The 144179-nt window shown below is 40.7% G+C and overlaps 2 protein-coding genes and 1 pseudogene across 6 annotated transcripts; 2 read left to right on the forward strand and 1 right to left on the reverse strand.

Moving 5' to 3' along the window:
• Positions 1–25603: 25603 nt before the first annotated feature.
• Positions 25604–69271, forward strand: LOC148021615 (chaperonin CPN60-2, mitochondrial-like; annotated as a pseudogene).
• Positions 69272–85088: 15817 nt separating this feature from the next.
• FER1 (ferretin 1) lies at positions 85089–104254 on the forward strand. Of its 4 annotated transcripts, XR_015694353.1 has the most exons (10): positions 85089–85549; positions 86248–86331; positions 86437–86497; positions 86604–86691; positions 86787–86848; positions 86931–86996; positions 102447–102551; positions 102731–102810; positions 103501–103564; positions 103648–104244. XR_015694353.1 is itself a non-coding variant. In XM_087697074.1 (8 exons), the coding sequence occupies exons 1-8, from the start codon at positions 85227–85229 to the stop codon at positions 103677–103679; spliced, it is 780 nt and encodes a 259-aa protein (XP_087553200.1). In that variant the 5' UTR covers positions 85092–85226; the 3' UTR covers positions 103680–104201. The 4 variants fall into 4 exon arrangements, 2 of the variants coding, with proteins under 2 accessions (XP_087553201.1, XP_087553200.1); XR_015694352.1 differs by having other exon boundaries at positions 102447–102810; positions 103648–104254; XM_087697074.1 differs by lacking the exons at positions 102447–102551; positions 102731–102810 and having other exon boundaries at positions 85092–85549; positions 103648–104201.
• A 13922-nt stretch (positions 104255–118176) lies between these two features.
• On the reverse strand, positions 118177–127720 carry LOC148021617 (elongation factor 1-delta 2-like). 2 transcript variants are annotated; one of them, XM_087697076.1, is made up of 7 exons: positions 127485–127717; positions 119365–119481; positions 119167–119278; positions 118963–119077; positions 118756–118869; positions 118509–118671; positions 118177–118412 (listed from the first exon to the last, which is right to left on the reverse strand). In XM_087697076.1, coding segments are annotated over exons 1-7 (711 nt in total). In that variant the 5' UTR covers positions 127574–127717; the 3' UTR covers positions 118177–118411. The 2 variants fall into 2 exon arrangements, with proteins under 2 accessions (XP_087553202.1, XP_087553203.1); XM_087697077.1 differs by lacking the exon at positions 118177–118412 and having other exon boundaries at positions 118508–118671; positions 127485–127720.
• Positions 127721–144179: the final 16459 nt, after the last annotated feature.

The raw sequence follows: 144179 nt of genomic DNA on the forward strand, positions 1-144179 counted from the left end.
TTGCAAGGAATTAGGTCATTTCAAAAGGGAATGTCCAAAGAACCCTAAACACCGATGCTCTTGGTGCCACAACATTGGACATGTCCATGCTAATTGTCTCAACAAGACTCAAATCTAAAAAGAGGATGATCTGAAAATAGAGTTTCCAAGATAAAGGATCACTTGAATCCGCTAAAAGGATCCTAGAACAATTTGGTCTAAAGAAGAAAATCGTGCCAAGGACAACCAAGAATCTTGTGATCCCAAGTGAAGAAGCACTATACTGTTTCTATTGCAAGGAGTTAGGTCATTTCAAAAGGGAATGTCCAAAGAATCCTAAACACCGATGCTCCTGGTCCCACAACATTGGACATATCCATGCTAATTGTCCTAATAAGACTCAAAGAGAACTTGAACTTACGAGGAATGAGGTCATACAAGCTTTAGCAATCGAGATCCTGCCAGGAAATTATATATACGTAGGAAAACCTCGAAGATATTCTTGAGATGTAACTAGAATAAACTTTTCTCTTGTAATCTACACTCGGATATATCAAATACAACAAGTTGTTGTTTCAAAAGACCTCATGCTTATGAGCAATTAGAGTGTTGTAATGAATGCATGATGGGTCCTAACCCACAGGTTCTAGAATGAAATCCCCAGTTCTTCTGAGGGGAGGACATCTGGAGTTCTCTAAGGGGGAGAGAATGTAATATCCTTGTATAGGAACCCCCCTTTTTAATTAAAGTAAATTGAAAAAATTTAATTACCCTCCTCCCTTGTTGTCACCGAACAAGTTGCGGGGGGGAGGAAGGAGTAGATGATGATGATGAGGAGGAGAAGGAGGAGATGATGATGACGTGGAAGAAGAGGAAGAGGAAGACAATGACGATGATGGTGATGTTGTCGAGGGGGAGGCCACGTGGCCTACCACCCCTTGGCTCTCGACTAGTCCGCTTGTCGCCATGCAAATAGTAAGAGGTGGCAAACACCACCACCACCACCCTACTTGCCCAACCTTCCCTCCCCGCTATAACCCCCTCGGCTCCATCAAGGGCCAAAAACGGCACCGCTTAGATGACCCACAAAGAGAGAGAGAGAGAGAGAGAGAGAGAGAGAGAGAGAGAGAGAGAGAGAGAGAGAGAGAGAGAGAGAGAGAGAGAGAGAGAGAGAGAGAGAGAGAGAGGGAGGGAGGGAGGGAGGGAGGGAGGGAGGGAGGGAGGGAGGGAGGGAGGGAGAGGGGAGTATTCCAAGGTTCTTCCTCCTTTTTTTCGCCTTAGAGGATGATCCTTTTCCCCTTTTCCGCAAGATTATTCACTACCCGGCAAGCTTACCTCCCTCCCCCACCGCAATAGAAGAGAGTCACCTTGGCATGCTCGCTCTCTGACGAGAGAGAGAGAGAGAGAGAGAGAGAGAGAGAGAGAGAGAGAGAGAGAGAGAGAGAGAGAGAGAGAGAGAGAGATTTATAAGCTGAAAGTATGGCCCCAAAACAGAGGGTGACATGTACCAATGGTAATTCCGTGTCCAATAATGGAGCCATTAGTCAGGATGTCGTCGTTAATGTGAATACAATGTTGGGTATGGATAATTCATCTCTGAATACCGAGGTACTGATTGCCATCTTCTCCATTCATTGAACATAGGTTATATCGCTTCTTCCGGCATGCACATGCATTCATGTAAAGGAGTAGCTTCAATTTATTTTATCATATTGTTATGATTTGACGTTTGATTGTTCCTTTTAACCCAACTTACTTACATTTGGCTTATTCATTGATAGAGTAATTACAAGGAAGAATCGATCAGGGGTTTTGAATGGCATAATCGTAAAAAGAATGACATTAAGAATTGTGTATACTAGTGTTAAGTAAATTTTGCATAGAATCACTCTTTGATCCCAAGGGAGAGAGCGAATATGTGATGGAATTGTTATCGCGTCTATTCTTGTATTGTTTGAAAAAAATACAATTGGTTTTGTTGGTTGATCGAACAACACCCTAAATGCTTTTACAATCAACTGATTGTTGGATTGTGGTTTGGATGATTATTCCAAGTGCTTCTAATTGATGGTAAATTCATGGGAGAGGTTTGTGATGACAAATTGCCATGGGAATAAAGGAATGTTTTCTTGGGAAAAGATATTAGCAATGATTACATTGATTGTGCTTAGTTCCTAAATGATGCTTGATTCATGGGCCAAAGGTCGAGTGATGGAAAGGCCAAACACGGAAATGGTGTTTCACTGCTAGGTAGCTTGTGGGTTAGGTGGAGCTCTGGACATCCCTTGACAAGTCTGGAAGGGAGTTGAGGAACTCAGTGGCCCTAATGTGTGTGGCATTAGAAGATCCTATTCTAGATAAAGGATGGAAATTATAGTACCATGTGATTTGGACCGGGTACTTTTGCAAGGCAGAAGGGATATATAATTTCTCTTGTATGGGTAGTAGACAAAGATTCAACTGAGATAGGTTAAGGAATTTGTTTGAATTCATTTGTCAAAAAGGACTGGTTGCTCTGTATTCGCGGCTGTAGTATAAATTACGCGAATGAACCATGTTTCCTAAAAGGCTTAATTAAGGAAACTGATTTTAAATGTCACACATAATTGTGGTAGGACCTAATCAAATAACTTAAGAATGTCTATTGAGGGAAGCAGGTGGGCGGAACCCCCTGACGGGTATGTCCTACGGCAGGGATGGTCCTAGAGAACTAGGAGGCTTCTCACAAGGTACCGACGCTTAGAAATTGTCACATGGGAACCCCCATTCGTGCCGTTTTAGGGGACTTGAATGGGACTATACCCTACGCATAAAGAGGTTCAACGTCACATCCCTCTCCTTTCCCATTCTCTTTGAACAAAGTGCAACATGGGTCTACTTTGGCTTCAGTACCTCTGCGTAAAGTAGGATGTCTAGGACATGACACTAGAATGTTGTTAGGAGACCTTGACCACTAGGAATCCAAATTTCAGGTCAATCCTAGTGGGTTCAGCTAGGACCGTTTCGTTGTGAGGGAGACTCGAGAAACCATAGATGGCAAACCTCGTAAATTTCAGTGGGAGTGTCAGGTAGCATCGCTTAGATTTGTCTCTCAATGGACAACTCAAAACGTGCATGGACAATGCACGTTACAATTGGTATTAGAGAAAAACTTCGTAATGATATATGATAGATTAATGTATGGTTTGTAGACATATCCTAAACAGAATAATTGAAGTGGTATGGCTTGATTGTCAGGCACCTTCTGCACCCTTGAATGTAGACATGTAAGAGAAGAAATTCCCTCTTAAGCAGATTAAGGCATCCGAGTTTGGTGGAAAAGGAATAGACGTCACAGCAGAGGCAGAGATATGGATTGATTCAATGAATGATTATCTCTCTGCTTCAGGAGCTACTTCCACCAATCAAACAATGATAGCAAAACTTAAGTTAGTTGGCCAGGCTCGGATATGGTTGAAACAATGGTGCAAAAATCGAGGTATTTTTGAAGCCGTTGTCACTTGGGCTTAGCTGAAACACGATGTACATGGACAATACCTTTTACTAACCTACCAAACTTTGAGGATGAATGAATTCTTCAAGCTAAAGCAGCCAGAATTAACCTTGGAAGCCTACTGCTCAAAGTTTGTAACCCTATTAAAATACGCACCACCTATGGATGATGTGCAATAAGTATCCAAGCTTTGCCATGGCTTAAACACTCCTCTGGAACCACTGTCTTGAAGTAATGCATCCAACAAACTTGAAAGATGCATTACTTCAAACAAAGCCGATCATCCAAGAGCTTAAATTGGGCAATTGTGACAAATATGATTTCTGAGATCAGGACAAGAGATGCCACATATGCAGAGAGATATGGCACATTCGTAGGAGATGTCCCATTCGTCGATGCTTCCATTGCATTGAGGTAGGGCACGTCAAAGCACATTGCCCTAACTTAAGACTAGAAGATATTGAGCCTCCAAGTAAATGAAGCTACACAGGTGCAGTCTTCGGATATATAAAGGAATCAGATCAGGATGATTAGAAATCCTAGAATTTTTTTTGACCATGTAATACAACCTGTCTTAGAATAAAACTTACTCTTGTTAAACTGAGTAATATAAATTGCATCAATTTTGAGTCTAGAACTTACAAGTGATCAGAGATACTTCAACTAGGGATGACAGTTATAATATGCAATGAATCTCTCTTAAGTTGTTTCTTCTCGACTAATATAGATTGGGTCTTACAAGAATGTCGAAGCTTGGGAGCATTATTTATTACTACAAGCGAAGTCGATTGTCAATGGATCTTAGTCCAGATCTAAAAAGAGGACGATCCGAAAATAGAGTTTCCAAGATAAAGGACCACTTTAGTCTGCTAAAAGGATCCTAGGACAATTTGGTCTAAAGAAGAAAATCATGCCAAGGACAACCAAGAATCTTGTGACCCCAAGTGAAGAAGCACTATACTGTTTCTATTGCAAGGAGTTAGGTCATTTCAAAAGGGAATGTCCAAAGAATCCTAAACACCGATGCTCCTGGTCCCACAACATTGGACATATCCACGCTAATTGTCCCAACAAGACTCAAAGAGAACTTGAACTTACGAGGAATGAGGTCATATAAGCTTCAGCGATCGAGATCCTACCAGGAAATTATATATACGTAGGAAAACCTTGAAGATATTCATGAGATGTAACTAGAATAAACTTTTCTCTTGTAATCTACACTCAAATATATAAAATACAATAAGTTGTTGTTTCAAAAGACCACATGCTTATGAGTGATCATTGTGTTGCAATGAATGCGTGATGGGTCCTACCCCCACAGGTTCCAGAATGAAATCCCTAGTTCTTCCGAGAGGACATCTAGAGTTCTCTAAGTGGGAGAGGATGTAGTATCCCTACATAGGAACCCCCCTTCCCTTTTAATTAAAGTAAATTGAATATTTTTTTTGAACCTCACCCCCTGTCGTCGTCGAACAGGTGGCGGGTGGGAGGAAGAAGGAGTAGATGATGGCAAGGACAAGGAGAAGGAGGAGACGATGATGACATGGAAGAAGAGGAAGATGATGACGATGATGGTGATGTTGCCAAGGGGGAGGTGATTTGGCCTACCACCCCACCTCCCTGGCTCTCAACAAGTTCGCCCACTCGCATGCAAATGGCAAGAGGTGGCGGACACCACCACCACCATTGTACTTGCCCGACCTTCCCTCCTTGCTATAAACCACCCCATCTAGGGCCAAAAATGGCACGGCTTGGACGTTGCATGAGAGAGAGAGAGAGAGAGAGAGAGAGAGAGAGAGAGAGAGAGAGAGAGAGAGAGAGAGAGAGAGAGAGAGAGAGAGAGAGAGAGAGAGAGAGAGAGAGAGAGAGAGAGAGAGAGAGAGAGAGAAGGAATATTCCAAGGTTCTTCCTCCTTTTCCCATGCTTGGAGGGTGACCACACGCTTATCCTTTTCCCCTTTTTCGTGAGATTATTCACTACGCCGCGAGCTTACCCCGCCCCATCTCAATAGAAGAGAGTGACCCGACATGATATCTCTCCGACGAGAGAGAGAGAGAGAGAGAGAGAGAGAGAGAGAGAGAGAGAGAGAGAGAGAGAGAGAGAGAGAGAGAGAGAGAGAGAGAGAGAGAGAGAGAGAGAGAGAGAGAGAGAGAGAGAGAGAGAGAGAGAGAGAGAGAGAGAGAGAGAGAGAGAGAGGTGTAATAGAGTAGCCAGAGGTGGTTTCAATCAACCTTTCCAAGAAAGAAAGAGTGCTAGAATGTAAAAACCCTAAAAATGTGAGGTGCACCATTATGTTTAGGCATACTATTTTTTTTAAAATGCTTAAACAATCCATTGCAAAATATACTATTGTAAACTTTCACTTGTTTTATTGGAATTAGTTTACGAATATCTTAAAAGGCTTATAGAATATAAGAATCCTAAAATGTGAGCTCAACCATTATATTTAGGTGTACTAATTCTTTAAATTCTTAAATAATCCATTACAAAATACTACATGGAATTTTCACTTGTTTTACTTGAATTAGTTCTGACGATGATTATTTTGTTAGCTCGCTATTGTGGCACAAGGGTTAAGATTGGGGTGGATTTTGCATTTTCCTAATACCTTTTGACTCTTAATCCAAACATTTTTAGGATTTGTCATACCAAGACTCGAATGAGCCTATCCTACCACTAAATATTCTTAAAAAATTGTCTAAAATTTTAAGCTTTTCCCATAGATATGTAAAAAAGAGACATTGTTATGCTTATTGAAAAGTATGTTGCATTTAGAACTTTTTGCAATGCTTCAAACTTCAAAGGTTCAAAAATGGGATATTTTTTGTAATATACTGCTTATGCCTTAGCTACTAATCTTTTAAAGAATCCCCCATTACAAGGCTACAAGACACAAGGGCATATCAAGCATAAGAAACAAAATGCTCGCTTGTTACTAGAAGCAAAATATGAGAAAGTTGAAACTAGCAAAAAAAGATCGATTGATCAAGTTCCCTAAAGAGATCAAGTAACAATTGAAAAGGATGAGAAGAGATAAGGAAAATTTGGTAAGTTGCCAAAAAAAACCTTTTTTTGGAGAAGCGAAGGCTAGGAAGTTCCTTTCAACACCTGTCAATGAGGAAGGAAAGATTGTAGTCCATAGGCAAAAGCCAAGGTTTGGATCAGTCTCAATAAATTGGCTGCCTTACTTTGAAAGATGATGTTTGACAATGCAGATAAACAATAATTTATTGATGATGTACATAACTTCTAGGAAAACATGGTGCAAGCATGGGGTAAAAGTTTTATCACATATTATATGGTATATACTAAGTTAAGATTTTAGAAGTGTATGAATTGTATAAATTATTGAGCATATTTTTATTCATGTATGTTACGTGCTTTTGTAGTATATCCTTGAGGCGCATAGGTGATAGTTTGTAGAAAAGGGAAGCATTGGAGTTTGATCCACACAAGGAACAAATATTTCACATTGGATAGTGTATGTGCATACCAAAGAAAAACCGATCATGGTGGAGAGGTTAATGGTAGCAATCTAATGATCCAATTGCTCTCTTGGTGGTATAGAATCATACTAGCAAGTAAAGCTCAACTCCTGTAGAAGAAAACAAATAAAATTATGAATGAATTGGCTGCAAACATAACTGAATCATGTTGTGTCATTAAAACAACACATTATGATGCCTCAAGTGCCAAAGAAAACCATACTATGTGGCTAGAAACAAGGCTTCAAGAATGTAGCAAATGGGTTTGAAAAGAGCTAAGATAGTAAGATGAAGAATGTACTCAACATGGACATTTCATTATTTGAGTATCTGAGAGAGAGAGAGAGAGAGAGAGAGAGAGAGAGAGAGAGAGAGAGAGAGAGAGAGAGAGAGAGAGAGAGAGAGAGAGAGAGAGAGAGAGAGAGAGAGAGAGAGAGAGAGTGTGTGTGTGTGTGTGTGTGAGTGAGTGAGTGTGTGTGTGTGTGCATGCATGTATATGTGTGTGTGCATCTATATGAACGAGTCTTAAAGTTTAAGCACTATATACTAGTGTTTTACTCTATCTTGTTCATTAAGTTTTCAAATCTCTCATTATATAGGAACTAGCTACAAAAAAACTTCCTCTCAAGGCCCCATATTGAGTTTAGATCAATGGAGCATCCATTGGTTGAGATGCTATCTTGGACAATGACACTTCATAGCCTGCCACCCCCTTCATAACCTTACTCAACTTTCTCAAGCCACCTTGGGAGGGGTCCTCCCCTGAGCATCCCCACAAGAAACACAAGTGGAGGCTTAGTATAATGGCCCTAAGAGAAATCACAAAGTGTTGGTGCTCTTTTGATCTCATCATTCTAAAGGCTAGTTTCTTAAGACTTGTTTGAGAGATTGTGCAAGACCTCCACCGAATAAAAAATAGGAGGTGGTTTTGGGCATAGGGTCAAGATAGACTCGATCGCTTCACAAAAGAATATCTTTATGCTCTACAATGGGCTACAAAGGCCTTTTTGGTGGACTTAATAACTAATGCTAAATGTTATGTAATACATGCAAAGCACATTATTGTAACATCCAAGGACTTCCAGCTTGTAAGAAATCTTCGAGCACTGAGGAATGCATTCATTCCAATGGAATGAATATTGTATATAATGTTGTCTAGTGTTCTCCATGTGCATTAGACACATGTACATCTTCGCTATATTATTAAGTGCTTAGTTAAAGTTTTTTCTATCATTGTCTATTTCACAACATGAAAAACATGTGAAAACTTTCCATTTCTTGTTGTAGACTTTACTACTAATGCCTTTTTATAGTCTATGTGATGCGAAATTTAAAAGGGCCAATAATTGCAAGGTCAATTTCTTGATTATTGATCCATCCATAATTTTTTGTAGGATCATTTTAAAAATACCAAAATTTATTGGAATGCGATGAGGCTTCACATGTGTTTTTGAGCTAGAAAAGTGGCTCCAGATGCCAAACTTCAGATAGGGTAGCTACATGTTTTTTTTTTTGTTGAAAAAAAGGTGGGCTCTTGGCCACCCAATGAGTACATGTTTGAAGTCTCATCGCATATTCTAATATAGGTTATGGATTTACAATCATGCAATGGATCATGCATATGAAGCTTCATTAACCTGATTTAGAGGTTTAAATGGGTTAAAAACTCATTATTCTTCTCATTTTCATATCTTGCTTTCATAATTTCCTCTATTCTTACATCCCCAACCTCTATCTCTCCTCCATCCCTCCTTGACTTGCATGGTGTGCACCAAGCAAGCTATTAGACATCTCCCCGCAAAGTTTGTGTGCAAAGTCCCACTTGGAGCATGAGGTGAAGGCTCCTTTGGTTCAATAGTAGGTGCTCCCCCCTAGAGCATGAAGATCCTATAGAAGAAGAGGGGACGGAGGCTGAATATTATTGCCCTATGAGAGATAAGGCTTATCCACCCAACACAAGGGTATGAGCTCCTTATTCCCAAAACATCCTTTTAGGAGGTGGTTCTTGAAGTTATCAGGACTTGCAAGTAGAGATGAAGAGATTGGGAAGATTTTGGGTATGAGTGGCTGATTACCCATTGCCACACAAGTGTACTATTGCAGCTATGGAGGCCCTGCAAATAGCTGTGGTGGGATTTCTCATTGACCTGTTCGATGATACTTAACTGGCAGCTATCCATGCAAAGTGTGTCACAATCTCATCGATAAAGATATAAACTTTATCATTCAGCTTCAACATGGCAAGGGAGCTTCTCCATAGGCTTATGCCACTAGTGATACAAGGTCTTACCATGAGTGGCACAACATAATACCTTGGAAACCCAAAACAATTTGTGTATACCTTGTAATAATGAAAATATAATATATATTTTGTCTCATGTAATGTGTACTCAATTCGGTTGAATTTGAGTAAAGTTATTTGTTTTGTTTCTTGAAACACACAACTATTAATTTATGTTTGATGTATGCACACATCGAAAGTAGTAATATATATGGATATGAGTTACATTATCACCTATACACGATTGTAGGTGTATATACCACTTGTTTACACCATTTAATTAGATTATGCAAATCTATGCAAATGCATCATCACATACCACACATTATCATCATACTTACATGAACAACACATTTATTTAATAAACTTATATTTATTGAGACAAAGCAAAATGTCTAAGGACTCTCATGTTCCTTGGCTTTTTCAATGGTGAAGAAGAGGGGCAAGCTTTGGATAAAAGTAAAAGTTAATTCTTTGCTCTAAAAATGACATGCTTCCCCTTCAAATCTTCCTCTAGGAGAAGCGGGGTCGATACTTTTGCAAGCTCACCTAATGTAGCAAGCCCATACATTGCTCCACCATGTGCTTGGTCAAGCAAGTAGAGAAGCTTTGACCACTTGACTAGCACTGCCTTCTCCAAAATAGATGTTACATGTATTACTCAAAAAGGTCCAAATTTGGTCAAGGCCTAAATCTTCATGATTGTTTCCTCCCCTTTTAGTAAGCATTTCTTATGGAAAACCACCACATCGACAACAAGGTTACCAATATACTTCTTTAGAGATAAATCCTTTTGTCGATCTACATGCCGCGATCGTTCTTATCTCAATGCAAACTCATTTATATATAGTATATCACAATCAAATCAACAACATGATTAGTAACTTGCTCGAAGTTATCGGAATGCGATGAAACTTGACTGTAAAATGTATCAAGCCCCTGAGATTCTAAGTTTCATCACTACCAAGAAAGTGGCCCCATACACCAGACTTCGGACTGGATAGGTACAAGCATCATCTCACCCCAAGATTTGACCAGTGGACTCTAGGGCACCCAATGCACCCTAGGGTCAAGTTTCTTTGCATGAAAATGTATGGTAGTTAGTGTTAACCCCAGTGCAAAAAAAGAAAAAATAAGATTAAAAAGACACAGGGCTAAGCAGGAAAAAGGTGGCACGACTGAAGAAATAGAAGGAAAAAAGGCCAAAAGCACAAGGACAACCTTAAAAGTTCAAAGCAAGCGCAAAAGAGGAAAGGTGCATTTTAAATACAAAAGCACACTCTAAATCCTTGTAAAAGAGTGCCAAGCTCCCTCCTGTGCAATTTGTAAATGTAGATGGGCATGGGTGAAAGCACAATGCAAATAGGAAGGGAATAGGAAAAGAGGACCTAGGCTAAAATGGCCATGCATGTAAGAAAGGGATGGGCACCTAAAGGGGACTAGGGTTAGGGTTTTGTATAAAAGGCAAAAAGTGAATGAAGAAGCTCATTCTTCTAGAAGTCGAGATTGTATTCTAGGTTAGTAAGAGCATCTAGATTAGTAGGCCAAACAAGGAGCTGCCTCTTCTTCTTCTTCTTCTTCTTTTTCTTGCTTGCTTGAGCTTGTGCTTGAGAGAGGGAGTGTGAGAGTGCGAGGGAGTGAGCGTGTGAGGGTGAGGGTCTGTGGTGGAGAAGCTCTCCATATTCTCCTCTCTTCGTCTCTTCTCTTCTCTTCTTTTATTTTGCTCATGGCAATGGAGCTTAGAGCGTGGAGCTTGAGGATTGAGCTCACTTGAAATTATGGATGGGGAGCTCCACGAGCTCTCCCAACACCCAACGATTCAAAGCCAAATGTCAAGATGGACATCAACCCCATAGGGATACCTAGACCACCTCGATTCATCATGACCCATCCACTAAGCGATGCTTCGGTACATTATGTAAAGGAGTCGAGAACAAGGATGAAGCATAAGTAAACCCTTATGTCTCATATGACGAAGAGAGCAATCCCAACTCGATAGATTTCAGAACAGTGCCAGTGATGGCATTGGGCAGGGGAACAGGTAGAGGTCTAGGAAGGACAGAACCAAGAGCCTCTTCCATGCTGGACTTGTAGTCATCCAGGACACATCTCATCACAATGCCTTGAAAGGGAGTAAGCCAATTGAGAGAAGGCTGACTTGAGATGCCCTAAGTGTGGGATCACACACTTGTAGGCTAAGTGTCCTAGGTGAAAACTGTTTACTAGTTCTATTATTGTGCCATTTTTATACCATTAAGATTGTTTGGAGTTGAAATACTTGATGGCGAAGCCACACTAATTCTACTGAATGTCATGACCCGAGCATAAGTAAAGCAGACTGGTATTTCATTAATTGGACCTAGCAACCTCGGTGCAGCATCAATAAGGAAGAGAAGCCGTAGAAGAAGGAAAAAGTGAGCTGAGACGAGGATTATGCTTAAAATATATAGTTCCACCACGTTAGCAAAGGGGAAGCAAGTCATGAACGCAGAAGCAGAGACATCATCTCTTAAGACAATAGAAAAGAGAAGTGCTAAAATTGGAGGATATCTGGATTCGAGGCACCCATTGAAAGTAGTGGATAAGGTTAAGGAGTAGGTGAGGGAAGCCCAAGCACGTGCAAAGGATGTAGAACCCATCATGGAAGATGAGATTGATGAGCTCTTTAGCGTGAGCACACTAGTCTTGCCTACTCAGTTCAAATCAAGAGACGCATTTGCACCTCATGTAACACCGCATAGACAGAACCTAGACACCACATTTAGGCAGATTGCCAAAGATCATTGGCAATAGTGTAGAGCCTAACGAAAAGTAGATAGTTGGAAACTTGCTCATGACATTGATATCAACCCTTATGACCCCACCTCTGGGAGAACTGCTTAGGCAGAACTCGACACTATGACAAGTGTTGAAGCACACAAAGAGAGAGAGAGAGAGAGAGAGAGAGAGAGAGAGAGAGAGAGAGAGAGAGAGAGAGAGAGAGAGAGAGAGAGAGAGAGAGAGAGAGAGAGAGAGAGAGAGAGAGAGAGAGAGGGCTATAGGGTTGGAAAACCTTTTCGTGCTTGGCAGTCTTCACCATCGTGCCTTCAAGTCCCGTAGTAGGTAAGCTCTAAGTATGCCTTTGTGTTGGATAATTTCTTGTAGGATCATAGATGAAAGATTGATCTAGGTGTATATGAGATTTGGCAAGATTTTCATCGTTCTGGAAACTTGGCCACCACACTACTTGGATGCATTCCAAAGTTGTCCAAGTCTCGCTAACACTCGAATGGTCTAAGTCACAAGTCCACTCGAATAACCAAAACCATCAGAGTCTCACATTAAGACTTAGACAACATCACTTGGACCTTGGATCCAATTTGGCCTTGGACAGCCAAATTCAGATGGCCCAAAATCGTCCACTTAGATGCTTACATATTCGACCTTGGACGGCCGAGTTTCCACTCGGACTCGGACAGATCCGGTACTTGACTCGAACGTCCGAGTCTAAAACTTGGACGCTGCAACTCGGACACTATCACTAGGACAAGTTGTGTAGAAGCTAGATTTTGGCAAATTGGGTCCACCCCACAGCATGCAAAGGCTAAGCCTAATCTAGACGACACCCTTGTAGGCCTCCAAATAGGTAGGACGGCTCATACGGCCACTAGACTCACAAATCGCAATCTAACGGCCCAAAAAATGACTGCGGCAGTAACCCTTAGCTTCGTGTCCCAATAGAGACCTAGACTAACCAACCAAACCTGCTACCCCTCAGACCACACATCTAGGACATTTTAAAGACCAGAACAAACTAGCTAGAGTGGTTATTAAATGCATGAAAGAACCATGAAAAGTGTATGCTACATTGTATTGTTTTCATTGGATTCTCACACACACAACATCAGTTAAACATTTGATGTGTACAAAAAAGTTGAAAACCTGATTTTGCATAGCGCACTTTGAGGAGCACACCACTAGTATCTAAGTGTTTGTAACATTGAGAAATGTTTTAATAACAAGGAATTCAACAAAGATAAGATAAGCTAAACAAACCCACTAGTAGGAGGAGACCCCAAATATTGAATAGTGGCCAAGTATCCCAATCACCGAACATTGAGAGGCTTGAATCGTTAAGCTATTTAGGGAGCAACAATGGCATGCACAATTAGGGACGCAACTCTACTCAACTTGATCAATTTGATTGACTCCCTAGTTGCTCAAGAAGTCAGTAATATGTCAGGAACCAACTCCAACCCAATAAATGCCAAAAGCTTAACTTGGAAGAATTCCTAGTCGACACCGAGCAACACTGATGACCCGGTATGACCTGCAAACCAAAATGGAGCATCATGGTAGACTAGTCAAGGACATGTTAGCTGATCTAGAGGAGGAGAGAAGGTTGGCAAGAAAAGCACGACAAAGAATGGCCACCTATAATTGAGAGCAACGAGCTCAAAACTTGAGACAAGACATAAAAATGCGTGAGGTCCAACGTGACTTAGCTCTCACCAATAGAGCCATGACAGGACCAAATGCTGAGAGGGAGAGATCCTTAGAGACTGATCTTATGCTAAGGGAGCTTCTCATGAAGCGAATCTTAGACAACACAGCTGCGGAGTAGAGAGAAGCAACTTTAGCAACTACATTGCTAGCAGGTCTCGAAATCACCCCAAATTCTAAGAGCCTGACCAAGATACCTATGGTTGCTAAGCAACTCAACAAGTATCAGCCCAACAATGATTCGTATAGCTTTGTGGGGAGTAGTTTGAGTAAGTATAAGGCCAACGACCTCACGGACCTTGCTCAATGTGCACAAGCTTTTGGACTTTGCCTAGGAGACAAAGGACGGACCTAGTAGACTAGTTTAGACAATGCCGAGAGCAACGATTTTAAGAACCTCAAGAGTCTCTTCATCAAGAAATTCTTTGAGGCCGGATACTCTGACAACCTCATCATTAGATTGATGAACATCAGTCAAAAGGGCAAGGAGGATATTCGAGACTATGTCACCCATGTGTGAAGTCTCTTTAAGAGAATCCTAGCCCCACCGACTGAGTGGTCTCCATTGTGTTCATAAGTGGGATCTGAAGCAAAGAGCTTTACAAGGCCTTGGTGAGTAATTCAACTCTGTAAAGGGATGTGCTAGCTAAGGTATTTGAAGAGGACATATGAGTGGATGACCTGCTCGAGGAGAGGAGCTCAAGACCCACAACTTGAGACAACACTACGTCTAGAAACTTAGAAAGAGTCACGACCATTAGTGAAAGATCCAACTAGAGCACCCAAGACAAGGGAAAGAGTGTCGACTAGAGGCAAGAGTTGGCAGACATGAAGCTAGAGTTGGCTAAGCTTCAAGAGATAATGAGAAGGCAAGCACGACCTCATGAGAAATGTGTGCATTGCGGAGGAAACCACCATCCGGCCGAATGCATGGATCCTAGATCCAGACCACATGCCGATTGCTATAGGTTTGGCTATGGGAATAAAGGTCAAACCATTTGGAGTGCTAAAAGATTGACCCTTGAAGATAGCGGGAGTCCAGTTCTCAATGAACTTCATAGTCATGAAGGGAGTGGACTACAATGTCCTGTTAGGCCAACCTTGGATGCAAAATGAATGAGTGATAGAAGGTTGGGGCAATGGTCTCATATTCTTAGGCAATAGATTAGAGGCTATAAGACTCAAGATGGATGCTTGGAAGACCACTCCAATCAACCTAGATGATATCTTTGCTATGTTGAAAGAAGACTCACAAGTTAGCAAATCCTATGGGCCACTAACAAAGTATATTCCTTGCCTTGAGAAAAACGAGCGGGTTTGGATGCATGTGCTAGTCGCCATCGATCTGCTATTATCAGATGAAGAGGAGGATTATAAGTAGGTTGCCAAGGTAGTTGATGAGTCCCAAAAAGTCACATAATCTCAGTTTGCCACCGAAGAGTAGGGTCCCACTATCAGTACCACTCTGCAGGATGGCAAGGAGTCCTAATAGACAACCAACACCTATCCATTTCCACATTCCATCTAACAAACTCCAACTTCGGGGAACACTTGAATACTTGACAAGAGGGATGACAGGTAACCCAGTTGCTAATCTCAAACCCCTCAAGGATCTCATGGACGACCTTTTTAAAATATCTTACTATAGAAAGCTGATCTCAAAAAACGGCGTGCGTAAGTTATCAAAGACAGCGAGATCTACAACTTTTGTATTGGATTTTTTTCCATCCGAGCAACGCACAGAGAGATATTCCAAAATGGGTGCTACAGAGTAGGTCTTGAAACAACCACATCTTGCATAAAGATCAACCTTTCCAATCTTAGCACTCAAGTCTCTCTCCAAGAAGAGAAGCTCTTGGAGCCTATAAAAAGGAGGCTCTACTTGGATGTGGAGGAGGTAAAGAAAGCATCACTTTGCTTGCATGCAAGAGGAGGAGAGAAGGCGGTTCAAGTCTCACAAAGTGCTGTGGAAGCTCTGCTGAAATCAAGCACCAAGAAGAGAGCCCTACACATATTGTGTAGGAGAGAAGGAGAGACTCAAGAAGGATCAAAAGGTGTCAACTTCCAAGTTGTGCAAGTGTTAGCTGGTTGTATACTGTGCAAGGAACTGTGATCTTGTTCCCAAGATTTACAAGTTAAGAACTGGTTTATGTGTAATGGAGGAGCTTGCTCCTTGTCAATAATATAGCTCCACAAGGGGGGGGGGACTGGCCCGTCTTCCAGTCCCTAGTGTGTTGTCAATCTCTCTATCTCTCTCTCTTTCTCTCTACATCTTTCTTTTCTTTCATTTGTTGTCTCTCTACGCCAGCATAATATTCACCATATGTCTTTTAAGTATATAAGAAGGTCGAGCGTGTATCTCCAATTTTATAACAGTGGTATCATAGTAGGTCTTTTTGCTTTTCTCAAAGTAAAGGCGATCCTTACAAGAAGAAAGTAAAGATGGCAATTGATGAAGTGCCTACAAGTGAGCAATTATAGGCTCAATTGACAGAGTATCGTAGCTTGTCAGAGATTCCCGAAGTATGTCAATTGATTGACATCTTAAGGGCAAGGGAAGAAGCTACTTATGAAGGATTGGATCCTCCAAAAGATGGTGATACTAGAGGAAACACCATTGTACCAACTGATGGTGAAGGTGCAAAGCATCCAATTGCTAAGAAGCTTCCTAAAAGGAAGAAGAACTCTAGGGTCAAGAAGAGTAAAAAGACCTCACCTCGAGTGGGACGGATAAGGAGGAAGTCATCTCCCTCAGTAACCAGATACTCCCTTGATTACTGAAGTTCCTCCTCCTCCTCCTCATCTTCTAGTTCCTACTCTCTTGGTTCTAAGTCTCGTGCAATTCACAAATGGACAAAGAGGAACCATAAGAGGACCAAGCTTAAGAAGACTAAGACTTTCAAGTTTGGGGATAAGGACATAAAGTTTGACACTTACTTTGGTAAGAGAGATCTTGCTAAGGCGTTAGCCTTTGTCAAGCAATTTTAAGTTGCTTTTTCTGATGGTAATTTCTCAGAAAAGTCCAAGCTCATGCATGTAGGCATTTTGGAGGGAAGGAAACCTACGACTTGGGAAAAGTTCAAAAAGAAGTTTTATGCTCAGTTCTTGCCTCCTGATTTTGTGAATGATGTCAAGAAGAAGTGGGATTTGCTAGGCCAGAAAGAGCATGAGAAGGTCACTAGTTCTAAGGTTACTCCTTTCATGGAGATCAATGAATGAAGAGAATAAAAGGAAGTTTAAAGCAGGCCTACTCCCTCATTTACATAGAACCATGAAGGTGTATCCGCATGAAACCTTATCTCGCATGATGGAGTCTGCCATCATAGTTGAAAGTTTGTATTCACCTAGTACATCTCGAAAGTTGGAGATGAGTTCTTTCTTATAGAGCTAGACAAGAGCAGCTCTATGATTGGTGCACAGATCAGATGCTGTATGTGCACATAGTGAACATCGGAAGGTCCCCAAGAACAAAGAACTCTACAAAAGCTTCATAAAAGCAAGAAGAGAGTTTGCATGACATGAGACAAAAAGACCGGTTGGGTGCAATCGCCCCCCATGCCTTGTGTGAGCGCTTCACAAGGCATGTATTTATAAATTTATTAATCTCCAAGCTAAAAAATAGCCCAATTTACAATTAGCATGCTTTTGGCATTTGTATTTGCTTTTGCCCAAATAAAGAGTAAAGCGTTTGGGCGTCCAAAAACCAAGTTGTGTCCAAATACAATGTCTAATAATGAAATATTTAATTGAGTGCCTATGTGCATACAAAATAATAAATATTTGTCAAGTGCTTTAATAAATAAATGCACCTAAATAAAGATTGGCGCCATGTCTTTAGTGATAAGGCATCTGCCCATCAAAAATAATAATTCGTCTAGGTATTTTGAATTCATGCCATCGCTCAGTGCTTCCTAACGCCACTGCTGCATGCTCTACACATCAATTGAAGCATTCAGAATTGTTAGAAAATAATAAGATCAAATCCAAAAAAGTAAATACCTAGTAGTCTTCAGCTACAAAATAATTAAATAGGTTGAAACTTTGTCCTAACCTTAATTTTATACAAGTGCACTCTAAACTCATAAACATCCATTAATTTAATATGTATTTTGTGGAATCATCCACATGCACATTAAATTAACCTGACGCTTGAAAAGGACATGCATCCCTGCCAACTTCTCGCACAAGGAATCCACCTTGTGTACGAGCCTCGGTAAATAAATGTAGTTTTATAAAATCCATAAAAAAACCTCACGGAATCCACCGTGGAATATGCCTCATGGCATCAATGATCAACCAAGAGACATGACTAATCGAAGAAGGCCTACCTCTACCCACAACCAATATTCAAAGCCAAAGGGTAACAAGAAGAATCGCAAGTATCTCTCAACCTCTAAGGTACAAAAGTACAAAGAGGAAGGAAGGTGCTTTCTTTGTGGTGAGTTAGGGTATATGAAGTCTAATTGTCCTCACAAAAGGAAGGAAGAAAATGTGATTAAAGATCCTCCTCCGCTATCCTCAAATTCTATTCCAAATGTGCAAGCTAACACTCATTCAAATGAGAAGAAGAGACAACTCTTAAAGGGTTGGTAGACACTCAACAATCAACAATCAACGAGTTTTGATACTCTTTGATCCAGGGTCCACAGATAATTTTGTGTTAGCAGATACTCCTGAAAGGCTACAAATTCCACCAGATCGATTGGGAACACTAATTGGATTAGGTTCGGCATTTGAAGGACTTACAACCAATTCTACTCTTTTTCGGGGAAAGTTGAATCTTAGAATTAGGGATTACCTCGACCAAGAATCTTTTCTACTTGCACCCATCGGTAACTGTGATGTTATCTTAGGTATGCCTTGGCATTACAAGATTAGACCTCTTCCCGATTTTGTTAAGAAGACCCTTGCATTTCAATTCAAGGATCGGAACATTGTATGCATTGCTGATGTTGGAGATCGGCATGTGCTAATGGCTAGTCATGTTAGCATTTCTAAAGAAATGAAGAAAGCTATTTATGTGTACATGATTTTTCTGAGAGAGTCAAAAGAAGCTAATGATTCAAGGGCACTTGATACCTCTAATGAACACACAATACCAACTAATGCTTCTAAGTCTCGGACTTTAAAAGAACCCCCCCTCTTTAATTGATTAAGCTAGACATGATTTTGTTAAACAATATGAAGATTGTTTTGGTGATTCACTCCCAAGAGAGTTACCTCCTAAGCACCCAGAAGATCACATAATTGATATTATCCCATGCAGTTCACCACCTAACCAATCGCCTTACCGAGTGCAAATCAGCAAAGAGGAGATCCTAAAACAAGTTAACGAACTATTGGAAAAAGGGTTAGTTTAACCTAGCTCTTCTCCATACTTCTCTCCAATCTTACTTGTTATTCTTAAGTTTGAGAAGGCTTTCTTGAAGAAGCAAAAAGGTCAAAAGGGTAAAGTGGTTAATCTTTCTAATCGCTATTATGGCCCTTTCAAGCTCACGGATAAGATAAACAATGTGACTTTCTGTTTGGATCTACCAAGCCATTGGAACATTCGTAATGCTTTCCATATAAGTTTGCTACGTCCCTATATTAGAGAACCTCCAATGGAACCAATCAAGGAAGATTTACCTGACATAGAAGAAACAGAAGAGTTCCTTGTGCCTGAAAGAATTTCACACCATCAGGACAATACTCTAAGGTCAGATAAGGTATTACGGAGGTATCTGGTTAAGTTTAAGAATTATCCCCCATTGGACACTCAGTTTATGACTGAGAGCAAACTACAAGACTTTTTGGATCTTCTTAAGGATTATGTATCCTCTCTACAATTGAGGTCAACTGTTTAGAAGCCAGAGGGATGTTACTAAATTGATTTCTTATTACACATTCTCTAATTAGTAAGTTTATGTCAAAAAATTAATGACTCACTTTTAAGTGTTGATGATGATCTAGCATGGCCATGAGACAATTTAGAGACAAGTATTCCTAGTGCATCACTTAATGGGGTGATCAGAGCATTGTGACGGGGATATCTGGTATAGGAAGTACAAGTTATGAAGGGGGAAGGAAGTGTCTGCCAAGTGTGAGAGTGTACACAAGAACCAAGGAGTTATACATAAATGAAGATGGATTGAGTTCTAAGAAGAGGAAGTGCATTAGCATTGTGTATATGTATTTATGTGTGCATCATCCGGGGATGCTTGGGAATGTTTATTTGTATGTAATGAGCATTGCATTCATTTGGGGTCATCCTCTCCCTTACAAGTCAAGGTTTAAGGTATTTTCTCTCCTAATGAATTAAGGAGAAAAGTAATTCTTTCACTAAGAAAGACGAGAGAGGTAATTCTGTCACTAAGAAGATCAGAGATGCGATTCTTTGGAAGTGAGGAGAGAAGCGATTTTTCCTTTCTAAGGTCTAAGACGACACAAGCTTTTGTGTGGAAGTTAATCTTAAGGTTGAGGCCCAAGGCAATCTAATGAAATCTCCTTATCTATGGCTCAAGGTGGTTGCATGGACCATAAGTTAAGAATAGAGTTTAAAAAGTTACTTTTCTTAAAATAGACATGGTGAATCCATTTTTAAAATATATCGCGATAGAAAGCCGATCTCTAAAAATGGCCCAAGCAAGTTATCAGAAACGATGAGATATACAACTTTTGTGTTGGACGTTTTTCCATCCGAGCAATGCACAAAGAGATATTCCAAAATTGTTGATGCAGAGTAGGTATTGGAACAACCATATATTGCATAAAGATCAACCTTTCCAATCTTGGCACTCAAGTCTCTCTCCAAGAAGAGAAGATATTGGAGCCTATAAAAGGGAGTCTCTCCTTGGGCGTGGAGGAGGTGAAGGAAGCATCACTTTGCTTGCATGCAAGAGGAGGAGAGAAGGGGGTTCAAGTCTCACAAAGTACTGCGGAAGCTCTGCTGAAATCAAGCACCAAGAAGAGAGCCCTACATATAATGTGTAGGAGAGAAGGAGAGACTCAAAAAGGATCAAACGATGCCAATGTCCAAGTTGTGCAAGTGTTAGCCGATTGTATACCGTGCAAGGAACTGTGATCTTGTTCCCAAGATCTATAAGTTAAGAACTAGTTTATGTGTAACAGAGTAGCTTGCTCCTTGTCAATAATATAGCTCCACAAGGGGGGGGACTGGCCCGTCTTCCAGTCCCTAGTGTGTTGTCAATCTCTCTATCTCTCTACATCTTTCTTTTCTCTCATTTGTTCTCTCTCTCTCTATACCAACATAATATTCACCATATATCTTTTAAGTATACAAGAAGGTCGAGCGTGTATCTTTGATCTTATAACACATACAAATCAACTATGGCATTAAGAGATATTCACACGTTTGTAATAGACATAAATATCAAAACTGAAATGCATATAAACATGTGTATTGACAAAAAGTGTAGACTCAAATTCAAGGCATCACTTTGATCATATCATTTGCATGAAATAGAATGAAAATAACAGTACAAGCATACTCAGAGATTTTTTCAAAAAGAAGTTTCGTTGTAATGATGAGAGTTTGATGTGACTCAATACATTGTGTGTATACATGGGTATTACAAAATAGTTGCAAGGATGGTAGCATATGTCATGTAAATCCAAATAGGCACTTTAGATTTGCACTTTAGATATTCTGACTCAGCACATTCTACATTATATGGATGATATAATACAGGAGTTACATGGATCGTGGCCAAATTGCATGGAGATCCAAACACATAGAACTCACACATCAAAGAAAATTTTGAACCTCGACTTCCAACAAATCCATATCATCCAACATAAAGTAGTTGCTCACCACATTAAAACAGTTGATTGAGAGTTATGTGCTTTACTTAAACCTTATACAATACCTTCATATTATGTTACATAAACATAGTGCTTTAGTAATAACCAAAATAACTAATCATTAATATGAATTCTCACAACACAAAAAAGTAAAAATCTACCTATAGAAAGAATATATGTAGTGCTCTATTGTTTGCTTTAAGAATAATTGATTCTAATATTATGATTATCAAAACCTATTGAAGCAACACAAAATATATCAAATTTACTTGTAAAATGAGCTACAAAACCTATACTCTACATTGTGTTAAGTGTTGCAACAACAATCGATCCTAAAGTTAGAACTAGCATCAAACCCTATTGTAAAGAAAGCACAAAAGGAAAAACACAAAGAGGAAGAAAGAAAGGAGTGTATCTAGGAGAGAGAAAGTAGTACACACCTATGCAATCTTGCCCAGATTGATATCTACAAAAAGAAAATAGTAAGAGTTAGAATTGACATGAAGGTATATTAAACAAAGAGTGAAAAATAGAAAACAAAAAGACATAGAGGGAGAGGGGAAAGGAAGAGAGAGATGAGCACTAATACAATCTAGCCCAAAATAATCTATGCAATAAAGCAAAAATAAGGGTTAGAACCAACTTCATGCTATATTGAAAAAATAGCAGAAAAGAAATATGAGAGAGAGAGAGAGAGAGAGCATGTGTGCCTCCTATCCAAAATAATCCATGCAACAAAACAACAATAATAGTTTGAAATGACATTAAACCCTATTGAAAAAACAACACATGAGAGCAAATGCAAAGAGAGATGGGCATAAGTATTTTGCCCAAATTTTAGAGCTACAAGGAGAAGAAATTGCAAAGATAAGTGGAATGATCAAAACTCTAATTAATATGCATAGAGAGATTCAATATAGATGAAAATTTACCAGAATGGAGAAGAGAGAGAAAGTGATAAGTTGATCAATTTTTGGGCCAAAGTGATTTTTTGAGAGGGAAAAAAAAGCAAAATTGAAAATTCGCCAAAAAAGGAGGGCAAAATACGAGATAGAAGAAACTCAAAGCTTGTGCACTATTCATTCTCTATTTTTAAAAATTTCCTACTATCCCTTTTTCAATTAAAATACCTTAAATTTAGAGAGAGAAGATTCACCCTCCATGGATGTCAACATCAACCTTTCTATTGGACAATCCAAAAGGCCCAACTATTAAATGATAATGTTTTTAAAGGGCCATTTTTTAGTCCAATTTTTTTCTAACGACGACTCTCAAGGAAAAGGGAGTTAAGAAAGATCCTTTTGATGTTTCAACCCATGAAGGGCTACTCTAAAGTGTGCATCCTCTTTTGTAATTCCCTCAAATCATGTTATAGATGCCTTGGAGATCCCTTGTAACTTCACATGTACAAGACGACTTGGCTAAAACCATCTTGCCTAAAAGCCCAAGTTCTCTAAACTATCCACACTTTTGAGCCACAAAGTGATCAAGCAAAAAATGCATTTGATCATCTTGAATAAAGAAGCCAATGAGCCTCCATGCTATTCAAGGGTGGACCAGTCCCTAGTAAGTCATGTGGTAAATAAGCTCTTGCCACCAACATGCTCATGCATAAAGCTATGTCCATCATGAGTTTGAAGGGGGGTGTTAAAAAATACAAACCCATGATATGTATTGAGGGGACTATAGAAGAGGCATACCATTATGAATAATGATGTTTAATCATATGCTTTGTATCCATCAAAAAAGTGAGATTCTTCCTATATCCATTGCACCATAGGAACTTATCTTTTTCACATACTAGCCCCCTAAACCACTAACCAAAAAGGTACCTACCAAAACCATTGCTTTAAATCAATCCCTAAATCACCACCTGTATGCCTACATAAAGGTGTCCCATTCTACTAGTAATGCAAGTCCTTTTCAACAATGTACTTTTAGTTTCTCTCTTTCATTGTGTTGAGTACATTCTTGCTCATTTCACAATTTCTACGACTCTTCTCTTCAATATTTTAACAAAAGGCTCACAAGCGCGAGCACGCACGTGCACGCACACACAGTTGAGAGAGAGAGAGAGAGAGAGAGAGAGAGAGAGAGAGAGAGAGAGAGAGAGAGAGAGAGAGAGAGAGAGAGAGAGAGAGAGAGAGAGAGAGAGAGAGAGAGAGAGAGTGTGTGTGTGTGTGTGTGTGTGTGTGTTGGAATGTTCTCATCAATAATAATGAGTGGAATTGGAAATACACAATCTTTAAGGTCCTAAAACACCTATATTAGGATGATGGTCATATGGCAAATAATCCCTTACCAGCATAAATGCAAAAAGTACACATACATAAAAGATCAATACATTCTTGAACAATTAAGAGGAATACATACTTGAATGACTAAGAAGAACACCATAAGTGTAACAGAGGCCTTCCTTCGAATATGGCTAAGGCTATAGCCACACTAGAATTCTTCCTATTATAAGTATGTGAATGATTAAGTCGAATGAATATCCAAGCTTGATCATACTAAGACCCTCCTCATTATGGACTCTTTGTAGCTCCTTTGAAGATGAAGTAGCAATTAGGTATTTCGATGGTTAAGTACTTGAACTTACATGAACATAACATGTGAATATATGTTTCCAACCAAGTGACCGGTCAAACCATTGAACTTGTAAGAGTACATCACCTATGTGGTGTGAGATACATGTTTATATGTGGTATATATTTTCTAATTCTTAATATTGAACGTACATAATCACCCCTTTTTCCCACATGCATATGTGAATAGAGAGATTGGGTGAGTTCATGAAGGAGGGCCAAATTTTTTTTAGAGAGACAAACAAAAGCTCAATGCCTAAGCATGCATATTCACATATTCAATGGCCTTTGCATGTACATGATATACTGCGATAGCGTACACATATCCAAATATCACTACATGAGGTTCATATGTCTCTATGTTTTGCTTAAGACAAGGATTCCCTATAGCATGCCAAATAAGGAGAAAGAAAATGAGTTACGAGAGGGTGTTTGAATTAGAGAATAAGCATGGCAAAATAAATTGGTTTAGTGAAACATTTTTATGATGTCTCTTAAAGCAAGGTCACTCGTAGGTAAATTTTACATGCCCAAGTCTATGTGAGCTAGTTTTTAGCTATGTGGATCAATGACTCCGATTGAGTTAACTCAGATTTCACTCTATTACCTCTGGTAGAAGTGTTGCACATGTGGCATCAAATGAGAGGTCGATGCATCCTCACTCTTGGCTCAACACAACATTCTCTCTCTTGCTTGATACTTTCTCACTCGTCAAAATTCTCTCTCCTTGCTTAGAAGTGAAGTCTGCAAGTCTCGATTTGTGCGTGGAGGGTGTAGTTACTTATGCTAGAAGAGCCACATGTGCAATTCGACTTGTGTGAGAGGGTGCACTTAGAGCTGCACCGCATACACGTCAATCGACTTGTGCGAGGGATTTCTCACCTGTCAAGATAATTGGCCACATGTAGGTTTGCAACAATGGCAGGTCCTTGGTCTTGTCCATTGCCAGCGAGCGAATCTGTGTTAGGAGGAGAGAGAAACCACTACATGTGTCAAAGGAGGTGAGAGAAGTGTGGAAATGGGAAGCCAACATATGAAATATGCACATGTGGATTTGCTTGGACGAGTCAACAGAGTACCCTCAGTTTTAGAGGTACTTTATTGACTAAGCTAGGTCCCCTTTTTCTTGGGGTTCAAGTTCATAGCAAGGGACACACGTAAACAAGACCCCACTTTTTAGACTTACATAAGTGAATTGTCTTGCATGTGTTTGAACTCTTACTTTTGCAAGAAATCACATGTGCAACTTTGCACGCTACATAGTGTCTTAGCTACTACACACACACACGTGACAATACTAATGCCTTCACTAGTTTTGTTTAATCTAGAAGTTTCTAAAACTCTCACAAAGCAATGGGGTCTTCTAAAACCCTTAACCCTCCTCTTCTATTGTGGCTACAGTAGACCCTCCCTTTTGTCAATCATCTTTCATCACCTTGACTCATACACATCTGCCTCTTTCTCGCTCGCTCGCTTGCTCTCTCTCTCTCTCTCTATGTTACGTGCTACTGCGAGTGCATCTGCTAGCCTCAGGTGTGCGTCTATGCTCTCCTTGTTTCACCTATCCTCTTGACCTTGTTTCTTATTTTGGTGAGAGAGCCTATACACTCCTTGTTTTGAGAGAGAGAGAGAGAGAGAAAGAGAGAGAGAGAGAGAGAGAGAGAGAGAGAAGGTGAGGGAGAGAGAGAGATTATCTTGTGCTTCTGCCTTGTTCAGGAACAACTTCATTTCTGCTACAAATGACAATTACTTGCATGACGGCCAGCTCACGTAAGCATTGTCAGGGATTCTGTGCAAGTCCATGTCCTCTACAGCGATCATAGATTCTAATATACATCACACTGAATAAATGCGGTTGTGCAATGAGAGCAATGAGATTATCCTTGAATATGATAGAAATTCCGTATTGAAAAGATTATCATAAACTGCATGTGGTACTACAGAGGTTTTTGAGTGAAGTCTTGATCACAATAGGGCATTTTTGTATGCCGTTCGAGATTGATAGTGGTGATAGGGGTTCTTGCAATGCATTTTTATGACAAAAAGTCCATGATAGTTTTTTATGCCAACCATCGATAGTTTGCCAATGTTTGTATCGTAAATTGGTGAACAAAAAGGTGCCTTTTATAGCCGAACAACACCCAAGCGCAAGGGTAAGCGGGGAGGATAAATAACTTGTGGTTCATTTTGTCTTTTGTCCAATGTGGCGGTGGGGGACCAGTGGGAGCCGATTCTGGCGGTGCCTGCATACAAAAATGTTTTACATTGAAATTAAGAACCAATAAAACATTGAATGAAGGCCTAGTGTGTTGGTAACACTATTTCAGTGTGTGAGAGGGGGTTCCTGGGTTCAATTCCTAGACCCAAGGGTTCACCAATTTTGAATTTGGGTTTTATTATTTTGGCTTTTTTAAAAAGATAACTTCAATTTTTTTCCTAAGGGGCGTCGGTGATGTTTACTGGTGCCTCCCGGTCACGCCTCACAAAGGACAAAATGGAGCACAAGTTATTTATCCTGATCCCTACACCTAGAGTCTCAAAATCATGCAGAAGGTAAGAGGCTTTTTCAGACCCAACCAACCCACTAAGCATACTCACATTTGGTTGCAAGCCCCTCGTGCACCCAAGCAAACATTAAACAAGAATTACCAGCAAACTTTAAAGAAGGATAAGTATTGACTCACGAAGGGCTCAAATACAACAGCAGAAAAATGTTCCACTTGCAAGCAAATAATGTGCATATACTAGAGACATATAACCAGGCTCGAACTCACAAATAAGGTAGAATCTATCCCCATTAAATTCTCTGACGAGTAAAATTAGTAGTGTGCTTCCAGCCTTTCCACTCAGTGTCTTAGCCTCTTTTCGAGCATTGGATCGGCAACCCTTTTCTTGGATGCCTTCACTAGGACATTGGTGGGGACTCTGTCAATGTAGTCAATGCATGCATTTTTATTGCTTGACATGACTTTCTCTTGCAAAAGGTGTGATGGTGTGCTTTTCTTTAAGCCTATGCTTGAAGGTTGAAAGATTCAATTCCACTCAATTTTCCTTAAGCAATCAATAGCATCCAGGTAAAGGGGATCATCAACGTGTATTGCAAGACAGGTGATCATGGGAAGGACAACGTCCTGCAATGGCTTAAAAGACAACCTTAGAATGTTGAGAACAATACCGTAATACATATGCTAATTAACATGGGAAGCTAGGGCCTATGGCAACTCCATCAGTGAGAGCATACGAGATGACAGGACAAACTATATGGGGAAGTAAGTATGGTATCTTCAAATGAACCACGCATGCGCTCGAAATGGTTGGCCACCAGCAAACTGCTTTCCCTTGGATCAGGATAAATAACTTGCGCTCCATTTTGTCCTTTGTGAGACGTGATCGGGAGGCGCTGGTAAACATCACTGGCACCCCTTCGAAAAAAAATTGAAGTTATCTTTTAAAAAATAGCAAAATAATAAAAACCCAAATTCAAATTTGGGTAAATAAATTCTGTTCCATTTTGTCCTTTGTGAGGCGTGACCGGGAGGCATCGGTAAACATCATCGGCACCCCTTCAAAAAAAATTTGAAGTTATATTTTAAAAAAGCGAAACAATAAAAACCCAAATTCAAATTTGGTGAACCCTTGGGTCCAGGAATTGAACATAGGACCTTCACGCACACGCTGAAATTGTGTGTGTTACCAATATACCTGGCCTTCATTCAATAATTTGTTGGTTCGTAATTTCAATTTAAAACATTATTGTATGCAGGTGCCCCTAGGATCGGCTCCCACTGATCCCCCACTGCCACGCTGGACAAAAGACAAAATGAACCCCAAGTTATTTATCCGCATTGCAGGTGCAAGCTTCAGCATTACTGTTAAAGTGTACTCAAGGTTTTTAGCTAATATTTTGCAGGATGCTTATAGGCTTGGGTCAATAAGACATTATGCTGCTAAGGACGTCAAATTTGGGGGACGAAATGTGGTCATTGAGCAGAGCTTTGGAGCCCCAAAAGTAACTAAGGATGGTGATATAGTTGCCAAAAGTATGGAATTTAAAGACAAGCTGAAGAATGTTGGAGCAAGTTGCTAATGCTACCAATGATGTCGTTGGTGATGGTAAGCCTAGGGGTTTTCATACAATTTGATTATGTCCCTGAAAGAAGTTACTCTAAGCCTTGATTCATTGGCTTTACCATATGAGATTGAATGTGTTGTCAGGGACAACTTGTGTCGCCATATTAACATGAGCAATATTCACGGAAGGCTATAAATCTGTAGCGGCTAGAATGAATGCAATGGATCTGAGACGGGGTACAAACATGGCAGTTGATACAATTGTCGAGCATCTAAAGACTAAAGCAAAAACGATCAGCACATCTGAGGAAATTGCCCAGGTATATGATGTTGAAAGCATATGCCACCTTCTGATTCTTAAATGTCTAGAGTGGTGTGTTCAAAGTTGATCAGATTGATACTTTAATCTCAACCTTGGGTGGTGCTTATGAAAGTTTCAACAAACAGAAGGTAGTCAAATCTATTATTGTGTAGGTTACTCATTTAGTCATGTAGGGCTAAGTATATAGCTCCTTCCAAGTTTTGGTGTGATTTCCAAGGGTGTGTATCACAGTCGTCAAAATATGGTACCAAAAGGTAGTGAACTCACCCTTTCATACAAGTGCAAGATGCTTCAAGGTCAACTTGTTGGCTAGATTTCTTCTCCTTCTGAAACCCTTTTGTAATTGGTGTCATTTTACAGACTATTGTTTGTGGTATGAGATTGTTCTACTTAATCATTGGCATAAATACTAGGTTGCCACAGATAATTGTAGTTTTAAGAGGTCTTGGTAGGCATGTAGGCACCACAATACATTACATAGCCTCATCAAGATCTCAACTATCATATTCCCTAAAGGTTGTAGGGGACAAATTGGAAAGAATCTATCTAAGAGTTGAACTCATAGTCTATATCAAGGATCGCATCATTTTAATGAAGAGAACTGAAGTACAATACTTGAGCTAAGTGTTCAGATAACTATGAGACTAAGTGCACCGTGAGCCCATTGCCTTGAGAAACAAATTATTTACAACCCACATGACAATAGAGTTTGTGCAATAAGCATTTTATTAATTTTGTTTCAAGTCTGTCTCCTTGCTTTAGTGATCTTTAGTGGTTTGTTCATTCTCACACTATTTGTTTCCATGGTGCACAGGTTTGGGTATGGATAGATAGCAAGCATCCCCTTTCATTGTATATGGAAAAGCGGAAGGCTTGGGCAGGCCCATATGGCTATTTCAAAATATTTTGTACTTTTGTAATTATGAAGAGTCTCTGCTTTCATCTTCAGTCTTTTGGTGAATTGGTTAGGCTGGTAGTATGATGGCGAAGAATCAGGGTTCTATTCCAGGATTCAGTATCAAACCAGAGCATAAAAGCACCCCTATCCCCATCCAGGTGAAGCTTGGGATACATCCTCGGCCCACCTGTTTTGGCAATGAAACCAAGCAATACAATTAAGAGCACCATGGGCTATCGGTTACAGTTAGCCCAGTAACAACATTAATTGCCTAGCATGAAGCTTGGTGCAGATTGGTGCCCGTGTATTGTTGTGTACAATTTCCCTAGAAGTAATCTTGGCCAATGGCTTCTTCCCCATGCAGTCCATCAACTTACTATATTCTGAAGTATTAAATGCATGCTTTCTATTCTTGGATTTTTGCCAGGTGGGTACAATTTCTACCAACGGTGACCATGATATTGGTGAGCTTATAGCAAGAGCAATGGAAAAAGTAGGAAAGGAGGGTGTGATAACTGTGTCAGTGAGTACTCTCTGTAAAATATGTTTTGTCATGTTATCATAGATTATCACCATGATGTAATGAATGGTCGTATTTCATTATGCTGCATTGCAGGAGGGAAAGAAGCTTCAAAATGAGCTAGAGGTTGTTGAGGGGATGAAACTTGATCGGGGTTACATTTTCCCTTATTTTGTAAACAATGCATTAAAAAAACACAGAAATGTGTATGTCACCTATATGCTTCTTAGGTCCCCTTGATTTTCACTCAATTAATTAACTTGGCATTGCTTATTCATATTTTCCATGCATTGCTTATTCATATTTTCCATGCATTGCTTAATCATGTTTTTCTTTAAATGAGCAATTGATCGCAGGATTGGAGAACCCTTCGATTCTTATTCATGAGAAAAAATATATGGGTTGGACTCTATAATCCCTGCCTTAGAACTTGTTATGAGGGTACGCCCTAGCAATTTTTATTTTCCTATTAGATGCCTAATCTTTTATCTTGATGAGACTGTTGTTTAAGTTCAAATAACTCATCAGGACAAAAGGCCTCTCTTAATAGTTGCTGAAGATGTGGAGAGTGAAGCAATTGCAACACTTATTGTCAACAAACTTCATGATGGTTTGAAGGTAACTATATGTGATATTCATGGAGTGTGCTTCCTGCAATGTTTTGGGATGTTGACATCACAGTGATTGGCTACCTTGAGCTGAAGATCTATGCCATTAAAGCACCTGGTTTTGGAGAAAATAGGAAGTCCATCTTGCAAGATCTTGCCATCCTCATTGGTGGCCATGTAGGTTTTGCAGTGTGCTTATCATTACCGCTTTAAAAGCAAACATTGTTGTCAGTTATCTTTATTCACCTTAAAAGCATGAATGGCCTCATGTATACAATATAATACACAGCTAATCAGTGAAGAGCTTGGTCTCAAGCTTGAGAATGTAACTATGGACATGCTAGGCAATGCGAAAAGAGTCAATGTATCCAAGGATGATACAATAATTCTAGATGGAGGAGCAGACAAGAAGTCAATTCAAGAGAGATGTGAACAGGTGCTTAGCGTTTCTTGGTAACGATCTAGTTGAATACTTGCTTTCCAATTTCTTTCAACTAATGATAGTACTGGAGTCCTTTTTTTTCACAGATCAAGGAAGCAATCACTATAGCTACATTTGACTATGATAAGGAGAAGGCACAAGAACAACTTGCAAAACTGTTCGGGGGTGTAGCTGTTCTGAAGGACGATGAGTCAAAGTCCAACATCATATTGGGGAATATGGGAATTTCCTAGAAGTTTGGGACACGTGGTCAAATCTTTAGATTTGTCATAACTTGAACACTATAACTCCAAATCGAGCGCCCTATAGCTCAATAGATTCCATTTTTCAAGCGCTTTCCAGTGATAGGTCACATCATATGGTTTTAAGAAACTTATGGGCATGTTATCTAGGTGCCACCTTTTTAGAATTCAAAAAATACGAATTGGGAGATTCCCAACCTCACTAATATTGTGTCTCAGATGTGAATTCTACACTCCCAGTGCTTATTTGAAGTCTTCATGGTGCCATTATATGTCAAATTAGTGACTCTGTTCTTTTGATTAGATTGGCGGTGCTAGTGAGACTGAAGTTGGGGAAAAAAAAAATCGCGTAACTGATGCCTTGAATGCCACAACATCTATGGTGGATGAAGGCATTGTGCCAGGTACATATTTGATGAAATTCTGGATGTGTAGATGGTAGCAATTTTTGGTTTCTTTCACATCATGTTTATTTTACTGCCAATGTACACCATGTCAAAAGAGGGTAGGAGAAGCACCAGGCAATGGTCTTGATAATGAGCAAGGCCACCTTGAACCCAACAAAGGAAAGGAGAAAGAGATCACACACTAGGAAGGACTCGCAGGAATATCAATCAAGTGATGAAGGATGCGGCTAAGGCTCATAACGTTGCTAACAAGGAAAAGAACCCATCTAAGAACTTGACACATAGACTACTGGTTGATAAAAACTGCTTTGCAATCCTCAATGAGGAGGCCGAAGGGGAAGAGGGGGAGATCTTCATACACAAACAAGTGCATCATGCAAAGGCTGACACTGATGACTTGGAATATAAGAGGCATGAGCAACGAGGCCAAGAAGCATGGATGCTACTCTGTGATCAGGAAAGAGAAGCCGGATGTTATGATTTTACAGGAAGTTAAGCATAGTGTAGATGATGCATCAGGTAGTCAAGTTAACAGATTAAAGGTGTTTGGAGATATAGTGCATATAGGGTAAGTGGACTAGTCTGCTTTTGATAAATGATATGCTTAATCCGATGCAATGTTGGAGTAGGAGAGACAGTAACATGATAGGAATATCAATTGAAAAATGTGGTGGAAAGTTCACGACAATTTTGGTGTATGGCTTAAATTCTTCATCGATAGGGTTGGCTTGGGGAAGCCGGGAGAACATGAATAAGCTTTAGAAGAAAATAATGTTCAATTGGGTGATTGGAACATGACCCTTTTGAAACGAGACTCCTCACATGGGGGAGGATGGATGATTGCCCAAGAAAGAGAGTGAGCATGACTTGCCAAGTCTTCCCATGAGCTATGTGACATTGCTATTACCTTTGGTGATAGAATCTTAATAATGGTCTACGATGGGTGATGCCTGACATTTGGTTGATGATTATCTTAGAGGTAGTTATTATGGACCATATTCCAATTTATTGTACGTTGAGAATGGTGGTAGGTAGATTTGGCAAGTCTCCCCTGCCAAAAAAATAAAATTTGTATGCTGAGAATGGGGGTAGGTAGAAAAAGGATTTAGGGAATGTATCATCATAGGTCTTGGTGCCTCTCTTGATGAATGTGTAGTGCATTATCTCGTGAAGGAGTGGAGTATTTCCTTAACAAGTTGTTGAAGTTAAGTAATAAGAGATAGTTATGATGATTGATGAGGGAACATTCTCAATGATGATAATAGCCAAGCCTTGACACTTGTCAGCAATTGTTGGCATGGAGTCAACTAGAACTTCGAATTTCAAGAGGAAGTTGGATGAGCATCGGGTGTAGTGAGATTGAAAAAAGTAGCCTTGCTTAACCATCCTTTAGTCAAAAAATTGGGATTTATTGGGAGCAAGATGAGAAAGGATAAGTCATGAGCTATAAATGGAGTCCCAATGGAAATATTCTAGTAATTTTGGGATGCATGCTTGCTTGACTCATACGATCCTCAATATTGTAACCATGTGCCAAAGGCTTGATCGGATGGAGCAAGAGTTCTAAAATTAGATCGACACATGGAGAAACCCAAAATTCAAGATACATTGGTAGTCATAAAAGTCATATATGCTAACTTGCTAGCCATGGTATTATACCTTAGTCATTGTATGTGGGTTAGAATCGAAAAGGACTTTGCATCCTTGCTATGGAATCAACCCACTAGCAAACGAGGATGGAGGACCATAGTTTGGCCTTTGATAACTGCAAGTGGGTTTGGGCATCCCTAAGCTCTCAATGAAGATGCTAGCATTAATCTTTAATATATTGAAGAGAATGGAGGCAACTTAGTTGTCGACCATGGTGTTGAAAGGTTGGTTGTCTGAGGCTAACATCAAAGGGATTGATGCATAAGTTATGCGCAATGACCCGATATCAAAGAACCTCAAGTTGTAGTAGTTGAAGCATGGCATGGGGTGTTGAAAGTACATGGGCTAGATTGGAGGACTGAAGAGGAGACTCTTTGCTCATGTAAAGTACATGGAGTTGTAAATTTGCTTATGACCCTCCATTTAGGCCTAATGAGAAAGCTTGAGTTGGTAAAAAAGCTAACATGCAACGAAATCCTTCGATGGAAGGATATTCGAGATCAAGGCAACATGGAATTAATGAATGTAGATAGGGCTAACAATCAATTCCACTTGATTGATGGAGAGGTAGATTATATGTAGTAGACATTAGGCCAAATAAGGCTTGACTTGCCTGTTGCTGAACTAATGAACGTGGCCAACCCAAGTAGGTTTCTACTAGTGGCCAATGGGAAACTATTGTGGAGATACTGAAAAATGAAGGAACTGGCCAAGAAGAATATGGCCTACATATGCCATACTATTGCATATTGGAAGAAATACAATCCAACGATCATGGGATATAAATAAGAAAAATCAAAGGTGTGTGGAAAGCCACATCCCCCAATAAATTATATTTCCTTTTGTGGAGGGTGATGATGAATGAATTACCAATAAGGGAAAATATTGAGTAAGTTGAAGATTGCAACTATCTTTTTTGTAAAAAGGGAGGATAAAACAAACTGACAACATTTTTGGAAATTCAAAGAAATCAAGAAGAATATTAAAATGTGGCTAAATTGAGTTGGCTTCATTGGGAATTTTGATCGTAAAGTGATACATTTTGGGGAATAGGGGTGTTAAAAATGAAGTCACAATCAAGTTATGGAATGTAGTGAGGGCAGCTAAGGTGGAAATTGAGGAATGAGAGGAATTTTGAAAGGGTAAAATCCATGCTAGTCATGATAGATGGGTGAACCCAACTCAGAGATGAAGTATTAATGGCTTTGAACGGTTTTAGTAGGGACAATGCTTGTAGAGTAATCTATAGACCTTTAAGCAAGGCATAAGGTTGAGCCTTGAATTTGCCCTAAGCTGGTAATTGGATATTTCATTTTGTATGTATTATAGTTTGACATTAGTAAAGAAAAGAGTGATGTTAAAGCCAATGTGAAGGGGCCTATATTGTGGTGCCCTAATCTAGCAATTCAAAATCTCTCAAGACAGCTCGAATTTTAGACACTCTTTAGAAAAGAAGGTGATGTAATAACATGAGTCCTACCAAGACAAATAGTAGAAGCTAGGTTTAGATGCATAGCGAAGGCAAATGGATGAACAAATTGATTGTGCATAGATATCAATATCAAAATGGGGGGTGCAAAATTTTCTTCATTTGATTATATAATTGTATATTGTATAGTTTTTGTATCTTGTTGAACCTAGTAGAGGTTTATGTGAAAAATTGTGAGGTGTTTTTAAGTGAGTAATAGTTCCAATGTTGGGAAATAAGCAATCGAACACAAAGAAAAAAACCCTATGGCATTGCATTAACAAATTCTTAAATATTGCTAAAGTATGCTAGATAAATCTCAAAGGATTGACCTAATTATTATAGACATTCCAAAATAGTCTATAAGCCCCTAACAATATTCCAATATTGCTAGAATATAATGTTCATTTTGCCCTTGAGCCTTGATAAAGCTTAATTTAGGTGATTTTAACATCAAATCGACCCTAGAGTTGGCACTTCTTTCTACACCATTATTTCTTACATCTCTAAAGTATAGATGTTGAATATAGTACCTACTTAGTATTGCCATAAAGGCAAGATATATACATTGTTAAGCTAAAGTCATAAAAAAAGATTGAGCTAAGTATTTGTGTGGTGGAATTGGATTAGATCAAAACAAAAGTTAATATGATTGAATGTTTTCTTGCCCTTAACTTAAGCTTTCTTTGGGGGAAATTTCAACTTTTCAAGGAAAATAATGTTGATTCCAAGAGCTAGTTTGCATAAGACAGTAGTATGATAAGTAGGGAGAGCTTGGGTTAACAGGGTATAAACCCTAACCCAAGGATAAAAGGTTAAACAAGCAACGAAACCCTTGGGGATCTTGCCAAGTTGCAATCGATCCCGGATCGAATGATGCTGGATGCATTCGGAGAGATGGATTCACATCTTAGCAATTGGCCAAACAAATGACCACTGGATTGATTGTGTTTGTACAGTTAGGAGCACTATTTGTACTTCTTTGCTCAATGAACTAAAGTTGGAAAAATAATTAATGCTTCAGGTTGAAGGCCTGGAGGGAGAGGCAGCATCAGTTACCCCCGACTGTAATTGAACGAATAATTAATAGGCTGCTTAATATGTGATAATACCCACTTTGAACACCCTCCTTCAAAACAAAGGTGAACAATAAAAGAGCAATATGACACAATATGCACCATGGATACTCCAACAATGTGCATTCCGTTGGATGTCTCTCAATCAAGAAGCACCTTGAAGAATATATCTAAATTCTATAATCCTTCTTTGAAAGCAAAATAATCAAGCTAGTCATCTTACACCTCTTGTAGCCATACAAACTTCATGGATACCTCACCATGACACCAAGATTCCTCCATCATAGCATATGCATGCCATTTGGATCCCCTTATATGAGACCACATGAACACATTGTGTCACATTTTCTAACAATGAACTTGATGTTGAACACACCAATGTTTCAAGATTTGGGTCGCTTAAGCATGTGAACTCAATGACATACATAAAATCCACCAACAATGAAAGAGCATTAGTGTGCACTCTCTTTACCCTTGGAGTTGCTCCTTTTGGCTAGGAGCATGTGAGGGCATGCAGCATCACTAGCGCTAAGAAGAAGTGTCTACTCGAGCCACTGGTAGGCCGTAAGGGAACCAAGATTTGAAATCGCCATGTAGAACGCGTGTGCTCCAATGGCTTCCCACCGGCCGGTTCACCCTCTCCTTTTGCCCCTTTGGTAGACTTCCGTAGGCAGTCACGTGCTAAGCCTCTCTCTCTCGTCCTTGACCATGGACTTTCTCTCTCTCTTTCTCTCGTGGCCCCATAGAGGAAGCTTGCTGGTGACAATAAGGAAGGTGATGAGGATGGGGATATTAACACTACTTGTACCTGGTGCGGATATCTATTTCTATTATAGTATATAAACGTAGCCAGATGTGGTTGCGGAGCAGTGATGGAGCTACTCGAGAAGAAGAGAAAGCAGGTCTCATTTGCCTCGGATGTGGTAAATCCTCAAGGCGACAGTCGTGAGCATAATACGGCCATGATCAATGTCAATGTTCTATGATAGCCATGCCATGGGCCGCGGCCCGCGGGCGTTGAGGGTCTTCACTCTTGACTTTGGAAATGATAAGTGTGAGTACAGTACGGGTCTGGATGAAGCTCCTCCGGTCGGTGGCGGCCACGGCCGATGTCAATCTCTGCGATGAACGGCTATCTATGTGCCTTTTATGCCCGGCGGCCCTATCTTTTAGGGAAGCCTTTGAAATGCAATATTCACTCCCAAATCTTGCGAGCTAATCCATTTAGGATCTGCATCATCTGTAACTCATATCCAACAGAGACGGTAGGGCTTTGACACCCGGTTTGTAAAACTTAACCATCCTCACTTACCAAGGTTGCTATACTAGTAGCGTTTCGTGCCCGTGGAATATTAGGCTGCTTCTGAAGCGGCAAGCGAAGTTGTAGGGGCCATGCCGTATCAACAATCAATTTCTCCTTTTTCTTTCTCATTTTTCTCTTATTTTTAATATTTTTCTCCTCTCCTCTCTCTCTCTCTCTCTCTCCCCCATTGCCTAATTCTCTATGTCTAATTCCCTCTCTCCTTTTTTTTTCTCTGTCCCCTTCCCCCACTTTTCTTCTCTCTCTCTCTCTCTCTCTTTCCCTCCCTTTTCTTCTCCCCCTCCCTCCTCTCTTTTCCTTCTCTCTTTCTCCTCTTTTTTTCTTTTCTTATTCTCTCTCTCTCTCTCTCTCTCTATTCTCTTTAATTTTTTTCTTTTCTCTTTTGCTTTCTTTTAAATTTTATATCTCCTCTCAAACTCTCTCTCTCTCTCTTTATATTTTCTCTTCTTCTTCTTCATTCTCTCTCTCTCTCTCTATTTTTTCTTCTTTCTTCAAAATTTTATATTTTCTCTCTCTCTCTCTCTCTTCTTCTTCTTCTTTCTCTTCTTTCCCCCCCTCAATTTCTCTTAAAGTTTGTAAATTTTATCTTTTCTTTATCTATAATTCTCTTTTTATGTTCATACTCTCTTTCTTCTTCTTCTCTCTCTCTCCGTTCTTTTTACTTCTCTTTCTTCTATTTTTTTTTCTCTTTTTTTTCTTTCTCTCTTTCTTTTTCTTCTCTCTCTCTCCGGTCTTTTTACTTCTCTTTCTCCTAATTTTTTTCTCTCTCTCTCTCTCCTTGCTTTTCTTCTCTCTCCCTCCCTCCCCTCCTCTCTTCTCCTTCTCTCTCTCTTTTCTTTTTTTCTTTTTCTTCTACTCTTTCTCTTCATTCTCTCTTAATTTTTTCTTTTTTCTCTTTATAATTCTCTCATTGCATTCAAATTCTTCATTTTTCTTTTTCTTTTCTCTCTCCTTTTCTTCACTCTGTCTCTTTGTCTCTCTCTTTTCCCTCTCTCCTCTCTTTTTCTTTTTTCTTTTCCTCTCTCTCTCAACTTTTGTATTTTCTCTCTATAATTCTCTTTCTATCTGTCTCCCATCTTTCTCTTCTTTATTCTTTTCTCTCTTTGTATATTTCTCTAAGTTTTTTACACACACTCTCTCTTATTTTTCTTTTCCTCTTTCTTTCTCTTTCAAGTTTTTTTCTCTCGCTTTCTTTTCTCTTTTTATATTTTTTCTTCTCTCTTTTCTCTCTTCCCTTATTTTCTTTCTCTTTCAAATTATATATTTCCTCTTTGTCTCTCTCTCTCAATAAAAAACTATATGAAAAAAAGTTTAATTTAAAAAATATTATTTTTTTCTCTTTTTCTCCGTCTCTCTTCTACTTATTGTTTTTTTTTCTCGCTCTCACTCTCATTTTATCTTTCATTCTCTCTCTTTGTGTTTATATTATCACTTCTTATTCTATGTTCCTCTTAAAGTGCACAAAAAACTATGTCAAAAAAACCTTGAATTAAAAAAATAAAAAAGTTTAATGAGAGAGAGAGAGAGAGAGAGAGAGAGAGAGAGAGAGAGAGGGAGGGGAAAGAGAAAGGGAGCGATTATACGTGAGAGAAAGGGGAGCGGGTTTTAATTTAGAGAGAGAGAGAGAGAGAGAGAGAGAGAGAGAGAGAGAGGCTTTTAATTAAAAAGGGGAAGAAAAAGAGAAAATGAAAGATTACACATGAGAGAGAGGGGAGGAGGTTTTAATTTAAAAAAAGAGGTTTGAAAAAAGGGATAGATTCGGGAGGCCCTCGAGAGGTTCGGGGCTTCCCAACATACAGAGAGAGAGAGAGAGAGAGAGAGAGAGTTGAGTAGAGTAGAGTAGTTTTTTATCGTCCACGGAAGGCCAAATTATGACTCATGGGACCTTTCCAAATATAAAATGATTCTCCTCCCCATGGTAGGAAAGGGTAGCTATGGTAAAAGAACGATCTATGCAGTGTGGTTCTCCCGAAAGCATAACATGTGGGTGATGAGAGCCCGTAACTTCGGTATAGGAGTAGTAGTCAGAAATTGGTGAAGTGGCCCCTGTAACGGGATATCAAAGTCAACCCATATGTGTGCATATATTGGGCATGTCATAATCATGTGCTCCTCTAATTCTACACTCTATAGTCCATACAGCTTGCATAACCTTGTCTCTCTTGCATGTCCACTCCATGCATGTGTCTTTATCAATTAAGTGTGTGATCGAGTTCAAAGTCGTGCAATACTCCATCTAAATACCACTGAGAGCGGGTTGGGTATGTATGGTTGTGTGTGTGCCTCTGCCTGCATGTAGGATTTCTAACATAAAGGATAGATATGCATACTGTAATAAGCAAGTTTGCCATTTGCTCCCTTACTTTGATGTTTTGCTTGATACACTCGTAAGAGGTCTGATTGAAATATGTCCATGCATATATCTTCGAATGCCATATCTAGATATCTATCCACTCTCCACTCTTTAAACCACTTTTGCATATCCAGTACCCATCATGTTGAAAGCACTTTACTTTCCACGTTTTTGTAGGCGTGTGCTAGCATCCCATGCCCGTTTGGGAAGCCTATTGTCATCCATTTGATGTACTCGGGTGGCATATCTCAGTACTTGGATCATAGCATGTACCTCAATTGGTCGATGGCCACTTTCCAAAAGCGTAAGTACATATGGTGTGGTGCTTTTGATACCCTAATGTCTACGAATAAAAGCTTTTTCACTACAAGATACAGGCCTTATATCGACGTTTAAAGAAACAAAAATGCTCATAAAGAAAATTGTCCGATCGTCGTAAAAAACATTGTTATTGGCGACGCCATAGAACAGTCGGTATCAGCGTCGTTATCAGCGACGCTGATAACGATGCTAAATGCGACACTGATACCGACGCAAATAGCGATGCTTTGTGACACTGATAGCGACGTGTGCAGTAAATTTGCGACGCTTATAGCGATAGTAATAGGGAAAAAAATTTGTGGCAAATATAGTACTATGTGTTTTATTTGGGCCATACAAAATAATTTTAGTAATGCGTACAATGCTCGTGTAAATAAAAGCAAAGTATAATTGAATTATAACATTGATACATGAAATAAATACATGATCGCGTAATGAAAGCGACCGGTACAATCATGGCAAGATACTACTACATAGAAAATATCTACACAAATCACGTGACCAAAAAAGAAGAGTACGTGAGCTCCAGGGATCTAAGGGCGAGCTATAGATCCTCGCCATCCGAAACCTTGTCTCGCCGCGAAGGAACATCGAACGGACTCTGCAAAAAGGAAACAATTACACATCAGTCCACCATACAATAATGCATTTTAATTAAACTTAGCAACTACGGACAAGAAAGATGAGTGACTTACAGGGCCGTCGTGTCCATACAATCTGTCAATCAATGCAGTGAGACCGTACCTCTTTGCATATTGAGTCTCTAGGCCGGTGGGATCACAGTTTGTAATGGAGTGCTGCAAAGAAAACAAAATACAACTGTTAGAAACACGATTGTCAATACCAGGGATATTGCAAAAAAATAAGCAAGCAGAACAAAAGAAAAACTCACAAGTCCTCCAAATATGTCCTATGGCCGGTACTCCCAAGATGATGGACCACTCCGGCCTCTAGTCGTGCCCTCACCGCCTCGCACTGTTGTCTCCAACGTCTTGGAGAATCTATAGCCTCCTCCTTGAGTCGACGCCAGTCATTCGCGTCTAGCCACTCGGGCTTTGAAGCCCCACTCTTAAGTGCCTTGCGTGCGTCCAATCATCTGTGACATGTACACACGCATGCACTCCATCATCCGGCCCATGGAAAACCTACCTACTGCGGCTGGTATCAGAAACTCCTCATGGAAGAATGCTACTATGTAGTCCTTGCTCCCCTCCGGTACTCATAGGGTGCCACCTGTGGACGACTGAGCAAAAGTTGGAGTGACTGGAGTAGATGTCCCCACAGGTGTGACAAATCCTACGAGTGACGCAACTCTAGCAAAACGATGAGACGGAGACATCGCTCTCCCTTTCGCTCTCTCTTTTGTTTGTTTGTGTAAAATGACGCGCTCGGGTTTTGGCCCATTTTTTTTTCACCTGAGTACTGTCGCTATTTGCATTGCATTTGTGATACAAATAACAACGCCGCTAATTTACGTTGAAAACCGTCATCGCTATGCGTCTGTATCCTTGTGGTGTTTGTAGCTTTTCAATGCGGTTCCATGTAGATGAGGAGATGCTCCCCCCGTCCCCCAACACTTCCACTCCATATAATATCGTCTGTAGAACATATGCATAAAAAATTATACATGTATTTTTCAACATTTAGTATTTGTATGGCTGCAGTTATTTTCAAAGTGATAAAACTTGTTTTTTCTGCTGCTAATCGTCGCTCCACACATGAATGCTATATGTGGTCTACAAGTATCTCAATCCCCAAGAATTTGAAAGTAGATACTACTTCTATAGACTATCCCGCATAATGTACTTTTGGTGGGTCTTTGATTGCTTGGTGCACACATCCATTAGCTTTGTTTTTTATATATTCACTGTCAAATCACTATCTTGACAAAACCATTCAAGAATCCCCATGAACTATTGCATATGTTCCCTAGTATATATAAAGAAAACCACATCATTTGCATAAAGCCAGAGCAAGATGGCAAACATACCAATATGTAGGCTTTTGGTTTCCTCTTCATTCATAGCCGTGAGAAGTATTTGAGAGTAATATGGGAGTCAAACAAGGTTGCCTACTCTCCCCTACATTATTTGGTTTATGCATTGATAAGCTAGAGGAAATAAGAGAGAGAGAGAGAGAGAGAGAGAGAGAGAGAGAGAGAGAGAGAGAGAGAGAGAGAGAGAGAGAGAGAGAGAGAAGCTAGGCTCTACACATGAGAGAGAGAGGGGGAGGGAAAAGAGAAAGGGAGAGATTATACGTGAGAGAGAGGGGAGGGGGTTTTAATTTAGAGAGAGAGAGAGAGAGAGAGAGAGAGAGGAGGTGATTTTAATTAAAAAGGTGAGGGGAAAGAGATAATGAAAGATTACAGGTGAGAGAGAGGGGAGGAGGTTTTAATTTTAAAAAATAGGTTTGGAAAAGGGGGTAGTTTCGGAAAGCCCTTTGGAGGTTCGGGGCTTCCCAAACCTACAACCAAAATAATATAGTAGTAAGATGAGCATGGGTTTGCCTTTAAGAAACATAAACCTTGTATTACTCTAATTTTTATTCTCTGGAACAATTTAGCACCAACTTCTTCGATGTTTGCGAACATTGATATGGCATTTTTCCTCAGGTAGCTAAATCCAACAATAAATTGGATTGCTATAACCTACATCATTCAATATGCCTTGACAAACAATGATTTGTGCATAGCATAATTCTATATGTGAAACACCATTGGAAAGCTAAGTTTAGCTATAGCTTGGAGCAAAGCCTTCAACTTCCTTGAATGAGACTTGTAGAGAAAGTTTAACACTCAATATATCATTTACATGAGAGCATATAAATAGTATAGTTCTATGGATGAACAATTTTCAACCAAAATGAGATATTAGATAAATTTAATATTGGTACCTAAGATACACATTGACATTGATTTCAATATCTAAAAATGTTGAGAAATCTCAATATGATTTAAAGTATTTTGATACATGGAGCATGGTCATTCTACCTACTTGTGATATAGTTTGTCAAGCTTTGCTTGCATATTGACGTTCTTCTTCTTCTCAAGTTTAGGAAAAGATTTCAATACCCTTGCATGTGCCTTAGTCTGCGTTTGTGACTTTGAAAGAGTTTGCTCTACAAATGACTTTGTGTGAACTAGTGAGTTTCCAAAACCATCTTCAATAAGTTGCAATTCTGAACATGGATGTGATCCCATGTTAATTTTAAAGGCCTTTAGTTGCCACAAGGAAGCTACCATTTGAAGCCCCAACTTTTGTGCATGATAGAGAGGATCGATATTTGCCCCTGCTCAAGGAAAAATGTTTCGTGATGAAGAGTCTAAAAATTTTCAAAAGCATAATTTGAAAGTGACTGACTAACCACAAATATCCTTCACTTCAATAAGCACATGCTCCAATTGAATTTTCACACCATCAACATCTTGCATATTCTTTAATGAGAGGCCTTGCAAAATAGACACAGATTACGTTCTGCAGTGTTTTGTATACATGTTATAATTCATATTCAAAGTGTATATAAAAGTACTTTGGAAAAAAGGTAAAAAAGCAACCAACCTATTGTGACAGTCTCATTGGAAATTGTTTTCATTGAATAGTTTATTGTATTGGTGCTTTGTCTCATCAATATGTTTAAGATCACATGACCTGCAAAGTCATTTTAGGCTAAAAGTTACAAAGAAACTTGACATTAATTTAAGGAATGCGTACATGACACATCTCTATAATCATCATTGTGTAAGCTCGTAGATTTGGCAACCAGCATGGATGTGTGTAGACCATTTGCAATCATAGTCTTCAATTGATGCTTGCATATGTTTCCCTTCACCACCCAATCACATAAGTAATAAGCCCTCCACAATTTGCATTTTGAATAGTATACCAATACTCATTTTGGCTTTGGTTTTTGACTCTTGAAATCTTCTTTTCCTCGTCAAAAATTAAATATGGTCATGTGGAATCGCTTTTGCATGCTCCAATGAACTTAGGACAATCTCAAGAACATTAAAGTTCTTATTGGGACGTGTCTCCTTTAACATGTCATGGTACTAGTGATAATAGTGGCAAGGACCTAGCAATTTCTAGATCAACCAATCTAGCTAATGACCATGGATTATCTTCTTTTCAATCAAGAATTGGGACATGATTCTCTACTCCCAATTTGTCTCTTGATTCTCATGAGGCAATGTCCTTGTTGCATGTACCCACATGCCTAAACAATTTCTTAACATTAGTGTTAATAATCTTAATTTCAAGAATAAAAACAGTGTAACGTATAGTAGCTTTTACTCTATAAAGGAAGTTTGTGTTTGATATGTATTTGGAAACTTTTGCACTAGATCTTTTGCCTCTTCTTTTTTGCTTGGTACTGCATTGCATGTGTGTATATTCATGATATGCCCAAGCACTCTAAACATTATTACACACGTAATAGGATTATTGACATTTTAATTAAATTCTTGAGCCAACACCTTCATACGTGCCATAGACATAAATATATAGGTATACCAAATACTTCCCTACAATGACATGTTGAGGTATTTAATCCATAGAATTAGAACATTTTTGTATGACCTATGAGAAAATTACATACTTTAAAGCATGAGTCTCAACTTGGGTATCATCTATTGTAAATGCATTTGCTTCCCATGATGTGATCCAAATGCGATTCCTTAAGGTAGTCAACCAAAGTTTGGTGACCTCTACTGTTGAGGAGGACATTACTATCTACATAATTGGAACACCATTGCGATGTGCACCAAATACTAACATGATGTAAAGAGAGAACTACATACAATATATGACAAAAACGAATAGAACATCAAGATCTCATAATAAAAGTATTAGCACAAATATGCGAATGTAATTTATATAAATAAGAAAAACTTACCTTATACTTATCCTACCAAGAGTTGCATCCATTGCTAACAAACTATTGTTCCCATGTCTATTAAGCACCTCCAATTGCCACTAAGTTTGGATACCTAGAATAAATGGTTGATCTTTTACCTCATTGTATTTTTGACAAATAAATGCTTGGCTTTTATTTGAAAGCACCCAATAATGGACACTACAAGCATAATCTTGATGGTTTTGCAAATTCAAAGCTTCATGTTTGCTTGCAACATTCAAAATATTCCATAGTGTAAGAAATGAATGTCTTACAACATGCACTTTTCCATCATTTGTACCCATTTGAAATATATGTATATGTTGTTGTAAGACCTGTTGTGGGGTGAAACCCTTATATAATAGGTTATAAATCCAATATCTCATCTCTTCTAATAGCATGGTGTGTATAATATCTTTACAGAACTTTCCCTTGGTGTAGTGTGGCCCATGACATACACTGCCTCAAGAATCGACATGGTAATATTGGACATAGCTTAGAGAGCTGTAGCAGGACAAAAATATAGTTGTTTTGTCATAAAGTTGCATCGGCATCCAACACAATGTGTTTTGGAAGAGACCCTTCTCCTTTTGAAAGTTGTGAAATTCATGCTTTCACGAGTATCTTTAGGGCCAAAGGTGCACTAATCTATAGAAAGATGGATTAAATATTAACTTAGTCATACTAATATCAATTGTATGAGAGTTAGGAAAAGCTCAAGAAAAAGAAGACTCACACCACTAATTGTAGATAGCTATCTTTAGTAGGATGGGTTAGGAAACCATGCAACCTTTTTTTAGTCCATTCCACACAAAAATCTGTGGGTGCTTTTGGTCTTCTATTTTCACCATGGATGAAATCATTGACACGATCCTATGGAATGTAGGCAAGTTCCAAAGCATTGAACTTTGAAAGGGGATCTTATCATTTTTCTTTGTCAAATACATTCTCCATATCAAGCTACAATAACACACTCTCTTGACTTGAAACATTGGTCACATTGAATGCACTGTCCAAAATAGATCTTCATTAGATGAACCCTTACTAGTGCTTCTTAATGTGCCTTTATAGAATAGATGTCATCCTTGTTGCAAGAGCTTTAGTGAAGTTCCGATAAATGGATCCCATGAGTGAGATTGGCCTCCAATGTCCCACTTCTGTGCATTGGCTTTGCTTTGGAAGTAATGTAATTACATTTCTCTTCCAAAGTGGTGGCATAATCTTAGTTATCCAATAGTGGTTTATCATTGTGAGTACTTGCGCCTTTATGCTCAACTAACAATGCTTAACAAATTTAGCAATCAATCCATCAAATCTCAATGATCTTTTGACATCGAGCCCCTTAAGAGGTTTAGAGATCTCTTCTCCATTGAATGCATTTAGCAAATTAGTATTCCCCTCTTTAATGATGAATTTTTTTAAAGAGACTCTACTACTTGCTACTCATGTATACCATCAAATCTATGTGACCCTTCAAAGTAATTTCTACACAAGCAAAGAACCTTCTGTTGCTTAATGATCTAGTGCCCATCCTAACTTTTTAGAGTAACCAAACTCCTTGAGCCTTTTCCTTTCAACACACTTAATGAATTCTAGAGAAATATAGTTTGGATCTAAATATCATTCTTTTGGTCAAGAGCAAGCTAATTTTCTTAAGTTCCCTAAAAATGGATACTTGCTTAGCTTCCATAGCATACTAAAGTACATGTTCTTCCCCTCCACTTAGCCTTTTACGCCTGGTGATACTAATAGATAGCTTCAAGACTTCTTCGACCCAATTGAGATCCTTTCTTTCTCTCTCATATAACCATATGCCTTAAATCCTTATGTATTGCTAACCATTGAGTAGAAATCTTTCCCAATGATCATCAACTCTGTTTTTGACATCCTCTTTCAGAGCCTCAATAGAGCCCTCTATCATATAGTTGAACTCCACTTGCCTAAAATGTCTTGATTAGCCACCGATAGCTTATGGAGAGTCTTGATCATGCAAAGTTAAAAAAACCCATGTGTCATAGCACGAAAATATGATCTTAGAGGAGACAATCAAAAGTTAACTTTGGCACTAACTACTACTAGCAGAAGATAGCATCCTTCTCCTAAGCAATAATGTCAATCCAATATCCCAAGTGACTAGGCAAGTTAAATGTTAAGGTTGGGCTATTGTCTTGTAGGTATTCACTTATATCAATGAGGTCAAGTTGACTAGGCAAGTTAAATGTTAAGGTTGGGCTATTGGCTTTAGGTATTCATTGACATCTATAAGGTCAAGTTGATCTTGTAGTCCATTTCCATGCTATTAGCTCCTCTCCTTATGCTTTGGAAGTGACATTGGAAGCATCACACTTCTCCACTAGGACCATATTAAAGTCTCCCCCCTACAAGCATCTTTCTATAGCTAAATGGAAGCATAGACAGTTGCCTCATTCTCAACAAGTATGCGCATAAGCACAATGACCATTAATGACATGTCTTCCTAGTGAGACTTGCATAAGCGTACCATCTTGAGCATTGGACACAATATATTTCACAAAATCAAGATGCCAATGAAATGTGTTGTCTTATGTTCAACTCTTTTCAACCAAAGTAAAAATTTCCTTCTTTTTATGCATGTTACACTTTGACATTTTGAAAAAAGCATGCCTCTTGTTCACATGACATACTAGTACTCTAGGTTTTCCTTGTCTCCATACATTGCAAAGTCATAGACAACATTTGGCATAGAAGTGCATGATAAATTTGGTGGATCCAACAACTTGTCATTAATATTTATGGAGAAGAGAGATCGAAAATTATTATTACATGATGATCATAAATACGGTAATTACCTATATTCCTTACACTAAAGTAGTTAGTGTATTTTTCATTACACTTGGTTACCTTGTTTGATGTTGTGATGATACTTTTGAAAATAGATATTTTCCTCACTTTGTAATGTGAATAAATGTTTATACTTCCCACACCAAATCTTCTATCCTTATTTGATGTTGTGGTGATATTTTTTATGTTTCCCTCCTTTTCTAATGTGAAGAAGTACTTATATTGTTAACACCAAGACACACATACATCATCCTATACGAATTTGGTATTGAAAAACTCACAAAGGACTTAGATGAGCTTTTCCATAAGTCATAAGCCTACTATAGTTCTCAATGACTTAGGATTTAGCTTCACTAGCATGTTCACAACTCTATACACATTTCAGGGCTTGTGGGTCTCCTAAAGAAAGTTACATTTGCGGATCAAATAATGACTTCCAATTGACAATACAATGTATGGCCAGACCTTACATGAGTTCATAATATTTGTTTATAGACCTTTAAACAATCCCTAATGAACTAGTTTTACTTAATTGAGCTCACTATATTCCTTCAACCTTTGAACGACTTGTAATGAAGTGCTTTTATTGTCATCTCCTTTCTCTTGCATAAATAAAGTAGATCAGAAAGGTTTTGCAAGCTTCATTTTTATTGTTTGAACTTTTGTGCCATAGTAAAACATTTATTTTACAAGCAAAGCTTCTTTTTAAGTGTTTTTAATCCTCTTTTTCCAAGTTGCTAGAATAACAACCCTATCTCCTTCTAAGAATCCATGGTCTTAAGCACACTATCATAGCAAGGCATTCTAAAATCCAACCTACATCTCAAAAAGTCAATAGACTTTTATATCTCATTAACCAAGCTTTTAATTTGCCATGGCTTCTTAAAACTTGGGAAGTGAAAATTTTTTTCCTCCTTTACAAAACTAATGTCAAGTTTGGGATTGTTAAGTTTAAATTAGCTCTTGATGGACATAAGCACTAATTAATGATTATAGCAAATATCCAACCATCTTTTTAGTCCTTCATTAAACAATATGTAGCATAACTTTGATTTGAGAAAAAATACGATGGAGTTCACATCAAATGTTGCTTTCTACAATGATATTGATTGACTTGGAGATGAAATATGTCTCCTACATCAAACACTCTTCTTGCAACAATATTGGTGACTTAGAGACAAATCATATACCTATCCTTAGAGGCACTTTGATTATAGCTTCATAAATAGGTTTTCTAGGAGTTCACCACCTTTTTTTCTCCTTTGAATGCCTAGTTTTAATCTCTGTCTTTTGGTTGAATAGGACATCTTTCTAGTTAAACCATAATTTCCAAGCTTTTTCATGAAACGTCTTAAGATTGACACCTCTTTTTTTGCAAGGACTATAAACTGACCCCATGATACTACATGCCAAACTTTACAACCACCAAAGGATTAGATGAATTGCTTTAAAAAAGCATCAATGGCCCCCGACCACTTTCACAGAGATGTAAAATTTAGCTATCAAATACTACCATGGAAGTAAGGATGGATCTAGCAACCAATGTTTCACCTACAAAGCCAATTGGGACACCAATCCAATTCTTTGATTTGTCTCTGGTCATCTTCTCAATCCAGATCTCAGGATCAGCTTGAACAGTCCTTCCCTTGACATCAAACTCGAGTGGCTTAATTTGTTCGAGAAGGAATTTCTTCTCTTGCATGTCAGCATTCGTGGGTGCAGCAGGTGCCTGACAATCAAGCCATACCACTTAGGTTATTTCTGTTTAGGATATTTCCATGAACCAAACATTAATCAATCATGTATCATTAAGAAGTTTTGCTTTGATACCAACTGTAACGTGCCTGCTCCTCAAATTGCGGGACACGTCTTAGCAGTCCATCAAGAGATATATCTAGAAGACGCCGCCCAGCACTCCCAAGGAATGACACGAGGTTTGGGTCTCTCAAGTCTGCCCCGCAACGGAACTTATCTGATCTTTCCCACTAGGATCGACTTGAAGTCCGGGTTCCTTGTAATTGGGTCTTCTTAACAGCCTTCTAGCATCGGTCTACAACTACTTCCGTAGGATAGACCCATTGGTCACATCCGCCACGCTTTCCTCGAGGGTTGTTTTAGCTATCTAATTACCTACCACATTATGTTTGACACATAAAAGCAGCTTCCTTAATTAACCCGTTAATCACGGGTTCCTTTACGTAATTTAGGCCACTGACACGAAGAGAGGATAAAACAAGATCAAACACTTTCTTAACTTATCTTTAGATTAGTGTTTGTCTCCCGCCCATACATGAGAATTAAGCGTTCCTTTCTGCCTCCGCAGAAAAATCCTTCCGTCTCCCGGCAACAAACCTTGAAGGTTTATCCTACCAATATTACACCTTGTAACTAGTATCAAAGCCTCGAGATCCCATCTTGAGTCATGTAGAACACTTGTATAGGACCCGGAGGCATTGGGATTTATGGCCAGAGCCCTGCTGGCACCCAAGCGTCCTCCTATGCCAAGTAATTTCCACGGAGAGACCTCTCACAGTGGGTTCGGTCCACATTCCCAGCGCAGATTCATAACCCCCTTGGTTAGGGTTTGGTGGTTCGCGTGGGGTAGCTAGCGCCATCCTTCCTTATTTATCCCTTTAGGAAATCAACCACAATTGAAGCAACCAGCTTAATAACATTCACTAGGGAAAACATCCCTTTTGTTTCCATGGCAATCAGTCATCTCAAACCCGACCATGCAATCATCAATCACAAACAACTTGGATTAGCATCCAAAACCACATCAACAAACAGTTGAATGCACAACCTCTTGCTTCAAGGCATCGCAATCCCATTGCATGCACAACCAGAATTCAACTTGGATGCATCAAAACACTTTTACAACCTTTTCAAACAACCAAGCATAACTTGGATCAACAATCCGTCTTTAACAAGATCAACCTTCGTTAAAACCATTTCAACAGTTTTGAGCAACATGCTTAGCATGAATCAACTACCCTAAAGTTCGCTCGCCCCCTTGGGTTAGGGCTTCGCAAGGTCGATTTAACAAGTTCCTTCTAGATCCTTTAAATGAACTAAGTGATTTCATCTTGACCTTTATTAATCCTGGCTACCTATTTAGGGTAGAAGATCAACCCAATTCCTAGAGTAGTATCTAATATCACAGGTCACCAAGTGCTAACCCATATTGCTAGCACATCACCAAGAGTACATTAACGAGATTCCAACCTGATTAGCCATAGGTTATCCAATCTTCATCTATCGGCTAGAGTTCGGTCAAGGATCTCTAAACGGAATTTCTTTTAGAACTACTGTTCTAACAATGTTTATTGTGCAATCCCATTGAGTGTGCAAGTTAACATATATCGACATGTGCATGAACTAATTGTTACTTTAATGTACTCTATCATCCTTGCACATGAAAAACTTGTTTGCAATCTTAGGATGCTATTGCATTTTTTTGATAAGGGAGTATATGAAAGTCTAGGTTTCTTTCCAACGGTGCAAATGTATCTTATGAACGGAAACTAACATTTCATGTGTTTCTTTTAATCATGATTGTGAAACATGAATTCTAAATGACTATTCATGCACTGAACTAGTTTAAAAGCTGTTATTTTATGTGAAATAATGTGAAAACCTTGTCATTTTATGTGTGTAAAAGCTATCATTTCATGCATATAAACTTATGTGAACCCCATACTCTACCATTTCATGCATATAAACTTATGCGAACTCCATGCTCTACCATTTCACGCATGCGACCTAGCGCTTAGAGTAAACAAAAATCCTACAACTCGTCCTTGTTCCATGCATGTAGCTAACCCCTTCATTCCTACCACGAGAAATAATGCATAATAAATTATAAAGCTTAAAGAACCTGGGTTTGATTCGTGATCGTAGGGGCATTCGTTACATTGGTCACTCCGCTTGCCTCTCCTGCATTACCGGTACCAACAGTAGCTTTGGCACCTACTCTTCTTGTGACTTTCTTTTTGGGAGCTATTTGCCACGCGGAGATTGGACAGTCCGGACCTTAATGACTTTCAGGATGATAGGCTCGCGTAGGAAAGGTCGTTAGATGGGGGTCTTTCGTTGAGGGGGTGGTTTGAGTGTGGCTCTACGAACCTTCACCTCTCACCAACTCTCTCCCTCCCTCTCTCTCTCTCTCTCTCTTCTTCTTCTCTTCTCCTTCTCTCTCTCCATCTTTTTCTTCTTTTCTTCTCCTACTCTCTCTCTTCCTATTCTTCTTCTTCTTCTCTTCCTCTTCTCCCACTCTCTCTCCCTCTCCTTCTCTTCTTCCTTTTCTCTCTCTCCTTCTCTTCTTCTCTCCCTCTCCTCTTCCTCTTCTCTCTCTCCTTCTCTTATTCTCTCCCTCTCCTCTTCCTCTTCTACCTCTTTTTCTCCTCTCCTCCTCCTTCTCCTTCTCTTCTCTCTCTCCTTCTCTTCTTCTCTCCCTCTCCTCTTTCTCTTCTCTCTCTCCTTCTCTCCCTCTCCTCTTTCTCTTCTCTTCTCTCCCTCTCCTCTTTCTCTTCTCTTCTCTCCTTCTCCTCTTCCTCTTCTCTCTTTCCTTCACTCCTTCACTCCTCTTCTCCCTCCTCTTCTCCTTCTTCTCCTTCTCTTCTCCCTCCTCTTCTCTCTTTTCTCCTCCTCTCTCTTCTCCCTCCTCTTCTCTTTCTCCTTCTCCTTCTCTTCTCCCTCCTCTTCTACTTCTTCTTCTCCTTCTCTTCTCCCTCCTCTTCTCCTTCTTCTTCTCCTTCTCTTCTCCCTCCTCTTCTCCCTTTTCTCCTCCTCTCTCTCCCTCTCTTCACACTGTTCACGGGGGAGGGGCGTAGATGGCAATGAATGGGGGGAGGGGGGGGGGGGGGGGGTTTTCCAAGGCACCTACTGAAAACTAGGTGGGGGGATTTCTGACGCCGGGGGGGGGGGGGGGGGGGGGGGGGGGGGCACTGCATGCGAATGTTGGAGGAGGGGCGCGTTCAGTGACGAAGGGGGGGGAGAGAGGCCATGTTGCCGTCGAGCCAAGGAGGGGGAGCGACTGTGCCAACCGAGGGAGGGGTGGTCTTTATAAGGTGGGGGGGAGGACGGCGACTCCCGCCACCTGGGGGGCTGCATGTCCCCCCTTATCATGTACTTTACTCCCTCTCTCTCTCTCTCTCTCTCTCCTCGCCATGCACACGACAGGGGGAGAAAGAGTGAGAGATAAAAAAAGTTTCAAAAAAAATTAAAACAATCTAAGGGGGGGGAGGCACGGGGGCACATGGGGGGGGGGGGAATGTTACAGCTGTAGCCCTGTACTATATGAATGCATCAAATTTGTGGTACCATTCCCTAGGTGCCTGCTTCAAGCCATAAAGACTCTTCCTCAATCTAAACACTAGGTGTTCCTTGCTAGGCTTTGCAAAGTTGTTAGGCTCCTACATGTATATCTCATCATGCAAGTCCCAATGTAAGAAAGTCGTCTTGACATCCAACTAATATAAGTCCAAGTCAAGCTGTGCAGCCAAAGCAAAGACTAAGCATAGGATAGTTATCTTAACCACAAGAGAGAAGACCTCATCAAAGTCAGGGGTACTTTTCAACTTGTATATCCACTTGCAAGGCAAAGCCCTCTTGCTACTAAGCAAGAAAATCAAAACCCAAGTACGATTCTTATGCAACGAGTCAATCTCAGACTTGCATAGCCCTCTCCCCAGAGTGACTGTCACCCCTGCACATAGTCTCATCATAGGTGAGAGACTCTCTTACATCTGTAACCAAGACATAATTTATGGAGGACTCATAACTCTCAAGAGGTCATCTATCTCTAGTAGAACACCTCAATGCAGATTGTGCTGCTTGTCCAACATCCTGTCTAATATCTTGGCCACGAGGATCGAGTGCTGGTATTGTAGGCTATTTGGCTGGCTGTGCAGGAGTAGGGAGCTCCTCCTAAAAGATAACCTTGTGTATCTCAACAACTTTCTCAGACTGCATATGCATTTTGTCCTCATGGAATACAACATCATGGTTGTGGATCACTTTTTACGCCCGCTGTGCCTGCGGATCCCAAAGACAATATACCATCTCACATGCATCTCCATGGCCAAAGAAAATGCATTTTACACTTTTAGGATCCAGCTTATTGCGTTTGTCCTTGGGCATATGGCAGAAGGCCTCACATCCAAAGACATGCAAATGAGAGTGAGAGGGAGGCTTTCCTGCCCATACCTCCTCTGCAACCTGGAAGTCAATACAGCTGTAAGGTGACCTGTTAATGAGATGCATGGCAGTAGAGAGTGCCTCAGCCCAAATTTTTTTTGGTAAGCCTGCTTGGCTAAGCACACTATGGACCCTCTCCTAGATAGTCCTATTCATACGTTGGGCCATATCATTTTGGGGAGGGGTGTAAAGAGCAGTGAATTGACGCTCAATACCCCACTCGTCACAAAATTGCTCAAAGGCATGTGAGACGTGCTCACCCCCATTTCAATCCTTAGGCATTTCAGCCTATGCCCAGACTGGTTCCCTGCTAAAGCAAGCCAATGCTGAAAGACTGCCAAGACATCTTTGCTTTATGGGATAATCCCACATCTTATGTGAATAATCATCAATAAATGTGACAAAGTACTTCACACCCCCTAATGACTAACATGGCATGGGTCCACATGCATCTGAATGCACAAGAGCCAAAGGCTCACCCATGCATGAAGTACGAGACTTTTTATGTGAATTCCTAGTTTGCATGCCATATAAACAATGATCACACAACTCAAAATGCGAGTAGTCAAAAGGCGCAAGATACTGCAAAGCACTAAGCATTTTCATTCCCTTAAGCCACATATGTCCAAGACGAGCATGCTAGAGAGATGTGGGATAGAACCCATAGACAAAATATGGTCAATAGTACCAGATGCAACCAAGGGGTAGAGGTTGCCAGACTTGGCACCTCTTGCAAGAATAAGCCTGCCACGAGTTATCATCCATGCGGAATCACCAAAGCATAGATGATAACCTACATCATCAAGTTGCCCATCAGTCTCATAAGGCTTTTAGTCAGGGCGGGTATATGATGTACATTATGCAAAACAAAAGTCCTACCAGAGGGAAATTGTAGCGTGACATCACCAATGCCAACAATAGCAAGATACCGATTATCACCTAAGCCCACAGTACTAGGTACACTACAATAGGTATGAAACCACTTACGGTAGGGGGTCACATGAAAAGATGCACCCGAATCCAAGAGCCAACATTTTGCATGCATATACTGAGCCTTGGTCAGCTGAGAGGCATCACATGAAGAGGCTGCTAAGATGTAGTCACCATTGGACTCCTCAGGCTGTATGACATTTATCTCCTCAACCTTTACGCAATCTTTACGCTAGACTTTCCAAGTATAATGCTGCGATCATTGGATTTCTCCTACACTTTTTCTTTCCCCTTTTCTTTGTGCTTGTCATTGCGCATCTTATGGCACTGCAGCCATATGTGTCCTGCTTTCCCACAATTATGGCATGTAAGATTAGACTTATGTCCATGAGACTTGGTGCGTCGACATGACTTAGACCGGGACTTTTGAGAGTCCTTCCCATGACGATCATTATCTTTCTTGCCACTTCTGCCACCTCTAATAGATAAAGCATGTGAATAGTAGGAAGCATCATCGTTTTTCTTGTTAATTTCTTCAATCAAAAGAGCACTCTCTACATCTTTCAATTTCAGCCCATCAAGTTTGTTGGTACAGATTGCGGTGCGAAATACATCCCAAGACTCAAGTAAAGTACCAAGTAGAAACAAAGGATGCATATTATCATGAAACTCAATATCCTATTGAAGTAGATTCTTCATGATAGAATGAAACTGGCTAAAGTGAGCAAAAAATGGGGTCCCCTCCTTCATGCGGAGATCTATTAACAGATTAAGCCAATACATCTAGGAAGCAAGGCTATGCTTTGCATAAAGTTCATGAATATTTTCCTATGGATTCCATGCACTCTGATCTTCATCTTCAACAACATTATTCTGGACCTTTTCAGAGAGTGATAAAATGATAGTGGACTTGCATGGTCCATCTAAATCAGCCCAATCATTAGCATCCATGTTCTCGGGTTTAATACCTTTGTTTACTAGTGGCTTGATCTACAATTTTTGCACCAAAACTTGCCATATTTGAGGCTTCCACTAGCCATAATTGGTGCCATCTAGCTTGGCAATGTTAAACAAAGCTGTATCTTTGAGATGGCCAGCCATAATGAGTCAAACAGAGACAGACTATGCAGGAAACAACCTACTATAATTAGCAGTAAACATGCCAAAAATGAGTGTGTATCAAAATGACATGATTAAGCTCAGTAAATACATCATCGTCTACATAAAATAGCTTGATGTAATAAATCATAGTAGTGAGAAAAAAGAGAACAAACAATGAGCTAACAATGATCCAAATCCAAAGTCAAGTATCACTGCTAGGTCAGATCCTGCATGAAGAGGGCATGTAACAAACACTGTAGTAGCCAAGAACCATGAGTCAAGCACCCAAATGTATTAGAGCAATCGATGTCAGTAGAAGGATACAAGCCTTGGCATAAAGAACTCAGAGAGTAATACAAGCTAGGTGTATGTCTAACTGATAGGACATGACAAAGGTTGGGGTGTATGCTCAAAGAGAAGATGGATCAAATGAGCCCAAAAGCATCCAATACAGACAAGTATCTATCAAGAGCATAGACATGCAAGAGATCCCAATCTCATCTACTCAAGAAGCTAAACTGCATAAATCACAAGTTGTGCAAGCTCAAAAAGCATTCCAAAGCAATACAAGACATGTGCCAACCTCTATATTCATTAGTGTAGTCATAGGAGTCACTCGACAAGCACCTATGAGATGACCAATAGGTAGAGAATACACTGACCAAATAGGCTTCAGCCTTGGTTATTACATTAGTAAATTCATTGTCAAAATTGAGTAAATCGGCTCTCAAATCGAGCTCAAAGGCACCTCAAGTCATGGCATATGATATACCAATGTACTAGCATCAATGGTGCATATCAATAGTACATATAAAACACCCAAATCATGGCCAAGAGCAATAGGCATATAAAATCCCTGTTAAAAGAGATTCAGCCCTATTGTATACAACATTGAATACACTGTCAAACCAAGCCATTTCAGTACCAAAATCAGCTCCAAATCCAATCCATAGCACACATTCCCATACATGTAGACATCACCCTAGCATAATCGAGCATACTAGTAAAGCTGACCATAGAAGCATTAAATAGAGTGCTGCCCTGCATTCGTATCCAACAAAACTCATCCAAAATAGGGTAAATAAAGTGTTTAAATTAGTCCAAAATCAACTCCAAGCAATGACATGGCATTCCCGAATATATAAGCATCAATCGGGCATAACTAGGCATCATGCAACCAATGGCAATGAGTGTAGACATCAAAGGTAAGTGCTGCCCTATTTTATGATTGTTTGTGGACTGTCATAATAGTCCAAAACTGAAGCGTAGCACTCAAATTGAATGCAAAGAGTGGAAGGATCAGTACCAAGCATCAAAATCAAGTGTGTAAGTGCATGTTTATAGGGCATGTTTCACACAACATGATGTTATGTAGTAGGGTGAGGCTATGGGGGGTTGCTCAAACTTGCTTGAGAAGGCTCAACGAGTGGCCTAGAAGAATGCAATCAATAGGAAGCTCGAATGGAGTGGCTATTGCTGCCAACAAAGAGATGACTGCTGTAGGTATTCGAGTGGATGTTGAGCTTGTGAAGAAGAAGGCTTTGATACTAGTTTAAGGGAGGTGATCCCTAAAGTGGAAGCACGAGTGGGAGCAAGAGCTATGGTGGAATGTTGAGTGTTGAAATGACTTATTTTTTGGCTGATTTTTGTTGTTTTTGAGAGCTGAATGGTTGATTTTATGAGATGATTGATTGGTTTGGAAGTGGTTTGAGAGTGTTTTGGATGATATTGATTGTGTTTTGGAAGTTCATGATGTTTATTAGTAGAGATATGAGGTTATGTGATGTTTTGATAGGTTCTAATTGGTTATGTATACCTTTTGTATAGCTTCTGTTTTGTTCTGATTGTCTTCTGTAAGGAGGGATGAATTGATGATTGATGAAGATTGAGATCTTGTGAAAGCTTATTGAATGGTTTTTTAGAGTTTGGAATGGTTTGAGTATGAGTTATGAGGTTTTGATGACCTTCTGTAACCTTCTGTAGATCTTCTGTAGAGCTTATGTCTCTGTTCTGTTCTGTACTGTAGCTGTTCTGGTACTGTACTGTGACTGTTCTATATGCTTCTGTATGTGTTCTGTTGGATGAGAGTGTAGCTTGGGAAAGTTTTCTAGCCTTGGAAAGAGGTGAATACAAGTGCAAAAGAGCTAAAAGAAGTGAAAGAAGTAGCTGCTGAAGACTCAAGTGAAGACTGGAGTGAAGTGACAGTAGTGAGCTATGAAAGGACACTATAGTGGCTCTGGTGACTCTTCATATCGGACACACCTCTTGGGAGGGGTATCCACGACTTAAGAAGGATTATTGAGAGTGATTTTAAAATATCGTAGTGAGGATATGATGTACTATTGATGGAGAGAGAGAGAGAGAGAGAGAGAGAGAGAGAGAGAGAGAGAGAGAGAGAGAGAGAGAGTCAGAGATAGCCAATTCTACTGAAACAGAGTGATTGTATATGAGAGATTGAGAGAGAAGACTATGAAGATATTGAAGATGAATACTATGTGATGTATTTCCATTCAAAGATGGTGTATTTCTTTGCTTTCTTTGTTCTATTGATGGATTTTGTGAAGATATTGAAGAATATGGTTGATTCTATCAAATCCGTGGGAGATCTACATGATGCTGTATGAAGATTTGTTGTGCATGGTGTTCTTTTCTTCATTGTGATCATATGAAACCTAATAAACAAGCTTGTTGATGTTACAAGATAGATTTTCTTGCAAGAGAATTCCCTTTTCCTTGGTGTTCCTCTTGGGGCTCCATGTTTTTGGTGCGCAGCCGGGGAAACTTGCCATCAACAAGCACTAGAAGAGGCTGAAAATGAAGGAAATGGCATTGCCAAGAAGAGAAGAATTCAATGGATGTTTGTAAAGTTCCTTTTTCCACTGAAGAGTTGGAATCTCTCATAATCAGAGCCACTTTCCACAAGAAGTTCATCCCACAATGGCGAAAACACATCACCATCATGATGCATGCTCTATGTAGTGGACAGTTTCCTCTTCCTGTTGAAGTAGCAGAAACTTGCATCTTGGTGGCAAACTGTTTGGGGACAAACTGAAGAGAAGAAACAAAGAGAATGACCATCCATGGAAGATTTGGCATTCATTGAGAAGTTTCCAGACATCATCAAGTGGGAGATTGTGAAGAAGCTTCAGGAGTCTTGGTCTGTAGAGGTTCACAAAGACAAGAAGGAAAAGAGTTGGAATTTGTTCGTGGATGCTCAACAGCAAGATACATGGGATGCTTGGTGTACTGATAATCTTCTGTTTGTTCAATTAACAACCCACTGGAAGATGGTAGACAGAGTGTTTTTCACAATATACACTGTTGAAACCATCAGAAGCTGGCATTACTATGATGATGGCACCACCACATTGCTCAGACGTATGCATTTTGACACCTTCAGAACCGAATACCTTCCTCTATGCAGTGGCATGAAAGCAGAATTCAAAGACGTTGAAAAGGAAGAAGTAGAAGAAATGTTGGCAAGAGAGTCCTCCAGAGACTGAAGCCTTCTGTTAACCCTCTGTGGAGCACTAAAAACATAGTGGATCCAACCCCCTAATGAATGACGCAATAAAGAGGCAAGCGTTAGAACGAGTCTAGAGGTATGTGAGAAGAGAGAAAGCAAAAATCAGAGCTGAGAACGAGCTCGCAACAGAAGCCGCCTTTGACGCCCTTGCGGAACTCTTTACAGAAGTCCCAATGGCACATCAAGCCCTTTCTCCTCCTGCTGGAGGTCCACTTCCAAGCCAGCGAATGTAGTCCCATTGCCAGTTTTTAAGGGAGAGTACAATGAAGACCCCGATCTTCATGTAGCAGAGTTTATGGTAGCATGTGTGGCTAACAATGCCAGAACCCCTGAGCATTGGTTAGCAATATTCCCTGCCACTTTCAAGGGCGCGGCGTTTCAATGGTATGAGAGACAAGCAGCAGGAACTTTTGGCACATGGGACGACTTGAAGTTGGCCTTCCTCACTAAATTCAGGCGTAAAGGTTTTGAAGAGCGGATGCGAGAGGAATTTATGAACCTAAGTCAGTCCTCTGGAGAACGAGTAGAAGCTTATGTCTCACGAATGGAATCCATCCTGAAGAGATGGACTAACCATAATCTAGATGATGGCATTCAGAAGGGGGTGTTTCTCAGAGGATTACAACCAGAAGTTCGTAAGTTTGTAGAGCTGCAAAGGCCAGCCACACTGCAAGCTGCAAGGGAAGGTGCAAGACTGTACGATGAAGTGGAAGCTAGATTGGCGATGAATCCAGGAAGAGGAGTCCTACCTCCTCTGATGCCAGGAATGATGTACCCACCAAATGCATTTCCAGGGACAGTCCCCTACCCTTACCCACAGATGCCCTCAGTATCACAGTACAGTGCACCAAATCCACAATGGCCACAATCAATGTCTCAAATGATGGTTCAACCACAACAACAATGGTCCCAACCAATTTCCTCAATGCCAAATCAGCAGCAACAGTGGAACCCTGCTAACTGAAGCCAACAGCCAACAGTTCAAACATGAGCTCTGAATTAGAATTAGAACAGAGATCCCTCTGCCTAGCCCAACCTGTTTATGCAGTGATTACAGAGACTCCTCAAAACCCTACTGCCAATACCTTTGGAGGAGAAAGCTTGAAGGATTACTTATCCAACTAAGTTGCAAATATCAAAAAGGAGTTGATGGATGTGATTACAGAACAGGTACAGACGCTGAAAGTGAATATTGCCAGTATATCCAATGTGGCAGGAGCAAGAAGAGATGTGATGCAGTCAAATACTTGGTGTTGTAAGTGTCATCAAGCAGGCCATTTAGCCACTGAATGCATACGAAAACCAACCATTCTTGGAGCCTTATGTTCCTACTGTTTGCGAAAGAACCATACAGATGATATTTGCTCTCTGAAAGAGATGCATGATAGGAGAAGGAAGGAAGAAGACGCAAGATTCAACTTGTTGGAATCCAAAATGACAACACAGGATATTGGACCCAAGCCTAGAGAGTTTGGTCCTAATTTCGGACGTAGAAGATTTCCATCCCAAAGTTACAGAGGAAGACAGTCTGGCGGTGGTCAGAGATCAGAAGTGGAGTGTTATAGATGCGGAGAAAAGGGACACATTTCACCAAATTGTCCAAATCCCAGAAGGTTAGTGGATTACAAGCCCTTATGCAGTCGATGCAAAGGAGAAGGCCACACTGCAAAAGACTGTCCAAGCCTAGCCCCAGTGAAAAACAGTGCTACTGATAATCCGGCCAAGGCCCAAGAGCCTACCTCCAATTTAGTGGAATGGGAAGTTGCTGCCATCACACGTGCAAAGAAGAAGGAACCACCTATCCAGAAAGAAAACAATCCTCCTGCCACAACAGTGAAGTTCGATCTTCCACAGAAGAACAGAACAGAACAGAGCCTGACAGTGCCGTACAGAGCACTACAGTGCCACAGAGAGTTACAGAGACAGTTCTAGAGACAGGACCAGAGGTCCAGGAGATAGAAGAGGAGGAAGTGCCACAAGTGGCAAAAGAAGTTCCCATGATGCCTCTGTTGGAAGAAAGAGGGAAAATGAAAATGGGTGTTGCCCCATTTCCTAACCGGTTAGAGAAGCCAATGGATCCTATTAAGGAACACGATCTGGTCAGAGATCTAAATACCTTTAAACCAAACCTCACATTTCGACAATTATTGATGTTGTCTCCCAGTTGCACACATCCTACCCTCTGTTTTACTACGCAGACCATGGCTTTTTGAAGCCCGAGCAAGGACAGATTGGTTCAAAGGAACCTTGACCTTGGGTAGAGGACCCAATAAAGTGGTGCTGAAGCTATATGGTGCTCAAAAAGAACATGGATCCACCTCCTTGGAATTATCTTCTGACTCGCCTAATGAGGCTACAGATGGAACATCAGCAGACGAAGATGCTGTCAAATAGATCCTTCCGAAGAAAACAGTGGCACGTTCCTTAACAATGGATACTGTAAGCCAACTCCAAAAAGATGCAAAGCCATTATCAATGATAGAATACTTCCTGCCTGAACCAGGAACTATTTCCGAAATCACTTCTGACAGTGAGATAGAAGCATGGATGTACTGCTCTCCCTGTTAATGGCCATAGCAGAGCCAGAGACAGAGGCAGAAGAGGAAACAGAGAACCTATTCTTCTCCTACAGAGCTCCTACAGAGACAGAAGCAGAAGCAGAAGCAGAGACAGAGACAGAGACAGATACAGAAGAGGATGAATATGATATGGACGAAGAAGGTTATGAAAGTGAGCCAGAAGAATCTATCCCACCTGCAGAGGATACATTTGAAGAAGAAGGTCCAGAAGCATCAGAAGCAAACAAGCTCATGCTATGGGACGGAATGGTGCCAGTACCATTTGGTTTGGTAAACGGATCTTCTCATATGCAAAATCTTTATAAGAGATGGTTGAAGAAGACTAAACCGTCTTTCAGCAGTGGCTCGTGCCGCCCTCACCTATCCTTGCCAAAGAAAGATGACGATGATGCACCGTGCCAATAAGCACCAGTCCTACAAACCCAACAGAAATCAGAGGGTCCCTGTTATGTGACGTTCCTGGATGTGTCATCAGAATATGAGTCTTCAAGCCAAGAGGTAATTAATCTTGAAACCAAATCCGAAACGGCTCTAATCCCATTTCAACATCTCAAGGAGCAAACTAAGTCTCAACCAAAAGAAGAAGTTGGATCTAGTGGGACATTAGAAGAGGACATCACTCCCTTGAAGGAGTCGGATCTGTACCCAGAAGCAGTCCGCGGAACCTTCATCCGTGAAGTAGAAGGTGAAATGCAGTTAACCTTTGTGGATGCAGAAGGCATTGAACGCCACTTGAAGGTGGGTAGCAGCCTCCCAGAAGAGGAGTTGTCAACCTTATATAACTTGTTGAAAGAAAATTTGGACGTGTTTGCGTGGTCCTACAAAAACCTAAAGGGAATTGATCCCACAATATGTCAGCATCATATTGACTTGGAGCCTAATGCCAAGCCAGTACGGCAACGACAAAGGCGAATGAACCTGAATTATTCCACATTAGTGAAAGCAGAGCTGCTGAAGCTTCTGGAAGCCGAGTTCATCTATCCAATGGCAAATAGTGAATGGGTCTCACCCCTTGTGGTCGTACCCAAGAAGAATGGCAAATTGTGAATATGTGTTGACTTCCGAAAGCTCAATTCTAAGGCGAAGAAGGATCACTTTTCGATTCCTTTTATAGACCAACTGTTGGACACAGTGGTAGGACATGAGCTTTATTCCCTTCTGGATGGATTCAGCGGATATAACCAAGTCCAAATCGCAGAAGAAGACCAGTCCAAAACTTCACCACAGAATGGGGGACCTACGCTTATCGAATGATGCCGTTTGGGCTCTGCAATGCCCCTGCTACTTTCCAGCGAGTCATGATGGCTGCATTCCAAAATCATCTGCATGACTTTATTGAGGTATATTTGGATGACTTCTATGTCTATAGTTTGATCCGTGAACACTGGGGACACATGAAACAATGCTTTGACCGATGACGGGAGTATGGGATTTCCCTCAACCCCGAAAATGCATCTTTGGGGTCTCTTCTGGAGTTCTATTGGGCCACATTGTCTCTGCACAAGGGATATCAACAAACCCTGCAAAGATCGAAAAGATTGCAACTCTGACAGCACCCACCAACCTCAAACAGTTGAGGGGATTCCTAGGCCATGTGGGTTACTACAGAAGGTTCATAGCTCATTTCGCAACAAAGGCAACCTCCTTGCACAAGCTTCTGACGAAAGATGCAGAGTTTACTTGGACGGAAGAATGTGACAAAGCCTTCAACACTTTGAAGCAGTGTCTGATTGAGGCACCCATTCTGCAACCTCCTAATTGGACGAAGGAGTTTCATGTACATACCGATGCATCCATTAAAGGCTTAGGCACTGTCCTATTCCCAAAGGGCTCCTCGAAGCTAGATCAACCCATCTATTACACAAGTCGGAAAGTCACTAATAGGGAATGGAACTATACAATGACAGAGCTTGAGTGCTTGGCAATGGTGTTTGCCCTAGAGAAGTTCTGCCACTATCTCCTATCCACCCACTTTAAATTTTATGTGGATCATGAGGCCTTGTCCTTCCAAATGAACAAAGCAGACGTGAAAGGACGAATGATGAGATGGCTCCTTCTATTCCAGGAGTTTGACTTTGAGGTAATTACCAAACCTGGTCGTTCCCATGTTCTAGCTGATCATCTGTCGCGTATCCCACAAACTGCAAACGAGGAGCAGGATGATCCAGACCTCCCTGATGCTTCCCTATTCCTGGTAGAAACTGTAACCCCCTAGTATGCAGATATTGCCAATCTGCTGGCAACCCAACAGTACCCTCCTGGCATTTCTAGTCGAGAGAGGAAGAAGCTTATGTTAGAATCAGCCCCCTACACCCTGCTAGGCAGTGCACTATACAAGAAAGGCAAAGATGAAGTGCTCAAAAGATGTGTTGCAGGAGATGAGATTGGGATTGTTCTGAAGGCTTGCCATGACGAGCCATGTGGAGGCCACTTTGCAGGAGAAGCCACAGCCAGGAAGGCTATGCTAACAAGATACTGGTGGTGGCCGACAATTCACAAGGATGTCTATGATTACTGTAAAAGATGTGATGCTTATCAGCGAATGGGGAAACCCACGAAAACAAGTGCCATGCCACTTCAACCTATTCTTCCCTTGAAGCCGTTCGAGAAGTGGGGCATCAACTTCATAGGCCCAATCGATCCTCCTACCAGAAGGAAACAGAACCGATACATCCTCGTATGTACGGATTATGTCACAAAGTGGTATGAAGCTAAAGCCCTAAAGCAGGACGATGGTAACAGCGTGGCCCTGTTCATGTACGAGAATATCATCACCCATTTTGGCAGTCCCTTAGAGCTGGTAAGTGACAGAGGCACTCATTTCATTAATAAAGTCATGGAAGAGTTGACAGAGTTGTATAAGATCCACCATCGCAAGTCCACTCCTTACTACCCCAGAGCCAACAGCCAAGTCGAAGTCACCAATCGCATCCTCTGCTCAATTCTGACAATAACAATTGCCGCACATCGTCGTGATTGGGATGATCGACTTACAGAGGCCCTCTGGGCGTACAGAACCTCCCATAAAGCAGCAACAGGGCAGACACCCTTCCAGCTGGTGTATGGTACAGAAGATGTTTTCCCTGTTGAATTGGAATTACCCTCTTTGAGAGTGGCTATTAAAGAGCGTTTGGGGGACGATGATTCACTACAACGCCGTCTCCTACATCTGGAATGTTTGGATGAAATTCGCAGGATGGCTCTACAGTGCATGGAAGCCACGCAAGCTCAACGCAAGGCTTACCATGACAGCTTCATCAAGCACAAGGAGTTCAAAGAAGGTGATTTGGTCCTAGCCTATGATTCCCAATTTGGCAAGTTTCCTGGCAAGCTCCAACAACAATGGATGGGCCCATATAAGGTACTTGTCGTCAACCCTAATGGCTCTGTCCAAGTGCAGACCGTTGATGCCTCTGATGATCCCTTCCTGATCAATGGATATCGCCTGAAGAAGTACTTTCCTCCTTGGGGATCCTGAAATCATGGTCATCTGATCCTTTTCCTCGTTGGCGTGGCACTATACTTCTTATGATACTACTTCTGATAGCCGTTCTTCAACCACTCCTGATGAGGTGGACGTAACCCTCTGTCCCCTCAACCCCATCTTCCAGCCTTGATTTCTTATCCTATATTTTTCACCAGCGACAATGGCGAGGTTGGTTCTGATACATGGTCTTTCTACCATTCCCTTGCTTAATTCGAGGAAAAAAAAGAAAAAAAAAGAAAAATATATATACATGTTGGTCATGGGAGAAAAGGACTTAGGTCCCTGTCATGCCGATTTATTCTTCGAGAAAAGGTGGAAACACCCTCGGGAATAGAAAAAAAAAAGAAAAAAAGAAAAAAAAACAAGATAAGAAAAACAAATCTATTATGGAAAAAAAGGAAGTAATTCCCTGTCATAGCAGGCCTCGTTCCAAGAAAAGGTGGTTAACACCCTTGGGCGAGAAGCTGGCTGTGGAAAAGGTGGCAACACCCAGCAGTCCAGACAGCGGATTCATCAATTGATATTTCCAAGATCCAGTTCCGAAGCTACCTCCCTTGGTACACTGTGTCCTGGGTCTCTCTGCAGAGTGTCTAACTGTCCTCTAGCAGACGACATGTCCTATCCAACACAACGTTCAATTTGATGGCTACCTCCCTGGGTACGCCTCTTCAACAACTGATGACGTGAGCTTTCATCCTAATCGGATGGGGAAAGTGAGTATGGGTTGCCCTCTGTAATTATCAACAGAGAGTGAGACAGAGGATGGGGCGAGAGACCAGTCTTTTCCCTTCAAATCAAATGAGAGGTGAGAAGTGTAAATGAAGTGTTGCACGCACGGGATGGGCCTCTCAATGCACAAAGCACAATTTGTTTATGTGCACTGCACTATAAGGCTCCCTGGCCTTCCTTCTCCCACTGTATGCTGACACAGGGCGAGATATACAATTGCACCATCAAATGTGCACAAGGCATACAACCCTTGCACAAGTGACCGTGAGGATAACATCAACGGGTTTCAGGAAAAGGTTGCCCTCCTGTATCTATCAACAGAGTGTGAGACAGAGGGTGGGCTGAGTGTGACTGGAGTTTCTTCAATCAATTAGCAAGAGGTGAGATTGAGGGACGTTACGACACTTGGAGTCAGGTATGTTTCCGTTTTCCTATGCACCCACGGGATGGGTCTTTACCGACATCACATGACACATCACCCTATTCTGTACACTGCACTATAAGGCTCCCTTGCCTTCCTCCTTACACTTATGCCAGATGGGTTCGACGCACTAATGCACCATCAACTGTGCACCCTGGCATACTCCCTCTGCACCATTCCCCTGTCAATTTCTAAACCGGGTATGGGATATGGGTTTCAATCATTCTTCCTCGAGTGATATTAGTCATGTGGCGAGTGACTGTTATTTCATTTCATTTGAGTGACTGTGAGTTGAGTGCAATATTCCTCATCATCGACAAATTTCCTGTGATTCCTTCAATCAGCTACCTCCCTGGGTGCTACTGCATGGTCCCTGCCATGACGGACGAGTGCTGAGAAGATGCCTTGGTACCCCCAGCAGCCGACAACGACAGCGAACGTGCCATCGACAATCAACCGTGATCCTCAACAAAATGGGCCAAGTTCTTCTAACCCTACATCCTGTTTCTCAGTGATGTTCATGTTTTAAGTGTGGGGACGTTAGTGGATGGTCTGTGGCGTGGTCCTAGGTCCCTATTGCTCGGTCCACCCTGTCCATTAAGGTCTTAAGTGTGGGGATGCGTCCCTATGCGTCTACGTTGCATACCCTTCTGCATATGCCTCAACTTGCTAATGCCTCTATGCCATGACTTGCTTTTACCCTAATGGAGTCCCCTCCCACTCACTCGTTCATTTTCCACCCACCCTTGGGGCTATTCCCTTGCAGTTTTTCTTCATTCCTTGATTTTGAGGTCCTGCCATGTGAACGCATCCTACGTTCACCGAAGTCCAAATCTAACCTTATAGCCTTGTTCCTCCCTCTGAACTGACCATTTTTCCTTTTTATCAACCCCATTACGGTGCACGATTTTCGAGTTATTAATTTTTGAAGCATTTTGCACACATTAGCCGGTTTTCCATGTGAACGCGCTTTGCTTGCTTCGGAACCGTGATCTCACGTCATAGCCCTGACAACCACTTTCCCCTGACATTTTTCATTTTTACTCCGAGCCATTCCGATGCACGGTTTGTCCAATATGAATTTTCCGATTTTTTACGACTTTTTCGTGCATCTTTTTGACATTTTTCCATGTGAACATGCCCTGTTTGCATCGGAATTCCAATTTGATTTGACAGCCGTGTCCCCTGTGCCTTCCCCCATCTTTCTCCTTTTTCCTCCACCCTCTTTCGACTTCTGGATTTTTAATTATTAAATTTTCGATGAGTTTTCGGGAGTATTTTTTGGAGTTTTTTACATGTGAACCCCTCCTACTTCAACCGGAACTGCGTTTTAACATGACCACCTTATGCCAACCTTCCTACGGACATTTTTTCTTCTTACTGCATGTCATTTTGGTGAACGGTTCGTCCAATATTAATTTTCAATCCCATTTTCGAGTCTGTTTTTTTTTGTTTTTTCTCATGTGAACGCGTCTTATCTCAGTCGGAACTATGTTTTGATGTGATAGGATTGTCAGACACGTCTTTTTGCACATTTTTCCTTTTTCTTGCACCTCGTTTTGATGCACAGATCTTTCAATATTAATTTTTAATTGCGTTTTTTGATTCGTTTTTTGTGTTTTTTGCATGTGACCGCCCTTTACCCCCCGGAACTCCCGTTGCACATTTTCCCTCCCCCTGCCGTCCTGCCTACTTTTTGTTTTTACGCCATTTCATTTTGACTTCCGAATTGGGAGTTATTAAATTTTCTTTATTTTTATGTGTTTTTACGTGCCCTGTCCCGCACGTGAACGCGCCCGTTTTTTATTTTACGCATCTTAACGCGCCCCGGTCGCATCCGCATGCCTCATCCCCGCATCCTGGTGCTCTTTCAATCCCGTCACGGTAAATTTTTTTACCTTGTCCCGAGCACGCACGCGAGATGGGGGTACGCCTCTCCTTTATGGGCCCCCCGCCCATTTTCCCCCTTTGGGCCCCTGCCCCTTCCCCTCTGCCCACCCCACCCTATGACCCCCTTCTACCCCTACCCTTCCCCCGGGCACCCCACCCCTTTGGACACCTCCCATGGGCACCTGCCCCTCACCACACCCTTCCCTATCCCCCCCTACCCCGACCCCTCCCCACCCTAACCACCTTCTCCCTCCCCCTTCCCTGCGTCCTTCTTTCTTCCCTCCTCCTCCCTCTCCACCCTCTTCTCCATCCCCTCCTCCTCTGCTCCCCTCTTCTTCTTCGCCTCCTCCCCCATCTTCTCCCGTTTCCCTCCTTCCTCCTCTCTTTCTTCCCTCCTCCTCCCTCTTCTTCCCCCCCTTCTCCCGCCATCACCACCCTGTGGGCCACCCCTCTGCAGCGCTCCGCAGCCTCCCTTCGTCACCAGGCCTTCCGCCGCCTGCCCCGCCACGACACCCTGTCTCCAGGTCGTGGACGCCGCCGGCCGCCTGACGTGCCCCATCGCCCCTCTGCAGCGCCTCCGCTGGCCCGCCAGCCGTCGCCCAGGTAGCCGTTCACGCCGCTCTCCAGCCGTCGCCTTCAGGTCGCCTGCCGCCCAGGTCGCAGCGCCCCTTCGCCCGACGACGCCTCGCCCCCCCTGGTTCCCAGTTGTAGCCACCCCGCCGTGCAACATCCGACGCCCCGCCTCGTCCTCTCGACGCCCACAACGCCCCGCCTCGTCCTCTCGACGCCCACAACGCCCCGCTGTGCTGCTGCTGACGTCACCCCCTTCGCCCGACGGACGCCCTCTGCCACGCCAGCCCCCGTCCTTTGCAGTCTCGCCTGCCTCGCACTAGCCCGCAGCCGCATCTGCCTCATCCTCGCCTGCCTCGCGCCAGCCCCGTAGACGCCCGCGCCTGTCGTTGACCTCGCCTTCCTGCCTCCTCCACGTGTCCCCATTCACACACCTCCTCCCCCCCCCCCCCCCCACCCCCAACCTAGCCCCCATTCCCCCCACTAAGCATACCCACCCCACACAAACCCCCATCCCAGCCCTCCTTCCCACCATCACATTAAACCCACCCGCACCCACCTAAGCCCCCCTTCCCCCCAATCACACATTCCCATCTCCTCCCCCTATCTAAGCCCCCTCCCCCCCCACAGGCACACCCGTAGACAACCCCCTCTCTTAGCTCCTGTTCCCCCGCAGATAACCCACCCACGCACTGTTCACGCCAGCCGACCCTTTCCCCCTCCATATGCAGCAACCTACAACCCCCATTTTCCGTCCATTCTCCCCCGCAAAGGGTGTGTACATACGTGGCTGATCGTGATTGTTCGTGTGCGGGTGCGGGAGCTTGTTAGCTGGTTGTTGCTGACACGCAGCTGCCGCGCAGCTTATTTCTGGGTATTTTCCCAGATTTTTAATTCAAACACCCGAAACCTTTAAAACAATTAAAAAATCAAAATTAAACACAAAACAACCTTTAAAATTCTGGAAAAAAAAATCAGAAAAATATAGAAAATTTCCTTTTATTTCTGCAACCCATGGCCATATTTTTCTAAACCTGCAAATTTCAGAAAAAACATTTCTGACCATTTTACAATTCCAAAATCTTTTTAAAATACCCAAAATTTAAAAAAAATCATTAAAAATGCTTAAAATTTTCTAAATTAATTTCTAACAAATTCCTAACACTTCCATTAACATTTTTATTTATTTTTGGCATATTTTTCTAAGCTATCACAATATTTTATTTCACACCTAAATTCCTTAAAAATAAACAAAATTTAAAATAAAAAAATAAACATCATTTTTCATCAAAACACAAACTAAACATCTAAAAAAAAATCCAAATATTTTTGGATTGAGGAGAGCGCATCATTAGCATTTACATACACCCACTACCATGTATTTTCCTTTTTATTTGTTATTTTTTTAGCTATCCCAAAACCCACGGTTAATATAAAAATAAAAAACAAACAACCACAAACAAACAAATAATTTAAAAAATAACACCTCAACACCACCATGGCACACACATTCGCGCTAAATACACCATTTTTTTAAAATAAAAATAAACCCACCGTTCACTTAGCACGCACTAAGTGCGCTAAAGAGGCACTTTCATATTTTTAATTAAAATGAACCAGCTGTCACAAGAGCACGCGCTGGCAAAAAAGCGCTCCACATCACCTTAATTTGTAATAAATGAACTTGCATTTAGAGACCCAGTCTGGGTATCGAAGTCTGGGATTCGAATTAAAGCACCGCTTTAACCTAATAATTGGTAATTAAATTTTTAAGAAGGAATTGCCGTTTTCTTGCTAAGGTTTATCACTTAATAAAAATTCACCCATTCTTAATAATTTATTAAAATAAACTTTTCATTAACTTAATTTCCCCTCACTGCACTTAATTTCCCTTTTTAACGAACTCATTTTGTGGGATGGGTATGCGCAGTCTTTGGAGTTATTTCCATGGTCAAACACCGGTTTATCAAAGTTGTGGTCTTGATATGTGTAGGTTGTGGTGATGTTTTGGTTTAGTGTCTTTGTTACGGTTCAGGGTACGGGTGTGTAGTTTTTTTCTTTATTGCTTGATACGGGGATTTGGGTGTTTGTATGATGCATAGCATGAAGCTTTCGGTCGCATATGTCTCAAGGTCATGTCGAATTTTTTCTAGGCTGTGGTTTGCTTGGGGATAGTTGGTCGAGTCGCGTTTTATTGTTTTGGTTGTTCTCTTATCCTTGGTTTTTTTTTGTCTGTTGCTTTGCAAGCATTCTCCTTGATTGTCTGTGTTTGTGGTGTGTGTAACCATCTGAATGGCGCCTTCTCACGCTCCTCCCCCTATCCAGTATGTCCCACTAGTTAGTAGGGATTACTCTTTCCTACTCACTTTTGAGTCTCTCACAAAGGCGGGACTCGCTGCTTTTGTGGCTACCTCCTTTCCATTGCTTCCAAGGATCCATCGTTGTGTGATGAGTTTCTGGCCTCCTACAGCAAGAAGTCGGGACTGGTCCAGGGAATTTCTACGACTTTGACACCTCGAGGCCTAGGGAAGGCTCTGTCTCTTCCCTCCAAAGATACAGGTGATAAGTTGGGATCGTGGTTGGATGGATTGTTTTTGAAGAGATATTGAAGATCAAAGTTGAGCTTTTAAATAAACTTGTATTCCCTTTTTCTTGGGTCGCGAGGACGCTTCCTTATTAAGTGTGGGGATATGTTGAGTATTGAAATGACTTGTTTTTTGGCTGATTTTTGTTGTTTTAGAGAGTTGAATGGTTGATTTTATGAGATGATTGATTGGTTTGGAAGTGGTTTGAGAGTGTTTTGGATGATATTGATTGTGTTTTGGAAGTTCATGATGTTTATTAGTAGAGATATGAGATTCTGTGATGTTTTGATAGGTTATGATTGGTTATGTATAGCTTCTGTTTTGTTCTGATTGTCTTCTGTAAGGAGGGATGAATTGATGATTGATGAAGATTGAGATCTTGTGAAAGCTTATTGAATGATTTTTGAGAGTTTGGAATGGTTTGAGTATGAGTTATGAGGTTTTGATGACCTTCTGTAACCTTCTGTAGGTCTTCTATAGAGCTTCTGTCTCTGTTCTGGTACTGTACTGTGGCTGTTCTGGTACTGTACTGTGACTGCTCTGTATGCTTCTGTATGTGTTCTATTGGATGAGAGTGTAGCTTGGGAAAGTTTTCTGGCCTTGGAAAGAGGTGAATACAAGTGCAAAAGAGCTGAAAGAAGTGAAAGTAGCTGCTGAAGACTCAAGTGAAGACTGGAGTGAAGTGATAGTAGTGAGCTATGAAAGGACACTGTAGTGGCTCTGGTGACTCTTCATATTAGACATACCTCTTGGGAGGGGTATCCACGACTTAAGAAGGATTATTGAGAGTGATTTTAAAATATCGTAGTGAGGATATGATGTACTATTGATGGAGAGAGAGAGAGAGAGAGAGAGAGAGAGAGAGAGAGAGAGAGAGAGAGAGAGAGAGAGAGAGAGAGAGAGAGTCAGAGATAGCCAATTCTACTGAAACAGAGTGATTGTATATGAGAGATTGAGAGAGAAGACTATGAAGATATTGAAGATGAATACTATGTGATGTATTTCCATTCAAAGATGGTGTATTTCTTTGCTTTCTTTGTTCTATTGATGGATTTTGTGAAGATATTGAAGAATATGGTTGATTCTATCAAATCCGTGGGAGATCTACATGATGCTGTATGAAGATTTGTTGTGCATGGTGTTCTTTTCTTCATTGTGATCATATGAAACCTAATAAACAAGCTTGTTGATGTTACAAGATAGATTTTCTTGCAAGAGAATTCCCTTTTCCTTGGTGTTCCTCTTGGGGCTCCATGTTTTTTATGACCAGGAAATCATTGCAAATAAAGGCACAAAATTGTTCTCACATAGAAACAACTCTTTGTAAAATGGCTCATTGCAATTATACCCCTTTGTCAAAATTCCAAATATGAAGCAATGTAAAATGTGTAGTCCAAAAGGCTCACATTAAAAAAATGTTGAGAGGAAAAGGAAAGGTCAAACCTTTTTGTCTCATGCTAAAAATGAAAGGTCCTTAGACCTTAGCCAATGTATGCAAATTTGAATTTTATAATTCAAGAAAGGAAAAGGAGGTGGTTGCAGCCGTGGGATTTGGGGAGGTGGGAGGTTGAGGTGGTTACACCCTCTCTCTTCCTTTATCTTCTCTTGTCACTGTTCATTTCTCCCTCTCTCATTTTGGCACAACACTTGCCTTCCTGTTCTTATTTCCCTCTCTTGTGCTCCTTTGCAAGATCTCATGGAGAGTGAGGAAGAGGAAGAGGGTGAGGATGGAAGAATTGTCCAATTTCTTGTGTGCCTTCCTCTTGTGTGTCTTGAGGATATGGATTCTTGGTGAGAAGAATGAGAGTTTTCTTGCAGGTTTTGTAGCCAGCAAATGTATTTGCAGCCTCTCTTGGCTGGTTCGTGATTCTCATGGTGCCGTGGCAGGGTGCTCTTCAAAGGTATTGTGGACCTTATAATATCACCAAGTGCCTAGGACCTAATGCTTACAGACTAGAGCTGCCCGCAACCCTAAAGGTTCATAATGTATTCCATATTAGCCTATTGAAAAAGTATCAACCTAATCCGAATCATGTACTTGATGATCAGCAAATTGTAATGCCTAGCTAAGGAGTTATTGAGCTACAGTCTGATAGAGTTCTAGATGTCAGGGAGAGGCATTTGAGGTCAAGGACGTTGAGAGAATACCTCATCCAGTGGAAAGATTATCCCGAAGAGGATGCTACCTAGATGGACAGAGATACTCTCAACCAACAATACCCCCAGGTCCTCTCGAGATGAGGACATCTCGTTTCGTCTAAGGGGAAGAGAATGTAACGGGCCATAGGAACCCTCCCCCTGGAATTTTAAAAGAACAGGAAAAAAAATCATAAGTTTAATTTTTTTTACTCCCCCCTCTCTCTTCGCCGACAACATGTCGGGGAGAGAGAGAGAGAGGGAGTGAAGGTGCTGGGGGGCATGCAGGCCCCCCAGGTGGGAGGGGTGGCCATGCCACCTACCTCCTCCCCTCTCCTATATAAGGGGAGGCTTCTCCCCTCCCCAGGTAGAGGGAGAAGGCTACATCGCCACCCTTCCCCCCGTCAGCTGCCGTACCACCCCCTGGCCGTCGGATCGAAGCCCCCCTGCGATCTGCTGCAACGACAGCCCCTAGCCAACGTGCTACTCCGCCACCCAACCTTCCTCATGTCACCCCCCTGTCTGTGCTGTGCAGGGCCACCTGGGTCCTTCGACTATAGTCAATCCCCCCTCCCCCGTTTACTGACACTACGGGTCCCTCCCTAGGCCCTCCAAACAAGCCGCCTCCCCCCTAGTTGCCATCCAGTTCGGGCTGTGAGGGGAGAAGGAGAAGCAGAGGATAAGAAGAAGAGGGGGGGGAGAGAGAGAGAGAGAGAGAGAGAGAGAGAGAGAGAGAGAGAGAGAGAGAGAGAGAGAGAGAGAGAGAGAGAGAGAGAGAAGAAGAAGAAGAAGAAGAAGAAGAAGAAGAAGAAGAAGAAGAAGAAGAAGAAGAAGAAGAAGAAGAAGAAGAAGAAGGAGTGGGGGGAGAGAAGAGGGAGAGGAGGAGAGAAGAGAAAGAAAGAGGGAGAGAGAGAAGAGGGGGAGAGGAAGAGAGAAGGAGGAGAGAAGAAGAAGAAGTAGGAGAGAAAGGGGAAGTAGTGGGAGAGAAGGAGTGAGGAGAGAGAAGAGGGAGAGAAGGAGAAGGTGAGAAGAGAAAGAAGAAGGAGAGAGAGAGAAGAGGAGGAAGAGAGAGAGAGAGAGAGAGAAGGAGAGAGGTAGAGGAAGAGGTAGAAGGAAAGAGGAGAGAAGTAGTAGTAGAAGAAGAAGAAGAAGAGTAGAAGGAGAAAAGAAGAGAAGAGGAAGAGAAAGAGAGGGAATGAGCAGAAGGAGAAAAGAAGTGGGAGAAGGAGAAGAAGAGAGGGGGAGAGAGAGAGAGAGTAGGAGAATAAGTGAAGAAGAAGAGAGGGAGAGAGAGAGAGAGAGTAGGAGAATAAGTGGAAAGAAAAAGAAGAGAGAGGAGGAGGAGAATAAGGGAGAGAGAGAGAGAGAGTAAGAGAATAAGTGGAAAGAAAAAGAAGAGAGAGAGGGAGAAAGAAAGAAGGAGAGGGAGTGGGAGTTTGTAACCGCAACAAGCCACAACCAAACCACTCTCTTAGCAAAGGACCCCATCCAGTGGTCTTTTCTTCCGAACCTGACAACACGAAACCCGTCAAGGTCCGGACTGCCCAATCTCTGCAAGGTGAATGGCTCCCAAGAAGAAAGTCATGGGAAGCGTAGGCGCCCAAGCCACCGATAACGCAGGAGGGGCGAGCGGAATGACCAACGCAGCACACACAAATCAAGCCCAGGTTCTAAGCGTTAAAATTAATTAGGAATTATTTCTCATGGAAGGGATAAAAGGATTGATGACGTGCATGGAACAAGAATGAGTCTTAGGGTTCTGTTTACTCTAAGTACTAAGATGCATGCGCGAAACAGTAGAGTTTGGAATTCACATAAGATTTTAAGCATGAAATGATAGTTGTTACTCACATAAAATGATAAGGTTATCGCCTTACTTCACATAAAATGATAGCTTTTTAACCAGTTCAGTGCATGAATAGTCATTTAGAATTCATGTTTCACAGTCATGGTTAAAAGAAACACATGAAATGATTTCTGTTCATGAGATGCACTTGCAATGTTAGACAAAACCCTAGACTTCATATATGCAAGTCACATGTGATCCAGTGCATTGGAAATAAGTACTCATTGCCAAAAATAAAGAAAGATAAAAGTCGTTTAGGAGGTACAACTATACCAAAACGCACAATGTGCATGATGGTTAAGGTTGATTGGGGAATCCTGCATAGAACCACACTAAGAAAATGTAAGGATCGCATGCATCTAGATTGCATCTTGAAGGTCTAAATGAAGAATCAGGTGTTGCCATGTATGTTAACCAAGCTTGGTTGGAATTGGAGATCAAAAGAATCTTGGTTGGGTTGCGAATAAGGCATGTCCGTTGCCTTGACTGACCAGCTAATGCTTGAGTTAGGGACTAAGATACCCTAAGGTAAAACCCAAGGGAAAAAGGGCAAGTATAAGTCGACTTACCAAGACCATTTGCTTGTGTAATCTTTTTTGAAATTATTGGGTTCTCGCCAAGTCGCGGAAAGACCCAAGATCGGATGCTGGGAGCATCCAGGGAAAAAAGGAGTCACACCTTAGCAGTCGGTCGTACAAACGACCTCCGAAATGTTTGTGCTTGTACTTAGGTACATTATTTGATCTCCTTGCTCAAGGAACTAATTCAAGGAAAACACTTAATGCTTCCAATTGAAAGCCTGGAGGGAGAGATAGGAACAATTACCTCCGACTATCTGCCTGACCCTATCCAAGGGGGTTGCTAGCCGCACCAGGTATATGGACTTAACCCGCCCTGCGAAAGGTCTCTTCGTGGGTGCTGCTTGGAGCGGGAGGATGCTTGGGTGCCAGGGGAGGCTCTGGCTGTAAATCCCTTGCCTCCGGATCCCACACAAGAGGCTGACGTGACTCGAGATGGGATCTCGAGGCCCGGGTACTAGTCAATGGGTGGAACTTGGAGCAGCAATCCTGTAGATTGCTGGGATAGCCTTCGGGCGTGATATTGGATGTACTCCAGGATTTTTATAAATAAAGAGCAGTTATTGGAGAAAAAGGAACTTGCTTGGTATTATTTTTGTGTCAGTGCCTAAGTTACGTGAAGGAACGCGTGATTAATTTGTTTAATTAAGGAAGTTGATTTTGCATGTCAATATGTAATGTGTTAGGTAATTAGATAACTAAAGCAAACTGAGGAAAGTGTGGTGGAGGTGACTTAGGTCCGTCCGATGGAAGGGTGGTCCCGATTAGCTTGGAACTTTTCTCAAATGTTGAGATAATAAGATAACGAAGACCTAGTGTCAGTAGATGTAGAATTTCTGGTTTATTCTGTTTTACGGAAAAGGAATGGGACTATGCCATACGGCAGAGAGGTTGAGCTTCTCATCCCTCTCGTTTCCCATTCTCCACGAACCAAATGCAGCTTGAAACCACTTCGTCTCTATTGTTTCTACGAAAGATGATACAATTGGAGCTCGACGCTAGCTTCTTCCTAGAGACTTTGCTGATAGGAAAGAAACCCTGACCTCAGGTCGATCCCAAGTGGGAACGGCTGGACACTTCCGCTCGGGGTAGACTCGGAAAGACCTAGATTGCAAACCCTATGTCTTTCCCTGCGAGTGCCATGCGAAGCCTTCAGACCCTCCTCCCGATGGGCTACTAAGACGTGTCCCGCAAGTGGACAAGCGGGCATGTTATATTTATGGTGCTTATTGATGATTATTCAAGATACATTGTTGTATATTTTCTCACGAGGAAGTCACAAGTCTTCTCCAAGTTCCAAGAATATAAGGAAGTAGAAAATAAGCATGAGTTATGACTCAAAGCTCTTTGTACAAACAATGGAGGAGAATATGCTTCAAATGAGTTCAAAGATTATTGCAAGGCTTTTGGCATTCAACATGAACTTACCATACCATATCATCCACAGCAAAATAGAGTTGCCGAACGCAAGAATCGTACACTACTCAATGCCGCAAGAGCCATGCTATCACTAGCTCGTCTAGGAAAAGAATATTGGGGGGAAGTAATTGCTACAATAGCATATCTTTAAAACAGATTGTACTCAAACTCTCTATACAATAACACTCTTGACGGATTGTGGTTTGGTCACCCTCCTGACCTACCACATCTAAAGGTTTTTGGATGCACTGCTTTTCTTGTCAACCTAGATCACAAATTCAAATTCTCTCCCAGAGCCACACAATTAATTTTGCAGGATATGGTAAGCCACATGGTCACAAAGCCTATTGATTTTATGACCCCAACAACAAGGTTTCTATTTATGGCCGAAGTGCCGTCTTTCATGAAATTAATCTTCTTCAGGCAAACACCACACAACCTCAATCTCTCACACTTTATCCCATTGTTCCCTATGATAACACATTTTCAACATTAGACATGGCTCAAGCAGGGCCCACCATATCTTCCACAAAATCCTCTCTTCCTATTTCTCTCCATTCTTGCTCTTCTCCATTATCATTATCCTTATCTCATTCAAAAGGGACAAGATTAGCTAGTTCATAAGAACAAGCCTCAAATCCAAAAGATTCTATCATTAATGAATCACATTACACCTTAGTAAAAAATCCAAGAGATCTAACTATGATGACTGAGTATGCAGTGCCAATCACGCCATCTAAGGTGGCCAGGCAAAACAATCCACATGGTGTCATCAATCTCTTCAATCATGCATCTAGTCCACATGGCGATTGAAATCGACACAGAGTAGCAAATAGCACCATCTGCCAGGTCACCTAATCATTCTCCATGCCAACAACCCACCACACCTGCCACAATTAACAGCCACCATGTTCACACTCCAACTCAACTCAATACTCTCACTTTTCCAAAGCATTCAAGCTCACTATCCACAACTGGAACTCTATTTAAACAGAGAGCTCCTGTTTCCTTCACTCCCACGAGCTCAATATCCTCAAGAAAATTCTGATCCTCTCCATGCCTCCTCTCAACAATTATCTCCATCCTCTTCCACTAAAGGACACAAACTTCAAAGGTTTGCTCACATAGGAGCAATGTCTTCAACTTCAAGCAATACTTCCCCTACTACTCTCATTGTTACCACTCTACGACCTCCATCTCCAACTTCTCCATCCATACCCATTACTCTATTCAGCTCCTTTGACTTCAACATTGAAGACGTACAGTCACAACTAACTCCTTGCTTCAAAAACTTACATGGCCTTCATCTTCAAGCTAACATTGCCCTTGGACGAGCTCGAGATTCACCTCCAAACACTATTTTCGAGCCCCCAATTTGCCCTTCAGTCACTCAAGCACTTCAAAGTCCTGAAGCCTCTCAATGGCAAGCTGCAATGCTCGATGAATACAAAGCTCTCCTTCACAATAACACCTGGAAATTGGTTCCCCTTCCTCTTGGAGAATCTTCAATTAGCTGCAAATGGGTACTTCGCAAAAAGCTGAAACTAGATGGCTCCATCAACAAGTACAAAGCTCGACTTGTAGCTCGTGGTTTCGAAGAAATTGAAGGCCTCCATTACGAAAGTACATTCTCTCCTGTACTATCTTTAACCTCCTTACGGGTATTACTCTCCATAGTTGCTCATTTCAAATTAATTCTTCACCATATTGATGTCAAAACTTCCTTCTTACATGGTCACGTAGAAGAAAAAATCTATATGTCTCAACCACCAAACTTTGTTGAACCAAAATTTCCTACACATATCTGTCTACTGCATAAAGCTCTTTATGCCCTAAAACAGGCATCAAGGCAGTGGTACACTCATATTCATTCTCACTTAATACACCATGGCTTTCGGCGGCTAGAAATAGATCATAACATGTATACTCTTCTTCACAACAACACCATCATTATCCTAGGTCTCTATGTTGATGACATTCCTATTCTTACCAACTCTCCTCAAGCAATGTCCAAAGCCAAATCTATCATATCTTCACAATTTGCTATCACAGACTATGGTCCTATGCATTATTGTCTTGGCATTGAAATTGAACAATCACCCACATCCATCAAAATGCATCAACATACTTACATTATGTCTATTCTCTCTCATTACTCCATGTTAAAATGTAATCCCATGGCCACTCCACTTGCCCAAAATCTCCAATTGAATCCATCCTCATCCCATTCTCCTTCAATTGACGAGGCTCGTGAAATGGAGACTATTCCTTACATGGAAGCACTTGGATATCTTCGATATCTAATTACTTGTACTCGTCTAAATTTATCTTATGTAGGATACATTCTCTCCAAAGACATGCATTAGCCCACTTATGAACATTGGAAGTAGCTCAAACGGGTCTTATGATATCTAAAGACAACATCAAATGTGGGGATTTGTTTTACAAAAGACAACAATGATTTTCTTTTACAAGCATATTTTGGTGCAGATTGGGTTGGTGACCTTGCAACCCGAAGATCTCTCATTGGTTTTATCATTACTATAGCAGGAGGTCCCATCTCTTGGAGCACTAAACAGCAACACTCCGTAGCACTTTCTACTACTGAAGCTGAATATGTGGCATGCAGCATGGCTGCCCATGAAATAATTTACCTAAAGAAACTCTTGAAAGACATCAGTTTTGGATATCAGCCTCAGCAAATTCCAATCTTCACCAACAATAAAGCATCAATCTCTGTCATTCAAGGCCCAAAATTAAGTATTAAACTTTGCCATATTGATATGAGATATCATTTTGTACGTGAATTAGTTGAAAATTCCCATATCATCCTTCAATATGTATCATCATATGATAATGATGCCGATTTCCTCACCAAATCAGTTCCTCACTTAAACACCTGCATGAATCCCTTTTAACAAAAATACTTGCATGAATCCCTTTTAGCAAAAAATATCTAGATAACTGCATGAATAGAAGCAATACAAAACAGGGCCAATTTACCTATAAGCTGATCTACTGAAGATAAGATTGAATCATTGCTAATCAAAACCCATTGCAAATTATGTACCAGCTCTTACACGAATAGCCTTATCTTTGCTAGCACTTTGGATAATGCAAATTATGTAGTTTCCTTTGGTGATTCCTCATGGAAGTTTGCATGTGAGAATCTTGTCATTGCAAGTCCAATACTCTCTACCCTTGCTTGTATCTTGATCAATTAACCATATTTTTGCAGTAGTGGATGCAGTTTCACATGTATGTCTTTGGCATTGTCACCTTGGACACATATTCTTAAAAGAAATGAAAATGAAAACTCATTTGCAATATATTCGACCCCTTGATTATAAGTGCTTTGAGTCTTATGATCATTGTCTATATGGCTGGCAGACATGTAATATACATAAAAAGTTTGGTATGACACGTATGGGTGAGCCATTGGCTCTCATTCTTGCGCATGTATGTAGTCCCATGCCTTGCAAGTTGTTAGGTGGTGCGAATTATTTCCTTACTTTCATTTATGACTATGTGCATAAGTTCCAAGTATATCCTATTAAGCAAAAATCAGAAGTCTTAGCTACATTTCAGTGTTGGTTTGCTTTGATTGAGAACCAGTTTGGGTATAGGTTGAAATACCTAAGGTTAGATAATAGGGGTGAGTATATCTCTAAAGCCTTTGAGCAGTTTTGTGACGAGAGGGGTATTAAGCATCACTTGATTGCCCCATAGCTACTACTATTGTACACTTGATAAATCGGTCCCCATGTACTACTCTTGACTATCAAGTTGTAGAGGGGATATGGTCTACAAAACCTCTCTCATATGCTCTTTTATATGTCTTTACTTGTGAGGTTCTCTACCGTATACCCAACAACAAGCGCAATAAGCTAGATCTTACATCTAAGAAATACATATTTATTGGTTATGGGGATGGAGGTGAGATGGGCTATCGCTTATGGGACTCGCACGCTCGAAAGGTTATCCACAACCATGATGCTATTTTTCACGATGAGAAAATGCATAAGCAGCTTGAGCTTGTCATTGAGGCATGCAAGGTGATATTTTAGGAGGAGTCTCTTGCTACTATACATGCAGCTAGATAGCTCTTACAGTAGCAGTAGCAGAGTTGATGCCCCCATAGCCTAGGTCCCAAATGTTTTGCAGGATATACAGGCCCCACAACGTTATGGTGACACCTAGTGAGCCTCTTACTTATGATGAGGCCATGCGCAGAGGTGATAGTCACTCTTGGAAGAGAGCTATGCAATTAGAGTATGGCTCACTGCAAAAAATCATATGTGGGATTTGGTTCCTTTGCCTAGTGGCAAGCATGCTTTGCCATGCAAGTGGGTGTACAAGTTAAAAAGTACCCTAGACGCCCCAAGTTGGGATACAAGACTAGATTGGGTGCTAAGGGCTTCAAGCATGAACATGGTGTGGACTTTGATGAAGTCTTTTCTCTTATTGTGAAGATATGCTTGGTAATGGATTTGGTCACTTAGCTTGACTTAGATCTTTATCAGATGGATGTCAAGATGGCTTTTCTTCACAAGGACTTACATGATGAGATTTACATGGAGCAATCAAAGGGCTTTTCAAAACCTGGCAGGGACCACCTAGTGTGTAGATTGAGGAAGAGCCTTTATGGCCTTAAGTAGGTACCTAGGGAATGGTACCACAAGTTTGATACTTTTATGCATTCACGTGGATATTCTTGCAATGATATGAATCCATGTTTATATACGAAGAAGGCTCATGATGGCAGCCTTATGATTTTGATCCTTTATGTGGATGATATATTGGTTTTGCTAGGAGTGCTCATGATGAGTTGGATGGCTTGAAAGGTCAGCTCAAGAAGAGCTTTGAGATAAAGGACATGGGACATGCCTCACATATTCTAGGGATGTGCATTATATGTGATCACTCTAAGTGGCTTTGGTGCACTAGGCATGGCCAGTGTGGTGGGTGGTGCACTACTAGATGTTTGGGTGGCGGTTGGGGTACTAGCAGGACAAGGTTGAGGCAGTTTAGGAGTAGTGGGCTATGGTTTGGGTCGATAGACTTGTTGAGTCTCTATGGGTTGAGGTTTTGGAGGGGCAATGGGCCCTGTAGCTAGAGGCTTTTGTGGCATTGATATTTGATTTGTTTTGATGCTTCGTGTGGTCAAGCTTAAGGGCAGCATTTGAGTAGTTTCCTTGGCCGTCTTGGCTTTAGGTACCCAAATCCAAGTATGAGTGAGGTTTCTCATTAGTACGGACTAATCTAAATAGGGTTTTTATGCACTCTATTATTATACATAGAGATCTCTCTTAATTGTCCCAAATCAAGGGTTTTTATGGATTGTTTTGATGTATCTTGCTCTATGTCTATCCTTTACCTTCTCATGTGAAGGTTAGTTAGCCCAATTTTCTGCAGTCTAATGAGCAAAAGGCCGAGATTAGCAAGATTCCTTATGCATCCTTAGTGGGTAGTTTGATGTATGCCATGATAGCCACTCGTCCTAACATAGTGTTTACAATGAGAGTTGTGGCATGCTATATGGATACACTTGATAGACGGCGTTGGGATGCCATCAAGGGTATCATGAGGTACTTGAAGGGCACAATGGCTATATGTATCTATTATGGTAGCCATGATATAGGAGTTGTGGGATACACTGACTATGATTATGCAAGACATGCAAATAGCAAAGAAGTTCACCTCTAGCTATGTCTTCACCTTTTGGAGATGTTGTTTCTTGGATATCCAGGGTGCAGAAATGGATGGCCCTATCTACTACATAGGCAGAGTATGTTGCAACTACTAAGGCTTGTAAGGAGGTTCTCTAGCTAGGCCATCTAGTGGCAAACTTTGATATTAGTGATGTGGTCCCTACATTGCATTCAGATTCTATGAGTGCTATTCGATTGGCCAAGAATTTGGTCTTCCATGTAAGACGAAGCACATTGAGATGTTATCACTTTATTTGAAAGGTCATTGAGAACAAGTCCATTGAGTTTGTCAAGATCTCAATTAACCAAAATCTCGCAGATTTACTCATTAAAAGTCTCTCAATAGAGCATTTTTCCTTCCTTAGGAACATAGGCATTGGATGAGATGACGTCTTTTCTTATCCTCTTGTACTTATGTACATTTGTATTTTGTCACTTTTTTCTTGTTCTCTCCTCACTAGGGGCCCATTTTTCTTTAAGTGGGAGGTTGTTGGGGATAAAGGCACATGTGCCTAGCCACTCATGTATTAGTTACACTGACATTACCCGTATACCCACACACCTGTACACAACACATGGGAGGTATCCATCATTGTCACTTCATTCTTTATTCTTTCAGTGACATTTGAATAAAGGGAAGGCTGGTCACACATTGTATATATTGGAGTTCCCACATCTCTCTCTCTCTCTCTCAGTGCTTCCACTTCAAGGCTCACTCCCTTCACAAGCCAATTACTAATAAGCCATCTTACAGTTTGTCATAATATGAGAGTGAGGAGGTTGCAGATAAAATCAAGGAGCTATTAGAGATTGTTTTCATTGAGCCTAGTTCTTCATTGTATGCATCACTAGTCTTGTTAATAAGGTATGGATCTTTCAGGATGTGCATACATTATAGAGTTCTAAAAAAGATCACAATGAAGAACAAGTAACCTATTCCTAAATTGAATGATTTGTTGGATGAGCTCAAGGGGGGACTAAGATCTTTACAAAGATAAACTTGATGCCAAACTATAACTAGTTTTGCATGAGAGAGGGTGATGAGGTAAAAACAGGTTTTAGGACTAATCATGGGATTTAACATTTCTTGATCATGCCATTTGGATTAACCAATGCCCCAACCACTTTCTGGAGTCTAAAGAATAAAATACTGCAAGCCTTCCTCTTCAAATTTGTTGTAGTATTCTTTGATGATATACTTATACATAACAAGTCATTAGAGAACCACCTTTTGTATATAAGGAAGGTATTTGATGTGTTAAGAAACCATAGGGATGAAGTGCTCTTTTATGCAAACAAAGATGGAATACTTGGGACATATTGTCATTGAGAAAGGTATCCAAACTAATATTAAAAGGTGCAATGTATTAGCGATTGACCAACACCTGCAAACACTACCTCTCTTGGAGGGTCTCTTGGTCTATCCTCATTCTACTGCATGCTTATTAAGAATTATAAAACCATAGTAACTCCTTTGACTAACAAATTGAAGAAGGAATCTTTCTTTTGAGATGCCATTACAGCTAAAAGCTTCAATTAGTTGAAGGAACCTCTCACTTCTACTCCTATTCTAATATGCCTAGACTTCTCTAAGGAGTTTACTATGTAGTGTGATGCTAGTGTGGAAGAAGCATAGGTGCTACATTGTTACAAGAGCATGGTATCATTGCCCTCGAGAGTTGCAAGCTTACAAAGAAACAAATGGTTATGAATGTGTATAACCACGGATGTTGACTATACTCAATGCAATCAAGAAGTGAAAAGTTTTAGTAAACCTCTTTGGAAAAAACGACTTTAAATTAGAATCAAATTAAAATAAGAGGAAAATACGTGGCTATCGGTACGATTCACAGCATGTCATTGCATCAAAGCTTTCATGGTGCTTTCGTGTTTATCCACTCGAGTGAAGTCTGGTTCTTTTGAAGCAGCTAAAGCCTGAGCCTAACGCTGCCTAGCCCATGCCTCTCTAATTTTTGTTGTTCACAAGCGGACTTCGTCGAAGCATGGCGGCCCTTCTCCCTCCATCCCTGCATTCCTCTTCGGCCACCACCTCTTCCTCACCGACGTGCCCTTGCTTCTCTCACAAACTCATCTTGTCTAGTCCCCTTCTCCTTTCGCATCCACGCCGGGGTTGTGGCCTCCTCCTCGTTCAGGCGAAGAAGGAATCGCTGGAGCTCAAGTCGCAAACCAATCTGACCGGCTTCGTCTTCCAGCCTTTCTCTGAGGTGCAGCCCAAGCTCTCTGAAATCGCTTCCACCAGCAAGGAATCGCTCGCTCGCCAGCGCTTTACTGCCGCTTCAGAAGCTGCCATTAACGAACAGATAAAGTGAGTGCTTTTTGTGTCAGTGTTTCACTGAATGGCAAGTGTACGGTATGGCTTGATTTTTCTACATTCCATTCAGAAGCTGTCATTAACGAACAGATTAAGTAAGCGCTTTTTGTGTCAGTATATCACTGCATGTCTGGTCAAGTCTAAGGTATGGCTTAGACTTTTCTACATTTAATCAAAGAAATACTAAAGAAGCCACAAGTTCTGCCTATGTAGCAAATGCCATCATAGTGTATCTTCTGGCGCCTGTCGTCCTTTTTGTTCGTGTCTTATTCAACATAATCTACAACCTGATTAGTGACCAATACAACCATGACAAACTGAGCATACTTATTACTCCTTGAGCTTGCTTGAAATCTTGAATAACCATTCATTTCTGATGCCATGATCCTTAGCATTATCGTCAAACTCAGACTAAGACGGGGGATGGGAGTTAGCGCTCTTCTAGTATACATGAGCACTCTGTTTAAGGACTAATGATATGCATCCCAATGGGGAGAGTCATATATCTTCGTTTTCTTTCTAAGTCTGCTGTAATAAGCAGAAAGCTGAACAGGTATGTTGTCTTAGCTGTACTGTTATATTGTTGAGCATTTGACAAAATACTTCATATGTTTTGACTTCAAATTTTCTTCATCTTGCCTGCGGAGGGAGGGCCAGACTCTTTCCAGACTTGACCATCTGTTTTGTTTCAGTGTTGAATACAATATCTCATATGTCTATCATGCTCTTTTTGCCTACTTTGATCGTGACAATGTTGCACTTCCAGGCCTGGCAAAGTAAGCTTGCTCCTTTCTATATGACAAAGTGCATTGAGAGTATTGTCCCTGGAAACTTTAATTCAATCAAAGCTTTTTAAAGGGGTATTGGGTTTGCTCCTGTAGGTTCTTCAAAGAGTCAAGTGATGAAGAGCGGGAGCATGCAGAACATTTTATGAAGTATCAGGTATGGTGGTAAGCAGAGATGCATTTATATCCATTGCATGGCAAACATCATTTTGCCAAAAATTTGTGTCAGCAACAGAGATACTATAGTATCTTTCTTATTGCAGAACCTTCGAGGTGGTCGTGTTAAGCTACAAGCTATCATGTCACCTGAGATGGAGTTTGATCATTCAGAAAAGGGAAATGCTCTTCATGGTAATAATATACTTACAAGTTTGTTTATTTTTTTCACTTTTATAAATCTGCCTTAGAAGTTTCAGAAGCACTCGAATGTTTTAATTTTCTGACAGCTATGGAGTTAGCATTGTCCTTGGAGAAGTTGAACTATGAGAAGCTACTGAATTTAACAAAGGTATGAAGTATGAAAGAATCTGGTACTACTGTAGCATAACATCTGATGAATTCATCATTATATATTCTATTTTCCTGGTCAGGTTGCTGAAGAGGAGCACGACCCACAAATGCACGATTTTATTGAAAGCAACTTCCTAGGAGAGCAGGTGTTTTCAACTGCTTCTAATACACGTAGTTTCAAGTGGCTTGTTGCTGTTGTATAGCTGCTTTTAGATGTGAGTCTGGGAAATCATGTTCATTTGTTGATGCTAGTTGTGATTACAGACTAATTCCATATGGAGATTTGCAACAACATCAAAATTTTCAGATTGCACAACTGTGATTATAGAATTTTGCTCCGATGTTGATCCTGTTATGAGAAAAAGTAATTGTTTCAGATAATCAAGTGATATTGCTGACTGTATATTGAGTTATTATTATTGAAGACTTATCTATAATGTATATATGTGGGATAATGTTGATGGAACTGAGAGGATGGAGGGCACAAGGCAGCAATGTGGGTACAATGATGGTGGACATGCGGCATAGTAGTACATGATGATGTAGCAGCAATTTAAGTGTACTCAGCAGGTTGGTAGTGTCAGTTAGCCTAGTGTTAAGCCACCCAAATTTGCCACTAATCAATCATATTACTTTAGCTCTTACAATATTTCAAAGAGAAAATTTTAGAATCATGATAGGATAATTGGATCAAAACGTTCTATAAATACATTGCAGTTTTAAGTGTCTTCCCCCATAACAATTGCGAAAGATTAGCTGTGGATAACATGCACCGAATCTTCTCACCTAAAGTGTGATTAATTTGCTTAGTCACATCATAGATGACGAATTATAAGGGGTAGGGAGCTTTCATTTAATCCCATTTACATCACAAAATTGATTGAATTCTTTTGACATATATTCTCCCCCATTATCTGTTCTTGTGCACTTAACTTTTAAACCCTTTTGAGTGCTAATGAACCCATAAAACCTTTTAAAAATGTCAAATGCCTCACCTTTTTGCTTAAGCAAGTAAACCCATAGCTTTTTAGATTGGTCATCCATAAAACACACGAAATAAGGGAAACCACTATGAGTTTTTATTGGCATGGTACGTACATTAGAATGGACTAAATCCAAAATACATGTCTTTCTAGAGGCTCCATGAGAGTATGAACTCTTTACATGTTTTCCCAAATTACAATCATCACAAAAGTCAAGCTTTAAATCTTTGACATCAACTCTTCCAAGTGAAGAGAGTGCTTGCAAATCCTTTTGGCTCATGTGTCCAAGACCCTTGTGCCATAGCTCCATGTGTGATTGTACTTTTGCAATTGCAACAAACTTGCTAGGAAGTGTCTTGTAGTGCAGATAATACAAAGTTCTTTTTTTACTACCTCTAGTGACAAGCATGGATCCTTTTTGCACATTCCATATTCCACCACCAAAAGTAGTGAAGCAATCCTTGTTGTCTAATTGCCCAACTAAAAGCAAACTCTTCTTGAGACTAGGTACATACCTAACATCATGAAGAATGAATTTTTGGCCGTTTTTAAGAGCTAGGTGTATGGTGCTAACTCCCTCTATGTTACATGCATAGTTATTCCCTAGGTAAACTTCGCCCAAGTGACTTGTTGCATAAGAAGAGAAACACTCCAAAGGCGGAGTTACATGAAATGAAACACCACATTTAACAATCCATGATTGTGACAAACCATTATGAGTAGACAACAAGGCATCTATCACATCCTTTTTAGTGATATACATGTCTTTTATTGTCATAGCATGTGGTTTTGAAGATGCAATGAGTAAATATACAGTATCTTCATTTTCTTCTATCTCTTCAATGAAAGCCCTAGATACTTCATTTGCCTCCCCTGTTTCTTTAGGGGTAGAGTTGCTATCTTTCTCATTCTTTTTGTTTTTTGCATTTATTTGCTTTTTGTGTTCTGGTTGCCTTTTAAAGTACTTGCAATGAGGCTTTTTATGCTCTTGCATCCACATTGGTAGCAAGTGACATCTTGTTGTTTTTCCTTGCTTTTGTTGTGATTTTTGTGTTTATTTGTAGCATTTGACTTCTTTTAAGTCCTTCCTCTTACATTTTAGACTGATCCATTGCTGCCCCCACTTGCCTTGCGTCTAATCTCCTTGTTGAGAATAGAACCAGGCACACCATTAGAAGTCAAGTTGATGTTGTGGCTTGAAGAGACAACCAATGCTTTCCATGAATCTGGTAAACTCATGAGTAAAAAGATAGCCTTCAACTTGCTATTAAAAGCCGGCAAGCTTGCAACCTGTAACTCACTCAAAATCCTAGTAAATGCATTCAAATGCTCTAAGGCGGCCTTGGACTCAACAAGCTCCAAGTTAAACAATTTCTACATGACATAGACCTGATTGACAGGAGTTGTATATTCATATGAAGTTTTGAGTTTCACCCAAACTTCACGTGCTGTGGAGAGTCCCTTGATATCAATCAAGATATCATCTATGACTACCATTTTGATGTAAGCAATAGCCTTCTTATTCATCTTAGCCCATTTCTCATGAGACAAAGCAAGAGGCTTGTCTTGTTCCAAAGCATTATCACAATCCTTTAGAAATAGGATACCTTGTATACGATCTTTCAAAGGATCAAAGCCATTGCCATCAAATTTCCGAATCTTGAAAAGATTCTTCGTGTCAAAAGTGGAAGCACTGCCATCCATTTTCAGCAATAAATTTCTGCAATAAAGTGCTGAATATTGTCAGCCAATAGCAAGGTTGCTGAATATAACAGCAAGTATACAAATGCACTTCTAAAGGTGCTCAAGAAGCAAATAATTTGCTGCAATTTCAGTCCAAATAGGCTGGTTACAGCATATACATGCACAAAATGTCATAAGTATACATAAAAGACAATTCACACTTCAATAGTACATCACTGTAATGCCCAAATGCAACAACCCAAGTGCTGTATGAGCATTCAGCAATACACGCACTAAAGGAAGCTGCCTTTTGACAACATTTGATATATCCCAAGTAAGAATTTCTCCCAATCAATAATTAATTTGTTGTTATTTTGTTGCCAAAGCATGAATTAGTACAAAGTATATCACTGATGTGAATAGTCCCAAAATTTCTTTGACAAATTTGTCCCAATTGTATTAATACAGGTTTCGAAGTGCCAAACAAAGGCAAATGTTGCAGAAATTTAACAAATTCTGTCTAAGCCCCAAATTTCTCGGGTCCAGACCTGTATCAATGTCAGTGCATTTAATTCAATTGAGCAAAATTTCAGTGATACATGAAAAGCCCTAAGTGTTCCAAAGCCAATATGTACAATGCTGCAAGTTTTGGGTCCAAAGTCACACTACACAAGTATTCGGAGTGCAAAATTAGAGAAAATCCCAAAAGGGTTGAATGTTGTAGTGCCCAAAGATTGCCCTAGATTTAATGAATGTCAGTCGAGAAATGACAACAAAACTACCATGTCACCACGGTACGGCTTGACAGTTGTCGCATTGTTCAAGAAGGTATTACTAGCTGTTATTTGTTTGATTTTAGGGTTTTAGACTATCTAATTTTAGGGTTTTAGATTGTTTGTCTGATTTTAGGGTTTTAGGTGTGTTAATTGACAATCTAGCACACATGTGGCCTAGAAAGTGACGACTTGACCATCTTCTCGTGCCGAATGAGCTGGATTTAACTCGTATGGACTCCGGGAAGCATGCATACCTTGACTAAAGCTTTGATACTAGTTTGAAGGAGGGGTGTATTGGAGTGATGTGTGTGCAACAATAGAGAGTGCAAAGAATTGAAAAAACGTGAGTAGGATGTACCAGTGTGGAATACACAAAGAATAAAAGAATGTATCTATACTTAGGGTATGGTACATTTACACTCGTAAGGTTGCGATACATATACAAGTAAATATATACACAAGAAGTGTAATGAAGGGTCTTTACAACCATCTTCTTTAAAATATGCCCTCTTTGGCACTGATCTTGCGTGATGCAATTGTTGAGAATTATGTGTCTTGGGAAGCAATGAGCTACTTTGCTCACCCTATGCAGTCCATTTGTCCCTTGTGGTTTCTCCTTGGTGTGCCTTGTTTGGCATGGAGTCGGTGCAGTCTTCCTTTGAAAACTCGTGCGGTGTGTTGGGAAGTTGTATGCCACTTTGCTTGCCTAGCATAGTCCATGAGTTCTGTGTCAAGGATTCCACCTTGTTTTGCACTATTTGGCTAAGACAAAGTGTGGAATAGAAGGATACACTCCGCGGCGAGACGCGACTTTGAAGGACACCTTGGCATGAGAAATCTTCTTTGGCCCTCTACGACCAAATCTCTCCTTGTTGCGCAAGAAAATGAGGCAGTCATCGGTAAGTTTTGGCCCCATTATGTCCCTTGAATAGTCAGGCCTTGCGTGGCTAGATCCACCTATCAAGTCCATAAACAAGCTAGGCCAGCTTGGTGCATTGCATCAAATTGCCTAGCTTGTAATGCGAGGGCCATCTCCCCCTTCATGAATACTTTGATTTGTCTTGATTTCGCATATCCTTTTGCTCGTGAAGCTGTTTTCATCTCCTTGGCACCACATACTTGATTATGGACATCACTCTTGGTAGCTTGATTGAGTAGATGGAATTGCCAATGTTGGATCATTTGGAGTTGTCAAATGCCATGCATCTTCTTGCCCTTTGAGCCAAGTCTAGTTCCTTAGTACTTTGTACCTAGGAACCATTTTGCACTCCTTGTTTGCATGTTAGGGCTCCATCTTTGAGTCATCTTATGTTGTCTTATCTCATGCCTTATTAGCTTTGTATGAGTGGTCCACAACACCATCTCGGCACTACCCCAATTCTCTCTCACACTTGGTCCACTGATCATATGTGAGACTTGGTGTCTCCACCTTGCCCGTTGCTTTGTTACCTCGAATTGAATTTGGGGTTTCAACTTGTGCCATCGATTGGGTTTTCATTTTCCTTCGTTTCTTTGTACACACCCTCTTAATCTTTTGCATCTCATTGACCTTTGCTTTCACTTGTCACTTTTCACTTGTTGCACGTTCGGGTCTATAAACCCCTACTTCATTGTCCAGCCCTATTTCTTTAGGCTCGTTGGCTTCGCTAGTATCTCCTTGCTTCTCCTTATCATTTAGCACGGCCACCTTCTTTACTTTTACTAGCATTACAAATCTCTCATCTGATTGCATTCCTTTCTCCATCTCATCACCTAGGTCTTCAAAGCATTATCCAACACAATCAAATTCTTTATACTTGCTAGCAACGCAAGTCTCTCACTCAACTCCATGCCTTTTCTTCACCCCACCACTTGGCCGATCACATGTCTCCATTTCATTTCCCAATGCATCCCAATTTTTTATTTTCACCGAGTTTGCGAGCCTTTGCTCGTCAATTGGTTTGTATGCTATTTGCACATGCGTTACTTTGTCTTGGTTTGTTTATACTTTCCCTTATTGTTGTAGTCTTCGTCTTGCTTCTTGACTTCTTCCACCATCTTGACTTGCACCCCCTTTGTGCTCCATATCTCTCCCTCTTTGGGCACTTGGTTATCTCCATAGTCATCCAATAATAAATGTCAAGCTTGTAGGCTTTTTTTTTCGTCCATTCCAAGCCTCAACTTCCTTGAATCAATTGGGCTTACACCCTTGAGTCATTTGAAGCACTTTGGAGTTCTTTTCTTTGATATTGGGTTCATCAACATTCGAGTCAGCTTCACTAGTCTCCTCTACTTCACCTTCACACCCTTCATCCCACTCACAATCTTTGGGTTCCTCTAGGTTGTTAGTGAGAGAATTAACATAACTCATCTCATTCCTGTTCATGTAATTTTCTATAAGTATCCTACCCAAATTGTCCTTGGCCCATAGGCTTATCTTTTGAACACTTGGGGTGAGGGAGTTCTTTAGACTTGCCTGCACCCACACAAGTTCTTCAGTTTGCTCTCCAAAATTTGGTCCACAAGTCTCCATGTAGTCTCCTTGGAAACAAGCTAATTATCTAGGGTCACTTCATCAATATTGAATACTTGCTCACTAAGATTTTTTATACTTGTAAGATAAGCATCCATATTCTTTTTCCATGCAAACATCTTTCAATGTCTTACGTAAGTAAGTAATGCACAATTCATTGCGCACTTGATACAAGGAAGCAAGTTGATCCCATGCATGGTTGGTTGTTTTGTATGATTAGATGTGTAAAATGATGTCATGAGGACATGCATTTTGGAAATCTCACTTAACATGTGGATTAATATTTTAATCACATTGTTAAATAAATGTAACATATGTAAGGTGTAATTGGGATTAGAGTAAATTTACAAGCACGAGACCCGAGGAAATCACGAGATGTTAAAGGCAAAAGTTACTAGAAGTTATGCCATACAGATACTTGGTGGTGTTTGGTGTCATTTGTTTGCTTAGGTCATTCATTTTGCCATAAGTGTTAGATGGTGACACTAGAGAAGTGTTTAATGCTGAGACCCACCCTGTGAAGCCCGTATCATGGGGTATAACCCTCCAATCGGTGTGCTCACAAGCTTGTGGAAGTGTATCACGACACGGCACGAGAATACAACAAGTGACAAGGGGCTAAAAACGAAGGGTCTCTCTTGAGGGCCCGAGAGTATATTGCATGGTGGCACGAAGGCACGAAAGCTTTTCCAAGGTGCGAAACGCGCAAGGCATAAGGTTCACGGGCAAGCAGTTGGCACTATCAACGTGCATTCCAATTCAACAAGACACTGGGTGAGGAAAGGGCTTGAGCAGCTCAGATTCCTCATACATACCTAATGGCAATGTGATGGTCAAAGATGGTGCGGAGACACTCATGCAAGGAAGTTTGTAACGTGCCCGCTCCTCAAATCGCGGGGCACGTCTTAGCAGTCCATCAAGAGATATATCTAGAAGATGCTGCTTGGCACTCCCAAAGAATGACACGGGGTTTGCCAACTAGGGTCTCTCGATTCTGCCTCGCAACGGAACTTATCCGGCCGTTCCCACTAGGATCGACCTGAAGTCCGGGTTCCTTGTAATCGAGTCTTCCTAACAGCCCTCTAGCGTCGGTTTACAACTGCTTCCCTTTGAGCAGATACAACTGGACCAAAGCAGACTCATTTCGCATTTGGTTCAAAGAGAATGGGAAACGAGAGGGATGCATCGCTCGATCTCTCTGCTCACAGGGCATAGTCCCATTCCAGCCCCCTAAAACGGTATGAATCAAGGTTCTAACCAACATTTTGCCTAAGGTCATCGTCTGACTTTTCCTAACATTTCTCGTTAACACTTTCTTTGAGGAAAGCTCTCGGCTAACCGAGACCACCCTTTTGTAGGATAGACCCATTGGTCACATCCACTACACTTCCCTCGGGGGTTGTTTTAGTTATCTAATTACCTACCACATTATGTTTGATACATAAAAGCAGCTTCCTTAATTAACCCGTTAATCACAGGTTCCTTCATATAATTTAGGGCACAGACACGAAGACAAGACAAAACAAGATCAAACACTTCCTTGACTTATCTTTAGATTAATGTTTGTCTCCCGCCCATACAGGAGAATTAAGTGTCCCTTTCTGCCTTCATAGAAAAATCCTTCTATCTTCCGGCAATAAAAACTTGAAGGTTTATCCTACCAAGATTCCGCCTTGTAACTAGTATCAAGGCCTTGAGATCCCATCTCAAGTCACGTAGAACACTTGTGTAGAGGCATTGGGATTTACGACTAGAGCCCCCACTGATACCCAAGCATTCTTCTACGCCAAGTAATTTCCACAGAGAGACCTCTCGCGGCGGGTTCGATCCACATTCTCGGCGCGAATTTATAACCCCCTTGGTTAGGGTTTGGCGGTTCGCGGGGGGTAGCTAGCGCCATCCTTCCTTAATTATCCCTTTAGGAAATCAACCATAGCTGAAGCAACCAGCTTAATAACATTTACTAGGGAAAACATCCCTTTTGTTTCCATGGCAATCAGTCATCTGAGACCCGGCCATGTAATCATCAATCACAAACAACTTGGATTAGCATCCAAAACCACATCAAGCAATCACCTTGCTTATGATCCACCTATCCTTAGCAAGATTCTCTCCTCTTACCAAGACAACCAGTCGACATTCACTTGGAGATACCCTTTTCAAACAACCAAGCATAACTTGGGTCAACAATCCATCTTTAACAAGACTAACCTTCGTTAAAACCATTTCAACAGTTCCAAGCAACATGCTTAGCATAAATCAACTACCCTAAAGTTCTCTCTCCCCCTTGGTTTAGGGCTTTGCGAGGTCGATTTAACAAATTCCTTCTAGATTCTTTAAATAAACTAAGTGATTTCACCTTGACCTTTATTAATCATGGCTACCTATTTAGAAGATCAACCCATCCTAAGCCCTTTAATGGCGAATACATGCAATTCTACCTCTATTTAAGAATTCAAGATGCATGAGTACCTGGATATGAGCTATAGTTCTTGGAGGGTTGGTGGTATTCATGTCTCCGCTTGCATTGGATATGTTCCTAGCTCCGTTTGCAACTTCGCACTTGTGCTCCTCGTAACTCGTCTCTTGGGTGCCATACTTGTGTGTTCCCGGTCTTGCAACCCTTGAGGTAAATCGACCGCTCTTGCCTTGGCAGAAGGAAGTGGTACGCGGGTTCACAAGGAATCTAAGGCCAAACAATATGACTTCAACATGCATAACTTTTCTTCTTCTTTCACCCTCTCCCCAATTTGTGTTTCTTCTTTCTCTCCCTTCCTCTTCTTTTTCTTCTTCTTCTCTTCTCTCTTTCTCTTCTTATCATTCTCTCTCTCTCCCTCTCCTCCTCCTTCTTCTCCTCCTCCTCTCTCTCTCTCTTCTCCTTCTTCTTCTTCTTCTCCTCTCTCTCCCTCTTCTTCTCCTTTCTCTCCCTCTTCTTCTCCTTCTCCTTCTCTTTTTCTTCTCTCTCCCTCTCTTCTTTTCCTTCTTCTTCTTCCTCTTTTTCTTCTCTTCTTCTTTCTCTTCTCTCTCTCTCTCTCTCTCTCTCTCTCTCTCTCCTCCTCCTCCTCCTTCCCTCTCTCCCTCTCATTCTCTTCTTCTCTCTCCTCTCCTCTTCTTCTCTCCCTCTCCTCTCCTCTTCTTCTCTCCCTCTCCTCTCCCTCTTCTCCCTCTCCTTCTCTTCTTTCCCTCTCCTTTTTCTCTTCTACTTCTTTTTCTCTTCTTCTTCTTCTCTCTTCTCTCCTTCTCCTTCTATCTCTTCTTCTTCTTCTCTCTCTCTCTCTCTCTCTCTCTCTCTCTCTCTCTCTCTCCTCCCTTTCAGTTCACGCGGGGAGGGGGAGGGAGGGGTTTCAGTCGAAAGCCCTAGGGGGCCGCACTACAGTCCGAGGGGGGAGGAGCCGTTTCTGCTGTAGCAGGGGGGCCGCCTGTGCCAACGGAGGGAGAGGGCGCTTGTACTGTCGAGGGAAGTGGAGGCGATGTCTCACGAGGGGGGGGAAGGGTCGCCTTATATGGCGGAGGGGGAGGTGGTAAGGGGGGAGGAGTCTGCGCTCCCCGCCATCTGGGGGGCTGCATGCTCCCCTATCACACACACTTCACTCCCTCTCTCTCTCCTTGACGTGCTGTTGGTGGGGAGAGGGAGGGATAAAAAAATTTCAAAAAAATTTAAGAAATTTTGAGGGGGGGGGGGGGGTGTGTTCTCATGGGGGGAGGGGAAGTACGGGGGTCACAGGGGGAGGGGGAGATATTACAAAGTTTCCTAGCCAATTTAATTATTGGCTGGTCAGATTATTTTTCTAGGCATTGAAATAAATATTAGAGTAATTTTCAGTATTTAAAGACTGAAAATTAATATTTAATTATGGATAATATTGGAAAAACCATTTGGGAAGGTTGTTATTGGTCAAACATGCCCATGCAAGAGTGAAAAACGTCTTTAGAGGTCAATTGATTGCCCTAATCAAGGGGCAAATCAGATTGAAGACTAATTGGTCATTTTGGACAGTAAGGGGAGTTGGAATACCGAAAGGGATTGGGAAAATCCCATTGTACATCAACTTCTTCAAAAAATCCCGTTGTACATCAACTTCTTCAATTAAGTTAAAGAAATACTGAAAAGGGCGCTAGTTTTGGGGCCAACAAGGTATCCATTGTTCAAGATTGTAAGTTAATTTGCATTCCTTAGTTTTGTAGTAAATGTTATTGCTGTAACTAGGTTGTAATTAGGGAATTACCACCCATCAATGGAAGGAAGGTTGGTTTCAAATGGTCTCTCTCTTTACTGATAAGGCACTTAAGGCATGTGCTTGGGTGCCACGGCCATCCCATCGAATCTAGTTTTAAGTGGAAAATGATATGGAAGAGGAAGAGGACTTCTCATCATGAGAGCCATCTCTTGATGTGGATGTGGGAGGTAATGCTGATGTTTGAGAAACTAGCCTTTGCTTGGTGCTAATCACATTATTCCATAGATTCTTTGTGACAAGAACATGTTGCATCATGGGAGCCCACATTGGGTAAGTGATGCCATCGAGCTAGTTGTTGGCCCCAAGCATACCTAATAAATCATTATTATTGCTGGCCACGGTCGCAAATCAACAATAAAATGATAATTTCCAAATGAAGAGGGAGGAAATAAATCCTTGTATAATGGTGAACCACCAATAGAAGAGTTGCTAGCAGCTGAAGAAGAAGAAGACTCCTGAAATGAATGAGGTTAGATATCCAAGCGAGTCTTAAGGAGCGGAGGCTGTTCAACAGCCTGAGTTTCTCAGGGGAGTGGGCTGAGTGAGAGTGTCATATTTGAGAGTGGATCTTGGATGCAGTAAACCACTAATGTCATTGGAGCAGGATGTTGTGGTGCTAAGAAAGAGCTGAGGACAGAAAAAACGGACTGGTTTAGGGTGGCAGGATGATCTGCAAAATGCTGCAACTGGGAGGATTCCTGGAGAGATATAGAGAAAACAGTGTACGAACATGACCAACTCACAGTGAACTCAGACAAGAATGGAAATGCAGAAGACTGCCGAAATGAATGAATAACGAATTAGGGTAGAAATACGAGTGCTCAAGGAATGGAGGTTGTTCAAAAGCCCTAATCTCTCATGCAAGTGCGCTGAGGTAGGGTGTGGTGTTCAAGAATGGATAGAGTGCAGCAAACCACTTATGTCATTGGGGAACAATGTTGTAGGGCTGAAGAGCTGAGGACAGTAAAATGGAGCAGTCATTGTTGATGGAGGATTTCTGCATGATGCACACAGTAGCAAGCACTCTCCAACCAGCAGGGTTGCAGGCTGATCTGCAAAATCCAGCAGCTGGGAGGATGCCTAGAGAGGGGTGGCAGTAACCAGTAGACGAGGAATTACCGGCAGATGGAAAGCTGCAATGAGAGGCGATGGAGGGGCAGGGTGGGCTCAGTGGCTGGGCAGCAGCCAGAATGAAAGGAGATGATCAAGGTGATGGAGGAGGGCTGGCACTGTGAAGGGCTGGCACTGTGAAGAGAAGGGGAAGAAAGTGGGAGTGTGCACAGAGTCCCCTTCTGCAGGATATTTTGAGCCGACTGTCCTACTGAAAAGTTTGGAGTGTCGTTTTACTTGAATTGTTGCTTTAGTAAATGCTTTTTGGGACTGTTTTAAGACTCAGAAAATCGTAGCGACTGGGCAGCAGCCAGAATGAAAGGAGATCATCAAGGTGATGGAGGAGGGCTGGCACTGTGAAGAGAAGGGGATGAAAGTGGAAGTGTGCACAGAATCCCCTTCTACAGAATAATATTTTGAGCCAACTGTCCTATTGAAAAGTTTGGAGTGTCGTTTTACTTGAATTGATGCTTTAGTAAATGCTCTTTGGGACTGTTTTAAGACTCAGAAAATCATATAATTTAATTGAAAATATTAGGTAGCTTAACCATCTTCAGCCATGACCACACATCCTTTAATGTTGCTTGGTCTGTGCAGTTTCAAAAGGTTACCAAAGCAATAGCAAGCTTTGGACCATTGTGTACACATTCTTCTCTAGAGACTTTGAGGATGACATTGCTTGCAATAAGGAATGCTTTGATTTCAAGACTGCAAAGCTTGGGCGGGAAAGAAATGGGTTGGTAGTCAATTTCAATAGGTTGGCTGGAGTGGTGCATGTTATTGCTCCATCAATGGGGCTGTCAATTGTTTATTAAAGAGATATAGTTCTAGAAGTAGGCAAGAGCGTAGTTCTTGTGAGTGGGCAGTAGGTGTAGTTGTTGGGTATATAGCTTGCGTGTGTGACCAGCAGGCTATGGTGGATGGAACTCCATGGAGAGAGAGAGAGAGAGAGAGAGAGAGAGAGAGAGAGAGAGAGAGCAAGTACACACAAATTGAAAGATAGATTGATAATAATAGATAATAGTACAAGTGATAGGGCTTGAATATATAGACTAAAGTATTCACTTACAAACTTATGCCTTTGATCCTTATTTAATGCTAAGTGGTGTAAAAGGTGTTTACACTTAAATATGCACATTTACTCATAATAATGTAAAGAGAGAGAGAGAGAGAGAAGAGATCTTGCAAATACACACAAAGTGAAAGATAGATTGATAATAATAGATAATAGTACAAGTGATAGGGCTAAATATATAGACTAAGGTATCCATTTACAATCTTATGCCTTTAACCCTTATTTAATGCTAAGTAGTGTAAAAGGTGTTTACACCAAAACACACACTTTTACTCACAATAATGTGTATTCACACACGAGGATAAATAAATCTAACCACCCTCCCTTTGGGTCATGGGTGACTAAACCAGTGAGACGAAACATATGGAAAAGGAAAAAAAGGGAAGGTCTTACCTTGAAGAGGCAACGTCTAATCCTATACAATGATTTTGAAAAAGGAGATACGTAAGTGAGAGAGAGATAGTCTGAGGGAGGTCATGACATGGTCTATCAACAAGCTCTGGGACCCAATATAAGACATGGTTCGGAGGTGCATGTGTATGGCTCAAAGGCTGTTCAAAAGCCAAGATGGCTTAGAGGCATTGGGCACATGATCAGAGGCTAAGTACATGTGTATAGCTTTCGGGATCAACTTAGAGGTCATGCGCAAAGTGGTTAGAATTCCCCTTGAAATATAACTTCTTGGTGAATTGGAAGGAAAGAAAATAAAAAGAAACTCATTTTGGATTAATTTTTGAGCAAAGGATTCCACTCAATTATTTAATAAGTGATGGAGAGGTCTTACCACATGCATAAGCATGGCGAGTGCCTAATTCCAACCACATTTTTATATATGTGCCTTTTTTAAGATTTTATGTTTTTTTTTAAAAAAAAATATTTTTATTTTTGTAAATGTTAAATCATTTATTGGGATGAAAAATTCTGCCCTCGATGTTGATGTCAAGGACATTGTGATCAATGTCGATTGCTTGCAACGGCATCGCCTAGCACTAGACGATTGGCAGGTCATTTTTCACCTGATGTTGAAGGCACGAGCACTTGGGTGGTCTTCAACGTGTTGTCAGAGGCCCCAATTGAATATCAAAGGGTTCCAGTATGAAAAGCCCCAAATTTTATAGAAGAAAATTTGAGAATTTTGATAGAGATAAAAAATCCCCGAAGTGTGTACGAACCGCTTTTATGCAAGCAAAGATTTCAACAGATTAAGGTAATGTTAAAGGAAAACTTTGTGTTGGGCTGAATGGTTGAGGCACAACTAGTGATGTAGACTGATCTGACAGACTTGATGATGGGACGAGTTGAGTTGGATGTGGCGTGCAATAGATAATAGGTTGGAGCTGATGAGTCGTCGGTGTGGGCTGAATGGTTGAGGCACAACTAGTGATGTAGACAGATCTGACAGACTTGATGATAGGACGAGTTGAGTTGGATGTGGCATGTGATAGATAACAGGTTGGAGCTGATGAGTCATCGGTGTGAGGAAGACAGACAAGATGTGGCGAGTCACAGGTGACTAACTTGGAGTGACTGGTGACTAACCTGGAGTCAGACGTGTAGTCAACAGGTTGCACAGGGCGTGAGATTGATGTGCAGCAGGACACATGATATGTGGGCCATTAGTGACTGTCGGCAAGGGATTTGCTGTGTAACAGTTGAGGCACGCATGTTGGAGCAGGCAATGACACAGAACTGGGCGCATAGCAGGAACAGGTCAATACTTTCTCCAGGTCAACAATTTCAGTCTGTGTGGACCAGATGGCTCTTTAGAACTGGCGCTTTTTCACCTTCTTCTTTTGTTGCTGCCATTGCTCTTCTTCCTCAGTAGTACTAGTCAAGAATGGCGAAGTTGTGAATCCAGTGTTTATGATGACACTGATATTAAGAATGGCGAAGTTTGCACACGGGGATAAATAAATCTAACAGTAGTTGGGTCACATGTAATTCATTTGTTGTAGATGAAGAAATAGCAAGTAGAGCAGCAAGATTGTTTGGGAAGGCATATGCTAATGTGACCTTCCCCTGCATTGCGGGTAGCTTGGGTAACTTCAGGATGTTGAGGAGTTGATGTAGATTCTCTCCATTATTGAGCAATTGCATTCTAAACATCATGTTTATTATCTTGTTGATCCACCCTTTCATAGTCTTGAGGGCAATCTCTTTGAAATATTTTGACACCAGACTTGCCATTAGGCAATTGGTGGTTATTGACAGTTGAAACAGTGGCTGCAAGCTCCTTGTTGTCCATTCTGCTGTGGGCCTGTGTGTGGCTTCTCTGAAAAGCCCTCCTACATGTCCTTTTTCACAAAGCCTTGTCAGAATGTTATTTGGACATGTTACTGTCCCTTCTTCCCCTTTCTCAGCAATCTCTCAGTCAGAGACTGTATTTAAAAGAGATCCTTCAGGTCCGGAGTAGTTTTTTTCAGTCTGATGAGTTTTTGTAGATACTTTCTACTGAATGCCTGGGATTCCTGAGTACAATGTCCAATTGTAGACCATGGCTTTTGGAGATTCATTTCAAAGAAATCTTTGAGCATGAACTTGATAAGCAACCCTTGTCACTAGAGTGACCTCTAGGTCTGCCTGGTGATGTCATCTTGTGGCTGCAATTCCTGCTCTTGCTTGCCTTCCTTGATGGTGGAAGCTGAAGATTTATCTTGTCTCAACAATGGCCTTGACTACTTTAGGTCCAAAGTGGCCTCTCCTTGTCAACCTTGACTCGAGATCCCTTTGTGCACACATGCATGTGTGTTTGTCTGAGTTTGTCTGACTGTTGACTACAAGGCAGAGGGTTTGAGACCCAGTACTAGAATTGGTGATCCAAAAGCATGGGTCCTGGAACGATGGAGAAAGAGCCTCCCTTGTTGCAACCCAGGGTTCTCCTCGTTAAACTTGTCTTGTCTTATGTAGAATCTGGCATTCTGTCATTGATGGTCCCAATAGAATTGTTGGTTTGGGTGGCACCTCTTCAGGTATTAACATGTGGCCATAAGCTTGCTTCACTCTCTCAAGGGGTGATCTCCAAAAATTTTTCAATCAGCCTTAATGTTCAGAATGATATCCGACTGAGGCTATTTGAACCAGTGGTGATGAGGGAGAAGCTTGGGAGCAGGTAGCTGGCTGTTGGAAGAGAGCCAATGAGTGATCAAAAGAGGTGGTGGTGCCATGGAAGAGGAGGAAATTGACTCAATGCGGGTTTTTGAATTTATTTGTTTCTTTCAGGGATGGAAGGAGAAGGTAGCAGCTGAGGATAAGAGAATTCGGGAAGAAGATGAGAGGAGAGTGCAGTAAGAGATGAGCAGGGGAGAAGCTGTTGACAGGAGAATGGTGAATCATCCTGTCTTAATAGATTTGCATACCACACAATACAGCTGGACTTGTCTTGTTTGGTGTTTGCCATGCATGTCATCAGGTGTAATATTCAGGATGGAATGTGTGATCAACAGCTGGTCAGAGGGCTAAGTCTTTTAGGAATGGACTGTTGGCCATATGCTGCCTGCTTTCAGGGATAAGCTGGAGCAGCAGCACCTGAGCAGATTAAAACATCTCAAGTTCTACGGTTTTGGTGCACTTTATGATAAAATAGGTGAGCGAATTTTTTTTCGTAGTCTTTTTTTCTTGGAAATTTGGATACCATAAAAATAGCCAGTGTTACTGATGAATGATAAGCATAGTAGCACAATGGAAGTTTCTGCTGACCCAATTCAATTAATGAATTTCCTTCTTGGAAGTGTCTTTTCCCAAAAAAATAGCCTGTGTTACAGATGAATGATAAGCATAGTAGCACAATGGAAGTTTCTGCTGAGCTAATCCAATGAATGAATTTCCTTCTTGGAAGTGTCTTTTCCCAAATCCATCCTCTTGATCTTTTAAGCCCAGAGGACAGGTTGCAGTGTGGCTAATAGGGGCATTCACTTGACGGCCCTTCATTAACAGCGAAGACTTAGTCGGAACAGCCTGTCATCATCTTTTGAATTTGCCAAATTGCTGTTGGTTGATTGCAAACTGTCATGTTGCAACTGGTTCAAGGTGGCAAGGTTCATAGGCTGCATGACCAGGGATGTGATGGGAGATATATTTGCATTAATGTTACTATTGTCTGCATAGGCTGCTTCACTGTTTGCTTGTGGGTTGGTCAACAGGGATGGTTGGTTTGGATTAGCCCTTATCTAGTGTGGTAAAGTCTTTCTGCATAGTGAGTGGGCTTGGTATCTAGTAATGTACCTCAAACTCTCTGAACTTCGGTATAATTACATAGTTTTTTCAAATCTTTCAGGTGGAGGCAATTAAAAGGATATCAGAGTACGTATCACAATTGAGGCGAGTTGGGAAGGGCCATGGTACGCGCTTGTATATACAGTGCTAATGAAACTTACAGATTTTGAGTGTATATTCTGACCATACTCTCATTGTGTTACAACAGGAGTTTACCATTTTGATCGACAGCTTCAATAGTCGGAATAAAGTTGCTGTGTTTTGAAACTGGGCCATTTTTGCAGGTGATTGTCAAAGAGAAGCTAGTCAGGCCCTTACAATCAAACATAGGTCATTCAGTAGGATTGTGATGTCACCAGCCTATTTTTGCCAGGGTTTTCCTCGGCTGTTGGCCACCTGCATAACCACCACCTCACTCTTTGCACATGGCAGGCCTGGGGATTTCTTGAGCTGCAGGCTAGAGCTGCTTTTTCCTCATCGCATCTGTTGTAATTGGCCACACTGTACTAAGACATTTTATTGTGGTGAGAAAAGGGTGCATGAGATGCAAGTGAGCATTGTGCCATACGTGCTAATTTTTGGCTTTGGTTCATATCTTTTAGCTTGTTTATATAGCCTCAGTTTTAGCATTGAATTCAGTGGCTATATTGTATGATAAGAATTGCAATTTGATCATAGCTGTGTACAAAGCTTTAAGTTTACCATTAGGCAAATGCTGTAGTAAGCTATAGGAGGCTGACGCAAGGAAATCTTGTCTTTTTTAGGGGGGGAAGGAAGTGTCAGGTGGTTGCATGTCAATGCACGAGACGTGTTAGGGTTTTTTTTCCAAAGAATCAAAACCTTGCTGTTTTGGTCTTATTTAAGAAATATGAGGTCTTTCTCTTGCACATGGATCAGGGAAACCCTGTTATCATCTTCTCCACATGCAAGGCTTCTCTCTCTCTCTCTCTCTCTCCACCCCCCAAACTTCCCCGGGGCACATCTTTTTCCCAGCTGCCCAAGTTAAACCCTATTCTCTTCTTCATCAAACCCTATTTTCTTCAACTCCTTTAGCTCTTCGGCTTCTTCTGCCTAGCAATGTAGTTGATGAGTTGGGTGCCTTTTTTGGATATTCTCTAGTTGGTAGTGAAACATAAACTTTTTGTTGATGATGCATTACACGTTATGATCAAACTCCATTTCAAATTGATTTTAAAACAAAGGCATGGCCAAGGTGAGCCTCATTGTTAAATCAGTGGTGGCTTAAATTAGTGTGCGCCAACAGATGTAAAGGTCTATGTGACTAGAGTTGAAATTTGGATTGCTATTTTTCAAGCCAAAACCCACTTCAGGCCATGAGCTCAAAGAAAATGATATTTGCAAATATAAACCCCTTTAAAAATAGTCTTATCCACAAAAGCCCATTGGAAAAACATTATTATTATCATTTGTATTGTGATAGGATGTATAAATAAGGACAACTCGTAATGGCATGTAACATATATGTCCTCTTGTGGAATTTTTTTGACATGAATTGAGAAGCCAAAGAAAACAAATCTTTGACCTATGAACAAGTACAACAGTAAAAAGTAATACTTAACACTAACAACCTCCAACAATATGAAACAAATGAAAATAGAAACAAGCAAAATGTGAAACACTACTTTCGTAAATAGGTTGTTAAATACTCCTAAGAAAATTGAAACTAGTAAAAAAAAGTGACATTGATGAAAGAGAAATAGGAGAGATGAGTCTCTTATTGTCAATTCTAAAACGTTAGTTAGCATTAATTTCTAGCCTAATATAGTTACTAGCATCATTAATTGTCATCTTGACCCTTGTTGAATGTTTGAGGAGCCAAATCAAGTCTTCAACAATTGCATGTAGTGATGAGGCTTCAAATGGCATGGAGGAGAAGAAAAGATAAGAGAGAATTGATGCGCAAAAAAAGCCCTAAACAGTAGTTGCATGCATCAAATTATGCATTAAATGTTATGGTCTATAGTTGATTAGGGTTTGCTATCTAATACTCCAAGATTTAGTTGCTCTATAATCTGTATCTGCTATCATATATGAACTAATATCCACATCCTTCAACTTTGCATAGCTTTCAAACCACACTAAAATAGGAGAGGAAGTACCCAACTTGGAAGATACACTAGCATGCAACCCAAACTTTGAAATTTGGTGAATTTCCATTTCGATTAGGGTCCTCTTTTAAACAACCCTTTGGCCTTGTTTGAAATAAGATCAGCTTTTAAATTCCTAACCTCTTTGACCTTTAAAAGTAAAAATTTCCTCAAACCCTAGTCTAGGATATTAGATAATTTAAATTCCTAACTTCTATGACACCAAAGGTAAGTTCAAAGGGGCTACTCAATGTCCCTAACCAAGATCTAACTTGAGTCCCCCAATGGAATATGTCCACACGTTTTGCGAAAGTCCACAATAGTTGAAGGTAAGATTGTATGTCATCAGGACTCACATTCAATAGAATCTCACATATACGCAATGCTTATGCATCTTATGTGTCCCAACTTTATTATATGGAGCATTAAGCTAAAATTCAAGAACTATGACAAGCAGCATGTTATTAGTAATGTAAAGTATGTTCGTCTTGTCTATATAGTCCATGTGAAGATGGTGTGAAACAAAGCATCAACTACCAATTGCGTAGCATCTAGTATACTTATATTTGTGTTAGAAAAAGGGTATATAGAGCTTGATGTAATCTATATTGTTGTGAGCTCATATCAACATTGCTTGGTCGTGAGCTAATAATGCCAAAGAAACATGAAAAGTTAGGCAAGAAATATGACTACTAACCTATAAGCATACTACTTAAGAGTGTCTAGTATACTTATATTTGTGTTAGAAAAAGGTTATATAGAGCGTGATGTAATCTATATTGTTGAGCTCATATCAACATTGCTTGGTTGTGAGCTAATAATGCCAAAGAAACATGAAAAGTTAGGCAAGAAATATGATTAGTAACCTATAAGAAGCATGCTACTTAAGAGTGTCTAGTATACTTATATTTGTGTTAGAAAAAGGTTAATATAGAGCTTGATGTAATCTATATTGTTGTGAGCTCATATCAACATGCCAAAGAAACATGAAAAGTTAGGCAATAAATATGACTAGTAACCTATAAGAAGCATGTTACTTAAGAGTGTCTAGTATACTTATATTTGTGTTAGAAAAAGGTTATATAGAGCTTGATGTAATCTATATTGTTGTGAGTTCATATTAACATTGCTTGGTTGTGAGCTAATAATGCCAAAGAAACATGAAAAGTTAGGCAATAAATATGACTAGTAACCTATAAGAAGCATGTTATTTAAGAGTGTGTTTCCAAATGCCAAATAATCATAATCTTTCCATATACAACACTTGTATTGATGAGAGGCAGAAGAGGACTTCGTTGAAGTTCACAATTAGGGTGATGGAGTTAACATTTGTGGGCAGATGAGAATTAAGCTAGGAGAAAAATAAGAATTCATATTTATTTACATCTTAATATCCCCTATAACATGTGGTTTTGCAATAAAAGTGGATCATTATATTAATCAAATGTAAGAAAACAACAAATAATAAATGTTTGAAAGCCAATTTGAGTTGCCTAAAAATGAATCACAGGATACAGTCTGAAGGGATGGGAAAAACCAATCATGGTGGAGAGTATAACACCACCAAGGGTGGCCATCTTGTAGGGTGAAAAATATGCCATGACCACACCCAGCATGTAGAAAATGGTCATGAAGCTCTTGTCAGTGTGGATAATAGATGTTGAGCTATGTCAAGATGACATCCAACACGATACTCCTCCCTAAAAATCACTTGGAAACATGCCTTTTGAAGATGCCTCCTAGTTGACATCATTTCAAAAAGTAATTCGGATGGTGAATCAAGTGAAACAACATTTATATCATGCCATATCATTGCACTAGTTTGGCCCCATTAGATCATTTCCCCATTAAAATCATTCAGTCTTTGCAATGTTTATTGCACACACAAAGATGCATATATATATATATATATATATATATATATATATATATATATATATATATATATATAGAGAGAGAGAGAGAGAGAGAGAGAGAGCTCCAAGAATACACACCTCAATGACTAGAAAATTGTGTTTTCATTAGGTATGATGAGGTTCCCTAGTAAAGGAACTACCTGCCTTATGGAATCCTTCATCACTTTATTTATACTATTTTTCACTATTATTTGAGATGTTAAGAACATTTATTACCTTACATATCCCCATAGATCTTAGCCCCATACATGGGCTTAAATGCATGAAGTGTAAATACCTTGCAAATAATAGCCTAAATACACATGAAACGAAATCAAGAACACCATGTAGAGTTGACTTACCAACATTAACAAAAAAGAAAGACTTTGTTTGTGGATTTGGGTATAGCAAATGACTTTTTTAGAGTTTGGAAGAGCCATCGTACATATGGAGAGGATAAACATAAATCCCTCATCGTTAAATAATGAAGGATTAGAGTCATAATGAATCCTTATTTTATAGAGCCACCATACATTTGGAGACAATACAATGTAAATCCCACTTCACCATCAAGCCATTGTGGGGGATAGGAGCCATCATGCATTGAAAGGATTCATGGCAAATCCCATCTCTATTGCAATCCAAATGTAGGTTGCCAAAACAAAAATTGCAAAAAGCACCCAAAGCATGGATCACATTATGTATGCAAAACCAAATAACCGGCCAATGGCATTCACCTTAGCACCCTCATATTGCGAACAACTTTTCTAATATACGTGAATTGGAAAATAAAACTATTGAGCATTCCCTTTGATGTGAAAAAATAAACACCTAATAATTGATGCCATTAGTATATTTAGATAGAGGCCCAGAATAAAGCAAGATACAAGCCTCCATCGACCTCCACACCTTGAGCAATACCACCATACTAGGTGAAGCTTATTGTATGAGCACCCTTCAAAACTTTTGTTGTTTTGTGACTCAAGCATGTGCAAGTTGTGGAAACACCGTCACAAGGCCAAATCTTTGAACACCTTGTTTCATCAAACATGCCCACTTATGTCCATTTCCTTCGATTGATAGCTTTCAGAAGACCAACATGCTTGGGGGGAGCCACCAAGCACCCCATGGCAAGGCCTAGGTAGTCTAGGACTTGAAAAAGGATAATCATACTCTCAATCCCAATGGATTCCTACAAAAGGAGTTTCCATGTCCATCTCGAGCATCATCTCCTAGGTGTCTATCCCCTCAAGATGCCCATTAGACCCCTAGACTAATGGCATCCTATTTTGGTGAAGCTACTCGTTTATCCTAGACATAAGGTGAAAGGCCAATACTATGGTCCCCTTGATATTCACTATTTTGCATGCACTTGACATCAATTGAATCAATTGTAAGTTTCAATTGACTGCAGCATATTAGCAACTTGATCATTTGTTTTGACATGGACCAAGTCAACCTCTCCATCAATGACCTTCTCTCTAATGAAGTGATAATGCACTTCTATGTGTTTTGTCATGGCATGGTAGACGGTGTTCTTTGCCAACATAATGTTGCTAATGTTGTCACAATATATGATGACTCCACCATCAATTTCAATCCCCATGTCACATAAAACCAATCTCAGCCATGTCTGCTCACATGCAACCAATGCAATACCTCGATACTCAACTTCTGTACTTGATAAAGCCACTGTAGGTTGCTTTTTGGTGCTCCAACTTACCATGGCTGATCCAAATGAAAATGCATAACCACTGGTGGATCTCCTATCCATAAAATTACATACCCAATCTGCATCAGTAGACCCAAACAAGGTAGGCTTTATTCCCTTCTCATAGAATAAGCCAAATCCAACTGTCTTCTTCACATGCCCTAGAACTCTCCTCACTACATCCAAATATGATTTACATGGTCTGCATAAATTGGTCAATCAATCCAACAACATAACTCAAATCTGGCCTTGTAATGGTTAAGTAGATAAGACTACCAACCATCTTTCTAAACATAGTCACATTTTCCACATATAGCCCATCACCAATCATTTTGATGTTCTGATCCAAGGGAGTATCCATTGGCTTACATCCTGTCATGCCATACTTCTCCAACATCTCCAAAGAATACTATCTTTGTACCAACCAAATACCATGAGGTGTATCAATGACCTCAATGCCCAAAAAGTATCTCAACAAACCAAGTTCCTTTATGTCAAATTCTTTATGAAGACCATGCTTAACTTCAGCAATCTCCCTCTCAAGTGTACCTGTAATAATGAGGTCAGCAACATAGATGACAACCACAACCATGCCATCCTCTGTATGTCTCACATAGAGTGAGTAATCATCCATACTCTATTGAAATCCCATGTTGCACAAGAATTTGCTAATCCTCTCACACCAAGCTCTTCGTGCTTGCTTTAGTCCATGCAATGCCTTGTTCAACTTGCATACATAATCTGGGTATTTAGGATTTACATACCCTTCAGTTTGATCCATGTACACTTCCTTTTCTAAATTCCCATTCAAGAATGCATTTTTCACATCCATTTGATATAATGTCCAGCCATATATAGAAGCCAAAGCAATCATTGATCTCACTGTAGTCATCTTAGCCATTGGACTGAATGTCTCCTTATAATACAATCCATATGTTTGTGCATAACCTTATACAACCAGCCTTGCTTTATACCTTTCTATAGAACCATCCAATTTGCACTTGATTCTGTACACCCATTTGCAACCAATTGATTTCTTTCCATGAGGTAATTGCACTAAATTCCAAGTCTTGTTTTTCTTCAATGCATCCATCTCCTCATCTATAGCTTGTCTCCATTCTTTGCTTTCCACTGCTTCCTCAAAGCAAGTAGGTTCCACATGTTGTACAAACCATATAAGCATAAGGCATCTTCATGAACTCATTATATGTCAATCTATCAATAGGATATCTAACCCTTTCTGATCTCCTCAAATGAGGTGCACTACTTGGAGTCTCAACTACTCTTGCATGCGGTGGCACATATTTTCCTGCACTTCTAGTACCCGAAGTTTTTACATGAGAATTCCAACCATAGGCCTCTTGCCTTTTGCAATTTCCGCACTCTTTTGTGAACTCCTTAACTTGCCACTCCATGGACTATAGCTGCCACTGCTTTCTCCATTCTTCTAAGGTCTAGACATATCTTCTAAGTGCTAATTTCCAAGCTTACCATTTGCTAAAATTTCCTTTCCATGAGCATCATCATCACTACTCTCATAAGAATCCAAGTCCCCTCTACAATATTGGGCTTGTATCATGATTCATACTCACTGAATCTAACATCCCTGGTAATGTAAAATTCCTTAGTCACTAGATCATAGCATTTGTAACCCTTCTTCTCATTAGGATATCCAAGAAAGATGCATTTTATAGCCTTTGGCTCCATCTTCTTCCTCAAATCATCAGAAACATCAACATAACAAACACATCCAAAAACACTGAAGTAAGGAAGAGTGGGTGTCCTACCATACATCTTTTCATATGGTGATACATAATGAGTCAATGCTGTAGGTATCCTGTTCATGATATGCACTGTAGTATGCACTGCCTCTGCCCAATATGTCAATGGCATATTCATTTGGTTCATCATTGCTCTAGCAATCTTTGCAATGATATTGTTCTTCCTTTCTACCACATTATTCTACTGAGGTGTGTACTTGCATGTCACCTATATTTTGATTCCACGATCTCTCAAAAAAGCTGAAAATTCATATGACATGTACTCTCCTCCATTATCAGACATCAAACATTTTATGTAACAACCAAACTGTTTTTCAACCATAGCTCTAAACTCCAAAAAAATTTCAAAGGCTTCACTTTTATGTTGCATGAAGTACACCCAAGTCATTCTGCTAAAGTCATCAATAAAAGTGATATAAAACCTTCATCTCCCACTCAATGAGATATTCTGACATGGACCCCAAATATCAAAATGCACCATTTCCAAAGGATAATTGCTAATTAACCCCCTCTTTGGAAATGGTAATCTAGCTTGCTTGCCAAACTGACAAGCCTCACATACATAATCATAATTAACATAACCAAAATCCTTATCTTGACCATGTCCACTTTCAACATATATAGAATTCTGAATGACGGGAGTACCTACATCCAAGGAAAATAGCATGCATTTCTTCTTTCCTTTTGCAATCGATCTACCAACCTTCCATTTCGAAATTCCTCAATGAAACATCCATATCTATTGAATCTCATCTACATTCCTCTGCCATTTGACCAACTGTGCTAAGTTCTTAGTGATTGTAGGTATATAAAGTACATCCCCAAGCTTATTTTCCAACTCCATCTCTAGTGACAAGTAGCACACTACCAATATGAGTAATTTTATGCAAAGTATCATCCCTAGTAGCCACAATTCTTCATTCTGCATTTGTTGTTTTATGTCAAACGACTCAACATGACGAGCCATGTGATTTGTAGCCCTTGAGTCCAAAAACCAATCATCCTCACAGGGAGGGTGTGTCGTGCTCCCTAATACATGTTCCATGGCAAATAAATGGCCTCTAGTAGAGCCACCTCTAGACCCATAACCTACACCTCTATAGCCACCTACATAATGGTTATATTGAGTCCTTCCTCGACCCCTACGCACAGCATTTTGCTTGTGATAACATTCCCTTTCAAAATATCCATACTGCCCACAATAATTACATGCACCATCTCTATGTGGAGGAGTAGATCATCATCTAGAGTAAGTTCTTCTCCTGCCTTTGGGCATGAAATTACCACGACCGAAGGTACCTCGACCACGTGCAAAGTTATCACCACTACGGCCATAAGATGAGCCTCTAGCTCTAGATGGGCTGCCATACCCTCTCTGATGATAAAAGACACTATCTTCACTTGCATTCTTACTATTGCTAGATGCATTCAAACCCAACTTTATTTATTCTGTGAGTAACAAGGCAATCAGTTCTTCAAAGTCTGTCATAGAGCCTCCTCTAACTAAAATAGAGGTATCCAAATATTTATATGCTGGGCCAAGGCCATTAAGTGTGATTCAAACCAAGTCATCATTGTCCATTGGTGCATTTATAGATACAAGATCTTCTGCAACCTATTTGATTTCTGCAACATAGTCACTGATATGCGGTTTCCTCTCCCTGCTCCATGCAATCTTTGCTTAAGTTGTATCTTCCTTGCCTCTATATATGTCCCATATATTTTCTCAATGATCTCCCATGCCTCTTTACAAGTATTTGCGCTCTTGATATGAGGAATCAAAGTCTTTGAGATATGCATATAGAGATCCAATGCAAAACCTTCTTGTTCTTTCTAGTCCAATCCTTGTATGCCTTCTTGTGCTCTTCCGTGGGCTCCTCAAGAAGCTTTGGACATGCATCATCACCTGTAATGAGGTCTCAAAGACCTCTTTCTATTAGAAAGTTCTCCATCCTGTATGATCGGACACTATAGTTGTCGTTGGCCAATTTATCTCAAACAATTTGGGTAATTTGAGCTGTGTCTGACATTTTGATGGTTGAAATTTCAGAAAAACCAGCAGTATGTGTTGTTCCAATCAAGCATTCAGCAACATGAACCAATCCACTGCCTCAAATGGTCGACAAAAAATGCACCAAAATAGCCCAAAAATTTCATGTAAATTCCCTTCCAAGAGAATGGCTGCTATACATAAGCTCAAATGTTTTCATATACATTCATACATGATGCCCATACATTATACATTGACTGTCCAGCAAGAAACATCCAAAACGGAGCTCAAACTGTGCTCATATGACCCAAAAAGCACCAAAATACAGGCTTAAAATGGACCAATTTCCTTGTTTTTCCATAGTTTTTTTGGTGCCAACAATGAAGTCCCAATCAAGCTAAAGCTACACAAAATTTTCTGGAATTTTTCTGCAATTTTTTTGCCTTAGATGTAGCTTCATGGTGTGCTCTTTCTATGACCTCCATATCAAGTCACAACAGCAAGTTTCCGATTTGCAATGGCTTCACTAGTAGTTCGTTTTTCTCTTCCATTTCATCTCATTTTCACGATACAAGAGCTTTAAGAATCTTCACCTTACAAATATAGGTATTCTACAGAGGGAAAATACCAGAGGTTGCTTTCTCTATCTCCTTTCCAGGAGACTCTGGTATAAACTTTGCTACAAGTTCTTTCAAATCACAAGACTGAGCCTCCCGAATCATAATATCCCGCATTTTTTTTCGGATTTGTCGAAGTTGACTCGACTAAGCATAACAGGTTTTCTTGATTTGATTTGGTGGCTTCTTAGTGAATGCAATGCAGAACATCCTCAAGGTGTAGTTATCAGTGGTTTTTACATCTACATGGACTTCAATCAAAGACTGCCACTTGCGGACCAGTGACCTTAGTTTATCAGTGGAAATCCATACCCCAGAAGTTCGTGAGGGCATTTTTCCCCGGACATCCTCTGCACGAAGCTTTATCTTCCTTGCTGGACTGATCTTCATCTTCACAACCTTTTACTATCTCCAGCAAGATCAAAATCTACCCCTTCAGCAGGTTCTGCACTCCTTGCATTCTCCCCCAATAGTCTCCATAGCTTCCTTCAGCTTTGAAATCTCCTAGCTGATGATCAACAACTTGCCCGTCTGATGCAATGGCCACCCTCCAAAAGTACTACACTTCCCTGTAATAAGCGTCTCAACATAATTACTACACTCGTGATCTATGCAATTCGTAGGTGAGATCCTGCCTGTTGCATATGTAGTGAAAAATCCAGCTTGAGATGATTGAGATGCCCGAATTCAATTGCAGAATTTCTCATGCTAATTATTGAAGCAACAAGCACATGTGACAGTCTGGATAATCATGGAGTTTGAGCGCCCTCCTGCCTCATACATACGATTCCATTTGGATGGATTAATCCTTGTTTCAATTATGGCAATCTATTCTGGAGACACTCTATATCTCTATTTACTGGTTCTAATAAAGGCCACCCTGCCTGCGTATTATTGCAGCATACCCCACATCTGATTCATAGAGTTCTCCCTCGGTTCTGATATTCCTCCTATGCTCTGATACCGACTGAGAAACTGCGAGTAGAGGGAGACCAGGATGGAGAAGTAGATGTCTGGAGCGACATGCTCTCCTCCTCTTCGTTATTCTTCTCTTCAATCTTTTCTTACAAGTCTCTTACACACACAAACTATAACTATGGATAAAGCTTAGGCTTTTGTCTTATTTCTCAACACACCACATGTTTTGCGAAAGGCCCCTATAGTTAACAGAATTTCATATATGATGTGCACAGCACTTATGCATCTTATGTGTCCCAACTTTATTATATGGAGCATTAAGTTAAAATTCATGAACTGTGACAAGCAGCATGTTATTAGTAATGTAAAGTATGCTTATGTATTGTGTATATAGTCCATGTGAAGATGGTGTGAAACAAGGCATCAACTACCAAGGGCGTAGCATCTAGTATACTTAAATTTGTGTTAGAAATTTTAAGGTTATATAGATCTTGATGCCATCTACATTGTTGTGAGCTCATATCAACATTGCCTGGTTGTGAGCTAATAATGCCAAAGAAACATGAAAAGCCAAGCAAGAAATGACTAGTAACTTATAAGAAGCATGTTACTTAGAGTGTGTTGCCAAATGCCGAATAATCTTAATCTATCCATATACAACACTTGTATTGATGAGAGGTAGAAGAGGACTTTGTTGAAGTTCACAATTAGGGTGATGGAGTTAACATTTGCGGGTAGATGAGAATTAAGCTAGGAGAAAAATAAGAATTCATCTTTATTTACATCTTAGCATCCCCTACAACATGTGGTTTTGCAATAAAAGTGGATCATTATATTAATCAAATGCAAGAAAACAACAAAGAATAAATGTTTGACAAGCCCATTTGAGTTGCCTAAAAATCAATCACATGATATATACAAAGCCTCTCAGGGTAGTCTGAGGGGATGGGAAAAAGCAATCATGGTGGAGAGTATAGCACCACCAAGGTGGCCATCTTGTAGGGTGAAAACTAGGCCACGACCACACCCAACATGTAAAAAATGCTCATGAAGCTCTTGTTTGTGTGGATAATGGATGTTGAGTTATGTTAAGATGACATCCAACAAGATCCTCCCCGCTAAAAATCACTTGGCAACATGCCTTTTGAAGATGCCACCTTGTGAGGCTCACAATGTTTTTTTCCATTACCTCCAACTACAAGCATTCAAGCCACAATTGTGCATAAGCCAACTTCAATGATGAAGATCCTCTTTTGCATTGTTGCCTTGCACAAGTTTGTGACTCTAACTAAGTGACTAATAATAGAAAGCCCCCCAAGAGAGATCCCAAGTTGGGATCTACTCATTAGAACACTTGGCACTACTCATTAAAGTAGCCATGACAAACACCCCTAGGGAAATACAAGTTGAGCTAATCAAGTGTCACAATGCAAAAAGTCTAAGGGACATAAGAACGACAAATATAAAGATGCTCATATTTTGTTGGAAGCAAATCCTTGATCCTAAATTTGTTTTATAGTGTCTTGATTCTAAAGAAAACTATGACTCACATTCGAATAACTTTTGGAGAAGTGAGATTCAATCAGGTGTTTGATCCAAAATGTGTTCAAGACTATGCGGGAGGGCAAGTAAGTGGTCAAGAGAGTTCAAGTACAAAAGACATTGAAGTGGAGTGCATAGAGATTCACAGCCAATAATGACCTTCAAAGGTTGAAAAGAGGTGGACTCTTTTGTATTGAGATGGAGGGCTTTGCATTAAGCCAATAAATGTTGGTTGAGGGATGGTGAAATGGCCAAAGAGGTTTGAAAGAAAAGAGGTGGGTCTTGGACGTGTAGAATAAGAGATTATCATACATGCAAGGAGCCAATGGTTTGAATCTGACAAGATGAAGTGAATGGTATTCAAAATCTTAACTACTATTCCTCAAAATAAAGGTTACAAATCCACATGTTTCCGATGCAAAAACATTTAGTGTTTTTCATGACCCAATTGCAATATACATTTTCTTGGATTGCAAAGATTAGCAACCCCACTTGTGTAGTATGATAGTGAACAAAACTTTTGCCAAGAGCTAGTGATCAATCGCTTACAATCCGCAAAGATTCTTTCACAATAATTCATTAGTTGACATCATTTCATAAAGTAATTTGGATGGTGAATTAGGTGAAACAACATTTATATCATGCCACATCATTGCACTAGTCTGGCCCCATTAGATCATTTCGCCATTAAAATCATTCAGTATTTGCAATGTTTATTGCACACACAAAGGTGCACATAGAGAGAGAGAGAGAGAGAGAGAGAGAGAGGCCTTGCATGTGGAGAAAATGATAACAAGATTTTGCGTGTGGAGAAGATGTTAATTTTGTTATTTGATAACAGGCCAATGGCATCCATCTTAGCACTGTCGTATTGTGAACAGCTTTTCTAACATACATGAATTAGAAAATAAAACTATTGAGCATTCCCTTTGATGTGAAAAAATAAACACCTAATAATTGATGCCATTAGTATATTTAGAAAGAGGCCCAGAATAAAACAAGATACAAGCCTCCGTCGACCTCCACACCTTGAACAATACCACCATACTAGGTGACGTTTATTGTACGAGCACCCTTCAAAGCTTTTGTAGTTTTGTGACTCTAGTACGCACAAGTTGTGCAAATGCTGTCACAAGGCCAAATCTTTAAACTCATTGTTTCATCAAACATGCCCACTTATGTCCATTTCCTTCGATTGATAGCTTTCAAAAGACCAGCATGCTTGGGGGGAGTCACCAAGCACTCCATGGCAAGGCCCAAGTAGTTTAGGACTTGAAAGAAGATAATCATACTCTCAATCCCAATGGGTTCCTACAAAAGGAGTGCCATGTCCATCTCAAGCGTCATCTCCTAGGTGTCTATCCCCTCAAGATACCCACTAGACCCCTAGACTAATGGCATCCTGTTTTGGTGAAGCTACCAGTTTATCCTAGACATAAGGTGAAAGGCCAATACTATGACACCTCATTTGGGCCCTTTGGTATTCACTATTTGCACTTGACATCAATTGAATCAATTGTAAGTTTCGCTTGACTTAAGTTCTTGGAAGAAAATTTGTAAGCCACCCAATATATATATATATGGAGGAAAAAAGCCACAAAAATGCTGCATCAAATACGTCAGACCTGGGAACACCTTCATGAATCTTTACTATCTTGTAGTGCTTTGAGCTGTTTAAATTCAGTAGCGTTCTATCCGATGCAGTTAAGCGATTGAAGGAGAAACAGAGAAGGGAAATCTGAAGAGAGTTCGGTATTTTTTCTTAGGTTGTGTAGAGTCCTGGTAGAAACACAGTTAGGGCTATGATTCTGAATTGGCTCTTGTCATCTCTTTGTCATTATGGCCGTATTGGATCATTGCAACTGAAGTATTTTGTATTCAATGTATCATCACTTCTCTTTGTTTTCATTTTCAGCATGTTCAATTCAGTACACTTAGAACAATCTGTGAAGCTGGTAAAGCCTGGGTTCATTACTTGTTAATATTTGTAGTAAGACCCTTAACAAAGCCTGTGTTAACAGCCACTAATCAAATGCAGTCATACTGCACAGCAAACCGTAAACCAAAAACATAAATTGTACCCCATTAGTTAAACTCAATCTTATTAAAACCTTTTTCCATAAAAGCATTACTGTGATCCAATTGCAAAGGAGCATACTGATAAACTCTTCTAGGTAATGGAATCATAGATGGTGCCGGAATCAGGTGTACTCAGATTTTTCAGGAGAAAAACTCATTAGCTTTTTCTTAGTCAAACTCTTTGATAATTTAAATAATCAGTAAGCAGCCATTGAGGTTTTCAGCAGTAGCACAGGCCCCTGGTAGTCCCAAGGAAACGGAAAAACCAACCACTGCCTTCACGCTAAGGTATAAATGTCCAACTAGCGAACTCCAAACATCACTCTAAACTCCTGCCACGAGAAAATGAATGTGAGCAAGGTGACAGCCGATCTGAAAGAACTAGCCATCAACATGAACTCGGCAAGAAAATAAGAGTAAAATCATACTAGATCTTGTTGAAAGCAACAATGTCGCAACTCTGAATATACTCATTTCTAGGCTCTGTGGTCAAATAATCCTCAATCAAATTGTCAACAGAGACCAAGTCATCTTCAATGGTCATCATGATTGTCATTTTTTTGATACCATATCCGACTGGCACAAGCTTAGCTGCAAAAAACACACTGTTAAAATACAAAAATCATTAATTACACAGATCACACAAACATACACCACTGGAGGGATGATGCTCACATGCACCCCACAAAAGGCCTGGCATAGCAATACTGCGAACGGCCTCTTCAAGCTTCACCATGTCAGTCTCATCATCCCAGGGCTTAACATCCAGCAAAACCGATGACTTTCCACCTATTCATCACGCAAGTGTACCACACTTTCAGCAAATACTTATGCAAACACATGAACCTGCAAAAGTATGACACAGGTAATCCGTAAACATACTTTCTTTCTTCTTTCCTGATGCTTTCATCTTCGCCTCTCGCTCAGCTGCAGCTTTCTTTTCCTCTTCAGTCTCTTCACCAAAGAGATCAACGTCATCATCATCTTCACCATCGGCCTAGACACCCCCATAACTTTGCTCAGCTCAACAAGTAAATAACAACCCACTCTTGCGCAATGGAAGGGGTTGAAGCACAACAAACAAACCTCTGCAGCATCAGAAGTACCAGGTGCAGGTGCTGGAGTTCCATTGGGCAGCTCCCTTGTGTGCATAACCGGCAGACCTGCAATGCTGATGCCAACAGAAGTTCCTGGCAGACTGAAAACAAAGACCAAAACAATACCAGTTAGCAAGCAAAATAAACGAGCAACTCAACACAGGATATAGAAGACAGAAGAGCTCACCACTTCTCTAGCAAGGCTGAGATGTGGTTGTACCATCGAGAGACATTAACCAGATCAGTTCCAGGGGCTTCAGAAAAAGCACAGTATGCTACAACATCATCCTTCGAGGGTTGATACCTGAGCATTTCAAAATGAAGATACTTTGAGTATCCAATCAATTTGTTGAAAACTTTTGTAATCATCAACACAGAAGATGCTTGGATGATTGCCTTTGTTCTTAGAAGCGTAAGTGCTTGAAAGTTCCAGTTAAAGAATGAAAAGGGAACAACTCAGACACATTCCACATTCATTCAGATAGTAGCCATTAATCATCCAATACTGCCACAAACTGTCTTGGCCATACTTCTGAAGTTGTGAAATTGAATGGTCCAAACTTTATCACCCTAATTGAAACCTCATCTGCAGCAATGTTTATAGGATCATGGCATCAGAGTGAAACTGTGATACCAATCTAGACCAACTAGCTAGGCGTTTAAGACACAACAAAACCACCTGATTTGCATTGAGTGAAGACAGGAAGCCCATCACAAAGGTAGCAATAGTTTAACACAATCCTAACAACATTGGGCAAGGCTTTCTTTTCCAAAAAGAGAAACAAGTACACGTCTGTCCTTACTACAGGATACTTATTTTTCTTTTTTAAAAAGTTAGCCTTGCCCTAATGTTGTTGTTAGGATTTCATGTTATGCTATTGCCACCTTTGTGACGGCTTCTTGTCTGTCCTTAATGCAAATCTAGTGTTGCAATGGTGGTAGTTCTTTGACTATTTAGGTGGCTTTGCTGTTTTTTAAACACCTGGCTACTTGGTCTAGAGTAGGATCATAGTTTAGTTCTCAATTGATCAAGGAAGCAAGACACGTCTGGCAACTCCAAGTCTTGCAGAATATGTCAGAAGATAGTTGTAAATACATGCACAGGTTTTCGGATTGTTGGAAGGCTAAACCACACACTGCAATTCTGTGATGCTGCTGCCTTAAAGTTTTTTTTTTCTTCTTTTTGTCAATGAACATGGTTTGCACTAATCCTAAATTATGATACATTAATCCCTATTTATTCTCTCCTTAAAACAGTCCCCCAAAAGCATTAATTACTTATTACCAAAAATAAATGCAATTGATTTTTTGAACAATAGGACAAATGCAATGAAATCCTCTATAAATACCCAAAGTGGAAGACTGCTTGGAGCTGTCCCAATGGAGGCCAATCACCTTGTCAATCACTTGCAAAGGCACTGGCCAAGATGATCGGCAACAAAGTCTGCCCCATCCTCTTGGACATCATTCATGACACATAGATAGGCTTTGTCCAAGATAGGAGTAACTTGGATAATGTTTTCACCTTCTTCGAGGCCACAGAGTGGGCACAACATAGTGGCCATGCTCTTCTTGGACTTTGAGAAGGTTTGTGATAGGGTTGATTGTGTTGAGAAGCCATTCACTCATTGCATTTGTTTCCCTTCACTTTTGGGGTTTCACACAATGGACAGCCCCAATAAGGGGGATAGGCACCTACATTCTGGGATGCCACCTTAGATAGTATTTGCCTATTTATGGGCAGTCTCTCTCCTCATTCTTATACATCCACACCCATCATCAGCCATTCTTCTGACACTCTCTTTCAACTATCTCCATCCTCTCTACTTCTAGGCACCCTATCTCCTTCCATCAGGCTTGTGTTTGGAGCATCCTCTTGGCTCACATCATCTTCTCCACCTAGAGACAGCTCATCTCCCTCAAGCTAGTAGGTGTCACTATCAGCCTTGTGTTTGATAGTCTGGGAGGCTCATCCCCGTTTGGCGTCATCTCTAGAGGCTGTTGGGATCTGCATTTTGCAGCCTGGCTCCTCTTGCTCCACTTGGCATCACCCCACAACATTAGGCGTCAATATTTTTGCTTGCCTTTGCAGATTTAGATGCTCCATTCCACTAGGCGGTAGTCTCCTTGCACGAGCGTCATTTGCCTAGCCGCATTTAGCAATTTGGCACACTTCCTAGCATTGACATTGGTCTCCAACATCTGGTGACCCTCTTCCTCCACTCCAATAGCATCAAAGAACCATGTTCCGCTCCCTTGACAATTGTCCTTCGCCCAACATACGTCTTCAACATCCTACTGCTGGAGGACTATGTTTTGCTCCCTTTAGGGGTTGCCGCATGATTCAAACAAGATACCACAATCATCTTCAGAGCTTCCACTCCATTGTATTAGCTTTGTTCACATAGCATGATTCAGTGCCTCTTCTTCTTCTTCTTCTTCTATGTTTTTTGAGTTTCTCTTCTCTTTCAATGTTGTCGAACACACACTATGTTTCTCCCCACAATCCCTGTTGTCTCTTTGGTTTGCTTTCACAGTAGTCATTTGTGGCATGGTATCAAAGCCAGAGAAGCTCAAAGAGCCACAAAGATCCTCTACATCAGAGAAGGCCACTATAAGTTGCAAGTTCAGCATCATCTTCTAATTTATATCCCCCCCCCAAAATTTTGCTGCATCATCGAGAGTTCTCCCTTATCTTCTTCTCCCTCCCACCCTTTCTTTTACAAGTTGATACTCTACTGCTATGGCTTCTCTTGACGGTTGGCAAGCTATTAGCCAAAGCCACTAATTATTGTACAAGACTGAGATGCATAACATGATCTTCATCATCATGGCAAGTTCTTACGTTGTGGTTAAGCATTGCCCATCCATCAAGTACTCGAGCCTACAAAATAGCACTTGGAGGTGTGGGACATTATTGGAAGCTCACATAGTGGCACATCTGGACAGCATACTATCAATTGATTTTTGGCAGTGAGTGCCTCTCCGTATGCACAATCTAGGTAGATCTCTCAACATCCATCATCTAATCACTCCGCGACAATTGGGACTAGGTGTAGGGCGATTCCCAGGCTTGTCAGGAGCTCTAACATCATTTCTTGCTCACCTAGAGCGCCACACATTGTTTTTCACAATATAAGGCTTAAGCCAAAAGCCCTAGGTAGTATACCTTCTTTTCCCCATACACCCCCCGCCGCCGCCCCCCCCCCCCCCCCCCCAATATTGTCCTAAGAAGCTTGTCTATATGATTGTTTTGAGACTCTAAGTCAACTCCAACTAGACTTGCAAAAATTTTTGAGTAATATAATTAGCCACATTTTTCAACACAAAAAATGACAATCACCACTTGGTCCAATTTTCATGCAATATGTGTTGGATTCCAATACTTAGGGGAACCTTATTGAAACCCCAATCAAAGAACCCCGTTTGTCTTCATACGAGGCTATCACTCTTGGAAGGTTCGCTTCCTAACTTTCATTCCTAATTACAACATTTTGATCCAACATCTCATTGATCACTTGACCCAATGCTTATGTGGCTTGTGAGAGAACTCGCTGCATAAACCTTGACCATAACCTCCAACAGTTAAAGATATCTAACCACAATGATTTTAACGTCAAGTTGGCCGACTACAAGTGTGTACTCTCATTGATCTTGCCACCACTCAAGCCCCAAAGTCCAATGATAACCACACTTCACATTTCTTCTTACACATTATCTCCCAAATGTTTTAATTTTATGCTACAAATGATTTCACTATCTACCTTGTCTAGCTTTATGAATTTGAGTGTCAATTATGGTGTTTCACACGATTGTTTGATCAAGTACATAAGAGACTCTCTTTACCATCTTCAAAAGGGGCCCTTGTTTCCACTCCCCAAGAGGGGAAGTGTCAGAAAGAGGACTTAGAGATGAGAGAAGAGAGTGTGAGAGAGAAAAGAGGAGAGAGAATGAGTGACAAGGATAGAAAAAGACTAAAAAGATAGGAAAAAGATGAGAGAAGCCATGAAAGCTATGAGAGAGAAGGTAAGATGAAGAAACTATAATTTGTATTAATGAATTGGTGAAAATTTACGAGTCTCACCACCTTATATACCTATATCAATGTGACATGGTATTATTTAATAAACCACACTAAAATAATGTCTCTTCCCAACTTCTTACAGACACATTTGGGTGTTGATTTCCTCTTCACCATTGGCTACTTGAACCTTTATGGCTGTTGCAAATTAATGGGGAGACAATTTAACCTATCAACAACTGCCTTTTTTACGAAGCTGTGTACTGCTACCATCTATCAGGATAAACACATCTTTTCCATGAATGATACCCTTCATGAAAAGTGTATTAGGGCTTCTAGAACCTATCCACGCATCCATGGAGATGGAACAAAGCATATTGGCAATGATATGCAAATCAATGCCACATAGATCAAATGGTACATGCCATGGAAAGCCATTTGCTGGGTCATATAATCGATCTTGCTCAAGTTCCTCATCATAATCCTCAAATTTAGCATGCACACCCGCAATTTGATCCTCAATTTCTTCCTCATCAACATCTTCAAGTACAATCATGTTGTGATTTTTAGCCTTAGTATTCTTGTAGATGCTTTCGGATGCATGGTCAACTATGTACTTTTCACCACACTTAAAGCATAGACCCTCCTCTTTTCGCTCTTTAAAGAAATCCATAGATATAAACTTCCCATCATTGGCTAAATCAAATTTGGGTCTATTGTCACCTTGCTTAGGCTCAAATTTTTAGTTGATTGTTGGCTTTCAAATGCTTTGCTGCCTTGAAGCACTAAATGTAGGATATGTGGGGACTTACGAGCTACAAAATGAAATGCTATCATTAACGCAGATTACAATCTCTTCATCTTACCTTCTCCTTCACAACTTTCATGGCTTCTCTCACACCTTTCCTATCTTTCTAGTCTCTCTCTCTTCGTCATTTGTTCTCTCCTCTTTTCTCTCTCCTCTGCACTTTCTTCTCTCACCTCTAAGTAGTCTTCTTGACAAAAAGCAAGGCAAAGGCAATAATAATAATCAGTAAAATACTAGTGATAAGCAGGGAAACGCTAGACCGAGATGTAAAATGTCGCAAAGAAAAATAGGTTTTGCCAACGCTATCAAAGGACAAGTGAAACCAACCATCCTTATTTTATTGGATAGGATGGTAGGATGCCTAATTAACCAAAAATCTACATCAAGCAACAAATTAAGACATTGAAATTAATACTTTACCACTTTAGAGAACATAGTCAACATCCAATTGGCCTCAAAATTGTCACCCCTTGCAATATTTCTTTAAGATGTAATCTGCAAATCTTATAGTACAATTGAGATTTGACTAAAATCCTTGAGAAGATGGCAAGTCTTGTCTTAGACTCGAGATATACGCCCTTGAGCCACCATTTCCTCTATTGATTGAGTCAACTCTCCTACCAAATCCGAAGCACATGGGTGTCACAAGTGACTAGAAGCAAAATCCCCAAGTTTACCCCTTTGTGGTAGCGAGTCTATTCCAGCACTAGAAAATGCAAGATGTGCTGCCAAACAGATCAGGTTCAGCCCAAAAGATATAGCCTACTACCAAGAGGTCCCAAACTACTGTCACCAGCCTCTATTGGCTAGTGAATCAGCTTGCCAGCCACAAATTCTCTCTCCTTAGCTGTCAACAGCCTACAACCAGCAATCTCCTACATCCACACTCTGCTCTCTTAGTTTCCACCAGCCCAAAATGGTCGTTCCCAACTGCCCCAACCTTTCATCGTAGGTTCTCTCCCCTTTTGCCAAGTGGCAAACCTGCCCATGCATTATCTAGCCTCTTAAAATGAATTTTCAGTAATTAATTCATTTATGGAAATTAAAAAATGCTTGATCCTATCCCAATATTGGCCACTACCCATCCACATTTAGAAACCTAAACCCTGTAGACTTGAAAGTATTGAAACTTTAATTAACCTTACTCCTTAGCATTAAATCTTTAATTGCTCTAACCCACATGACACCAAAAGTCATTTCAAGGGCACATTTAATACCTAGGGCCAAGACTTATCAACAGGCACCCCACCAACACTTGTCCATCGCAACTTCTGCCAATGTCCCCCATTGCTCAAGCTAACGTTTGATTGACACCGTGCCTATAATTCATTTGCACTTTACATGTGCACTTTACATGAATACAACTCTATTATGCTGCAATAAGTTGAAAACTCATGTCCTTATGATGACATGTTGTTTTGATGTTGAGTGTTGATCTAAGGCCAAGGGCATTAAGCACAAGCCACCCCCTACTCAAACCTCAACCCCACCTGCTACAAGTGGCCACCCTCAATGGAGGCAAGGGTGGTAGCTAGTCACCAACCTTGGACTAATGGAGACCCTAGGGTCACGAAATATTTAGACACTCATCACAATCTACGCCCTACTCAACTCCGAAGGGAATGTCAAACTAATTTGCCAAATCATCAATAGACTTCAATCCTTCAGCCCACCTTGTCACTATAGAGACTTCCAAGAATGAGAGTTTGGTTTACATCTACAGGTTGCATGCCCAAGAGGCTTTCTAAGAGGCCCAAACTACACATTTGTGCCACCATTGAGCAATATGGATAGTGGAAGCCTATATCATATGTCACTGCAAGAGGACATTTTTATCTCCCTTAGGCCAGCTGCGGGAAGTGTCTATTGCAGCAACAACTCCTTTCCCAAGATTCAAAGCATTGAAAAAGTGAAGTTTGATACTAATGAGGGCATAGACCTTGCTGCATTTGTTAGTAGTAGGAAAAACCCACCAGATCCCTCTTTCTATAAACAGAATCAATTGTGGGGATCCCTTTGTCCAACCCTTAGCCATCAGCCTTCTAACCTCACACTGCTGCCCACACTCCATCCAAAGAAGTATCACCAGCAATGAAGAAAATCATCAGCTTGCTATCCAACCAGTCACCACCTGCCACAACCTGTTCTGCTGCTATTTTGAGAGCTACCTCCTGTGTTTTCATCATCCAGTGGCTGCCCTAGCTGACAGTCACCATTCCAGTGCCAACCTGTCCAGCTTTGCATTATGCTGATCTAAAGGCCGCCCAGCTGCTAATGTCATCATCTGCAGCTGCATGATAGCTGACATCAGCTTCATCATCCCTGCTGTGTTTCCACCTGGATACCTACATTGTGACTGCCTAAATCGTTGGGATCCAACTGACTATGGAGGGCTGTGTAGTTTTCCCTGTATTGGCATCATCATCATTAAATCCATTATGGTGGATTGCTGCTGCAGTGTTTTGGGGTCTATCACGAGTATGACACATTCTGCATCTCTGACACCATGCTTAGCTCAGCTCATCAGTGGTCCCTAGGGGACAGTGGTTTGAGGTCCCTTATATCATATTCATCATATCAGCATTCATCCATACATTCATCTGAGTTCTCTACATCTTGAGTTCCACATATACTTCTCATTTTCATACACTTTGAGTTCGTCGTTCTATGCTCAAGCATTTCTTCACAGAACATAAAGGGATTGGAACCAGAAAGGATATGCAAAATCTGGGAGGTGAACATCCAAAAGGATAAACTAAGAGAGTGCCTGATCAAGTCATATTCTCCTAAATTGCCCTTGAAAGATAGAATCTTTTTATTGAAAGTTGTCATGGGAGTCCCCCATGACTGGAAACAAACTCTGATAAATAGGTTTTATGGATGGGAAATGCAGTCGTGGTGCAGAGGACTCCCTTAAGCACCTGTTTTGGGATGGGTGCATAGCCGGAGAAGTTTGGCAGGTAGCTGTTCCTCACTTTGGGATCTTACATCCCTGGCATCCAAGAAGAGGAAGGTTTAATGGAATTGTGCATTTTCAGTAACATAAGAGCAAGCAGTCAATACAAAGAGTCAGCCTATTAACTGCAACAAATTCAACGGAATTATGCATTTTCGGTAACACAAGAGCAAGCAGTAAGTACAAAGATTTAGCCTGTCAAACTGCAAGCAATTCTGCTTTGCAGGAAATTTGGGAGGTTCATCTCGAGCTCATATTTGAGAATACTCGAGTGGTAATCACTTAGGCAGATAGAGCATTCAAAGTGAAATGGTTCTGGGGCATGGCTTGAAAGTTCGGGAAAATCGGTAAGAGGATCTCACCAGAATTTTGAAAAAGACGATCTAGTCATAGTTGCCGAAACTCCTTGTATCCAAGCTATTTACTGATATAATATCTAGAAAAGGAAAACGAGGAAGAGGAGAACAAGCTATTTACTAATATACTATCTAGAAAAGAAAAACGAGGAAGAGGAGAACAGACCCGGAGATGTAGCTTCGGGTCAGGAGGTACTCATCGAGATGCTTGAGACCGGCAGAGGAAGTGACATCAGGAAGCTCCACGGCAACCATGGTTGCTTGCTTGCCGCTGTCCTTCGCTGAAGGCCCCTCTCTCTGTGTCTCTCAAAGATATGCAGGCTGGTAAGGGCACAACAAAGGGAGGGAGGCGGAAGGCAAGGAGAAGAGGACCTCTTACTGGTTTGAAGGGCATGTTATACCTCCTTATTTTGTTGTCACCGAGGCTTCAAAATAAGGGTGACACTAGTGTTGTTTGGGACACTTTGAATCCAAAGACACTCTTCATGTGTGGCAAGAGGGTTGGGCTTGAGAGAGAGAGAGAGAGAGAGAGAGAGAATAACTTTCAAAGACTCATCTTTTCCCTTTTAATCATATCACTCTTCAAAAGAAACCTCTCTTTATTTCTTCTATTCCAAACCTTTCTTTCTATATATCTATACAACATTATTATTCACACTTGGGCAAAGGAAACTTCAATCTCTAGGAATTTTGAAGAATTAGTTGATCAAAGTAGCAAGTTTCAGATTTAGAGTGTGTTTTGTTATGATCCATATGGAGGATATAGGTGATTCTTAACAGATGTTGTTAAGAGACCTTGGTTCAAATTATCCAACCTAAAGCAAGAGTGGGGAGCGGATATAGTGATAATCCCTCATGGTTTTAAGGAGGTAAAAATTTCAATAGCTAATCAAGTGATTTTGAAGCCCAAATCTAGACCTTTAATGGAATACACACACATACACATATATAAACCTTCTACAACCAACTAGTCCAAATATGAGGACGTGCCTACATGAGGCAGGGTAGACTCATTCTTCTCAATGTTGGGTGTTACGTCTTGGTGGAGATGGTAGGCAATAGATTCTTGATCCATCTTTTCTTCTCTACAATGGCTTTCATCTTTGACATAGGCTAGTCCTATTGCAATCCCCCTTCTTGACATCCTTTCTTGCATAACCTAGAAGCTCTCTATTTAATCGAACAATTTCTCTAGTACCTTCTCAGACCCTCTCCTCATCAAGTCTCTACATACTCACCTATCTCATCCAAAACTTCCCCCTACTCCATAGCCAGTATTTTTGTATTTCTAACTAGCATTAGCCCTGCATTGTGAGCAAGTGAACCAGCCCCACCAGACACTTGTTGAATCTTGGGGATTTGTAGTGGAGGAACTCGTTGTGCAGGCCAGGTAGTCTTCAGTAGCATGAATAGAGGCAAAATAATGTCTTATATTGCTTCACTTACCTACTCAATGTTTTTGGGGACTTCATAAAGAAAACAAGTAGGCACTCCCAAAACCAAATGGAATGTGCCCACCCTAACAAAGGAGAGTGTCCAAAATGCCTAGTCCCAATTCTTTTTCTTGTGCAATCACATTGATGGTGGTAGCCTCTACATCTATCTTACTTATTCATGGTCTAAGAATAAATTTCATCAAGCATTATGTCATCAAAATGCAAGAGCATATTACTTGTGCCATAGGGCTAACCACATAATGAAGGACTGCATTTCAAAGGATGGCTTTTACATACCAATGCTCTCTATGAAAGCATGTTAAGCATGTATTTCCAGCGTAGGGGATTGTCAAGAGTGCAAGAAATTTTGTGCTGAGCTCACATCTTTGTGGAAGATCAAGCAAAATTGTGCATGCATGTTCATAATTACCATATGGATTTTGGTATTATCTCTCAAGCAATTGTTGAATATTATAGCCATAATGGGGTTTCAATGCTCATGCTTGTTAATCACAATTCAAATTGCAATCTAATTTGAAGCATGCTCATATGATTTTAACATGGTTAATCTACCTTTGACTTTGTTCAAAATTGATTTTTGTGAGGTTGGCCCTCTTCAACACGATGTTGGTTTTCCAAAGTTCTATATCCAACAATTTGCATTCTCGGAAAATGGATAAAAGGATCCTAGTTACAAACATTCCAAGAATAACAACAAATTCTATTGTATCTAATCAAATATCACATTAGTTTGAAATGCAACATACACTACATTGAAAGAGATTCTTAAAAGACAATTCTCATTCAATTTTTGAAGTTATAATATATCTAGAAACAATTCTACAAGTTATTGTTGGAAACTCTTGAATGATGGTTTACATTGATGATATGGTGATATTTTGGACAATTTTAAGCCCCTATCAAGATGGACGGATGTCAAGAAAGGATTCAACAAGTCCAAGACCTTCACCAATGTCCGAGATCTAGCAATACCTTTAGTGGTGTATGTGAGTTGGTTGAGCCATCCAATGCTCCATATGTATCCACATTCAGGACCAAGCAATTTTTAGAAATAGATAAGTCCCTTAGTCGTTCAATTGTAATGAGCACTTCCCCACATATGAGGTGTTGGAGTTGAAGAAGTCAAAGTCATGTTAGAAAACAACTGCCATCATTTAGTGCACTTAGATTCTAAAATAAAATATATCTATATTTTTTCCATGGTAGGGATATGTGTAAGGGTATAGGCCAAGGCCCATGGTTATCTATGTAAACCTACCTTATATAGCCAACTAGTCCTAGTATAAGGACATGCCTACACGAGGTATGGTAGCCTAATTTTCTTTAATCTTGGGTGGCATTGTGTGTGTGTGTGTGTGTGTGTGTGTGTGTGTGTGTGTGTGTGTGTGTGTGTGTGTGTGTGTGTGTGTGTGTGTGTGTGTGTGTGTGTGTGTGTGTGTGTGTGTGTGTGTGTGTGTGTGTGTGTGTGTGTGTGTGTGTGTAACTTTTCAAAGACGTATCTCTTTCCTTTCATTATCTTATCACCCTTTAAAGCAACGCCTCTTTATTTCTTGGACACCAAACCTCCCCTTCTTGTGCCACATAGGCTTGGGAACCTTCTGATAGGTTTGGAATCCCCAAAGCAAACTTTTTTAAATATATAGAATAGATATTCAAGTAATAATGAAAATATAACTATTAAGAAAAATTTTGAAAATTCAAATTAGATTTTGTAACAATATTTACTTTTCTCAACTTGTTCACAAAAACAACAAAAGTCGCAATTGAAAAGGAAACCTTTTGTGATTAAAAAAGAATGGAAGTTGATCAAAAAATAACAACCTTAGCAATACTCTACTATTAACATGGGAGATCCAATCAAAATTCTCAAATTTAAAAAATAATCTCCTTAGAGAAAATTCTTCAACCCCTATAATAATCAAATGCTATAGGCTCCATTAGAAGGGGCATGCCAAAAACACAACGGAGTGAGTCATGAGCATTTGTTGGATTAAAATTGCATGGCACACCACCCCAAGGGAGTGACTGATGAGCACTCATTGGTTAAAACCTATATATAGCTCTTAAGTTTTTTGTGATTTTGCATGCCACTTGTTGGATTAAAATTGCATGGCACGCCACCCCAAACAACATGTTGAATTTCCTACTTTGGAGAATTGTGATGAAAAAGCTCCCCACCAAAGATACTTTGGCTAAAATGATGAAGGTTTTCCCTCACCACATGTTGTGCTGGCATGAGAAGCAATCAATCACACAACTATTTTAGCACTTGTGAAGATGCTAAGAAGATAGGGGGTGTAATGGATTGGTTTGGCAATGCAAGCTAATGATGAGTATTGCCTTTTTTGGTAACCAAACTTATATGGATGAAGAGACACTCAAGTAAGCAATATAGTGAGAGCTACTGTATGCAAAAAAATTGTGGTGAGCATGAACACAGTCTCTAAAGAAGAGGGCTGGTGCGCAGATCGGACGCAGGTAGCTCACGTAGTGAATTCCCAAAGGTCCCCAAGAACAAAATACTCTACTTTTTAGCACAAAAACCAATGTAAAAACAAGCACGACATGAGACAAGAGACAAATTGGGTTGAATCTCCCCCATGCCTTGTGTGAGCGCTTCACAAAGCATGTATTTAATATATATTTCCAATCTTTTTGCTCAAAAATAGCCCAATTACAAAAATATGACAAGCTTTTAGCTTTTGAGTTTGCTTTCTACCAAAAATAGAAAAATAAAGCTAATGGACGGTGCCCAAAGAGTCTGGCACGCCCAATCTCAATGTCCAAATAAAAATAACATATCCAGGCGCATAAGCGCATACAAAATAATAATAAATAGTCGATGTCTCTATAGACATAATCAAAATATAGGCGTGGCGCCTATCAAAATATAGTCCAAAGATCGGAAACCCGCTAGACTCCAATGCTTTCCTCCGCCACTGCTGCTATCTCTACACATCAACTGAAGCATTCACAATCGTTAGTAAAATAACACAATTAAACCGACAAAAGTGAATACCTAGCAGTCTTCAGCTACATAAATAAATCAACTGGTTAGAAATAAATCCTAACCTTAATTTATTACGAGTGCGCACTCTAAACTCATAAACGTTTATTAATTTAATATGCATTTTGCGGAATCACCCGCTATGGAATCACCCATGTACACACTAAATTAATGAAACGCCCGAAAAGGACAGGCGTCCCCATCAACTTCTCGCACAAAGAATCCTCTTTGCGTATGAGCCCCGGTCATCTAAGTTTACGGAATCCACCGTAAAACCTCACGGAATCCACCGTGGAATATGCCTCCTGGCATCATACCCCCGGGGTGGGATAGCAATTGACCTCAATTGCTATTAGCTCAATGTGGAGCTAACAGAGTGGGGAAAGCATTTAAGTCTCTAGCGTGCATCCATTGTGCTTCTTCTACAGGATGGTTCTTAAATTTCACGAGATATCTAGAGTACCTTCGGCCAGTTCTAGTGGTCATGTAATCAGTGTCTATGATGGCTTCTGGTTCAAGGATTTCAGTCTCTTCTTCTAGTAAAGGTGGGTTTTCATAGACAGGGTGGATAGGTAATTGTCCTCTAAATGGTCTCAATAAACTAATATGAAAGGTATTATGAATTTTCCAATGTGATGGCAGTTCTAACTTGAATGCATTGTCATTAATCTTATGAATGATTCTAAATGGTCCGTAGAATCTAGGGGCTAATTTAACAACTGGATGTCTATCTACACTTTGCAGTCTACGTTTCTCTATTCTAAGCCAAACATAATCATCAATTTTGAAATTCATGGCTTGTCTTTTCTTGTTGGCTTGTTTGGTATATGATTGTTGGGCTTTAGCAATCATATCCTTTACCTCATCAAAAATAGTGTTATGCATAACAGCAATATCATCGGCACTTTGTATTCTATTAGACAAAGATGCAACAGGTGTAGATAATCTATGTCCATAAATAACTTCAAAAGGTGCTTTCTTTGTAGATGTGTGCGGTGTATTGTTATATGCAAACTGTAATAAATGTAAATGAGTATCCCATGTCTGAGGTTTAGAGATAGTGTATGCACGTAAAAGATCTAAAATAGTGCTATTTGTGGCTTCTGTTTGTCCATTTGTTTCTGGATGAAATGCAGATGAAAAATCAATCTTTGTGCCTAGATTTGCAAACAGCGTAATCCAGAAATTATTACAAAATCTAGAATCTCTATTTGAAATAATCACTTTCGGCAATCCATGGTTAGTAAAAACAGTTTTCAAAAATAACTGTGCTGCTTGTGATGCTGTTAAAGTTTTCTTACATGCAATGAAATATGCTTGCTTACTAAATCTATCTACAATTGTCCAAATCATGTCATGGTTAAATTTAGTATTTGGTAAACCAGTAATGAAATCCATAGATATATGTTCCCAAGGTTTAGATGGAATAGATAAAGGCATTAATAACCCATACTGTTTACCATGATGTCTTTTTATTCTTTGACAAATCAAACATTCAGAAACAAAATTAGATACATCTGCATCCATATGCGGCCAATAAAAATCTTCAGTTAACATGCGTAATGTAGAAATGATACCTCTATGACCTTGATATGGAGGACAATGAATTTCATTTAAAACAAAAGATCGGAATGGAATAGTAACACACAGTCTCTTTTCAAAGAACATGAATCCATCATTATATGACAATGAATCAACAGGAATGAAATTATTTTGAACTAATTTTTGCCAATCAGAATGAAAAGTAATATCCTGGTGATATGTGTCTTTCATAGCAATCAAAGAATCAAAAGATATGATAGAAATGTTATGAATTGCAGGTCTTCTACTCAATGCATCAGCAACTACATTTTCTTTTCCAGGTTGGTATTGAATGATAGGATGGAAACTTTGAATGAATGAAGCCCATTTGGTATGACGGTCAGAAATTTGGGGTTGGCTAAGTAGATGTCTAATGCTTTGCTGGTCAGTCTTTATCATGAATTCTGAACCCATTAAATAATGCTTCCATTGTTTCAATGCTTGTACAACTGCTAAGAGTTCCTTGTCATAAGTGGAATATTTAAGCTCAGAGGGTTTCAGCTTAGAACTAGAATATGCTATTGGATGGTTATCTTGCATTAACACAGCTCCTATTCCTGATCCGCTAGCATCAGTCACAACTAAAAAGAATGGTCTGTTAAAGTCAGGCAATTGTAGAACAGGGGCATTGGTCAATGCACGTTTGAGTAAATCAAAGGATTTCTGCTGGTTTTCAGTCCATTGATAAACAATGCCTTTCTTAAGAAGTTTGGTCAGTGGTAAAGCAAGTAATGAGAAATTACGTACAAACTTCCTATAGAAACTAGCAAGACCAAGGAATGAGCGTAATTCATGTACATTTTTAGGAATAGGCCAATGCAATATTGCGTCAATTTTCTTAGGATCAACTTTTATTCCTTCTTTTGATACAATATGACCTAGATATTCTATTTCTGTCTTAAAGAATTCACTCTTGTCAGGATTTGCAAACAATTGATTTTCTTTCAGTAATTGAAAAACTAATGATAAATGCTCATAATGCTCTTTTTCACTTTGACTGAACACTAAAATATCATCAAAGAAAACAATCACACAATATTGATATTTTAGAAAAATACGATTCATCATTCTACTGAAAGTAGCAGGTGCATTAGTTAATCCGAATGGCATAACTAAGAATTCGTAATGGCCAAACTGTGTCCTGAATGCAGTCTTAAATATGTCGGATCTATCTAACCTCACCTGATGATATCCATATTTAAGGTCAATTTTACTAAATATAGAAGATCCTTGCAGTTTGTCCATAAGGTCATCAACTCTAGGTATAGGATACCTATTCTTTACAGTGATCTTGTTTAATGCTTGGTAGTCAATACACATCCGATAAGTATTATTCTTTTTCTTGACTAGGAGCACAGGTGCACCGAATGGGGAACTGCTAGGTCGAATTAAGCCTCTATTTAGTAATTCTTCTACTTGAGTCTGGATTTCTTTTTGCTCTATTTGATTGTGCCTATATGGGGCTTTGCAAGGTGGTTGTGTGCCAGGTATTAGGTTAATCTTATGGTCTTCTGGACGTGATGGAGGTAAACCTGGTGGTAGGTCTTCTGCAAAACAATCCTTAAAATATGCAAGAAATTCCTTATGTCTAGGGTGCATATGAGTTTCTTTTGCGTGTAATTCATTCACCCAAATGAGATATGATTTAGTATTCTTGCGTAGTGCACGTTTTGCTTGAGTATGCGAAAGTAGTGGAAACATATGAGATGTATGCATACCAAATAATGTAATAGATTTTCCTTGAAAATTAATATTCATTGTGTGTGTGGAATAATCTATATTAGGATTATGTTGGTGTCTCCATGGCATTCCTAGGATAATGTCGCTAGACTGTAATGGGACAACTAAGAAATTTCTTCTTTCAATATATGGACCAATTTGAATTTCTAAATTTTGAACTTCTTGTGTGCCATTGTACCTAGTGCCTAAAAATGCAGCTTTTATGCGATAATGCGTAGGTACTGTATGCAATTTCAATTCCTTTACCAATTTTGCTGAAATAAAATCATGCGTACTACCGTCATCATGCAATATAATTCTTTCTTTTCCATGCACCATACATTTCATAGTCAACAATGAATGTAAAGTAGGCATACCTGGTAAAGTGTCGGAAGTAGTAGTAGGATCATCATCTTCTTCAGTGAAGTCCGGCATATCCTCATGCTCGTCCTCGTCCATAGCTCCAAGGTAGTTGATATGTGCTGATGGCTTCTTTGAATGACAATTTGCTGCGAGATGGCCTGGCTGGTGACACTTGTAGCATACGATAGGCTTGGTTTTGGTCACATTATTTGCAATGGCTGGGAGTCTGGGTATATTTGGATTTGCTTGTTGGATAGGCTTAGGATTTGGATTGACAGTGGATGGTAATGTGGGTGGTTTAGGCCAGTTCTTGCGGAAAGATGGTGATGAGAAACGACCTGGATTAAACCTTCTGAAATTTGAATTGAATTGTTTAGATCCATAATTACCGTTTGCTTGGAATGACTGTGGTCGTCGATCTCTTCCACGTAACTTATCTTCAGTGTCGTGAGCTAAGGAGATGGCATCTTCAAGGGTAGCAGGCTTGAACATGTTCACCTCAGCGTAGTAATGTCCAAGAAGTCCAGACATGTACTTCCGCCGCTTATGTGTCGTCTCTGGTACGTCTTCAAGCATGCGTAGCTGTAGAAGTGCATTCCAAAAACGCTCTGTATACTGTGGTATAGGCTCACGATCGCGCTGTTGAAGTAAATCCCATTGTTTGATAGCCTTCTCATGAAATTGCGGTGGAAGGAAATTTTGCATGAACTTCTTCTTAAAATCTTCCCATGTAGCAGGACATTCTATGCTCTTGCGGACGACAGTCCACCAAAGTGATGCTCTATCTATCAGATGATTAGTAACACACTTGATTTTATCTTTCTCAGGATAAGTTTCCTCATGGAAATAGTCATCAAACTGGCTAATGAATGATAAAACAGTCTTTCCTTCTCTTATGCCATTGAAAGTGCGAAACTTGAAACTTCGTTTACTTATCTTGGATTCCTTGCGAATGGTTTGTGCTTCAAGAGTGGCGTCGATGGTACGGCGAATCAGATCTTCACCTTGAGGTTCTTCTTTAGCAGTGGACGCTCCTTGTAGCTTTGTCAATTGCGCTTGCAAGGCTTGCCTAGCTCTTCGCTCTTCGTCCAATTGAAGCATGATAAGATCCAGCTTTTGTTCCATGGTAGGCTCGGGTAGGTCGTCTTCAGCCATAGGATCATTCATATGTGGGGTAGTCATCCTGTAAAACTCAACAAACCTTACTCACTCAAAATCAGTTAGCGGGATGAGCGTAGCTCAAATTTGGGGTTACAAGGCTATGTATTTTTTGGGTATTTTCTTCTTCAATTTTCAGAAATTCTGAAATATTTCTGTCTCCGTTTGCTGAAAGTACTTCAACGAACTTGTAGATAGGTAGAACAGCTTGCTGCGAACAACTTTCCAGTTCTGAGTTTTTGCAAACGAACAAGTCTTCTAGGAGTTTCGAGCGTTAGTCAGTTCTGATTTAGTCTGACTTGCAGAGTTGCAGACTTAACAGACTTGCAGGGTTGTTGACTTGCTGAACTTAGCTGATTTGCAGGACTTGCAGTACTTGATTAGTGTCGACTTGCGAAACTTGACTTCTGATGCGCAGGACCCGGAGTTTACAGACTTCTCTGCCTTGTCTGACTTGAGAATAGCTTAATGACTTAAGCTTAATCTATTAAGCTTAAGCTTAATAATAAGAAGAAGGCCGCCGTTTTTCTGATCGTGAGGGGGGGGGGCCGTTTTTTTTTTTCACGCGGATTTTTCGGAGGTATCTTCTTGCCAGTCGATTGACGATTTGAAACTTTTTTAAAGTTTCTTAAGCTTAAGACTAAGCTTTAAGCTCAAACAAAACTTGATTAGCAAAGATCTTATCTGTAACTCCACGACTTCATGAAGGAAGTGTTTGAGTGGTCCTCCGCCGACAGAGATTGGTCCTTCGCGATCTGACAGTGGAAACAGGGGTTCTTGATCGCCAGAAGTCTGCCTGTATCGACGGTTCGCGACGAGATTGATTGTAGAGGCCGTTTGTTCCTGGAGCTCCGCCTTCGCCCGAGATTGGTAGCGATTGGAAGCCCTTGATCTCTGCTCCGCTCTGATACCACTGGTGCGCATATCGGACGCAGGTAGCTCACGTAGTGAATTCCCAAAGGTCCCCAAGAACAAAATACTCTACTTTTTAGCACAAAAACCAATGTAAAAACAAGCACGACATAAGACAAGAGACAAATTGGGTTGAATCCCCCCCATGCCTTGTGTGAGCGCTTCACAAAGCATGTATTTAATATATATTTCCAATCTTTTTGCTCAAAAATAGCCCAATTACAAAAATATGACAAGCTTTTAGCTTTTGAGTTTGCTTTCTACCAAAAATAGAAAAATAAAGCTAATGGACGGTGCCCAAAGAGTCTGGCACGCCCAATCTCAATGTCCAAATAAAAATAACATATCCAGGCGCATAAGCGCATACAAAATAATAATAAATAGTCGATGTCTCTATAGACATAATCAAAATATAGGCGTGGCGCCTATCAAAATATAGTCCAAAGATCGGAAACCCGCTAGACTCCAATGCTTTCCTCCGCCACTGCTGCTATCTCTACACATCAACTGAAGCATTCACAATCGTTAGTAAAATAACACAATTAAACCGACAAAAGTGAATACCTAGCAGTCTTCAGCTACATAAATAAATCAACTGGTTAGAAATAAATCCTAACCTTAATTTATTACGAGTGCACACTCTAAACTCATAAACGTTTATTAATTTAATATGCATTTTGCGGAATCACCCGCTATGGAATCACCCATGTACACACTAAATTAATGAAACGCCCGAAAAGGACAGGCGTCCCCATCAACTTCTCGCACAAAGAATCCTCTTTGCGTATGAGCCCCGGTCATCTAAGTTTACGGAATCCACCGTAAAACCTCACGGAATCCACCGTGGAATATGCCTCCTGGCATCAGAGGGGGAAAGCTTCCCATTGACAATATGATATTTAGATGTAAATTTGAGATTTTGATTATACTTAGAGTGACTAGCAAGAGAGTCCAAGTATACAAATAAACCTTTAAGCCAATTGATCCTAGCTTCATATGCCAAAAATAAAGGGATTAAATGAACAAATTTGTAAGTACATCTATAGGCATTTGAAAGTTGGAAAATTTTGAGGGGCCTATCAAAGGAGGGTTAGGTGGTTTAGTTTCTAATAGCACTTGAAGCTATAGCTCAAAAGTTGTATTTTCATTAAACCCCAAGGAAATTTCCCACTTCCAAGGCCACAATAAAGGCCTTGAATTCAAAATTTGAAGAAGAAGAACTTATGAGGAATATGTGAGCCCTGAAAGCTTAAAGAAGTTAGCTAGTGGACAATAATAGCAAGAGCTACTCAAAGTTGGACTCTAATACATAGAAATAGCACAAGAAGGATAAGGCCCCCTAAAGCAAGAAGTGAAATTTTTGGAAATGAAACTAATGGAGTTAAGAATGGCAACCAAAGGAAAAGTTTATAGTATCCATTCCAAAACTAAAGATTGTGGCACCAATGACTGTAATAAGTGTGATTACTGTTGGGGTAAAGGCGCCTCCGTCGTGCCACCCCGTGTATTACTACACTGACAGTACCCACCATTGCACACTGCAGGTGGCGGGCGCCCGTCAACTCACACTTATTCTTTATTCTTTCAGTGACTAGTGAATAAAGGAAGGCCCGGTCACACATTGTGACTGTTGGAGTTCCCATTTGTCTCTCTCTCTCTTTTCTTGCTCTTGCTCTCCGCCATAGCTCGTGCATGGTCTTTCGATCCTCTCATCCCTTTCAACTGGTATCAGAGCTTGGCTTTCGATTGCTCAAGCTCTTCTCGATGCTTGCTTAGTTTTGCATCGACTCCCTTCTTGCATTGGATCTCCATCCCGGCAGCCATATCCGATCTCCCCGAGCTCCCGTCACTCCCTGGCTTCCCGAGCACCTTCCCAGCCTATTGAGGCACCTTCAAGGCATTGGTATTGAGGCATTTGATCATTCTTTCACGGTTTTATTTCAGTCTACAGGTTGCAAACAGTAAGGGCAGCCATGGCTTCAAACCCTTGAAGCTTATTCCCCTCATATTGTACCTTACACCTATCAAATCTCAAAGACGCTTGTCATAGGCCTTTGATAGGCCCTTCTTGAGCCCCCCATTACCCCCTTTCAGCCCACGTGGAGCAGCAACAAGTTCAGCACCAACAGGGCAGATTGCGCCATTTTTCCAGGCTGTTAACACTCGTCTACTTCAGCTCCACACTTGGCCATTGCTTCTTGCTCTCTACCTTGATCAAGAGGGCTATTAGACTTCATGTTTGATGTCATTCAAGCTTTGGGCATTGGTCTTGATCATTTGGGGCTGATTTCTTCAGATTTGGGACTGTCATAAACTGTCATAACAGGTTGAAAACAAGGCAACAACATTGGCATTAGCATTTTTTGCTTACACTCCATTCCGGTTGTGCTATTTGATGCCCGTATGCGGCCTACTTGATGCCCGAATGTCTTGGGAATGTATGCATTCGATTTGCCCATGATTTGGCATTGTTGTTGGGTTGGAAATCGATAGTTTTGGACTATTTAGAGCTGCTGTACATGAGCGGGCTGAAGCTCATTTGTCACATGTATTGTTTCTCTATAGATACCAGATGTATGCTATGGGTTATGCCATGATGTATTACACTTTGGGGATCAACTTTGAACACATGATCGTGATTCCGGAATGCTTTTGAGCATCGCATTTGCTCCATTGTTATTGGTTTGTCATTGGCAGTTTGGTCGACTTGACTGGCATTTGGGCCACTTATGCCTATTATTTGTACTTGACGGATAAGCTCTATGCATTACATGCTTTGGTCCGTGGTTGATGCCTCTTAGTTCGTCCATGCTTGACAGATATTTTGAAGCTCCGATTTGGATGTTTTGAGCACTTCCAACTCATAGGGATATTGACTTTGGGTTGCTACTGGATGTATTGACTTGACAGAGATCTTGCCATTGGGATTATGTCTTGCTCAGTGGTTGTCACGACAGTTGCTTCATGTATGTCATGCTCTCTTGGATGTGTCTGACGCATTGACTTGGTCACTTGTCACTGGTACTTTGTCTTGGGTTGTTTGAGCTCTTTAGCTCGCATGTATGCTGTTTGTGCCAGTGGGGAGCATAGTGTATGCATGACCGACTTTGAGCAGTTCATGTCTTGGAGCAGCTTACGACTTTGAGCAGTTCATGTCTTGGAGCAGCTTACGACTTTGAGCAAATGTTTTTTGAGACTTTGGGGACCTTTGGATGTTGCATTGATGTATGTCTTGGTCTCCAGATTGCTTATGAGCTGAGTCTCTTGCTTTGGATCCACTTTCATTTTGGGCAGACACCTATTTGTGTCAGGTTTTGGCAGTTGCAGGTACATCTTGCCTAGATTGTTTGGGGGTGTGCCGCTTACTGGCAGATGCTATTTGACATGTCTCGGTGTTAAGCTCATGTATTTTCACTATCATTTGGCTTTGCTTTGTCCTTTTCATGCCGGCTTTGGACCTAGCACTATCTAGTTGACTTTGGATCTAGTTTTGGGACAGTTTGCTCTCATTATTGTTGGTCTGTAATTTATTACAGCAAGCATTTATTGGTGGACTGAGCTGTATTTTTCATGCTGAAATGTCCTGATTTAGTGTACTGTACCTCATACTTGGTGGGCAGCAGCTTCTCAGTCAGTTTCCTAGTCATTTTGCCTTCGATTTAGTGGTTTTTTGGCTATTTACCACCGTAGAAAACAGCAAGCAGTTTTGAACTATCTCTGCATTTACAGCCTGCATTATGGTTTCGTCTTCGACTGATAATGCCATATTTAATATCACGAAGTTGGATGGTACCAACTATGGCTATTGGAAGAGCAAGATTTGGCAGGTCTTGGTGCAGAAGAACCATGTAAAGCCACTTCGATTGAGCGGGCAGCAGCCTGTAGGTATGAGCAATGATGACTGGTTTGACTTGGATGCATATTGTAAGTCCACAATCATACTCTCTCTGACTGAGCAGGTTCATTACAATGTAGTGGATGAGGCACAGACCGCATGGCAGTTATGGGAAAAGATCAAGAATCTTTATGATAAGAAGAGCCCAGCTAGTCAGATGTATTGGCTCAAGCAGCTCATGGATCTACGCATGAAGGAGAATGCGACGATGTCTGCTCATTTGAGCCAGTTCCATGTGATCTTGAAGAATCTGACATCGCAGGATATCACATTTCCCGATGAGGTGACCCCACTCTTTTTGCTTGGGACTCTTGGAGAGTCGTGGGATGTCTTTCGTACTGCCTTGTATACTCCTGCTTACTGAGCTGAAATTGTCTGATGTAGAGAGTGCTCTTCTGCAGGAAGAGATCAACAGAAAGAACTTGGATGCCTCTCGTGTTTCTCATGCTTTGACAGTTAGAGGCAGGAATGACAGGAATGACCGTGGGAATGGCCATGGCCGTGACTCTCAGAAGGGTCGGTCCAAATCTCGTGGAAGTCGCGTAGTAAGTCGCGTGGGCGCAACACTAATGTCACTTGCCATCATTGTGGGAAAAAGGGCCATATCAGACCACAATGTCATGAGTTGTGCAATGAGAAGCGCAAGGACAAGGGGAAGGATAAAGTGCAGGAAAAGTCTTCTGATCGCAGTATTGTACCTGCGAAGTCCAGTGTAAAGATCGAAGAGATCAATGTTACACAGACTGAGGAGCCATCTGACGGTGATGAGTTTATCTTGGCAGCTAGTTCATCTGGCAGCTCACAGTTGACTGAGACTCCTAGTATATATGCACAGTGTTGGCTTTTGGATTCAGGCATGCCTTTTCATGTGACACCTTATCGTGAGTGGTTCCACTCCTACCGCACTGTATCAGGGTTAGTCAGGCTTGGAGATGACAGATCTTTGGCTATTGTGGGCAGTGGTGACATACAGTTGCAGTTTTCCACTGGCAGTTCTTTTGTGCTCAGGGATGTATGTCATGTACCTGCGCTTACGCGCAGCCTTATGTCTGCAGGTCAACTGGATGATGTAGGGTTTCACATTGGTTTTGGAGACTCTGCTTTGAAGATTACCAAAGGCAGACTTGTACTAGCCAGAGGTGCCAAGGCTGGCAGCCTCTATCCTCTTATAGTGGATGGTCCTACAGTTGATCATGTTTTATCTATGGGTTCTATCCCACATGTATCACTTTGGCATGCTCGTTTGGGGCATATGTCTTTGAAGGGAATGAAAATGCTTTCTGGTTTGCAGTATCTTCCGCCTTTAGACTATGCATGTTTTAACTCGTGTGATCATTGTCTTTATGGTAAGCAGAATAAGTCTACGCATAAGAAATCAGGTAGGCCACGCGTGAGTGAGCCCTTAGCTTTTGTGCATTCCGATGTTTGTGGGCCCATGCCTTGTATTTCTATGGGTGGCGCGAAGTACTTTGTTACCTTCATTGATGATTTTTCTAGGAAAGTGTGGGCTTATCCCATAAAGCAGAAGTCCGATGTCTTGGCAGTCTTTCAGCGTTGGCTTGCTCTTGTTGAGAACTAGACTGGGTATAGGCTGAAATGCCTTAGGACTGACAATGGGGGAGAATATGTCTCATGCGCTTTTGAGCAGTTGCGTGATGACAGGGGTATTAAACGTCAGTTGACCGCCCCTTACACCCCACCCTAGAATGGTTTGGCTGAGCACGTGAACAGGACTATTCAGGAGCGTGTGTGCTCTATGCTTAGCTATGCAGGCCTACCACAGAGCTTTTGGGCTGAGGCAGTTAGTACGGCATTGCATGTCATAAACCGATTGCCTTCTAGTGGTTTGGGTTTCCAGGTTGCAGAGGAAGTTTCGGCTGGTAAGCCACCCTCTTATGCGCATCTCCGTGTCTTTGGATGTGAGGCATTTTGCCATGTGCCCAAGGACAAGAGGAGTAAGTTGGATCCAAAGAGCATTAAATGCATCTTTCTTGGCTATGGTGATTCAGGAGAGATGGGCTATCGCCTATGGGATCTGCAGGCACGGAAAATAGTACGCAGCCATGATGTAGTTTTTCATGAACATAAAATGCATAAGCAGCCTGAGAAGGTGGTTGAGATCCGTAGAGTGATCTTTCAGGAGGAGCCTCGGGCTCCAACATAGCCAATAGTACAGCCTGCAGCAGTTCCTACACAGGGCCAGGGTGTTGGACAGGTAGTTGGGTAGGCAATAGAGCCTGCGGTGAGACGGTCTACTAGAGATAGACGTCCACCTGATCGCTATGAGCCCTCTATGTAGTATGTCTTGTTGACGGATGTAGGAGAGCCTCTCACCTATGATGAGGCTATGCGCAGGGGTGACAATCACTCCTGGGAGAGGGCTATGCAGTCTAAGATGGACTCCTTGCATAGGAATATGACTTAGGATCTTGTTGCCTTGCCTAAGGGCAAAAAGGCTCTGCCATGCAAATGGGTATACAAGCTAAAAAGTACCCCTGGGCACCCCAAGCCGGCCTATAAGGCTAGACTTGTAGCTAAGGGTTTTAAGCAGGAGCATGGAGTTGACTTTGATGAGGTCTTCTCTCCTATCGTCAAGATGACTACCCTACGCTTGGTCTTGTCCTTGGTCGCGCAACTTGACTTGGATCTTTATCAGATGGATGTTAAGACTGCATTCTTGCATGGGGATTTGCATGACGAGATCTATATGGAGCAGCCTAAGGGCTTTGCAGAACATGGCAGGGAGCACCTAGTCAAGATGACTACCCT

The sequence above is a fragment of the Lygodium microphyllum genome, chromosome 17 (assembly GCF_053477565.2).
Source record: "Lygodium microphyllum isolate KBCC chromosome 17, Lygodium_microphyllum_v1.1.10, whole genome shotgun sequence".
Taxonomy (NCBI): domain Eukaryota; kingdom Viridiplantae; phylum Streptophyta; class Polypodiopsida; order Schizaeales; family Lygodiaceae; genus Lygodium; species Lygodium microphyllum.

Coding starts and splice junctions, on each gene's coding strand:
- FER1 (XM_087697074.1), top strand. CDS start 85,227: ATGGCGGCCCTTCTCCCTCCATCCCTGCATTCCTCTTCGGCCACCACC. Junction 86,692..86,786: donor AAAGGGAAATGCTCTTCATG/GTAATAATATAC, acceptor ATTTTCTGACAG/CTATGGAGTTAGCATTGTCC. Junction 103,565..103,647: donor GCGAGTTGGGAAGGGCCATG/GTACGCGCTTGT, acceptor GTGTTACAACAG/GAGTTTACCATTTTGATCGA.
- LOC148021617 (XM_087697076.1), bottom strand. CDS start 127,573: ATGGTTGCCGTGGAGCTTCCTGATGTCACTTCCTCTGCCGGTCTCAAG. Junction 118,870..118,962: donor ATCAGGAAAGAAGAAAGAAA/GTATGTTTACGG, acceptor CGTGATGAATAG/GTGGAAAGTCATCGGTTTTG. Junction 118,672..118,755: donor AGGCCTTTTGTGGGGTGCAT/GTGAGCATCATC, acceptor TGTTTTTTGCAG/CTAAGCTTGTGCCAGTCGGA.